The 144179-nt window shown below is 36.3% G+C and overlaps 7 protein-coding genes across 14 annotated transcripts in view; all 7 read right to left on the bottom strand.

The window, feature by feature from the left end:
* The window catches only part of asap1a (ArfGAP with SH3 domain, ankyrin repeat and PH domain 1a), a 72173-nt gene extending 55901 nt beyond the window's left edge, over positions 1-16272 (bottom strand). Inside the window, exon 1 of the mRNA XM_073849398.1 lies at positions 15692-16272. Coding sequence (XP_073705499.1) covers positions 15692-15817 — 126 coding nt within the window. The 5' untranslated portion in view covers positions 15818-16272. The remainder of the gene's footprint in view (positions 1-15691) is intronic.
* A 4484-nt stretch (positions 16273-20756) lies between these two features.
* On the bottom strand, positions 20757-36273 carry ubtfl (upstream binding transcription factor, like). 6 transcript variants are annotated; one of them, XM_073849243.1, is made up of 20 exons: positions 36119-36273; positions 32136-32242; positions 31833-32014; positions 31549-31632; positions 31272-31427; positions 30114-30178; positions 29896-30016; positions 29611-29721; positions 29380-29507; positions 26589-26730; positions 25082-25123; positions 24863-24976; positions 24626-24781; positions 24412-24540; positions 23866-23951; positions 23563-23752; positions 22379-22426; positions 21841-21972; positions 21543-21659; positions 20757-21461 (listed from the first exon to the last, which is right to left on the bottom strand). In XM_073849243.1, exons 2-20 carry the CDS (start codon positions 32191-32193, stop codon positions 21360-21362), a joined length of 2163 nt encoding a protein of 720 aa, XP_073705344.1. In that variant the 5' UTR covers positions 32194-32242; positions 36119-36273; the 3' UTR covers positions 20757-21359. The 6 variants fall into 6 exon arrangements, with proteins under 6 accessions (XP_073705344.1, XP_073705346.1, XP_073705349.1 ...); XM_073849245.1 differs by having other exon boundaries at positions 21543-21656; XM_073849248.1 differs by having other exon boundaries at positions 21907-21972.
* Positions 36274-41669: 5396 nt separating this feature from the next.
* Positions 41670-76048, bottom strand: slc4a2a (solute carrier family 4 member 2a). 2 transcript variants are annotated; one of them, XM_073849718.1, is made up of 24 exons: positions 75859-76048; positions 69089-69248; positions 60388-60553; positions 59257-59516; positions 58218-58354; positions 57859-58091; positions 56251-56390; positions 55938-55994; positions 54248-54428; positions 53658-53793; positions 53005-53194; positions 52807-52912; positions 52537-52721; positions 51183-51399; positions 50886-51089; positions 50651-50799; positions 49929-50123; positions 49407-49619; positions 49177-49266; positions 47266-47432; positions 46928-47181; positions 44620-44789; positions 44320-44493; positions 41670-43162 (listed from the first exon to the last, which is right to left on the bottom strand). In XM_073849718.1, the coding sequence occupies exons 2-24, from the start codon at positions 69146-69148 to the stop codon at positions 43082-43084; spliced, it is 3765 nt and encodes a 1254-aa protein (XP_073705819.1). In that variant the 5' UTR covers positions 69149-69248; positions 75859-76048; the 3' UTR covers positions 41670-43081. The 2 variants fall into 2 exon arrangements, with proteins under 2 accessions (XP_073705819.1, XP_073705820.1); XM_073849719.1 differs by lacking the exon at positions 55938-55994.
* Positions 76049-89164: 13116 nt separating this feature from the next.
* Positions 89165-95189, bottom strand: ttc19 (tetratricopeptide repeat domain 19). Of its 2 annotated transcripts, none has more exons than XM_073849572.1 (10): positions 94925-95189; positions 94173-94258; positions 93475-93585; positions 93311-93349; positions 93134-93190; positions 92635-92696; positions 92467-92561; positions 92211-92365; positions 91207-91369; positions 89165-89764 (listed from the first exon to the last, which is right to left on the bottom strand). In XM_073849572.1, exons 1-10 carry the CDS (start codon positions 95187-95189, stop codon positions 89598-89600), a joined length of 1200 nt encoding a protein of 399 aa, XP_073705673.1. In that variant the 3' UTR covers positions 89165-89597. The 2 variants fall into 2 exon arrangements, with proteins under 2 accessions (XP_073705673.1, XP_073705674.1); XM_073849573.1 differs by having other exon boundaries at positions 94173-94343; positions 94925-95063.
* A 1148-nt stretch (positions 95190-96337) lies between these two features.
* Positions 96338-106094, bottom strand: faim2a (Fas apoptotic inhibitory molecule 2a). Its single transcript, XM_073848496.1, has 12 exons — positions 106018-106094; positions 103702-103864; positions 103499-103632; positions 103099-103163; positions 102959-103012; positions 102824-102874; positions 102643-102682; positions 101658-101695; positions 100544-100631; positions 100365-100460; positions 99462-99515; positions 96338-99377 (listed from the first exon to the last, which is right to left on the bottom strand). The coding sequence occupies exons 2-12, from the start codon at positions 103856-103858 to the stop codon at positions 99231-99233; spliced, it is 924 nt and encodes a 307-aa protein (XP_073704597.1). The 5' UTR covers positions 103859-103864; positions 106018-106094; the 3' UTR covers positions 96338-99230.
* A 1281-nt stretch (positions 106095-107375) lies between these two features.
* On the bottom strand, positions 107376-116279 carry abcf2a (ATP-binding cassette, sub-family F (GCN20), member 2a). Its single transcript, XM_073848821.1, has 15 exons — positions 116214-116279; positions 115240-115423; positions 113384-113596; positions 113095-113277; positions 112597-112768; positions 112294-112389; positions 111589-111691; positions 111399-111494; positions 111195-111314; positions 110967-111056; positions 110759-110869; positions 110597-110659; positions 108360-108488; positions 108046-108249; positions 107376-107902 (listed from the first exon to the last, which is right to left on the bottom strand). The coding sequence occupies exons 2-15, from the start codon at positions 115382-115384 to the stop codon at positions 107786-107788; spliced, it is 1842 nt and encodes a 613-aa protein (XP_073704922.1). The 5' UTR covers positions 115385-115423; positions 116214-116279; the 3' UTR covers positions 107376-107785.
* A 2677-nt stretch (positions 116280-118956) lies between these two features.
* On the bottom strand, positions 118957-142248 carry smarcd3a (SWI/SNF related BAF chromatin remodeling complex subunit D3a). The gene is made up of 13 exons (XM_073849578.1): positions 142047-142248; positions 138690-138877; positions 131324-131366; positions 129039-129161; positions 128835-128957; positions 128289-128384; positions 124774-124875; positions 122452-122613; positions 122269-122366; positions 120954-121089; positions 120712-120834; positions 120391-120492; positions 118957-120196 (listed from the first exon to the last, which is right to left on the bottom strand). The coding sequence occupies exons 1-13, from the start codon at positions 142122-142124 to the stop codon at positions 120143-120145; spliced, it is 1428 nt and encodes a 475-aa protein (XP_073705679.1). The 5' UTR covers positions 142125-142248; the 3' UTR covers positions 118957-120142.
* Between the last annotated feature and the right edge of the window lie 1931 nt (positions 142249-144179).

The following is a 144179-nucleotide window of genomic DNA, read 5'->3' as shown; positions in this document are numbered from 1 at the left end:
GCTGCTTTCTACATTTGACAATCTTCTTAAATAATATCAAGTATCATTTACAGATTTACACACGGTAGCCAAACCTCTATTTACATTGTATAGAAAAGAGCTGATGAGATATTCTTTAAAAATGGAAGGAAAGTTATACAAAACGACATGAAGGTGAGCAAACGGTGCCAGACATGTCATTTTTGCATAACTATTTCCTTTCTGGTCAATCAGCTACTTGAAATATATGCATTTTTTTCAGTCCAGTACCATCTGGCTCCTGAAGAGAGACCAAAAATGAAATACAGCACTACAGTTATTATACAGACAGAGAAAGTTAAGTGCCCTGTTGAGAACAAATGCAACATTACACTCACTGGCACCATAACAATATGACACTCTCAATAAAGGGCTACTTTGTCCTTCCATGACTAAGCAATTTGCCTCTTTATGACGGGACAGACTGCGGTAACGTGCTAATACTCGTCTACAGTACTCACAACAAACCCTGACCCGCTGTTCACCCACTCAACCGATGGGCATCGCTGAGCCCTTGGCTCTTTTCCTGGAGTGCTACCTAAATTGAAAGCACCTTTCACGACAATATCTCAAAACAGGTCAAATAATATTTTTTTGCTGTTGTAAAAAAGAAGCAAACAATAAACTAAAGAAACGACCAATTCATCTCAAAGCTGTAGGTCCCTCAGAAACAAGATACTGGTGGAAAAACAGTGCTATAATACACTTTTACTGCCGCTCAAAGCAACCACAATCCATTAGATTCACACGAGGAACAACCAGATCGATATTGGACTTTATCAAGACAGCCAATCGAGAAGACCAACACTGGCTTGCCAAGCAAGAAAAGACATTCTCTATACAGCCTGCCAACTAGAAAACTTTTCCAGGGCTTGAACATACTGCCATGTGCACATTTAGGTCAGGAGAGACTTGCACCAGCTATCAGCCACAAGAAACATGAACTCCTTAAGGAATTACTACTCGCTGCCAACCCAAAGCCAGCAGACTTGACTGGGGATGTGGAGAGGCAAGGGAAAGAGCTCAGGCCAAAGTTTCATGGGGTTTATGAGTCAGAACTGCAGGCCAAGGGTGATCCAACTTTATTCTGTCTGTTTTTATTACAATAACTGTGGAAGAAAAAGATACAAATGACCAAGAGAAACGCAATGGAAACATTACATGAAGTCAACACCCCGATCGCTTGGCCACCGAACACCCACAGGCCTGGCAAGCAGCGCTCCAGCGCTGGCACTGTTTGAATCTGTGGCTCTAGATATGAGAAGAACAGGTCATTGTGTAAATCATAGTCTGTTTGGTTCGTACCCATGGCTACAGGCCCTCCGATACTCACGCAGAATGCTAGGTATGCCTTTGGTTCAGAGGATTCCATGTTCTGTCCAAGTCTGATTAATAAAACACAGACACACACACGTAAACACCCTGACACAAAGACCATACAGAGAGAGCCAGGTGGAAACTCTCGAAGGACTCTAAAAGAAACACTGGGGTCAATGCTTTTAAAAAAGTAGGCAGAAAACTCTAAAAATCTGACTGATGTCACAGTGCTTGGCATATTTGTTATTAGCCACAGTATTGTGCAATACTAACAATATATCAGTTGATATTTTTATAGTTGAATTAAAGGGTTAGTTCACTCAATTATGAAAATTCTGTCATTAATTACTCAACCTCATGTCGTTTCAAAGCCGTAAGAGCTTCGTTCATCTTCAGAACACACATTTTGATATTTTCCATGAAATCCAAAAGCTTTCTGACCCTGCATAGACCGCAACATTCAAGGCTCAGAAAGGTTGTAAGGACATCGATAAAATAGTCCATGTGACATCAGTGGTTCAACCTTACCTGAGAATAATGACTTTCTAAAGAATAACGACTTTATTCAACAGTTTCTTTATTGACAGAATTTTCATTTTTGAGTGAACTATCCCTTTAACTCTGGACCATTGAATTATTGAAAAAAGGAATGCACATAGGTTTTATTTTTATTTTTTAGGAATTCAATGATATGACCTTTTATTTGAAAAACAAAAAAGTTGAAAAAGTTAATTTTTGTAAATACCATAGAACATGCAACATACATACACATACACTGCCGCTCAAAAGTTTATGATCAGTAAGAATTGTAATGTTTGTTTTTTTTTAAATCAGAATACTAGAATTACTTCTGAAGGATCATGTGAATGGAGTAATGCTGAAAATTTAGCTTTGTATCACAGGAATAAATTACATTTGAAAGTATATTCTTTTATTTTAGTATTTTAAATTGAAATAATATTTCACATTATTACCATTTTTCTGTATTTTTGTTTGAATAAATGCAGCTTTGACATAAAAAATGTCTTTAAAAACCATTAAATCTTACTGATCCCAAACTTGAGCATACAAGTTTGAGATTTGTTCATGTTTTTGCCAAACATTAGCCGCAATGATTTGATCATAAATACAGTACTATTGTGAAATATTATTATTAACATTTTAAATAACTGCTTTCTATATTAATATATTTTAAAATGTCATTTATTCCTGTAATGGCAAAGCTGAATTGTCAGCAGTCATTACTCCAGTCTTCAGTGATCCTTGATCATTCTAATATGTTGATTTGGTGCTCAAGAAATGTTTCTTACTATTATCAATGTTAAAACATTTGTGCAGCATAATATTTTTGCAGAAGCTTTAATACAAGAATGGATTGAATGAATGACTTTTTCCTGTCATCCACTTGTTCAATCCTCATCCGGCCAACTATAGACTGTCGTCTTTAGATCAGGGTGGAGAAAAGATGTAACAAGGTGTAATGTAATTTTTTTCCAGAAGACATCTCCACCCATCAAACTGAACTTTTACTTGAAGAACCGACTATGTGCAGTCTTTTCCAAAAGGCTGGATTTCCCAAAACAGAACAGGTTTACCCAAACAATGCATAGGTCAAAGTCTTCCTCCACAAATACTTAAATCCAAAAGTAAAACGGTCTTCTACTAATACTGTTCCATAAAATATATTTTTAGCACTAGTGGTGCCAGTCAGAGCAGGGTGGCCTTTGTTGACAGAGCGGTTGGTCAGCCCTGAAGGCCGGTGAAGAAGACAATTCGTCCATGCCTGAGAGTGCGTCTGGTGACCTCAATGCAAGGACACGAGACTCGGCACGCTGTCTCTCCCTCAGCTGCTGCATGCGCTTGTATAACCATCCAGCTGAGCTCGGCCTGGACAATTCTCAAATGACAGACACACAGCACAATCACACCGCCAACAGCAGCAGCGCTATTATTCTGCTGACTAACACTAAGCAGCCACTGTTCAGTAATCACAGACTGCTACAGAGAGCGCTACTTCTGACTGATAATGGCATAACCGCCGGTCAAACGCTCAAGTCTAAGTGATTAAAGGCATAGTTTACTCAAAAAAAAAAAATTCTGTTATTAATTACTCACCCTCATGTCATTCCAAACCTGTAAGACCTTTATTCATCTTCGGAATGCAAATTAAGATATTTATTTGATTAAATCCGATAGGATTATTTTAGTTTTCTTTGCAGACAAAAAGTATTCTCATAGCTTCATAAAATTAAGGTTAAACCACTGATGTCGCAAGGACTATTTTAACGATGTCCTTACTACTTTTCTAGGCCTTAAATATGTCAGTTGTGTTGCTGTCTATGCAGGGTCAGAAAGCTCTCGAATTTCATCAAAAATATCTAAATTTGTCCTCTTAAAGGTTGTATCAGCGATTTCTAGCCTAAAACATAAAGTGTCAATTTCAGCTGACCTTTCATCACGATCCGCTCGCTGCTTGCCCCATAAATTGTCTGTGAAAAAAACGCGTCTCTCTGGTCAGCCTAGGGTCCGAGATATGCCAAAAAAACAATCGGCACCACCAACCTTTCCACAGATAAACAAACGGTGTTCCAACCAATCAGCGTCAGGGGTTTGGTGTTGTGGACTTTCCTACTGGTGCAGGGATGTGAGGGAGGCGGAGCGAAAGTCCACAACACCAAACCCCTGACGCTGATTGGTTGGAACACCGTTTGTTTATCTGTGGAAAGGTTGGTAGTGCCGATTGTTTTTTTGGCATATCTCGGACCCTAGGCTGACCAGAGAGACGCGTTTTTTTCACAGACAATTTATGGGGCAGGCAGCGATCGGATTGTGATGAAAGGTCAGCTGAATTTGACACTTTATGTTTCAGGCTAGAAATCGCTGATACAACCTTTAAATGAGCAAAGGTCTTATGGGTTTGGAACGACATGAGGGGGAGCAATCTATGACAGAATGTTCGTTTTTGGGTGAACTGTCTTTTTAACAAATTTGTTGCTATGTTATAAAACAGGAAGCTACTTTTTCACGGCTCAAGTTGGTGCTGATGCTGTAATCATGTTTTTGTATAAGGTAATTACTACAGCCATTCTCTTTAATGTCAAGGCTAAAATCTAATTAAATTAAAAGAATACCAGGAGGATAATTAAATTGTTTTAAACTTTGATTTGGATAAAACCATCTGCTAAATGAATAAATGTACACAGTCAAAAGTTTTTGAACAGTAAGATTTTTAATGTTTTTTAAAGAAGTCTTCTGCTCACCAAGCCGGCATTTATTTGATCTGAAGTACAGCAAAAACAGTAAAATTGAATATATTCGAATATATTTTAAAATGTAAATTATTCAGAATTTTTTTCAGGTTTCTCTGATGAATAGAAAGTTCAGAAGTACAGCATTTATCTGAAACAGAAATCTTTTGTAACATTATAAATGCCTTTATCATTATTTGATCAATTTAAAGCATCCTAGCTAAATAAAAGTATTAATTTTTATAATTCCTTTCCCAAAGGAATTGTATTAGAAAGGTTTCCGAAGGATCATGTGACACTGAAGATTGGAGTAATGATGCTGAAAATTCAGCTTTGAAATCACATGAATAAATGACATTTTAAAATCTATTCACACAGAAAGCAGTTATTTTAAATAGTACAAATATTTCACAATAGTAGTGCTTTTGCTGTATTTTGGATCAAATAAATGCAGGCTTGTTGAGCAGAAGAGACTTCTTTAAAAAACATTAAAAATCTTACGGTCCAAAAACTTTTGAATGGTAGTGTAAATGTCTAGTGTAGATTTAACAGCTCAGTCTTCTCCTGCTACATGAAAACATAATGCTGTAAAAAACTAAAATCTGTTCAGGACCGAAACACCAAACCGTACAATCCCATAGATCTCATGCACCAGGAATTTCAAGGCAACCAAATGTGGTGCAAATCCTCTGATTTCCCATCTGGCCACAAATCAATGGCTGCAGATCAGGTCTGCCATAAAATAGGTCACTAGAGCGATTTATCGCTGTTCCCATGACTACTATGTAGCCACTATAATGCATGAATGAATACACAGAAAATGAATATGTGCAAGCTAAAAAAAGAAAAACAAATGACTTGGATAAAAAAACTAAATAGCTTTAAAATCACAATCACATTTATAGGGTGAACTGTTAGCATGTGGTCTTTTGTGTTGGCAAATATACTCATTGTTTCCAGAGCCATCAATAAAAAGCAATGATGAGATTCCTCAATACTGTCGTAATCGCTGCTTGGAGTTAAAACTACACAAAATGGTACCCAAAATGACAAAAGAATAGAAAATAAATAAATAAACAATAAAGTCAAGAATTATTAAAGAGCAAACTATTGTACTCAGTAATACAGTGCAGTTGTGACTCCTTGTTTTGTTTGCTTGGAGCGCACAATGCAAACAATAGAGCATATTATGAGCAAATGGCAAGAAGTGTGGACATCTTTTATTCATATTTTTTGTGTTCTAGAGACAGGAATGACTAAGCAGTGGGTGTACATGAGCGTCAGTGTGTTGTTAAGGAGGTATTCCACTGACCCATTTAACCCATAGTCAGACTATTGAAGAGAAGGTTGACTCAAAACATTCTCATCGTTCTGTTCTCATCCTAAACATAAGACCATGAAATATGCAAGTTTCTGTCCTGTTTTGTCTACAGTTCCCTTTAATACTTTAAGCTCCACCTCAGGCATCAAATGAGTGAATCCGGTCTATAGTTGGATGGGTTTTGCTGCAGTGCAGAATATTACTGCACGTCTCAGTGCAAGGGATTTATTCTATGCCCATGTAAATGAAGCACTAACTGCAGTATCAGTCACTGGGGACTTCTCCCTTAAGCTCTCAGGGACATTTTTGCTTTTTTTGGCAAAAGGATTATCAGTGCACCATTACTCCATGCTGGGCTAAAACAGACAATCTCTTCACTAGATTGCTCTTTGTAAAACAAAACAAGCAATAAACAAGAAACGAGCTTCCATGCAAGCTCCATCTGAAATCACTATAAATATTGTTTGGAGAAAAAAAATGGAAATTCCAAAGACAAATTGAGTTAATAAAATGCTGTCTATGAGTATGCATACCAGCAGCTTGTCGATTAGGCAGTCTATACATCTACTTTGCCATCTGGCCCTCATGATGAGAATGTACGAGCACAGTGCCATGGAAACCATTATCAAGATGGAGAAGCTTTGTGTGGAATGCGGTATTAGGGCAAAGGTGTTGTGGACAAAATGGAGTGAGGGATGGTGAAAATGTAGAAGATTACACAATTAATGAGTGGCGATACAATAATGGTGTGTTATATGATATCCTAAGAGCAAACTACCGTTTGAGCACTTCTGTAGTTCAAACTGGTGCTTGCAATGCTAAGGCCATAGGTTTGATTCCTAGAAAATCCATAATCTGATAACATGTATACTTCAAATGCAATGTAAGTCACTTTGGCTAAAAGCATCTGCCAAATGCATGAATATAAATGTAAAACCAGGGGATAGATATATAAAAAAGAAGAAAAAAAAAACCCAGCTAAATTTCACATATTTACATGTACAGTGGTGGCCAAAATTATTAGTATTAGTATTATTAACACTAGTATTTTCACCAGCCAAAAATGCTTTTAAAGGAGAAGTTCATTGCCAGAACAAATATTTACAGATAATTTACTCACCCCCTTGTCATCCATTATGTTCATGTCTTTCTTTTTCCTCAGTCGTAAAGAAATTACGTTTTTTGAGGAAAACATTTCAGGATTTCTTGCCATATAAAGGACTTCAATAGGGATCAATGGGTTGTAGGTTAAAAATGCAGTTTCAAAGGGCTCTAAATGATCCCAGCCAGAGAAGAAGGGTCTTATCTAGCGAAACGATTGTTTATTTTCTAAAAAAAACCTTAAAGGTTCGTCTTGTCTAGCTCTGTGTGAACTCTCAAAAAATCTAATTTTCTTCTCCAACTTCAAAATCGTCCTAAAACCTAAAACCTTTTTTTTTCTTCTTTGCATGTTCACTTTGTAAACAGTTGATCTGTACTTTTGCAGCGATGTAGGATGATTTTGAAGTTGGAGGAGTAAATGAAATAGTTGTTTTTGAACCTAACTGTATTGAACCGGAATCCACAGAGTTTATGCAGAGCTACACAAGACGAGCATTTGAGGTTATAAAGTACATAACTTGTCATATTTTTTTTTTTATAAAATCACAGATTGTTTCGCTAGATAAGACCCTTCTTCCTCGGCTGAGATGGTTTAGAGCCTTTTGAAGCTGCATTTAAACTGCATTTTGGAAGTTCACCATAGAAGTCCACTATATGGAGAGGAATCCTGAAATGTTTTCCTCAAAAAACATAATTTCTTTACGACTGAAGAAAGAAAGTCATGAACATCTTGGATGACAAGGGGGTGAGTAATTTATCTGTCAGTTTTTGTTCTGGAAGTGAACTTCTCCATTAAGTCAGTTATTTCTATTATCTTTTGCTGTAGTGTGTCAGTACATTTTGCCATTACTTGTAATAATCCAGTGAGATTTTTGTTTGCACAAAGAGTCTGATAACAGCCAGTGCTTCACACAGAGATCTGATCTCATCATCATCCAGTCTGTTTGGAATGACATGAAGAAACACAACAAACTGAGACAGACTAAATCCAGAAGAACTGTGGCAACATCTCCAAGATGCTTCAAGAGAACTACCTGCAAAGCCACCTGAAAAACTGCACCTAGGGCAAAAGCTGCTTTAAAAGCAAAGGATGCTCACACCAAATGTTGATTTAATTTAGTTAATAGAATTTAATTGATAAAGAAAATCTATTTATGACATTATTTTTGACAGCATCCTCATTTTACAGTGCCTAAAAATGTAACAGTACTGTAGATTTGCAGGTAGGCTTCTTGAAGCGTCTTGGAGACGTGGCCACAGTTCTTGTGGATTTAGTCCGTCTCAGTTTGTTGTGTTATCATGTCATTCCAGACAGACTGGATGATGATGAGATCAGATCTCTGTGTGGAGCACTGGCTGTTGTCAGACTCCTTGTGCAAACAAAATAATATAATATAATTAATGGCAAACTGAATGTTTGGAAATGTAAACTGTACATTCCTATTGACACACCACAGAAAAAAATAGAAATAACCGACTTAAAACTATTTTCTAGCTGGTGAAAATACTACTGTTCTAATAATTTTGGCCACTACTGTATTGCACTCAAGGCTACAAGGCATATGCAAATTAATACAGTATGTGCTACTGTAATATAATACCACAGACATTTGAATAAGCTAACAATAGACTGTTGAATGTCTGATGAAAGAAACATACATTTGAAACTGTTTGCTGTAGACAGCTGGTCTGTTCAATGGTGGCCAACTGGTTGAAGGTCCAAACTGCAGTTTCAGCTTCAAAAGGCCTCTACACGATCCCAGCCAAGGAATAAGGGACTTATCTAGCCAAACAATCTGTAATTTTCTTAAAACAGTAAAAATGTATATACTTTTTAACCACAAATGCTTGTCTTAGACTAGCTTGACTTTGCACATTACATAGTTATGTTGGAAAGGTCACGTGTGAGGTAGGCGGAAGTACAACCCGAACATGCCAAGAAAGTCAAATGGCCTTTACAAAACAATGTAAAACAACATTGTCAGATAATTTTGAAGCTGGAGTTTTTAGCCCTACCCTACCTTTTTGAACCGAAGTACATATCAATATGAGTACATAATGTGTGAAGTTGTAGACGTGCATCGCAGAACTAGTGCCAGATGAGCATTTGTGGTTAAAAACTATATAAATTTGTATTTTTTTAGAAAACGCTAGATAAGACTCTTATTCCTCAGCTGGGATTGTGTAGAACCCCTTGAAGCTGCATTGAAACTGCAATTTGGACCTTCAACCCGTTGAGCACCACTGAAGTCCACTATATGGAGAAAAATCCTGGAATGTTTTCCTCAAAAACCTTAATTTCTTTGCAACTGAAGACAGAAAGGCATGAACATCTTGAATCAAAAGGGCATGAGTAAATTATCAAGAAATGTTTATACCTTTAAGGTGCCTGTTATAGTGTCTTTATACAATTAGTATAATTATGCATAATTATACAATATTAATTAACAACATGTACTTACTATAAGGTTTGGTTTAGGGTTATTTTCTTGCAATTATGCATAATTTACTGTAGTATATGTACAGCAACACAGTCATTAAGACTATATATTTCATATTACTGTTACTACATATATTTCATTTAATACTAAAAGGCACTGTGAATCATAGATCAGTGTGATTAAAAAAATTGATTCATTGATTATTATTTAGTTGACCTCTATTGAAATCAATTGTAAGCTGAGTCTCCTATGCAGAGTGCTATCACTGTGAGTCGCTGAGTTCAATTGATTATCTATGAGGTTTCCTGACAGTTAGGAAGCTACCATAAAGGTCATTCACACAGAACACATTTTGCTTTTAAAAACGTGAGACACAGGGCAGTGGAATTAAAAAAACACAAAGTCTAGAGTTAAAACAAGTCAATTAATTGTGATTAATCACATCCAAAAGTTGTTGTTTACATAATATATGTGTGTACTGTGTACATTTATTATGTACATACAAATACACACCCTTATATATCCTGAAATTATTTACATGTATTTACATGTATATATTTATATTAATATAATTTATATTATATATAAATATATTTAATATATAAACATAACATATTTTTCTTAAATATATACATGCATGTGTGTGCATTTTTAAATACATAATAAATTTACACAGTACAAACACATATATTATGTAAAAAAAAAAACTTTTATTTTGGACACGATTAATCACGATTAATCATTTGACAGCATGAAAAAACAACTTCTTTTAATTTAATTTGTTTACGTAAGCTTTAAAGGGGTCATCGGATGCCCATTTTCCACAAGTTGATATGAGTCTTAATCAGAAGTCTATAACATACTTTGGTAAAAATTTCTCAATGGTAGTGTAAAAAACACTCTTTTTACCTTGTCAAAATCAGCCCTTTTTAGAGCGAGCTAATCTGTTGCATGTTCCTTTAAATGCTAATGAGCTCTGCTCGCCCCGCCCCTCTCTGCCGTGGGATGATGAGCTCTAATGTTTACTTTAGCCGCATTTAGCCACGTTTAGCTGCGAAAACTTGCTAACTAGCACATTATTAAGAAAGATCATTTGCAAAGATGCAAAAAAACCTTATACTCGCTTCTGCTGTGGGTAAAGCTCCTTCCCGAATTATTTGCACGAACATAGACACATATGTAGATCGGGATTGGCACTGTCCTTTCAAAAACGAAAGTAACGTTAATCCTCTTCAGCGGCTCAGATGTCTGGAGTAAATGATGACTGCTATGTTCATTATTACATCCAACAACAGAACACCTCAATCACTCAATCAGAGACATTCTTGTCTTCCCCTGCACCTGAGTCGACACAATGGCGATCGGAGTCGGTCTTAAACAAGTCGCATTTAAAAAAAGTTATAAATTGATTTGCATTTTAATGAGTGCAGTAAGTTTTTGATCTCCTATCAATCAGCAAGATTTCTGGCTCCCAGGTGTCTTTTATACAGGTAACAAGCTGATATTAGAAGCACTCTTTTAAAGGGAGTGCTCCTAATCTCATCTTGTTATTTGTATAAAAGACACCTGTCCACGGAAGCGATCAATCAATCCAATTCCAAACTCTCCATCATGGCCAAGACGAAAGAGCAGTCCAAGGATGTCAGAGACAAGATTGTAGACATACACAAGGCTGGAATGGGCTACAAGGCTACAATTCCACCATGATAATGACCCAAAACACACAGCCAAGGCAACAAAAGAGTGGCTCAAGAAGACCTTAATCCCATAGAAAATCTGTGGAGGGAGCTGTAGGTTCAAGTTGCCAAACATCAAACTTGAAACCTTAATGACCTGGAGAGGATCAGCAAAGAAGAGTGGGACAAAATCCATCCTGAGATGTGTGAACCTGGTGGCCAACTACAAGAAATGTCTGACCTCTGTGAGGGTTTTGCAACCAGGTACTAAGTCATGTTTTGCGAAGGGGTCAAATACTTATTCCACTCATTAAAATGCAAATCATTTAAAACTGTTTTGAACTGCATTTTTCTGGATGTTTTTGTTGTTATTCTGTCTCTCACTGTTCAAATAAACCTACCATTAAAATTATAGACTGACCATTTCTTTGTCAGTGGGCAAACGTACAAAATCAGCAGAGAGTCAAATATTTTTTCCATCACTGTTTACTAAACAGTGAAAAAAGTGTCAGCCATGGCTTAATGGTTAGAGAGTTGGCCTTGTAACCCAAAGGTTGCAGGTTCGAGTCTCAGGTCTGGCAGGGATTGTAGGTGGGGGGAGTGAATGTACAGCACTCTCTCCACCCTCAGTACCACGACTGAGGTGAGTCCCTTGAGCAAGGCACCGGTCCCCCAACTGCTCCCCGGGCGCCGCAGCAATGGCTGCCCACTGCTCCGGGTGTGTGTTCACGATGTGTGTGTGTTCACTACTGTGTGTGTGCGCACTTGGATGGGTTAAATGCAGAGCACAAATTCCTAGTATGGGTCACCATACTTGGCCTCACTTCACCTCCTTTCTTTTTCCTTTCAGAAATTAAAAATCTTTCAGTCCTCACGACTTTAGCTTGATGGTTAGTGCATGTGCTCTGACACGTAGCGTGATGTCACTCATATGGAGCAATTCAAGTTCATGTCATCTGTCATCATCTGTCATTTCTCAGTCCCATTCCCCTTCTTCTCCTATAGCATTCCTGTGTCTTCTAACACTGAATAAAATGAGAGAGGAAATCCTTTGGATTCCAGATGATGCTTTCAAAGGCCAAAAAACATGTAGAGCTGCCAAACTGAGACACCACGGAGGAGTCTCTCCAGATCCCCAGAAACATCATTAGCTATAACCACTAATGGGCTCTTTACACCACCCTGCCTGAGCTTTCAGTTTGTTTCCTTAACACCCTCGCTTTAAAAAATACGGTCAGCCTGCCCATGTGCATTATTCAGAGCGCTGTTCATTCACCTCCCATTCATTCCGCCTCACAATGGCTCCTATCACTACCCTAGACATTGCTAATTCATGGTGGTGACATTCATGTCTCCCAGAGTCATTCGGGGATCACCATGTCTTTCTTGGCCGTTAAAACAGCGCGTCAATAAAGAGCGGGCTCCGTGGCAGAGCGAGAGGAAGCCCCTTCATCCGCCTGCAGAGCTCTCTGTTGTCTTGGCAAGTCAGGTGTTCACTGGCCCATGTGTAAGTAGGTTAATCCCTTCTCTCTATCTCACTCTTTCTGCTCCTGGAACCACTGCTCAGGAGAATAACCTCTCCTTGTTACATGAACTATTCTTAGAACATCACAAATCTCAGATCCACAGAGGATGAGAGATGCTGGCATGACTTGTGGGATTTCTTTGGGAAGCACAACTGGCTGTTCCCGCGTCTTACGTTCACTTCTCCAAAACATCAAAGCAAGCAAATAATGCATTTTCACGTCTGAAGATGAAACTGAAAGAGAGAGCTTGATGCATAAATTATTTAATAGCTCACATGATGAAATAAACAAGCTTATCCCCAAATGACACCATTATAGGTTGATGTAGATCATGTGATGTAAAGACATTCATTAAACACAAAAACATGCATTCATATTAAAACTGCTTTCAAGTAAAGGTTATGCAGATTCCAAAATCCCATTTTACCACTCTGCTAGTCTATGCTCATCTAGGAACATAATAAAATACAGACATCTAGGTCATGGGGACCATTAGCCCATCTGTCTTCGCTTATGTTCCAGTGCATTTGTTGCTTTTTACTAATTAACTGAGGTTGATCTAATCACAGTTGCACTTGTATGAGGTGGTTTACAATATCTGGATATCCCCCCATATATTCATCAGGCATATAAAGGAATTCAAGCAGTGATATCAAGCAGTCCCACCCCCTTTTTTAAATAGCCAATAGCGTTTTGTTTATATCATAGCTTATGCCAGAGTCGTTGAGCTTGGTAAAGCCACATTTGACAGTGTATGCAGCCACAATCTCATCCATATCGCAATAAAATATAGCATTCTGTGTAGATGGTTCTGGTGCATTTTATTGTCTGCGTTGGTTCGCGCATATGATCGGCTCTGTGCTATCGTATCTGTGGACTAGAGCAGACTGTCGCACCAATGGAAAGCATATTTACACTGTGTCGTTCCCCATCCCCAATATAGTTCAATTCATCGTACAGAAAATACAAATTCTGTGAACAAGTGACCGATTTCAGCTGCAACTTCAGCGTCTATTTTTAGTGTAGGGGGCGGGACACTTCATATTCTAGAGAGCATTTGTTTGGACAGAAAGTTTGATGAGAAGCTGAAGTGCAGGGTGATGTCATCAAAAACAAAAAAGTTTTGAATGCGTATATCTTGTAAATGCGAATTTTGACATTGTTTTGGAGCACACTATCTTATAGATAACCTTAAGACTAACATATTTCTACTAAACGCCAAAAAACTTTTTTTGATTTCATGGGGACTTTAAATAAATGTGACCCTGGACCACAAAACCAGTCTTAAGTAGCATGGGTATATTTGTAGCAATAGTCAAGAATACATTGTCAAAATTATTGATTTTTCTTTTATGCCAAAAATCATTAAGATATTAAGTAAAGATCAGGTTCCATGAAGATATTTTGTAAATTTCCTACTGTAAATATATCAAAACTTAATTTTTAATTAATAATATGCATTGATCAGCATCTCAATTTACCCTTATGACTAAAATGACCGTAACTGTAAAAATGCTACGGTAAAAACCTGTGAAATGGTTAAAAGTAAGTTCCCCTTCTATATACGGTAAAAAACTGTGTTGGACATTGCATGTAATTTTACGGTAGTATACTGTTTTTGGAAGTGAAAAAGAATATAAAATTTACAGTGATTAACCGTAAATTGACATTCCCAAAATTCCCTGTGTTTCATTTTTTTATTTGATGTTTTTTTGTTAAAATAACTTTTTCTTCTTAGTTTTTTCTTGGCAGTTTTGTACATTAGTTGTATGTTACATCTAATGTTGTTAAATTAATGTTTTTGGCATTATTTCAGTTTTGTGTGTGTTACCATGATGGTGTTTAGTGTTTGTGTGAATGACACTGTGCACCTTCTATATATGTTATTATTTAAAACCTCCTTGTAATGGGCTTTGGTTCATCATGTGATGTTGTCATCACCACCTGCTTTTGGTGGTTATCAGTGTATTGCAAAACAGGTACAAAACAGATTCCAGTACTTCAAAAGGTTGGTGCATTACCAATATATCAGTTACGGTATTTACCTGTAAATTTAAGTGAAAACCATAAAATGTAAAACATTGCTACCATATTTTTTACGGTAAAATTCTGGCAACCACAGCTGCCAGTTTTTTACCGTAAATTTTACGGCTTTTTTTTTTTTTACAGCGTAGTTTTGTGGTCCAGGGTCACAAATTTGTGTGCTTGGTAAAGAACTATATTATAAACATTATTATTTTAATAATTAATATTATTAATAATAATGTTAATTGTATGATATGGCAGGTCATGTGATGTCAACATGGCAAGGACCATTAAGGTGCGACCCACTCCATGTACAACACAACAGCTTTTTCTCTAAGACTGATATCATATTTATCAAAAGAGCTGTTTTGAAACTCTAAAAAAATACGGAATGCGCCTTTAATAAATAAATAAATAAAATGCAACCAAATTCATATGAGGCTCTCAACATTCACATCCACGGCCTCGATGACATCACAGAGTTCTTCAGGAGAATTGCGCCAGCACTACAAATTATGACGTTTTCTCTTGTGACCACATAATCAATAAAACAATATTAAGTCCAACTGACCTTCTCGCATTAATGTATTTAGAGTAGACAATATACCTTGTTATTAGAAATAAAATAACATTCGTTGTTTAAAATAAATGCGCAAATTAAAATAGCCTTGAAACAATTCGGCGCGATGAAAAAGCAGAAATAATAATATTCCTGAATAACGCAAATTGTGTTACAGGTATAACTGGTAACAATGGATAATTTCATACACTGTTCATCAGCGCCGCATTCTGTGAACTGTAAACCCATATCTACCGAACTACAAGCAACCCAACGGGGACAAACCGGAGATTCAAAAGGAAGAGAGAGCGAGTCAAGGAGAATTTAGAGGTTGTAGGACAGAAATGAGCGTAAAGTATGTTCAGAGTGGATCCTCCATTGGACTGGGACCGTTATTTGTGTCTTGCACAATAGTGCGAGTTGAGCCTCCCTCATATAAGAGTGACAGAGCGGCCTTACCTCTTCCAGAACATTGACCGTGTTCCGACAGCTCTGCAAGCGGGTGGTGAAGCTTGATGTGGTGGGGGAATTGTAATCCTCCGTCGTCTCCGAGAGAAACTCGGACACGGAGATCTGATCCGGCATCCTTGCAAACACGATCGCCCAGTAAAAATGGAGGGGAGAAAAATCACAATAGCACCATGAATTAGACAGGGGTGGTCAGAAACGGAGCGATGTCTCTCTCTGTTTGGGTAAGGTTGAATGGTAAGGCAATGCGTAAAATGAAAAGAAACGGAGCCAAATGTGTGGCAGTGGCTTTTTCTTCACTGACTGTGCAGTTCCCGTCCCTGGAGAGGGTCGTTGTGTGTGATTTCCACGTCTTTCCTCTTCCCTTGTCTTAATTATCCACTTGCATCTACATAAAACGGTTCAGACTCCTCTCCTTGTTCTCCCACTGTAAGATGTAGGATGCTGGTTTAAAATGCCCTCATTCCACAACCTAGCTTTAAAATAGGCTGATATTTGCAGTATTTCCTTCAATTATTGTTGTTCCGGTTTCGGAAGCGGTTTCATTCTGTTTTCCCTTTCTCTTTCCTCCGTTTTCCCCCCCGTCCTGACGGTCTGAGCTCCCTGACACCAGCGCGTGCACGCACGCTCATCTCCTCCCACCATTGATGACGGGATAAACAAGACGAGAAACTGCGCATGCGTCAGAACGCAATGGGCTTTACTTTTGCCGCTTTATGAGCACATATGAAAAAACAAGAAGTAAATGAAACGAATAACCAAATGTGTATAGGACAAATAATAATGCAGTTATTTATGTTTATTAGTATTCATCTATTCTTTATAATGCAATGGAGTCTATAAAGCGGACTGTTTGCCCTGAAGAGAGCCAGAATTTATGGTTTCGTCCACTGAAGCAAGAAATGTTTATAAAGAAATCTGAGGGTAAGCTAAATATAGTTATAGATGGTATGACAGTCAGTTACACACTACTAAAAAAGTTTTTGAACATTAAGATGTTTTTAAAATATTTTTTTTTTGTGCTCACCAAGCAGAAAATTTATTTGATCCAAATTACAGCAAAAACTGTAAAATTGTGAAATATTTTTTACTATTTAAAATAACTGTTTTCTATTTGAATATATTTTAAAATGTAGTTTATTCCTGTGATTTCAAAGCTGAATTTTTTGCATCATTACTCACTGTCACATGATTACCTAATCATCCTAATATTCTGATTTGCTGCTCAAAAAAACAAACATTTATTATTAATATTATGTTGAAAACAATAAGTAGATTTTTTTCAGGTTTCTTTGATGGATAGAAAGTTTTGAAGAACAGCATTTATCTGAAATATAAATATTTTTAACATTATAAATGTCTTTATCGTGACTTTTGATCAATTTAAAGCATCTTTGCTAAATAAAAGTATTAATTTCTATAATCTCTTTCCCTAAAAAATAAAATATAAAAAATAAATTATACTGACTCCAAGCTTTTGAATTGGATATTTCTTTTCATCAAAGAATCCTGAAAAATCTGTTTTAAATATTGATAATAACAATAATTTTAAAATGTTTCTTAAACAACAAATCAGTATATTAGAATGATTTCTGAAGGACCCTGAAGACTGGAGTAATTATGCTGAAACTGTAGCTTTGATCACAGGAATAAATTACGCATAAATATATGCAAATAGAAAATATTTACAATATTACTGCTTTTGCTGTATTTTGGATCAAATAAATGCAGTATTGGTGAGCAGAAGAGACCTCTTTGAAAAACAAACTTTTGACTAACAGTGTATGTGTATTATGCAGATATAACACAGCATAAGCATGTAACTACAACCATATGTGACCCTGGACCACAAAACCAGTCTTAAGTCACTGGGGTATATTTGTAGCAATAGCCAAAAATACATTGTATGGGTCAAAATGATTGATTTTTCTTTTATGTCAAAAATCATTAGGAAATTAAGTAAAGATCGTGTTACATTAAGATTTTTTTGTAAAATTCCTACTGTAAACCTGTCAAAATGTAATTTTTGATTAGTAATATGCATTGTTAAGAACTTAATTTGGACAACTTTAAAGGTGATTTTCTCAGTATTTAGATTTTTTTGCACCCTCAGATTCCAGATTTTCAAATAGATGTATCTCGGCCAAATATTGTCCTATCCTAACAAACTATACATCAATAGAAAGCTTATTTATTGAGCTTTCATATGATGTATATATCTCAGTTTTGTAAAATTTAACCTTATGACTGGTTTTGTGGTCCAGGGTCACATATATGGTTCAATTGTTGTCTCAAATTCACCAGTTTTACTTTGTGGGAACTGTAGTTTCTCAGTGTAATATTATTTCACATTATTTGGAACTGCAACAAAAGGGGGCATCCATAAAGGCCAATGCCCGGGGCCTCACAGGACCACAATCTGTCCTTGAGGGCCTGAAACTATTTAAGAGGTCAGGCAGTTCTTTGATTAAACTTAAACATACAGTTTGATTACTCTGCTGCAAAATGAGGAATGCTAGCATAGACTGATGTGCAGAATAAACTCAATGGAAGCACATATGATGAGCAGATGGAATATTTAGAGCATTTTTTAACTCACCGACTCCATAAAGAATCCCTGGAGGAAAAACTAGATAAACGCGAGGATGAGGACCTCATGGCTCTGTAGTCACCTCAACAAAACAACCTTGAGCTAAGACAAAAAAAGTGTTATCATCAGAGAGAGGAGCTAGATAATCAAGTCAATACATTGGACGCCTATTGGAAAATACAGCTTTAGCTAGTAGCTGGTTTCTAGCTGTTCCAAGCTGGTTATAACCACCTTCAAAACCAGCATTTTAAACTGGTCAGTCTGTTTTATGAAACATGTTAGTTGGTCAGTCTTAAACCAGCTAGAAATCATGTTGCAAAACGCATCTTCCAGTTTAAGCAGGATTTTCCAAAGACTTAAACATGTCAGTAATTACGTGTGATTCTCATCTTTCCTAGGAAAAATACAATATCTAGAAAAAGTGCGCCTTTACTTAAGTTTCTATTTGCTGCTGACATCACATATATTTGCCACTCAGGGAAAAATAACCACGCCTTATAACTTACCGAGACAGCTGCGGTTTCACTCCGTATTAACAGCTTCAAAAGTAACTGCAAAGTCAATTGTGCGTAGAGCTCCGTGTTTCCAAGTGGCACCATATTCACCGCATTGTGCTCAATCCAGCGCGCGGACATTACGGGCTGAAATCACATGCCGCTACAGTTACAATGAGCTGGAATGCGCGCAGTGATCTGCCCCATCTGGAGCTGCTGGACAGGAAGCGAAAATCAAGCATGTGGGTCGGAGGGGGCCGGAGGAGGGAATCCTGCACAGGACCACAACTAATGGCAGGAACTGGGAACGCTTAACTTTTAAATGGAAATCTGATACCGCTGGCGAAATGAACGCGTTATGCAGTATTAAATTCAGCCGTACTGACAAAAATGAGGCTTTCGTTCTTTGAGAAAACATCATGCTGATGCAAAACGGTCACTAAATAATTAATGTGCTTCAAAGTATATTAAGGTCATCAAAACCACAAAAATAGAGGTGTATATATGAATGTATATTTTAATTAATTTTAACGTATTTGGAAACAGTGACTGCATTTCAAATAAAGTTAAATAGTTAAATGATGCTTAAGTAAATTTGTTTGCTTTTTGGCAAATATGTTTTGAAATTAGGAAAAAGTTTAAATAAGCATCCTCCATCTCCTTGAGATATATATATATTTTTTATATCAGGACGCGCCATCAATCGGCCATTTTGGCGGCACTGAATGTAAACAATGCCACTGTACCAAACGAAATTTACATATTTAGCTGATTATTGCTGCTGAAAATGGTCAATTATTGTCATGTTTTGGGCTGTACTAATCGGAAAACATCTGGAATACAATAGACTTCCAAATGTTGTAACAAATCAAGGAGAAGAGTGCAAAAAAACTGTCTAAGGGACAAAAGGCATTTGTGGTTGGCCAAACTGAACCAAGGCAAGAATCTTGACAACATCTGGTTTGTTTTTATCGTTTCCGGTAAGGTAGGTGAAATATTAAGCTAATGTATTAATTATATGTGTCTTTACCACCTATTAACTTTAGTTTGTCAAAATATTGTGCCCTTTCCTGCTTACTAAGTCCTTCTCTATATGAGTTAGCAGCTTTCATACGTTTTTTTTTTTCTGTGGTTTAGACAGCATAAATTAGCAGAACAATGTATTCAGTAGTTTATTAACCCTGCAATCAATTTTGTTGTTTACATCCAAGTATTATCAAAACCGTGACGTAAGGGCAAACCCTCTATAGGAAAACAATAAATCCTTACATTTATTAAAATAATAACTCAAGGCAGTAACCATTTAAACAATGTGTTTTATTAACTTATGTTCAGTTATTCTTTTTATAAGTTAACTTTTAACTGTTTTTGAATTGTTCGGATCATCAGTCATCAAATCTTTGTAAATAATTGGTAACAGAGTATATTTACTTTAAATTTCACCATGCCGATTACTCACTCAGATCATGTTTTCATGCCATTTTAAGTCTTACTTTGACATAAAGTGGTTATCTAAGTGTGTGAGACGTTTACGTACTTTTTAAATTAGTTTTCCCATTAAATTAATGCCATTATATCGTTAATTCAGACCAGTCATGAACAAAAGAGGCGGGATTTATCGCATGAACCAATCACAGCCGATCATAGCTAGTCAAATCGCGATAGAGGCATTGCCTCCTCTCACATGACTTTCCCCTATTCATTCTCAACTACCCCCCAGCAACTCAAGACATGCTTTGGACAATGTTTCTTTACAAAAACAAGTGATTTGTACACTTTTTAATGTTATATTTTGTAATATTGGTATTGTTTTATTTTTGTACCACGACTTTTTTACTCATCTAAAATTTTAAGACACTGCCTCCCTTGCCTTCTCTGAGGAATTGCCCCTGATCCAAATACTAAATGTCCCTTTTTTAAAACCAGTATATGAATATCACCTTTCTCATGTATTTGAAAACACGCAACTGAGTACAAGAGAAAAAAAGTGCATTTATTATTGAGGATCTGCAACAGAATGATCCAAACAAGACTTGAGCAGCTCATATAGCCCTCAGAGCCCCAGCAACTAAGTGAGGCAAACAAATATAAACAGGAGAACAGGAGAATTCATCTGCACCATTTCTCCAAGTCTGTCATCCCTAACATCCACCTCAGAGCAACCCTGATACTCTCGAAACTTATAAAAGCTCAACCGGCTTAAATGAACAAATTATTTTCAAGTTAAAATAAAAAGAAACAAAACAAAACAACACAGATTTTAATAACACACCTATTTAAAGGCAATAAAAATTGATGCGATTACCACACATGTAACACAGCTCCTTTAAAAGAGAGGGAAAAAAAAACAAAAACAAAAAACTGTTGTCCGATTGACTTCAAGTCGCATGACACATGGACACGGTGATGGGGAGAGCTGTCGGCCCCCATCCAGTTTTTTTGCCCTGTAAAGATAGGGAGCCAGATTACTGCATGCTGTGAGCTCACAGCTACTGGACCTCCTCCACGTTTTCCGGGAGGGGTTTTGCTAGGGGGTGTGTCCAGCACAGCCCCCTCTAAGAGGGGGTGGGACAGGTTAGTCTGAATCAGAGTCAATACTATCTTCTGATGATGAGCTGCTGGAACCGTCCGATTGGTCGTCGTCCTCATCGTCTTCATCATCATCCTCATCTTCATTCTAAGTCAACATTAGAAAAGAATGAATACCTGCACTAATAATATAGCACATTTTATAGAATTTCATCAAAGCAAAACTAACCTCGTCATCTTCGTCATCTTCATCACTATCAGTGCTGCCAGAGGACTCATCATCTTCATCCTCCGAGTCTGACGTATCTGTTTTGTCATCATCTTCATCCGAGTCCGACGTGTCCTGCTGGAAACCAAGAGTCACACATCTTTCAAACTCTCATTATATGCGCACTACACTATTTTTGCATGTGTACACACATAGCATCAGCACAAATCAATTAGTCGATTTTTTTAAATTGACGAAGCCACTTCATATAGCGTCCACAGCCTGTGTGGGCGAGTTGCCCAGAGAGAGCGGGCGTTACCTTGGCCCGGTACGCCATGGAACGCTTGCCCCCCCCAGGACCCACCGTCGCGGCTCTGGCACCTACCGCCTTCGCCTTGGTGACTCGGACTTTCGCCCCGGGACCTCGTGCTTTTGTAGTGCTTCGCCGTTTCTGTGAGGGCATAGAGAGGGTGGGGTGGGAGTGCAAGGACAGAGCGGCACAGGAAAAAAAAAAAAAACACGTTCAAGCTTAAGCAATGATTAGTAGCTCCACAGTTACAGCCCTAAGAACATTATCCATTCAAGTCATGTTAGTTTGAGTCAAGAGATGTGATTCTAAATGGGGAGAAAGGAAATAATAAAGCCACATGTGATGGCGTGGATAGAAATAGCCTTTACAAGCAAAGTCCATCAACTAAGTTAACCAGGATGTCTCATCTTGCCATGCAGTGCAGGGGGTATCGGTATAGAGAAGAGTAAATCACAATCTCAGCTATATGAACGACTGTGAGAGAGGTAATACTAATATACAAAGCTTTAAGCGTAAGTTACAGCCGCAAAAATGAGCAATTACTTACCGTAGTTGAGAACTCTTTATATACCGCACGCTCCTGAGGGGATAGTGACTAGGAAAAAAATTTAAAAGAAGGAAACAAGTTACTACAAATCTCCAAACTCATTTGCTCACACGATAATTTGTAAAAAGGTCATTGAGACACAAAATTACCCATAAAGTGTGCCAATTTTATAAAAACAGACTCTTTGTATTCATGTTGGTTGTATGTGGTATTGCAAAACTATGGTGATACATTGCTGAAACACGCGTTATTATTTTACACTCAATTATGTCGTAATAACGAGATGTTATGTAATTCTAGCGACATCTTTTCTCTTAATAACGAGATGCTCTGTAGGTAAAACGACAATTATCACGTTAAAAGAACATCTTTTCTTGTAATAACGAGATGCTATGTTGTTAAAACGACATCTTTTCTTGTAAAACCGAGATGTTATGTTGTTAAAAACAGTGTATTTCTATAAATTCAGCAGCATGCAGATCCATGTTTATTTCAGGACTGTGGCGACGGCAATGCGGACAATCGCTCAACACGCTCACATGTAACCATATATCTTCTATAACAGGAAAAACATTGTTTTTATGACATAATACATCGTTATTATGAGAAACATGACATTTTAACAAGAAAACATGTTGTTTGAACAAGATAAAACAAGATTGTCGTTTTAATGACGACATCTCGTTTTTACAACGAAAGATGTCGTTTTAAAATGAAATAACATCTCGTTATTACTAAAAATTATGTGTGTGGCAGCAATGCATCATGGTACAAAACTATTGTTTAGAAAACGTTTAGTTTATTCTAAAAATTATACTAAAATGTAAAAAAATAAATGTAGTTTAAGTTTTTTTTTTGCAGATTTATATGATATTTTATACAACCTGAGTAACGTGCATAAAATTAAGCACTGAAGCCTTGGTTAAAATAAAAATAATAATAAATAATAAATGCTTAATAAAAAATTTATTAAGTTTTTTTTATACTTTTAACAGACATTTTTTATGTTTGACATCAGGGGAGTTGTTTCATTGTTTCATGTTACTTTATGCCACCCCCCCATTTTCATTTTTGGGTTAACTATCCCTAATAAACAAGACAATAAAAAAGCAAAATACAGCATCCAATAATGAACTGAAAGTGTATTTGATTTGTAGAACTGTAAGATTCAACAAACTTCCTACCTTTACCCAAGCTTCAAGCTCAGCTTTGTACTCTAGTTGTTGCTCCTCAACCTGTTTTTTGTATTTGTCCTTCTGGACCTGACTAAGCTTGTGCCATCGCTTGCCGATCTCCACCATGCGCTCCTTCAGGCTGAAGTGATTCAGCTCACCATTTGTTAGGAGTTCCTGAGAGAACATTTGATACCCGCTCCTGAGGATTGACAGTAGAAGATAAAGTAGTATTGAAATGGATAAAATAGTATTTTTTTTTAACATGAAAAGTATGTTTCTCAGAAAGGAAAAAAATAAAAATGTATCACTCACACTGGGGGCTTCTTAGGCTCGCCATCGAATTTTGGTTTTCTTTGTCCCTGTCCAGACAAAACTGTCCTCATCTCTAACAGCTCTCTCTGCAGGATAAAAAAAAAACAAGAAACATGAGCAAAAGGACTTTCTCTCTTATCTCTAAACGCAAAAGCAAGACTTAAGACAAGTTGAAACACTTGTAAAACAGATGAGCAGACTGATAAACCAAAAACTACACGTTTACAGTGCAAAAATATATACTTAATAAACAAGATTTAAAGCACATCAAGAGAATATGCAAGAATAAGCAACAGAACACTGAAATGAAGACATTTAAACATCACTGCAAAAATAGCAAGTCACGCTCATCAAACATAAGTAGAAGTTCCACCAACTTCCACTAGAAACAGCACAAACTCAGCATATACACATTGAGACACAAGAGCATCCATTGCAGACTCCTCCGCCTCTACTCTGGGGAGGAGGAAAGTTAAGGGTGACCAACATTTTGACATTTCTTCAGCACAGGTGAGAAGACAGTGGTCAAAACGTCTGGTCACTGACCACGGTCCGGTACTGAACCTCGTATCGCTTCTGGTCCTCTGCGGCCTTCTTGATCCAAGGAATCTTCTCCTTCTTCTCCATAGCCTTCCAAGCGGCATCCATTGCATTCTGCGCTTTCTTCCTGTCATTCTGTGAAGAGCATCGGTTTAAGGTTATTGTTTCTTCTGCAGGGGGCTCTTTCTATTTTATGAAAAGTCATTAATGTTGCTCCTACTCTGTATTTAGCCAGATAGTCTCCTATCACACTCTGCTGCCACATCTCTTCTGGGGTCTTCGGCGTTTCAGGAAGCCGTGTTTTTTTCTTTCCATCTCGCTTGTCTTTTGAAAGCCCATGTACCCACTGATCCAGCTCAGGGTCACGACTCCGTTCCTACGGCACAACAAGACAAAACTGCTCCTCATTCTGATTCAGCCAACATACCACCAGACCAGCGTGCAAGTACATGCCCACCTTCACAGATGGGGATTTGGCCCGTAGGGGGGTGCCTGCACCCGCTAAGTTCAGTTTGCTTCCTCCCAGCTTCTCCTCTCCCATCACACGCTCCCTCTCTTCATCAGGGAGACTCTGACGGAGATTGAGACAAAGTGTCAAAATAAGTAAAGCCTCCCTTTTAAAGCAGGATCAGGAATTAAACAGTATGTTTTATTAGAATGATTCTTTAGTGCTTACCTCAAGAAACCTCTGAATGTCAATCTCATACTGTTTCTTTCTCTGATGAGAGAGATAACCATAGTGATTTTTAGTTATAGCCAAGCCATTATGTTCATGTAACAACTGTGTTACTGAGAATTTTAATAAAAATGTTAATAATAATAATAATAATAATTATTATTATTATTATTATTATTATTTAGGGCTGGGTTTTGACACAAATTTCACATTTCAATTTGATTCTGAATCGCAAGCTTGCGTTTTCATCCAGTTGTCAGTTTTCAATTCAATATAGATTATTTTTGATAAATATCAGGTACATTACAAGCAGAATTTTCTCAATGAATAAAACATCTGTACACATAGTAATAATACAAATACTTTAGCAAAGTCTGTACTATTTTCTGCTTATTTTGATAAAATAATTTTTGTTCAGTAAATATATTGTCATTAAAATATGTTAATATGAAACAGAAATACAGAAAAAATACAGAAACAAATTCATTTTAAAAATGTAAAGATTCTGAAAGTATTGAAGGAGATCCCATTATAATTTAATAGATTTACAATAATAAAAACAAATTATGTTTTATTATATTATATGATTAATATTGTTTTTAAATATGATGATTTCATTCTAAACATGGTGATTATCTCTAAGATGGACACCCAACATAATATATGATATTTACCATCTGAATCTAACAATGTCGTGTCAACAAGTGGAAAAGTCAGCTAATTATTGTGCCTTTTAGCTCCAACAGCAGGGGGGCTTTTTACCACAAATTCCATACTTGTACATATTCTTTAGTTATTTAAAAACCGTTGGTTTAATTATCTTAAGCAAAACCATTAAGAAAATCATTAAGAAGACCTTTATCTCAAGATATGTTCAAGACTTCAGCGATTCTCATTTGTTACTTAAATCATTAAATATTAAACCAAGCAAGCACAGAATCAACTTTGCGCTGCTGCCCACGATTTCATCAAGGATCAGACAAATTTGCTATGCCACATTTTCCTGCCCTCAAGTGGTTTTAGAGGAAAATAATATCAAAGGCACTTTTTACCCCAGAGAGCCTTTAGCCTCATTGTACCCTAAACGATTTGTTTTTAGTTTTTTTTTTGGAAATGTGTAATATAATTTTTTATCTTTATTTTTTTTTTTAACCTTTATGATTTCTGAAGGATCCTGTGACACTGCAGACTGGATGCTGAAAATTCAGCTTTGCCATCACAGTTATGAATTACATTTGAAAAACTCTTATTTTGAATTGTAATAATATTACACAATATTATTTTTGCTTAATTTAATGCTGTCTTCGTGGTCAAAACAGACTTCCAAAAAGTTTTGATTGGTAATGTATATACACACATATTAAATTGGCCATCAACCACAGAGTTTCCTAGAAATCAGGGCTGGCCATTACTGGTCAACCACAGAAACTTTTCCAGATTGCAATTATTTGACATCGAGTTTTAATATTTCTTTTAAACAAATCAAGAGTGGGCTGTTCTGTCAGACCTGTTCACATCGTTTCTGGAACATATCCTTTTCTTTCTGGGTCATCATCTTCCACTGCTTACTGCACAGCACCATTCGCTCCGTACTTGGCACATCCTTCATGTTTACCATTAGTTCAGCACAGTACAGAGAATAGCCATTTCTGCAGAACAAAGCATTGAAAAAAAATATATACATGAAATTAATATATTCAGTCAAGCCGAAATTATTCAAACCCCTGGCAAATTCTGACTTAAAGTTACTTTTATTCAACCAACAAGATTTTTTTTGACCAGAAATGACACAGGTTTATAATAAGACGATGTACAAGAGGCATCATTGACGCATTCACATTCGAACAAAAAGTGGCATGTCCAAAATTATTCACACCCTTCTCAATAATAAAAAGAAAAACCTTTATTGGCTATTACAGCAATCAAACACTTCCTATAATTGCTAACCAGCTTTTTGCATGTCTTCGCTGGTATTTTTGCCCATTCATCTTTAGTGATGAGCTCCAACTCTTTCAGGTTGGAGGGTTTCCTTGCCATCACCCTGATCTTTAGCTCCCTCCACAGATTCTCAATTGGATTTAAGTCAGGACTCTGGCTGGGCCACTGCAAAACGTTAATGTTTTTGTCTGCAAACATTTCTTCACTTTTGCTGTGTGTTCTGGGTCGTTGTCGTGCTGAAATGTCCACTGGTGCCCAAGGCCAAGTATCACTGCTGACTGCCTGATGTTGTTGTTTATGAATTGTGATGTATTGCTCTTTTTTCATGGTGCCATTTAATGTGATTAAGTTCCCTGGTCACCAGCTAAAAAACGTATCCCACCACCATGTTTGACAGTGGGGATTAGGGGTGGAACGGTTCACAGAAGTCACGGTTCGGTTCGTACCTCGGTTCAGACGTCACGGTTCAGTATGATTTCGGTACAGTGGAGGGAAAAGCAAAACAAAAATGCAGAAGGCAATTAGATGTATTTCCACTCACATACCCAACAACCGCTGAACAACGGCAACACACAGTCCTCGTCTTTTCCACCACTCTCTCGCCTGTACTACTGTAACTGACTGGAAAAGCGAAGTTTTCCCAAACTTGCGATCTAAGGGGCCGTTCACATGTCGCGCCTAAAAACGCGTGAAAAACGCTAGGCGCGCCGCTTTCTTCCTGATCAACAAAGCGCTCGGGCGCTTGCGCTCCGGAAGCGTCTGCCGTTTCTAAGCAACCATCAGCTGCGCACTAGCTCCAAGCCTATGCGTCTCCATGCATTGTTTCTTCTATTAGCGTCAAAATAATAGGGGCTTGACAAATCATAAAGTTCAGGAAACTTGCCCTTAAAGAGGCCGGCGGATCCTCTAACTCTTGTGGAACACCACCACTTGCCATACTCGCTGTCGCTGCTATCTCTGACTCACTCACTCACTGGATGGACCGTCGAGCTGACAAAAAACTGCAGAGTGCCAGAGAATGTAGACGGGCTCTGATAGAGCGCATACATAGGCGGAGCTCGGCTGCATCGACGCCAATCAGAGCTTCAGAGCTAAAGCGGGGCTAAATATTAGCTGTCCCTAAAGAACCCGCGTATCTAACAGTAGTTCCGCATTACATTAATTATTTTGCAGGCAAGTTTTTTTTTATTTTCATACCGTGTATTCTCCGTTTAAATTCATGCACCGAACCGTGACCCCCGTACCGATTCGGTTCGAAACGAATACATGTACCGTTCCACCCCTAGTGGGGATGGTGTTCTGAGGGTTGAAGGCTTCTCCTTTTTTACACCAAATGAGGGCTACACCATTGTGGCCAAACAATTCAAATTTAGTTTTATCTGACCATAAAACAGAAGACCAGAAGTCTTCTTGTTTGTCCAGATGAGCATTTGCAAAGGCCAAGCGGGCTTTTGTGTGCCTTATCTGGAGAAGTGGTGTCCTCCTTGGTCCGTGGAACCCTGCATCCGTGGAACCCAGCGGTGTGCAGTGTCCATTGGACTGTCTGCCTTGAGATGTTGCCACCAGCAGAGCCCAGATTCATCAGGATGGCCTTGGTGGTGATCCTTGGATTCTTTTTTACCTCTCTCACTATCCTCCTGGCCAGCATAGGTGTCACTTTTGGCTTCCTACCACGTCCTGTATTTTTTAATAATACGTTGCACTGTAGCCACTGGAACCTCAAAACATTTAGATATGGTCTTATAGTCCTTTCCTGACTTGTGAGCAGCCACAATGCAATATCTGTTGTGTTGATTAAAACAGCTGTTTCCAATGAATCAGGGTAATTAGGATGCTTTAGAACAGCTTGGACTATTTGGAATATTTTGGATTTTCTCATAGACTGTGACATGAATACTTTTGGACATGCCACTTTTTGTTCAAAACTTTAAGTCAGAATTTGCCAGGGGTATGAATAATTTCAGGCTTGACTGTATATGTGCATATGTATGTATGTATGTGTGTGTGTGTGTGTGTGTGTGTGTGTGGTGTATATATCCTAACAAACCATACATAAATGGAAAGCTTATTCATATTATCAGCTTTAAGATAATGTATACTTTATTAAAGATGATGTATACTATATTTTATTTAACTAATTAAAAAAAAGACCCTATTGACTGGCTTTGTGGTCCAGGGTCACATATATAGACCTAGCGAATTTCAAAACGGTCACCAACATTTTATTTCTATTCTAACAGCAGCATATATTGGTATAATGAGCAAGAATTCAGTAAGATAACACTGCATAAGCTATGCAAAACAACTAAATTAAGAGATTCCTGAGAAAACCAAATACTTCTTAGTGGTTTGAAACTTACGGTGGTGGTTTGGTTGGCCGGCCATCAAACTTGTCCTTGAGCTGCCGTTCAGCCTTGGTCAAGACAGATTTGACGTGTTCGTCAGAGTTTGCATCCGGATGAGCTTCATGGTACACTCTCATGCTGCCCTGTATGAGAAAGCAATATTTTACAAGTTCACAATGTCCTTTAAATCCTTCTAATCAACAAAGACTTCATCACTTTAGCTTCAGTGAGAACACAAAGCCATACCTCATAGTGTTTCTGCAGCTCTAGAGCTTTGCTGATCCATTTCAGCCTCTTTTTGTCTGGTAACTGGGACCACTGTCTACGTAATGCTTCCTTCAGCTCCTTCTGGCTTACCTACGAGCATCAAACATGGAAAAGTGAGTGTAGGTCTTTCCATGAACAGTTAAATCAGATTAAATGCTGTCAAAATTAAGAAAAACCATTTCAATTGAATTTTATGTAAATGAGTGACAAGCTGATTTGTACTCAAGTTGCTATGACAACACACTAAGATTATACTAAGACTACCTCTGGGTGAATTTTCATGTAGGTCTTCTTCTCATGGTTGTACCAGAGCTGCTGCGGGGTCTTGGGCTTCTCTGGGAGGTCTGACTTCTTTCTCTCCTCTATTAAATCTGGGTGGTCCTCCCTAAAAACAACAGAAGCTTCTCAGTGAAATCACCAATAAAAAAAAAACTGATATACATATGCTAGATATTTTTGTGCAGAGGAATGTGGACACTAACTTGAATCGTGCCATGTTCTTCTCAAAAGCCTCTTTCTCTCTCTGGAACTCTTGAATATACTTGAGCTGACAAAAGTAATAGTGCAAATTTAAAAGCAAAACAGATGACCTTCAAAAATTACATTTGCAAGCACTTAACTGTAAGAGAAACCATAACTCAAAACTATGAAAAGAATGAAATACCAGTGAATACCAGTGCTTTACATATTGACCTGTATTGATTTATTTTTTTGTTGTTTGTTTTTGGTTAAAATGCATTGGAATGTATAAGAGAAAGTATATATCTTAGATTACCATTTCTGGTACAATATTTACCAATGGTAATTTTAATTTTGCCATTTAAATTGTCCTGTGGTGGGACAAACGAACACTGAAGTACAAACATTTTCCTTTAAAGTGAGATAAGTACTATTCATACACTTTTAGTGGAATTTGATAACATTTAAAATTATATTTTAATCATTAATAATAATTATTATATTTTATTTCAAAAATAAAGTATACTAAATTATCAAATAAGATATTATGATAGTTTCGGTTCAATGTATATTCAAACTAATAAATCCTTAATTTTTCAAACTTTCTGCCTTTTACAAAGAAAAATGAATTAAAAGTACAACAAATCTCATAAATCACTTGAAATATTGTTACAATTGTAACTGTTATTGATTTATCTCTGAAATTTTTTTTAATAAAATAGCAAAAAAATATATATTTACAATTGAGATGCAAGCAAAATCTTAATAGGTCGACATAACCCTTCTAATTAAATGATTGTTACTGTGTTTTGGTAGTGACATTTGGGGAATTAAAACATTAAGATTTGGGGAAAGGACAAATATTCTAAAACTTTCTGAAAATACAATTTGGGAATTAACTGCACAATTACCAGAATTTTTTTTTTTAAAAAGAAAAAAAAATTTCAACATGTTTCCAACTCTGACTTTGAACCAGTTCTGTAGAATGGCCCATATAGCTTTTCAGTTTCCGTTTTAGTCGTTTTAGTAATTAAATTTATTTAATTTATCAATGCATTCAAATGTTTAAAAAAAATTAAGATTTTAGAAAATTTAAATTTAGAAAAGTAATCAAAAAGTAATTAAATAGGGTAACTTGCAATCTGTAACCAAATACATTTCCACTACCCAGAAAAACGAACCTTTTTCTTTTCAGGAAGCTCTTTGTATTTCTTGGACAAAATCTTGGTGAGATCCAAGTTGCTCATCTCTGGATGGATTTTTGCATACTTGGCTCGCTTCTCCATAAAGAAGCGAAAATAGGGAGTGAGGGGTTTCTTTGGGAAGTCTGGATGTGTCTAAAATAGAGGTAAATACAAAAACACTTTGAAAATAGGCTTTTAGTTGACAAAACACATCAGGAAAAAATAAGAAAAAAACATTAAATATTGAAACTTCCTTATATCTGAGGTATCTCACCTTTAGTTTTTTCCCTTTGTAAGGGTTCTTCACATATTCAATAGCATCAACAATGAGCTCAGTCATTGTTCTGTATTTGCGCACCTAGGGTGGGAAAATCATTAAACAACTCCAATGAATGAAGGCTAATCGTAATTTTAACATTCTGTTTATTATCAAGCTGGCAAACCACAGAGTAAAACAATCTTTACATGGATAATCTAAGTGTCTTTAACATAAACACTTATTACTGTTATTTGGAAAACAGGCACATTATTGCTTTAGCTCATTGGAATTTGGCTCACCTCTGTGGAAACTTTCTGCCATTTCTGCTTACACATGTCTCCAGTGAAAGCCCCGAACCCCACCTTCTCCCAGTCGAAATGTGACTCTGTGGTTTTATACTTCATTGCGTCTCCATCAGGTAGCAGGCTGCGTATCCTCTCCAGCAGTGTCAGACAGTCCTCTTTGCTCCATGTATCTACAACTAAAAAAAAACAGTGCACAAAGATGCATTGAGCATGTCGAATGGCCAAAACAAGAGGGTGTTTTTATGCTTAATATAACTGTAGTGTGTCTGTGTGAATATGTCCATTATGCAAACATACCTGACTCACTTTTGATTCGTCCAGTCTGGGTGCCAGACACACTGGTGCTGCCATTCATGATGACAGAATTCACCAAGCTCCACTTTGACACTTCCCTGGCCAAGTGGCTACATAGAAAAAACAAGACAATTCGAAGCGAGGCTGTAAACATGGGCTAATGATTAAATATGGCAAGCCTTTTAAACATTTAATCCATTTTAACTAATACCAATTTTTGATTTTTTTTTTTCAAGATTTTTTTAAGATTATTAAAACTACATACTAAGTGACTGATACCATCTTTGTCATGGAAAACACTTGTTGGTTCGCACTGAGTTTGCAGTTTTACTGTATATATTTGCTTTAAATCATTTTCAATATCTGAGGTTAGAATTTGTGTGTTGCTGTTGAAGCTAGTTATTCTAGTTAACATGGAAACGATAACTTTTATTGCGTGTCATGACATCACCTCGCGTGTAGTTAGGAGACTGTAACCGTTACCAACACAATTTTATCTTGTGTAACAATTGCTTTTTGACTTATGTAATAAATAGTCATGACATTAGTTTAATTAGAAATTATACTCGAGTTACTGATTTTAATTACAGTTAATTACAGTTTAGTTACAAGTAATTAAAGAATAAGCAACATTAGAACCAAATTAACAGTTACTAGTAAACTGGAATAAGGATTATCAGCAACTGAATTACATACTATTTGGAAACGAATAGTTGATATCCTGAGAGAAATAAAACAAAATGTATAATTTGTTACCAGCAACAATAGAATGTTTTTTTTTGTCATTATTGAGTAGCTATTAGCAATTGAATAACTGCTAGATCGTAATTAAAAGCATTACTGACTAATTGTGTGGATGCTAGTATTTATATTAACTGTGAATTCTATCTGGTATCATATACTAGTATGTATATTACATGTTCCATTGAAATAGAAAAATATATTAGTTCCCACTGCATTACTTAATGGAAATTTTACAGAAAACATAAAAGTAGCACAATTAACAAAAACAGATGCTAGTTAGTTTTAAGGGGGGAAAAGCTTGCCATAACTATGGCAATATGCAAAATAAATTTAGTTAGGTTAGTTATCCTATTATAAAACTGTTAATTCTAATCATTGATTTTGATTGATCAATAGTTGTTTTATTTATGATATTATTACTTACATATTATATATTACATATATTTCAAGTTTATTGCTTATACACATATATATCAAAAACAGTAAGATTTTTTATTTAAAAAAAAAAAACTCTTCTGCTCACCAGGCCTGCATTTATTTATTCCAAAATACAACAATAGCAGTAATATTGTCAAATATTTTTGCTATTTAAAATAACTGCTTTCTATTTGAATATTTAAAATGTAATTTATTTCCGTGATCAAAGCTACATTTTCAGCATTATTACTCCAGGCTTCAATGTCACATGATCTTTCAAAAATCATTCTAACATTTTTTTTTTAATATTTAAAACAGTTAAATATAAATATATATATATATATAAAATATATATATATATATTTTTTTCCAGAATTCTTTGATGAATACAAAGACCCACGATCAGCATTTATCTGAAATAAAAAGCTTTTGTAGCATTATACACTATAACATTCAACATTTCGGAGTCTTTATTTTTTATTTATTTTGGAGAGGGGGGGGGGGGGGTATAGAAATTAATAATTTTATTTACCAAGGATGCTTTAAACTGATCAAAAATGATGATAAAGACATTTATAATGTTACATGTTCTGTTATACCATGTTCTATTTCAGATAAATGCTGTTCTTCTGAACTTTCTATTCATCAAAGAAACCTGATAAAATTCTATGCTGTTTTCAACATTTTTTTTTAATCAGAATATTAGAATGAATTCCTAAGGAGTAATGATGCAAAAAATTTGTTTTAAAATCAAAGGAATAAAATACATTTTAAAATATATTCAAATAGAAAGCAGTTAATTTAAATAGTAAAAATATTTGTAAAATTTGACTGTTTTGCTGTACTTTGGATCAAATAAATGCAGGCCTGGTGAGCAGAAGAATAAAACATTTTGAATGGTAGTGCATGTACAATTTTATAAGATTTTTTTTAACTTTTAGTTATAGTTTCAAAAACAACACTGTCACAGCAATTTGGTGAAGCACAGGGGAATTTAGTGACCTAAAACCTTAATAAACGAGTGATTCAATTTTGTGAATGGTCGTCTAATTGCGATAAGATTAATGAAATGTTCTGGATGTGATCACTGCCACCCAGAGGACCGTGCGCCCATGCTCCGCCTCTGGACCACCTCGACACGGGCGCGTCATCACGCCGTGGCCATACCAGTGCACCAGCAGAAGCGGCGAACGGTGAGAAACCATGACAATGATGCCCTAACCGCACATTTTCAACGCCTATCCATGATCAAACCGCGAATTTCATCTAGTTTCACCTATAGCGATCGGCTAAACAAAGCATCCAGGAAAGGACCAACAACAATCCGGGCTTCCTGCCCGAGTAATGCCACGATTCGAGGATGCGAGAGAAACGCACGTAGCTACATGGTGTCGGGGGTCATCTTGGGAAGGAATGGCAGGAAAAGCTTTCCGTTGGGATTATGTAACCACGAGCAGCGAGATGTGAGGACGAGCACGACCCTTGCTAAAGTGCATCAGTGTCCCTGGAAGCCTCGGTTTCTCCTCCCGTTTTCTGCGAGCGCTCACTATTTACATGCTGCTAGTACGGCACATTCATAGGCGAGTACTTCATTATATGTATAAAGATATTACAGATATTTTATTTTTTGATTTGTTTGACACTACAACACATGCGGGTTGCTTTAACACCTATTTAAATGATTTGAAATGAAACTATTAAATTGTACAACTGAATTTATAACTGGCATCTTCTCGTGTAATGTGTGTGTATTTCACATTTAATAAATACGAACAAATTTAAAGTCCGAGTTTCGGTATTATGATGAGTAAAGAGTCGTGTATATACTTTTATATACTTTGCCAGTATCAAAATATTTACTGAATTTTATTTTATGGAGTGTCTTGTCATTCAGCCCGCAACATCACCGGGAAGTGTCACTGATGCGTCCCGGACGTGCCCGCGTACTTCTCGAGCTGTGGCGTCGCTGCGTGCCCGCACGAGGCGCCGGTTTCCCGGTTACAGTGTCATCCCCGCCCGCACACAAGGTCAACTGAGCTCAAGGAGCTAAAAACACGAAAAATCTCTTTTTGCCTGCAATATTCGAGACTTTCTGTTAACAATAAACTATTATCGACCGTTTTATGTTCATGAGGTATTGCACTAATCACTTCTGACAGAAAGTATGGCATGAAGTAAACTGTCCAAAAATGCATTGTGCTTTATTAAAACTCATGTCAGTAATAAGTGTCCGCATATTTACTTTAATAATTCGTGTGAAGCCCGCGTTAACTGATTAAATAAATGAGTGTAAAATACGTTTCTTGCAGCGCACCGACCGTTAGTCTGTTTCCAACCCCGGTAATGGCGTCTTTATTCCGGCAGGAGTCACCACGCAGCTTCCGCTGGCACGAATGCCTCAGCTAGCGAGCAAGCTACTGGCGAAAGTACGGGGAATATCGGTTACGCCGATTAAAATTGTGAAGTGATGTCTTAAAAATACATATCAAATACCTTCTTGTCGACAATTCAACTGTAGATGCATGCATATTTTGATTTTTTTGCAGAGTTTGTGTCAATATCATAAAACGCTGGATTTTATAATAAAATCAATTCTGGTACGAATATAAATGGTTAAGTGTTTAATTCTGGTCATATGTTCAGTTTTAGCATAATAATACCATGTTTTGGTGAATCAGAATCCAAAACAGAGGTATGAGCGGCCGCTTGTGCCTTCCCTCGCCCCAGAGCACTCACTGCAGAGCCGCCATGAATGTTACAAAGACTCGGGGACGAGCAAATTGAAAAACGCTCTAAACGGGCTGAAAAATCATCGAATCACTTACCTTTTTCAATATTCCGTGGCGGATGTGCTTATAAACTAGCGACGTGTTCGTGTTAAGTGGTTTTATTGTATTTAAGTATCTGTTTTTTAGCCGTAAACCCCGGGGAGTCAGGTCGAAACGAATCCGACAAAAGGAGCGTCTGGTTCGGTATGAAACTCCGCCCAGCGCCGCAGGGGGAGGAACTCCGAGGGAAAACATGCGAGAAAAAAAGGCGGAGGCTGAAACTTAAAAATAATATTTGTTTTTAACATTAGATACATGTCTGAATAATACTGATTGAATGTTTTTTTCATTTTGCAACATTTTAAAGCGCTACTTTCTCAAGCCCTAAACTCACCAAAACAAAACGAGCAAATTAATCTAATAATAAACTACGTTGATATTACGTTAATATATTTGCTAGAGAGTTATATTTTATGTCTGATCATTTACCATGACAAAAATATCCACTGGTTCTCATGCAAAAGAGAGCAGGACTCTTTGCCAACCCTGCAACGGACTTCAAGTGCTAAACCGATTAGTTTGGGTGTCCACGTTCATTCTCCTACCGCTAAGACTCGCAGGGCCTCCGCGCTCCAGAAACTTCGCCTCTGCAGCCCCAAAACACTCGGTTCTAATTAGTGTGTTGAGTTAATCTCCATTTTGACTTTAAACTGATGTGTTGGCAGAGACGATGCGGACTGATGGCTGCTTGTGCTTAAGTTCCCATGGCGTGAACTAAGCGTAAACATCACAGTCAGAAAGGCACCGTTTCCTCCGTTTCCTCTCAGTCTGAGTAAAAGTGCCATTGACTGTATCTCGCCCTCTCATGCTCTCTGATTGTACACAATCGTCACGAGATTTCTTTATGTGAAACTGACCAATGGCACGAGGAAAGGAGGAGACAGATGTGACTGACTCAACCCCCTCAGTTTGACCAGGCCTGAAAGAGATGCTCCATACAGATCACTGGAGTGACTGAGAAACAAGACTATCATTTGTGAGCATTTATTTAGGCAGCATTTTGTCATCGTGATGCTTCATGAACAGTAAGCATTAGTGGTGTATGTGATAATTTCTCTCAGGATTCCTATGGTGAAGTTAAACCTGAAAAAAACCTATTAAAATAAACTAAATTTAAATGGCAATCAAGGTACACAATGTACATTTATCAAGTTATGTTGAGCATCTGAATATTTCACCAGCTAGACAATTTTCTTATTTGCTATAAAATTTGCTTGAAATTTATGACCTATGATTTGAGAGTGAATTGTTCTTTTTAGTGGATCCGCAAAGCGGCGAATTAGTGTTTTTTGATTGTTAGTTGTATTTTGTTACTTGTTTCTGTCACGTTACGTACAAGGAGGTCTGGGTCCAGGTGCAGGGAAAGGATATTTATTAATTAAACAAACAAAGCAAAAGGCCAACACGGCACAAAACTAAACAAACTGAAACACAAAATGAACAAAGCATGAAACAAGATCAAAAGGCCAGGGATCCAGAGACACAGATACAAACCAGACAAAAGACAATGCAGACATGAATGCGGAGTGAGTAGTGGGATCTCTTATAGTCCAGATAGTGATTGTGAACAGGTGTGCGTGTAATCAGTGATAACGAGAAGGACAGGTGAATGCTATCAGAAGTGTAGTGTAGGGAAGGGAAAACAGTGACCCCAAGTGGCTGAGGGAGGCCCCACAGCCCAGATCATGACACTACCCCCTCCCCACGGAACGGCTCCCAGACGTTCCACAAGTCTGGAGGGTGGAGGAACGGGGGAAGGCAAATCAGGGGGAGGGACGGCGGGCCAGGCCCGTGCAGCGCAGTCACCACCACGTCAGGAACAGAGAGCGCGGTTGCCTCCGCGTCCGGAACAGAGAGCGCAGTCGCCTCCGCGTAAGGCGCAGAGATAGTGGCCATGGCCGCGTCCGGAACAGAGAGCACGTTCACAACCGCGTCAGGAACAGAGGCCGCGGTTGCCTCCGCATCAGGAACAGCGAGAGCGGTCACCGCCGCATCAGGCACAGAGTGAGTGGTCACCGCCGCATCAGGCACAGAGCGAGCGGTCACCGCCGCATCAGGAACAGCGAGAGCGGTCACCGCCACATCAGGAACAGCGAGAGCGGTCACCACCGCATCAGGAACAGCGAGAGCGGTCACAGCCGCATCAGGAACATCGCCAGCGGTCACCGCCGCATCAGGAATAGCGAGAGCGGTCACCACCGCATCAGGAACAGCGAGAGCGGTCACCGCCGCATCAGGAACAGCGAGAGCGGTCACCGCCACATCAGGAACAGCGAGAGCGGTCACCGCCGCATCAGGAACAGCGAGAGCGGTCACCGCCACATCAGGAACAGCGAGAGCGGTCACCGCCACATCAGGAACAGCGAGAGCGGTCACCGCCGCATCAGGAACAGCGAGAGCGGTCACCGCCACATCAGGAACAGCGAGAGCGGTCACCACCGCATCAGGAACAGCGAGAGCGGTCACAGCCGCATCAGGAACATCGCCAGCGGTCACCGCCGCATCAGGAATAGCGAGAGCGGTCACCACCGCATCAGGAACAGCGAGAGCGGTCACCGCCGCATCAGGAACATCGCCAGCGGTCACCGCCGCATCAGGAATAGCGAGAGCGGTCACCACCGCATCAGGAACAGCGAGAGCGGTCACAGCCGCATCAGGAACATCGCCAGCGGTCACCGCCGCATCAGGAATAGCGAGAGCGGTCACCACCGCATCAGGAACAGCGAGAGCGGTCACCGCCGCATCAGGAATAGCGAGAGCGGTCACCGCCGCATCAGGAACATCGCCAGCGGTCACCGCCGCATCAGGAATAGCGAGAGCGGTCACCGCCGCATCAGGAACAGCGAGAGCGGTCACCGCCGCATCAGGAACAGCGAGAGCGGTCACCGCAGCATCAGGAACATCGCCAGCGGTCGCCGCCGCGTCCGGAACAGGTGCGGTCACCGCCGTCTCCCCGCGGAAGAGCCTCTCCGCCCCCACCGCAAAGCAGGAACGCATCCGTGCAGTCTCGGCCCTACGAGCGTCCATCTCAGCCAGGCAGGTATAGATAAACTCAAAACGAGTAGCCGACGCCGCCTCAAAGGACATACCCGCCGTGTCAGGAACAGAGCGGGGGGACGCCGCCTCCTTGAAAAAAAAAATTCCTCCCCGCTGGACCCATCTTGGATGTCTGCATTCTGTCACGTTAGAAAGGGGAGGTCTGGGTCCAGGTGCAGGGAAAGGATATTTATTAATTAAACAAATAAACAAACAAAGCAAAAGGCCAACACGGCACAAAACTAAACATAAACTGAAACACAAAATGAACAAAGCATGAAACAAGATCAAAAGGCCAGGGATCCAGAGACACAGATACAAACCAGACAAAAGACAATGCAGACATGAATGCGGAGTGAGTAGTGGGATCTCTTATAGTCCAGATAGTGATTGTGAACAGGTGTGCGTGTAATCAGTGATAACGAGAAGGACAGGTGAATGCTATCAGAAGTGTAGTGTAGGGAAGGGAAAACAGTGACCCCAAGTGGCTGAGGGAGGCCCCACAGCCCAGATCATGACAGTTTCTTGTAACTGTCCTGAGTCAGTCTTACTTAAGTCTGTAAACTGTTTGTTTAGGTTATGTACAGTTGAAGTCAAAAGTTTACATACACCTTGCAGAATCTGCAAAATGTTAATTATTTTACCAAAATCAGAGGAATCATACTAAAATGCATGTTGTTTTTTATTTAGTACTGACCTGAAGAAGATATTTCACATAAAAGATGCTTACATATAGTCCACAAGAGAAAATAATAGTTTAATGTATAAAAATGACCCTGTTCAAAAGTTTAGTTTAGTTTAAGATTCTTAATACTTAATACTGAGCCGAGGGTGGAAACGTTTTTGAAGATCAGGGTAAAATTCTTATTTTATCTTCTGGGGAACATGTAAGTATCTTCTGTAGCTTCTGAAGGGCAGTACTAAATGAAAAATAAAATGATATCTAGGCAAAATAAGAAAAATGTAAACATATTTAATCTGTTCAAAAGTTTACACACCTGGCTTAATGCATTGTGTTTCCTTCTGAATCATCAGCGAGCGTTTGAACCTTCTGTAATAGTTGCATATGAGTCCCTCAGTTGTCCTCAGTGTGAAAAGATGAATCTTAAAATCATACAGTCTTTGTTGGAAAAGGTTCAAATACACAAAAATGCTGAAAAACCAAAGAATCTGTGAGACCTGAAGGGTTTCATTGAAGAACAGCAGGCAGTTTAACTGTCCAGGACAAAAAAAAAAAAAAAACAGCTGTGGATCATTCAGGTAACAACACAGTATTAAAAATCAAGTGTATGTGAACTTTCGAACAGGTTTTTTAAAATAAATTCAACTATTATTTTCTCCTGTGGACTATATGTAAATGTCTTTAATGTGAAATATCTTATTCAGGTCAGTACTAAATAAAAAATAACATGCATTTTATATGATCCCTCTTATTTTGGTAAAATAATTAACATTTTGCAGATTCTGCAAGGTGTATGTAAACTTTTGACTTCACCTGTATTTGACAACTACCTAATCTTTTCCACTCCTTAAAGAAAAATTTTGGGGAGGCCAGTTTTAATTAACAATTATTTCATACATTTCCAAAGAAGATATTTTGAATAATGTTGGTAACCAAACAGTACCTACTGACTTCCATATCATAGAAAAAAATACTATAAAGTCAATGACTAAAGTCAACTGTTTGGTTTTCAACATTGTTCAAAATACATTGTTTTGTGCTCTACAGAAGAAAGAAACTCATACAGGTTGGGAACAATTTGAGGGTGAGTAAATGATGAGTAAATGATTTTTTTTTTATTTCCCCAGAAAATGTTATATGACAGCCATACACCATGAGGCATATGTCTCAGCTAATACATTAATTAATGTTGCGGAAGCGTTTGGGTCCAAGTGAAGTTTGTTTGGGCCTTGGTACTCCTGGTGTCTAGGCCTACAGACTATCTTTTTGCTACCACTATGTAATAGCCATGAGATGGCAGCAGATGTATATTAACAAAGCGACCAGGCCTTCAATATTGCACTGATCACTGCACAACAGCATATTTATTGTAAGGTTCTTTATTCGTCTGAAAAGCTTGATGTATTGATCTATGTTTTTTTTTTTTTTTTGTTAGAACAGGACAATATTTGGCCGAGATACAACTATTTGAAAATCTGGAATCTGAGAGAGCAAACAAAAAAACTAAATATTGAGAAAATTCCCTTTAAAGTTGTCCAAATTTAGTTCTTAGCAATGCATATTACTAATCAAAAATGAAGTTTTGAATATTTACGGTGGGAAATTAACAAATATTTTAATGGAACATGATCTTTACTTAATATCCTAATGATTTTTGGCATAAAAGAAAAATTGATCATTTTGACCCATACAATGTATTTTGTTGGCTATTGCTACAAATATACCCGTACTACTTAAGACTGGTTTTGTGCTCCAGCACAATCTCATGATTAATTTGATATGTGTGTGTAAAATTATGATTTTAATAAATCAAAAACAAAAGGTCTGATGTAAAATCAGCTCTATTATTTTATTAGGTTTGGGCCTGTGCTCTAAACATTTCCAAAGCTAAAACAAAGAAATATGCCCACAGCATTATTGACATTCTACAGTAATATATTAACAATCACAAAAATCTATTGTCGAACAGCTCTTTTTCTCTCACACTTGCTATCTTCACTTGCTAAGGTCACTTTTTTTTCAACCTTGTGAAACCAAAATTATATCTCAAAGGAACTATCAAGTGAAAAAGGCACTACTACAGTATGTGAGACCGTAATGAAAACAGTAAAATGAACTCTCAGAAGTTTGCAGGGAAAAACATTTTGACATCAAGCACACACAACAGATTCATTAACATCTTAGATGTAGTCCCTTCTTTATAAAAATAATTATTTGCAAGATTTTGATTGGAATGTACATGACACACATTTAAGAAAATGGATTACAGAATTATACCAAATCTACACTTGTTTGGTATTTCCTGCGTCAACAATTTGATTCTAGTTCTGTACCTCAAAAGACAAATATTCACCTATGATGCTTGTTAATAAAAATAAAGAGTAGTGCATTGAACGATCAAACCATTTCACAAGTGTGGTCGGTGATATTTTAAACCTTTAGAACTCCATAAAACATTTGCTTTTAACATTCTTTCATTGTCACTATAATCAAATAACTCTGTGTATCTTCATGTATTATTGTAACTATTAAGACTACTTATATTGTATGATTCTCTTAGTGTTATAAGTTATATAAACACACAGGCCTCTTTGGTGCTCTGGTGAGAAAAATAATTTTGCCACAATTTTCAAAATACAACATATTCACAGCTGACATAAAAATAACAGAAAAACATTATTTTTTCTTCTTCCAAATAAACTGGTGACTGCAACCACTGCTTTCTTGACATAAGCATTGTTTCTAGATATATATAGGTTTTTTTAGCTGAATACAGCATAAATCTGTGTATAATTTCTGTTTAGCTACAAAAATATCGACCATATATCATTTGCATTAATGTATTCTGTACAGTTGTTCATTGTTAGGAGTCACCTTGCAATAGAAAAGGCTTCATTTCAAATTCTTCTTAAAAGTGCTTCCTGTATCATTTTGAGCTGACTGGATATAATAAATTCACTTAACCCTCCACAACAGCACAATAACATTCCAACTCTGATAAATAAACAGAAAAAAATATTAATATTACAGGTGACAAAGCTTTCTTGACATTGAGCAACTAGTTAACACTTTACATATGTATAAATATAACGTTTACATCATTTAGGCAAAAACAAAATGGGGGAACAAAATAGAGACAAAAACTGATTAAAGAAAAAAATAGACAGGCAGTACATCTGGACGTCTCTGACTGAAAAACAAAGAAACAGGCAAGCCCAGGTAGTGACAGGAGAGGAATGAGGTCATACTGGCATTTGCATCTCTGTATATTCATCTTGGCCTTCTTTGTCATCAAATGATGGCTCTGAATCATCTGCGTCAAGCTGTCACACAGACAAAATGAACAATATTAAAGGCAAACCACAATATATTTTAAGAAAATAAGAGGGATCACTGACCTGAATAAGATATTTCACATAAAAGATGTTACATATAGTCCACAAGAGAGAATAATAGTTGAATTTATCAAAAAAATGAACCCGTTCAAAAGTTTACATACACTTGATTCTTAATACTGTGTTGTTACTTAAATGTTTTTTTTTTGATAGTTGTTCATGAGTCCCTTGTTTGTCCTGAACAGTTAAACTGGCCGCTGTTCTTCACAAAAATCCTTCAGATCCCACAAATTCTTTGGTTTTTCAGCATTAATGTGTATTTGAACCCTTTCCAACAATGACCACATGATTTTGAGATCCATCTTTTTTTTCCACACTGAGGACAACTGAGGGACTCATATGCAACTATTAGAGAAGATTCAAACTCTCACTGATGCTCCAGAAGGAAAAACTATGTATTATTAGGGGGGTGAAAACTTTTGAACAGAATGAAGATGTTTACATTTTTCTTATTTTGCCTAAATATCATATTTTTTTTCATTTAGTACTACCCTTCAGAAGCTAGAAAAGATACTTACATGTTTCCCAGAAGACAAAATAAGTTAAATTTACCCTGATCTCCAAATTCAAAAAGTTTAAGGGCTCATAATGCATTGTGAAGTCCCTCAGTTGTCCTCAGTGTAAAAAGATGGATCTCAAAATCATACAGTCATTGTTGGAAAGGGTTCAAATACACAAAAATGTTGAAAAACCCCAAAATTTGTGAGACCTGAAAGACTTTTCTGAAGAACAGCAGGCAGTTTACCTTAAAGTACTGTGGATCATTCAAGTAAGAACACAGTATTAAGAATCAAGTGTATGCAAACTTTTGAACAGGGTTATTTGTATAAATTCAACTATTATTTTCTCTTGCGGACTATATGTAAACATCTTCCATGTGAAATATCTTCTTCAGGTCAGTACTAAATAAAAAATAACATGCATTTTGTATGAACCCTCAAATATTTTTGTAAAATAATTACCATTTTGCAGATTTTGCAAGGTGTATGTAAACTTTTGACCTCAACTGTATATAAACTGTAATATAAGTTTACTCATCTACAAATGTAATTTTTCCTATCAACGAAACGAAAACAAACACTCACACATTGTATCTCACGGTGAGTGAATATTCGGGACAGAAGGAACCTTCTGAATGGCACAGTGAGGACAAGAACAAACGGGAAGGCTAATGAGGCCGAGGTTGACATTACAACCCACAGCACAGCCAGGCACACCAGCTGCAGACATGTGAACAGGTGCATGCGTAGAGTACGCACCTGAAATAGACAAGTCGAAGGTTAAAGCACAGCTAAATCTGAAGAGATGGCATTCAATACATACCGTCATCTGATTGATTTAAGACTGGTGTGATATTGTCATTAGCTGAGTTCTCAATGACAAACCTTGCGGACGTAGGTGTGGTCAGGATGGTACTTCGGTGGCATAAATAGCAGCATCATGCGTTCTGTTAGTTGGACACCATTAAGAGACATCACTCCCATATAGAGGAATATACCAAACAACACAGCGATAGGAACTTGCCGCAAAACATCTCCAATCACAATGGAGAGACCTTTGGAGGGAAGAGGGTTTATATACGGTCAGTTCCAAACAATTCAACAGGCCAGTCACAATTGCGAGTTTTTATCTTGCAATTGTCTTTTGAAAAGTTTATATCACACAGTTCTGAGAAAAAAATCAGAATTATCTCACAATTCTGATTTTATGTCTCAATTACTGGTTTGTATCACACAGTTCTGAGGAAAAAAGTCAGAATTGTGAGTTTATATCTCGCAATTCTGAGAAAAAAGTCAGAATTGTGAGTTTATATCTCGCAATTCTGAGAAAAAAGTAAATGAGTTTTTATCTCGCTATTCTGACTTTATAACTAACAATTGTGAGTTTATTTAATGCAGTTCTGAGAAACACTGAGAATCTCGCAATTCCGATTTTGCAACAAATGCAAATTTATATTGAGCACCTGAGAAAAAAGTCAGAACTGAGTTTATATCGTTAATTCTGAGAAAAAAGTCAGATGAGTTTTTATCTCGCAATTCTGACTTTGTAACTCGCAATTGTAAGTTTATATCACACAATTCTTCAAAAAAAATCAGAATTGTGAGTTTGTATCATGCATTTCTAAAAAAAAGCTGAATTGTGAGATGATTTTATTCAGTGGGGGTAGTTACAAGCAAATGTAGGCATTACAAAATTATACATGTATATATATGTACAGTATAAAATTTTTACATATTATTATTATAAACTATTATTAAGTGTAAAATATTAAGTAAATTATTATGAATAAATATGTTAGTAAATGTTATTAAAGCTTCATTAATTATTTTAAATATTAATTCTAAGTGAGCATTAGATAATGACAATATATATGTGACCCTGGACCACAAAACCAGTCTTAAATCGCTGGGGTATATTTGTAGCAATAGCCAAAAATACATTGTATGGGTCAAAATTATTGATTTTTCTTTTATGTCAAAAATCGTTAGGAAATTAAGTAAAGATCATGTTCCATGAAGATTTTTTGTAAAATTCCTACTGTAAACCTATCAAAATGTAATTTTTGATTAGTAATATGCATTGTTAAGAACTTAATTTGGACAACTTTAAAGGTGATTTTCTCAGTCTTTTTGATTTTTTGCACCCTTAGATTTCAGATTTTCAAATAAATGTATCTCGGCCAAATATTGTCCTATCCTAACAAACTATACATCAATAGAAAGCTTATTTATTGAGCTTTCATATGATGTATATATCTCAGTTTTGTAAAATTTAACCTTATGACTGGTTTTGTGGTCCAGAGTCACATATCAGCTGATATACAGTGGAGATCAAAAATAGAGAACAACCTACAACCTAAATTTCCTAAATTTCAAGGTCACCGTTCAGTCCTATTTGACGTTATCCTGACAGGAGCAGAAGGACCATTTTTAAGCATATTTCATTAATTAATTGTATTCTGAAGCACAGTATATAAAACTTATGACATATAACTGATCAAAATTAGAACACTTATCGATACCTACAACTTAATTCCCTAATTACATAACAAACCCTATTTAACTGGAAGAATTTCTCCAATTTTCACTAAGATGGCGGGCTGCTCTGAGGTGACTGAAACCCTGTGACAGGAGGTTGTCCTTCCAAAGGAAGTTAGTCATTCCAAATCTGTGATTTTGTAAATATTGCAGGTTTACAATGACATTAATTCATTCAAGTCTGCCAAAAAGGCTGGTCATCCACGTAAGACAAATTCACAAGAAGACAGATTAATGTAGAGACTCTCAGTGGCGAATCAGTTCAACACTGCAGCTGGAATTGCTTGTCATTTCAGTGCTGAACAGAGCCGTCGGACTAAAAACGCACTCCAAAATTTTAGTTGTGATCATCTTTCATGCTACAGTGGTTACTGTTTTCTAATTTTGATCACTGTGTTTTCCACTAAATAAACATTTTTGCTGAAATGCCTTGGTTAATTTGTCAAACGTGTAAGTGTAACAGCGGTATACCCACAGCTAAAATTCCTTCAAATTTTGAGTGATGAAGATGAACAATATTTCTGAAAAAAGTATTCATAGACTGTTCTCTAATTTTGATCTCCATTGTATTTCCAGTATTGTCTGATAACGATGAACTTTATCGGCTGCCAAAGAGTAAGGTGCAGTTATACTGTAATGATATTAAGCCACTCACCTACTAGAAAAGCCACCAGAAATCCTGTTACTCTCTGCTCTTTTACTTCCTGAATGCGTGGTTTGTCACCAGGTGCAACAGCTTTGCTCATCACAGTGAGACTATTTGCATGAGTTACAGAACGAACTGTAGCACCGGTCAGCCACGGCAACCCAAACAGTGCTGAAACACCACCCGCAACCACAATGATCAACAGGTCCAAGTGAAACCCTGAACCCTTGACCAGCATCCTGTCCTTCTTGCTCACAATAAGACTGTAAAGGAGAATGCAATCAATAAAATGTGGGATAAAGGTTATAGGTATTGTCAGAACAGATCAATGAATGCCTGTGACTCACGTGGTAATTTGAGTTTCCATGAAAATGAGGATGTAGGCGAGCAGGGCAGGTAGAATGCTGGCAACCATCATCCAAATAGGAAACTGACCATCAGAGCCCAGTGGGTGTATTAGCCAACCACGCTTGTCCGGGCTGGTCACAGAGAAGCCATCAGGCACACTTAGTTTCTATATGGGGAGGAAAGAAGTTTGAAGATCACAGATTGTGTGAGACTCATTTGCCAGGTGACTAAAGGAGATTTGCTATAAAGATATAGAATATTTTCTAGTTATGAATCAACGAATAACCTAAGAGTAACTTAAAACCCTAAGGACACAGATACATTAGTAAAATTTCAGGCAAAAAAGGTTCATTGTCTATTGAAACACAGCTCACATAGATGTCACTTTCAAACCAAGATGAAACTACATGACCAACTTCAACTGTTGTGAAATCTGTGTGGGGAAATTTTTCACTCTCAAGCAAAAAATACCAAATCATGTGGACTCTAACTGAAATTACTGGATACCATCTACAAAAATGTATAGAACAACAGCAATTGTGACCGCCTTTTTACAGAAAAGTACTGGGATAAATTTTGATAAATACAGAAGTGTCTTAAATACTTAAATTCACTTTTCCAAATGTTACTTAAGATGTCTCTTTTATCACAGCACATCATAGAAAATAGCACAGAAAAAAGTTAAAACTGAATGACTACATGGCTTTAAATCTTTTTAAAATAGTTTATTTTTTCACCTTCCACCTTTTTTTTTTTGAAGAATGTCGGTAGACTTTTTCATTTTTATAGTATTTTTTCCATACTGTGGAAGTCAATGTCTACCGATAACTATTTGGTTACCAGCATTCTTTTAAATGACTTTTTTTTGTGCTCAGTGGAAGAAAAATTCATACAGGTTTAATAAAGGATGACAGAATTTTATTTTTGCGTGAACTGTGCCTTTAAATTGGGTGTGTGTTTTGTTTTTAATTATTTAACATTTTTAAGCAATTTTTAGTTTTCACTTCCTATAATTTCCTCCAAAGTACTTAAAAAACGTCACACACTACCAGTCAAAAGTTTTTGAACAGTACGATTTTTACTGTTTTTTTAAAGAAGTCTCTTCTGCTCACCAAGCCTGCATTTATTTAATCCAAAATACAGCAAAAATGGTAATTTTTATTTTTTAGTTTTACTATTTAAAATAAATAAAATATAATTTAAAATTTAATTTATTCCTGTGATTTCAAAGCTGAATTATTAGCATCATTACTCCAGTCACATGATCCTTCAGAAATCATTTAAATATTCTGATTTGTTGCTCAAAAAAACATGTTTTATTATTATTATTATTATGTTGAAAACAGTAATAATAGAAACAGAGTTTCTTTCTTTTTTCTTTCAGGTTTCTTTGAATAGAAAGTTCAGAAGAACAGCATTTATCTGGAATAGAAATCTTTTGTTAGATCATAAATGTCTTTATCATCACTTTTGATCAATTTAAAGCATCCTTGCCTAAGTACTAACTTCTTGAACAGCAAGTAATAATGTCAAAGATTTAGCTTTAACAGCAATAAATTACATTATATATATATATATATTTAAATAGAAAATAGTTATTTTAAATAGTAAAAATATTTCAAAATTTTACTGTATTTGCTGTACTTTGGATCAAATAAATGCAGGCTTGGTGAGCAGAGGAGTCATCTTTAAAAAAAAAATTTAAAATCTTACTGTTCAAGTAAGTTTTGACTGGTACTGTATATCTAAAAAAACATCTAGTCACATGTCATTTTTAAATGTGTCATTTAAAACCTTGCTTGATGTACAATGAATTCAGGTGTTTGGGTAGAAAACGCTAAGAGAAAACTAGTTCATAGATTGTTGATTAAACATGAACCAAATTATATAAACACATCTTCATGTCTCACCTGCGTGTAAGTGTCCTTAATGCTGTAGTCCAGCAGAACCATAATGGAGATTGCAATAGGAACTCCAAAATCTCCAATAGCCCTTCGGAGCTGAACAAAAGATAAGAGCCAATATCACTATGGTCAATAACTCTTCATCACACACATATATTTAACACTTTGATTCATTGTCGTATCTGTTTATTTAGACATCACTGAGTAAACAGCACGACACTAGGACACTAGCTTACCGTGCCAGGGAAAAAAGGGCTGTTTTTGAATTTACGCAGATAGAAGGCAATGAAGAAGGTGCCGGCTGTGAGCACCAGGGAGAGGAGAGCTGTGTTTGGCTGGTTTAGGGTTTGAGTGGCATCTGGAGGCCTGCTGTCACTTGTGGGCGTTGGTAAAACAGTGTCATTTTCATTTTGCCCATAGCAGCTTTGGAGAGGATGATCCATGAAGATCTACACAATGTACAAAGACCGTTTGAATATCTGCTATTCACATTTAAATCTCTGTCATAAAAATACACTACTAACCAAAAGTTTGGGGTTATTATGATTTTTTTTTCATGCATTAAATTGACCAAAACATTTTCAACATTGATAATAATATGCCTCTTGAGCACCAGATCCGCATATTAGAGTGATTTTCAGTAATTTTTGATCAAATAAATGCAGCTTTGGTGGAAATAAACATCATGAAACATTTAAAACATTTGAAAGACTCCAAACTTTTGAACAGTATCATAAACAACAAAAACATGTCAATACTTTGCCCAGCTTGAAGAAGGTCTCGTAGATGAAGATGAGAGAGATAAGGAAGGAAAAGATCTCTTGGGTGAAGCGTGACACAAATCGCACCAGGAAGCTCCCTTCAAAGGCCACCGTGAGAACTACAATGATAATTAACCAGATTCCAATCCACACACGCCCTGTCAGATATTCGATTTCATTGGACCTACAGAACTGCAAACACATTGATTCATATTCAGTTTTCCTGCTATATCATTCAAGTGAAACATTTTCACATTTAAGTTGTGGGGTCAATTTACTAAACAGTGCCACTTTTGAATACAGACATTCAGTATTCTTCATAAACCAGGTTCTAAATGCATCGCAATAGCACAGGAAAGTATGTCAATTTATTATAAACTGAGATTTTCAGTCCAAAGAGGCCTTTATATTCAAATTATGTTTAATATAGATTGTGTTTTATTCTCAAAAATCTGTGCTACACTCTTAAAAATAAAGGTCCTTTTTTGGCATTAATGGTTATATGAAGAACCTTACAGATCCACTGAATCTTTCAAATGCAACCTTTCAAATTTATAGTCGTTAGATTTTTTTTAATGTTCTTAAAAACAGTTATTTTAAGAACTGTTCTTTATTAAGAGTGTATTTGCATTTGAATTAAGGAAAGCAGTATTAGCAGGCAAAATTTGCTTTGTCTTAGTGAATTAGTAGTATTGTTTTTGTGTATTAGAAATACTTACTGAATAGAAGGACTCTTCAAACACTAAAAGAGGTCCAGAGAAGCCCACCACCAGCAGAGGCTGAGCCCCAAGCAGGCAGAATAACATTCCCTGCACAGCAGTGGCAATAATCAGCTCTGACACACCTATCAAACCATCTGTCTTTTCACCTGGGGGTGAGAGAAATGATTCCATTAGGTAAAGGTTCCTTGTTTTAGATACATCATAAAAACAGTGCTTTATACAGCTGACTAACCCAATAGTCCTCCAAAGGTGATAGCAGGAGAAAGGGCAGCAAAGTAAATGAATATGACTGTGGCCATACATTGAGGACTTAGAGCATCCCTAAAATCACTGAGATATTTGGGGTAGCGGCGCCTTGCATCTCGGATAACACCGCCAAATAGCTGACCCGTCCTCCGAAGAGGATCGTCTTCAGGTTTCAGAGGAGGATGGAGAGCTGAGAACATTAAGAATGAATATAAAATGTAATTTGATACAGTAAACTGATCTGTTCACTTATGTATTCTGTATATGAGCAAGAGCCTTGTACCAATGTCCTCAGGGCTCTTGGGTTCCTTGGCCTGCAGTTTGACCTCTTGCTCATGTCTCTTGTGCAGAATCTCTCTCTGGAAGCGAGCGATAGAATGCAGCAGCTCATCTCCTCCAACCTCAGATGGAGGAAGCACAATACTGCAGTCTAGAAAGCTGTTGATGGCTGTCAGCAGGTCCTGACGCTCATCTGCCAAATACGCCGCTTCATGAAAGTGCTGGAAGAGACATTTGAAATTCCATTTGCACTTAAACAAGTAAGAAATATGACTGAAAGTGCATTAAATCAAATGTATAAAGATGCGCTACCAGTCAAAAGTCTCTTCTGCTCACCAAGCCTGCATTTTTTGATCCAAAGTACAGCAAAAATAGTACAATTTTGAAATATTTGTACTATTTGAAATAACTGTTTTCTATTTAAATACATGATCCTTCAGAAATCATTCTAATATTCTGATTTGCTACTAAAAAACATTTATTATTATTATTATTATTATTATTATTATTAATGTTAAAAAAAAGCTGAGTAGAATTTTAGAACTCTTAATTTCTACTGACTCCAAGCTTTTGAATGGTATAGTGTATAATATCACAAAAGATTTTATGATAGATAAATGCCAATTTTAGATCTTCCTATTGATCAAATAATCCTGAAAAAATTGACTGAATTGTTTTAAATATTAATAATAATAATAAAATGTTTCTTGAACAGCAAATCAGCATATTAGCATGATTTCTGAGGGATCATGTGACACTGAAAACTGGAGTAATGATGCAGAAATTTAAATTTTGATCACAGGACTAAATTACATTTGAAAATATATTCAAATAGAAAACAGTGTACAAATAGTACAAATATTTCAAAACTGTTTTTGCTGTACTTTGAATCAAATAAATGCAGACTTGGTGAGCAGAAGATTTAAAAATACTTTAAAAACGTTTGACTGGTAATGTACAAGTCTTGCAGTAAAATTGTTTTTTTTTCAAGGATTTTTAGATATTTATACACTACCATTGAAATGTTTAGGCTTGGTAATATTTCTTATTTTTTTCTAAAGATGTTTTTACTTAAAGAAGACTCTTATGTGCACCAAGGCGGCATTTATTTGATCAAAAATAAATAAAGTGTCACATGATCTTTCAGAAATCATCAATTGTCATTGACAATCAATATTATCAATATTGCGGTGTTGAATTTTTCTTTGACGTATAGAAAGTAAAAAAAAAATAAACTGAATTAATTTTAAATTTAAAACATAAATGACTTTGAATGGTAGTGTATATAATAATACAGCAGAATTTTGGGGTGCACTATCTCTTAGAATCTAATAGAATCTTATCCATTCTGTGCTTACTTTATCAGACATAAGTGTTGATATGGAGCGCCCGATTTGGTGGTAGTCCATGTTGGTACTGGGTGGGCCGAGCAGCACGAAAAGAAACCTCACTGGAATCGGCACTTCTAGAACTGACTCTAACAGAACTGCTTCCTGCAGTCTCACAAAGGCCATGGTGGGCTGGTCCAGGAAATCCACACTACCTGTGAATGAGCATCTGCATTATAGCTTGAACAGATGTGGTATGTCATGTGCTGATTGTTATAAGGTAACAGGCAGTTAACTGACCCACAAGGACAACCGTTGCTTCTGCATCCTCTGGAATCTTCTCAAGCAGCTTCAGCTCATGTTTAGATTTAGTTTTGTGCAAACCAAAAAACTGAGGTACATCTTTCTGTGAAAACAAAGAGGAAAAGTCTAATTTTCTAAGTGTCTAATTGCCTATTTAAAAAACAAAACACACACAGACTTTAATGCACACAATACCTCATTCTTTTCTGAGTTTACACTAATGCGTGACTCAAAGTTACGTAGTCCTCCGATGAGCGGGTCTGTGGCAGGGGGCTCTGGTGCGGCAATGTGGTTACTGCTATGGTAATGAGATATGAGAGAGCCAAGGCTGGTTGCTGAGATGTTCCGGTTGAATAAGCTGTGCTCCTTGCCGTCACTCGGATGACTGATAAAGAGAAGATCAACAAAGCAGAAAGTTAAGCTGCATCATCTAAATGAGAAAGGTGCTCCTTAAAGGAAAAGCTCACCCAAAAATGAAAATGTTGTCATCATTTACTAACCCTCATGTTGTTTCAAACCTGTATGAGTTTCTTTTTTATGTTGAACATAAGAGAAGGTATTTTGTAGAATTCTGGTAATCAAACAGTTGTTGGTCCCCATTGACTTCCATAGTATTTCTTTCCCTATTATATAAGTCAATAGGGACCAACAACTGTTTGGTTCTTTACAATTCTTCAAAATATCTTCTTTTGTGTTCAACATAAGAAAGAAACATACACAAGTTTGGAACAACATAAGGCTGAGTAAATGATGACAAAAACAATGATGACCTATTATAACTATAACCGATTGTTTTTGAGATATGCAGTGTAATGTTCATATAACCTATATATATATGTGAAACTAACCTGTGTTTGAGAAGCAGGGCTCGGAGCACATTGGCTCTGTCCTGTGCTCTGATTTGATCTGAGATAATCATCTGCTCCACAACCTGATGAGCAATACCAGGCAGCGTCTTCTGGTCCAGGTCCAACAACACTGCACCTGTAAGATTACACCACCAATACATTAGACACACCAGAAAGCATTTTTATTATTTATATGAAATAGAAATATATAAAATTTGTAGCTAGCAATCAGTTTACACATTGTATTTGTAAATACAGTCAAACCAAAATTTATTCAGACACGTTCAACATTTCTCACATTATCAGTTTATTTGCTATAGATTAGAAAATGGTAAGGAAAATATGACAAGAACTCAAGAGTTAGGTCAAAGTGTCAAATAAAATTTTTGGTCCAAGTCAATTTTACTGCTAGTCCACTGTATGAAGAATTTTTGAGTATAATATGTCACAGTTTACTTTATTTTGCTATCCTCACTTACATAAATTAACTATGGTGTCCTGCACCCACTATATAAAAATTATATCTGGTGTCTGAGTAATTTTTGGTTTGACTGTGCATATTTGTAACTGGTCTCTCTCCTCTCTCTCACCATGTGAAATGGTCTTGCGGAGCTCCAGCAGGCTGCGGAATGAGAGTGAAGCTACATGAGGTTTGCCCCAGCGCTCCGTCTCCTCCTCCACATCCTCCTCAAACTTTATCCAACGAGCTGTTTCCTTCCAGTGCATCTCCTGGTTCTTATCCATCAGTAACTCATTCAGTTCAACAAACACCTGAGAGAACACATGCATTTATGATTTATTCTTCTAACCTTCTTGTTGTACATTTTTGGATTTATTATGGCTAATTTGATGGAAAGCCATCTGTTTACGTTAGAAGAAATTATGTGTTTGTTGAGTCAGGTTTGGTTTAGTACCATTCTTTCTATAAAATCTAAAATGCAAAAGAGTTTACAACATATCACAACCTTTAGCAAACAAATACAATTTTAATAAAAAAAAATACTTATGTAGTTCATGTATCATCTCAGGCAATGCTAAACACTTAATTATTAAAGAAAGCAGACGAGATTCAATTTAGTCTACATTTCATTGAGGATTTTTTTTTTCTTTTAGTCAAGAGCAAGCTTTTCCGGCAAGCCGTCCAATATATATCTGCAGATTTCAGCTTTTAGAATAAAACCTAATTTATTGTGTTTAAGTTGATGTCAATAGAACTGTTCAGTTTGTTGTCATTAATTACTAATTACTAATGAATTCTTTGGTTTTTCAGCATTATGTGTATTTGAACACTTTCCAACAATGACTGTATGATTTTGAGATCCATCTTTTCACACTGAGGACAACTGAGGGACTCATATACAACTATTCCAGAAGGTTCAAACGCTCACTGATGCTTCAGAAGGAAACACGATGCATTAAGAGCTGATGAAAACTTCTTAATTTTGAAGATCAGGGTAAATGCAACTTATTTTATCTTCTGGGAAACATGCACGTAGCTTCTGTAGCTAAAAATTATATTTAGACAAAATAAGAAAAAAATACATATCTTCATTCTGTTCAGAAGTTTACATCCCTGGCTCTTAATGTGTCATTTTTCCTTCTGGAGCATCAGTGAGTGTTTGAACCTTCTGTAATAGATGCATATGAGTCCCTAAGTTGTCTTCATTGTTCAAATACACAAAAATGCTTAAAAAAAACTAAGAATTTGTGGGTTTTTCTCAAGAACAGCTGGCAGTTTAATTGTTCTGGATAAAGAAGGGACTCATGAACAACTAGCAACACAGCTGTGGATCATTCAGGTAACAACACAGTATTAGGAATCAAGTGTGTGTAAACTTTTGAACAGGGTAATTTTTATAAATTCAACTATTATTTTCTCTTGTGGACTGTATGCAAATGTCTTTATGTGAAATATCGTATTCAGGTCAGTGCTAAATAAAAAATAACAAGTATTTTGTATCATCCCATTAATTTTGGTAAAATAATTAACATTTATATGATTATGTTTAATGTTAAAGTCTCTTTAAGTAAAATTAAAAAGTTTAAATAATGTTAGTAATGTTAACAGGCCTTATTCTACTCATAAATCAAAAAGCGCCATTCTAGTACAGCTCTACCAGTGTGAACTTAGTTAAACACAGTTCTGATACTGTGACCATCCACTGCTTCCAACAAAACCAGTGGTACAGACATGATATTAGCAAACAAGTGGTGAGTAAAAACCACACTCAAGCTTCAGCTGTTCCACAAAGCAATCATACCAGCTCTGTGCTGCCCTACCTTCAGCTGTTGGGCACGACGAACCTTGTGGTCCATGTAACAGGGCCATGATCTCCTCTAATAAACAACAGCAGGCTCAGTGAGCCAATGGTAGTGGTACACCAGCCTTGTACAGCATGCAGTCTTAAAAACGATCCTTTACTGTATTTTCTTCTCAGTAAACAAAGCATTACATTGTGCAATTAGCTTGATATTGAAACTTTTAGTAAGTTGATTTCCTGAAAAGTGTGAAAACATTTTTCTTTTTGTTTTGCACCTAGAAAATTGCTTTAAGTGGACAGGGGAAAGATAATCTAGTTAGCTGGCGTCTCACCTCATGTGGGGTTCGATCCAACTTGGTCCGGATACGACTGTTGGGCTCTTTGTGGTCCTTGCCGATGTGAACCACTTGACCTTTAGCGCTCTTCTTAACCAGGTGCCGTCGCACACCAGGGACATCTTCAAACCTGTGACCTGCAAGAAAGACAGCAAGACAACGCTGAAATACTAAACCAAGAGTTAAAAAAACAACAAACAAGCTAGAACAACACTGAAGCTGTAGCACTCCCGAAGGTCTGTGAGTATCAGTAACTCAGTGCTTACCTAACCTTAACAACACTGGCTACATTGCATACAATAATCAGCAGCGTCCAAGCACAGAAGCACTCAACTGAGCGCTCACTAGAACATGACTCAATTTTGTGTCTGAAAGTGATCTATTGTTCAGTCAAAATTATCTGTATTTACAGCACACACACACAAAAGAGACGTCAAAGGCACAGTTGTAGTGGGCAGCTCTGCACCCTTTGAGAATGTCCACATTCCTGAACCACAGCCATAGATGGTTAGATGTACAGGCTGAAAACATGATTTATTCTCAGAAGAATGAGAGCAGAAAGGTAAATAAAGGAGTCCTTTATAACCTTGGAAAAAATAGAAAAGATGGCGAGAAAACAAACACATTTTCTTGCACTCAATACACGTCATTAATGACCTATGATCAGCTGAAATGCCCAATACTTGCTGAAAAACAACCAGTCTCACTAATAACTAATATAATGCTACACTGTATCATAGGAGGTAAAAGTATTCTTTTTTTTAAATGTACTGACCACAAACTTTTGAATGGTTGTGTATATTGTTACAAAGGATTTCTATTTTAAATAAATGCTTTTTGACTTGTTATTTATAAAATCAGCAAATTAGAATGACTTTTGAAGGATCATGTGACACTGTAGGCTGGAGTAATGATGCTGAAAATTCAGCTTTGATCACGGGAATAAATGACATTTTAAAGTATATTAAAATAGAACACTGTTATATAAATATATTTGATTATGTATATATTATTTTAAAATGTACATTCAATTTGTATTTAATAATAATATTCAATATTATTAAGTAATCATTATTATTGTTATTATTATTACTTGCAGATTTCTATTTTAAATAAATGCTGTCCTTTCATCACTATTTATCAAAAATAAAATAAAAAATGAACTACAAAATGAGCACAACTGTTTTGAACATTCACAGTAATAGGAAATGTTTCTTTAGCAACAAATCAGCATATTAGAATGATTTTTGAAGCATCATGTGACACTGAAGACTGAAGTAATTGTTAAAAATTATGTTAAAAATTCAGCTTTGCATCACAGAAATAAATTAGATTTTAAAGCATATTAAAATACAAACCTGTTGTTTTAAATTGCAATTAAATTTGACAATATTACTGTTTTACTGTTTCAAATAATTGCAGCCTTGTTGATCAAATACAAGACTTCCTTCAAAAACATTAAAACATTTTACTGAACACAAACTTTTCAAATGAATATATGAATAAAATATAACATATTTACACATAAATAAATGTTAAAGTTCTTCACATCTTACATTGCCAAATACACCTTTTGTCAAATTTTAGACAAGCACAGATACTCACTTTTAATGCCATCCAGGTCAACCGTGGCAAGCGTTTGTGCCTCGCTCTCGTCAGTGGGCATATATCGGTAGTTTTCTAGTGCAGTGCCCGTCATGTTGCCTGTCCGGCGGCGCTCCTGCAGATCATAGCTGCGGCCGGCCTTAAAGCTGCCGTCAGGAGAACTCAAACTTGGAAACAAACACGGTGCAGAAACCCGTCTGCCATTGGGCAGACTACGAACCCAATTTCTGCCCCTGTGGTGGTAACAGATAATAGTGAGGTTGAACACATACATATATTTGAATCTTTGTATGTATTTGTGTGTGTGTGTGTGTGTGTGTGTGTGTGTGTGTGTGTGTGCGCATGACATGTACACTTACGTGGCTATTGTAACATCTTCTGGGATGCTGATACTGGTGTGAAGTGTTGAATGGGGTATGATTGGCAGCTTTCGATGTGGTGAGGCTTTTCCGTTCTTTTTCACAGTGGAGTCGGGATCATCTTCTGATACAAAAATCTGTGGGCCAACAAGAGAGAAGTTAGTAAGATCATAACATGTGCATGGACGTAAATTTCATTTAACAGTAGGGGGGGACAATAAATATAAAACTTCTCATGTGCAATTTTTGAAGGGGACACAAATAATACAGTCAAATTGTACTTATAAAGATACACAACAATAAAAACGAGGAATTAAAAAAAAGGTTTAAAATTTTATTTAAAATTAATTAAGACACTAAAGAAAAGAATAGAAATTGATTAAACAAAAAAAAAACTGTGGGGTCAGTTCGGACGTAGCACACTGCTCATTTAGTAAATGCACAGCTAAACAATATGCTAATTGTGGCCGTTAATGTTAAGTTAACATTATGCCAGGTCGTCACAAATAAATCAATGCATGGGAAACGGCTTTGGCGTGTTAGTTCAGTGCACTATGCAACAAGCTATTGTAAACAAGCTAACTTTAACTAGATAAGTAATATTTTAATCACTAATATAGCAGATTCATGGAAAATTGCATCGGTAGTCAGCATTTTTGCAGCAACTAATTTATGAATGAGTCTGCATCAAATGCATTAAAGAGAATCGCTTTATTTAAGGTGAATAAAATAATACGCTACTTACTGGAGTTCAACATTAACTGAGCCGCTGCCACACACCTGACTGGTGCAGGCAGTGGACCAAACCACTGTGACGAAGGGGAGGGGGAACTCAACTGTTTCTAAATGCATTTTTTGCAGGGGGGGGGGGGTTCTACTTACACAATTATTTTAGGTATACATATATTTTTCACAATAGAGAGTGCAATTTTTTTAAATAATTTTTTGGAGGGGGACATGTCCCCTCTGTCCCCCCCGGGATTTACGCCTATGAACGTGTGTGTGTGTGTGTGTGTGTGTGTGTGTGAGACTTGACTACCTGTGCCTGCTCAGCGTCCACCTCTGTGTCTGTTTCCGGTGTAGGTGTGGTAGTGACATTGCCCTCTTTATCCTGCTGGCTACAGGAGTCTTCATCCACCTCTTCATCCTCGTCATCCTCATCTATCGGGGGAGCTGCTCCCATGGATGAACTCCTCCTCCGTCCAGAGTCCTTTCGCTTTCTTCCGGGCTTTTTCCTCCGGCCCTCTGGGAGGTGTTTAGACAGAGGGTGGTGAATGTGTAGAGATGTGTGACGGTGAACTACAAATGCCAAAAACATCACAGATTTAGAAGAGCATCACTGCAGAGTCCCTTAAGGGAAATGGTTAAAGAGACAGCACAAAAAAATATTTTAATGTGTTTGTGTTCCCAGGGAAACTTTGCATTCCTTTACAAAACTTTTGAGGAGGAAATACTTTTTTTTCAGTGCTCTATGTTGCAAACAAACACAAAGGGTCACGGCAAACGCAATACTTTTGCAGGAAAATGTAAAAGTTTGAAACATCCCTGGCTTTCCCTTTACTCACCCTCATGCTGTTCCAAACCCATAAGACCTTTGTTTATCTCCAGAACACAAATTAAGATATTTTTTGATGAAATCCAAGAGCTTAAAATTAAGGATGAACCACTGATGTCACATGGACTATTTTATCAATGTCCTTACTACTTTTCGGGGCCTTGAACATGTCAGTTGTGTTGCTGTCTATGCAGGTTCAGAAAGCTCTTGAATTTCATCTAAAATATTGTAATTTGTGTTCTGAAGATTAACAAAGGATGAACTTACTGGTTTGGAATGACATAAGGGAGAGTAATTAATGACAGAATTTTTTTTTTTTTTTGCTTTGCTATAGCCATTTATAGATTTTTATGCGCTTAATGATTTAAATAAGTCAAGAAAGAAGAAAGACATACTGATTTGAAATGATATGAGGAAGAGCAAACAATGACAAAATTTTCACTTTTGTCGTTTTCTTTGGAGGCAAATATTTTAGAAAAAAACAAACTACCAAAATTCACTAAATATCTATAAAACTCTCAAATTAATATGCATTCTCATTTTATTAAGTTTTTTTATAATATGAATGAAGTTTTTAAGGTGATAAGCCAGATGCATCAATAGTAAAGCTCTCACACTCAAAGTCCTCTTCATTAAAGTTGCGGAGTTGTTCGATGGGCACGCGCTGGGGAGGTGTAAGGATCTGCTGGAAGCGCTGCACTCCCAGTGTCTTGTTCAAGTCCCCTTCATCATCATCATCATCATCATCACATCGCTGGGGTGGAGAATGCACTACAACAGGCTACAAGAAAAATATAAACTTTCATTTCTTTTCAAATAGCCTATGTAGACTGAAGCAATGAGAGAGTCATTCAGACATGCATTCTTAGGTTCTTATTTGTGACCATAGACCACAGTCATAAGCAGGATGGGTATATTTGTAGCAATAGCCAAAAATACATTGTATGGGTCAAAATTATAGTTTTTTCTTTTATGACAAAAATCATTAGGATACTAAGTAAAGATCATGCTCCATGAAAATATTTTGTAAATTTCCTACCGTAAATATATCAAAACTTAATTTTTGATTAGTAATATGCATTGCCAAGAACTTCATTTGAACAACTTTAAAGGCGATTTTCTCAATATTTATATTTTTTGCACCCTCAGATTCCAGATTTTCAAATAGTTATTTTTCTGCTAAATATTGTCCTATCCTAACAAACCATACATTGTTGGAAAACTTATTTATAAATCTCTTATGACTGGTTTTGTGGACCAGGGCCACATTTGTACATCACAGGTGAGTTAAAGGGATAGTTCACCCCAAAAATTCTGTCATTACTTACCTTCATGTTGTTCCAAATCCGTAAGACCCTCGTTCATCTTTGGAACACAAATTAAGATATTTTTTATGAAATCGGAGAGCTGTCTGACCCTGCATAGACAGCAATTCAACTGACATGTTTAAGGCCCAGAAAAGTTGTAAGAACATCCTTAAAATAGTCCATGTGACAGTGGTTCAACTGTAATGTTATGAAGCTACAAGGAAAGTTTTTGTGTTCAAAGAAAACAAAAATAATGACTTCATTCAACAATGACGCAGGAGCTGGCACTGTACATGGAACAGAAGAAATTGTTGAATTAAGTCGCTATTTTTTCTTTGCGCACAAAAAGTAGTGTCGTAGCATCACAACATTACAGTTGAACCACTGATGTCACATCAACTACTTTAACAATGTCCTTACTACCTTTCCTGGCCTTGAACATAGTAGTTGCATTGCAGTCTATGCAGTGTCAGAAAGTTCTTGGATTTCATCCAAAATGTCTTATTTGTTTTCCAAAGATGAACGAAGGTCTCACAGGGTTTAAAATTTTTCATTTTTGGGTAACCTACCCTTTTAAACTACAAAGCAAATTTTATACACAGTGGTAATTCAGAGTGTGTTAAATGAAAAGGTTTTTAAAATGATCATAAAATAACCATAACAGATGCATAAAAATAAAAAAACGCTCTTTAAAAATGATTTAAAATGTGTAAATGTAAAATATTTTCAGTTGCTTTACACAATTTATCACCACTGTTTAAATATTCCATAAACAAGCTACTCAGTCCATACTTTAATACTGTAATCATGCATGCAAAAACTTTTTTGGTACAAGGCACAATGATAATGTAATAAAACATGGGCTTAAGGTGCGCCTGGTTAGCCAGCTGGTATATGCTGGAACTACACCTGGATAAAAAAAACTTTCTCCAATGAGTCATTCAAAATTAGTTTTGCATTATGACAAAAGACACCTGTATTTCACAGTTCGCCTTCACCCAATTGTCATGCCATTTCCTGCAACAGCTGATTAATGTATCACATGGCATTTACAGCTCAGCTAATTGGCTAAAATAAAACAGAATTAAGTGCTTATGAGTAAAGACAGCAGATTCCAATTCACACACTTCCAGGGGTCAACAGTCAATAAGGGGGTTGCATTGTTAACCTCCTGGTAACACTTTAGTATAGGGACAATTCTCACTGTTAACAAGTTGCCTATTAACATGCCTATTAATAAAATATTGTCTGTTTATTAGTGCTTAGTAAGCACATATTCTCTATGACCATACATAATAGAATTGGACCTTAAAATAAAGTGTGACCGACCTCCTTTATAGCAAATTAATGACATACACTATATTGCCAAAAGTATTGGGACGCCCCCTTCTAATGAAAAGGTGTGACTACTTTAGTAATTTTGTCATGGAAATGACTAAAGCGGTTAAACCTGTTCGTTAGAAGGGGGTGTCCCAATACTTATGGCAATATAGTGTATCTGTATATATTTATGGATGGTATCTCTCTCTTAGCTCATTTCCTCCTTCCGTGTCTTCTCCCCCGCTGTCTGTGGTATGCTATCCTGAGGATAAACTGAGGCTTGTGGTCATGTGCTTCATTTAATTCAGTGTTATCACAGAGGGGCCTCGCTCAGGGTAAAACTAACATGCCTACAGATACCAAGCTCTGGCACGCACCCGCTCAATCAAGACGCAGCATCCTGTAGCTCATCCCACCAGAGCCACAGAGACTGATTCAGCACTCCAACAGCCATTCACAGAGTCACTCAAGTAGATCATGACTAAAGTCAGGTTAGTGATGCTGAATGAGTCAAGGAGCCAAACGAAGACTTCTATTGAACCATAGAAATCTTGCTGGAATGACACACATTTAGCAAATACCCAGTGAGGCACAATATGCGGTAGTGACCAGCTGATCTTGTCAACCGTTCAGGCAATCAAGACACAAGGTAGCCGCAGTGTATAACCATGGCAACCACATGCTAGGTAGCCCTCAAGAAGAGGAAGTACTGTGATACTAAGTATAGAGCTGATTCCTTGCAGCAGGATCTAATGAGACACTTACTAACACCCCCAGCCTTTGACAGCATCTACCACATTTATAGCCACATCCTCATCCCTTACACGCGCAGTTGTCCTCAAAGGCATAGTTCACCCAAAAATTTAAATTCTGTCGTTAATTACTCACCCTCATGTCGTTCCAAACCCATAAGACCTTCATCTTCGGAACACAAATGAAGATTTTTTTGATGAAATCCAAGAGATAAAGGCCCAGAAATGTAGTACGGACATCAATAAAATAGTCCATGTGCCATCAGTGGTTCAAACTTAATTTTATTAAGCTATGAGAATACTTTTTGTGCACAAAGAAAACAAAAATAATGACCTTGAATGTGTCAGTTGCATTGCTGTCTATGCAGGGTCGAAGGCTCTTGGATTTCATCAAAAATATCTTAATTTGTGTTTCGAAGACAAACGAAGGTCTTATGGGTTTGGGACAACATGAGGGTTTTCACATTTTTGTGTGAACTATACCTTTAAGCTCTTTTTTTAGTTGCAATCCAAATGTATGAAAGGAACAAACACAGGAACTTTTCTGATTGGCTGTTTTGTAATTGATTGTGTCACATCACACCCCACTTTCACGTGTCGTGTCAGACAATTGTTTATTCTGTCAAGGGCACCAAGTCGGGACTGTTATTAGTGCCCTCAGGTGCATGAGGCCCCTGTAAACACACACACACACACACACACACACACACACACACATTCCACCTCCTCAAATCCATCTGTCTCTGATTTGCCTCCAACCCGGGTCAAATACTTTTGATATAACTCAAAGCTTTGTGTTCCTGAATACTGAATCCTCTACACAGGGATTAAAGTTTTGTTCAAAGGATGAAATGTGATGCTTCTGTCACTTCACTTTGCACCTCCATGCGCACAGTGAGAGACTCATATTAACTTACAGTTTCCCACAGAAGTGTCATTGCCTCTGTGAGATCTAAATGAGCGGAAACCTGCAGAATTACGTGATCATTTTACCAGACAGAAAATGACTTCACAGAGAATCCACTGGTGACTTTTATTTGGCTCTTTTATCTCGTCACAAAAAACCCAGATCTTCTGCATAATCTTCAAACACTCTCATGTAATCAGGTATTAAAATTACGTTTAAGGATGTTTTGTTTGACCCACTCTGAGGTAATATTTATTCCAAGAGAAACTTCCTGCGACAATTTCACTTTATGTTTAAAATGATATGATAAACTGATGTCATCCCTAAACAAACAGGGTGTTTCTTCACTAATAGAATGCGACTGCACTGAAAACACATTAAAAATATCTAAATATCCTTAAAAAACAAGATCTTATTACTTGCATAAAATTGATGCACTGTCATGTTTTGTTTTGATAAAGTTTGATGATTAAAAAAAGTACATTTTATTGACTATACTTCACTTATTAATGATTAAACATTATTTCAGTATTTTATGTACACTATCAGTCAAAAGTTTTTGAACAGTAAGGTTTTTTATGTTTTTTAAAGAAGTCTCTACTGCTCACCAAGCCTGAATTTATTTGATGCAAAGTAAGGCAAAAACAGTAAAAATATATAAATATATATATTTGTACTATTTAAAATAACTGTTTTCTCTTTGAATATATTTTAAAATGTAATTTATTCCTGTGATTTCACAGCTGAATTTTAGCATCATTACTACAGTCACATGACCCCTCAGAAATTATTCTAATATTCTGATTTGCTTTAAAAACATTTATTATTATTATTATTATTATTATGTTGAAAACTGTTGAATTTTTTATATATTTCTTTAAAGAATAGAAAGTTCGAAACAACAGCATTTATCTGAAATATAAGTCTTTTGTAACATTTAAATGTCTTTACTATCACTTTTGATCAATTTAAAGCATCCTTGCTAAATAAAAAAATAATTTTTATAACTTCCACTGATCTTTGGATTTTTCTTTTCATCAAAGAATCCTGAAAAAAATCTACTCAACCGTTTTAAATATTGATAATAATAATAAAAACGTTTCTTAAACAGCAAATCAGAATATTAGAATGATTTCTGAAGAAAACTGCTGAAAATTTAGCTTTGATAACAGGAAAAAAATTACATTTTAAAATATATTGAAATAGAAAGAATTTTTTTAAATAGTAAAAATATTTCTCAATATGACTGCTTTAAGAGACTTACTGTTTAGACAATTTTATCAGATAGTGTACTTATGTATATATTTGAAATACAAAAACCTTTTTAGAATAAACAGTTTAAATTTTTTTTTAAATATTATTTAAACAATTAAATTATGTATTTATGCTTAAAAAACATCAGTGGAGTAAAAAGAAGTTGATGTTTAGCTATTCTTACTAAAAAACAAGACAATGTCTGACTTAAGTTAAATAACATTTAAAGTTGTACTAGATGCTTAACAATCATCTACTGTTCAGACGATTACTTAAGGATCTATTATGTAACGTTATTATTCACACTGCAGAATCATCAATAAGAGCTTTTATCAAAGCTTTGTTGGTAGGATTTTTGACTTCTTGAATGTCACTGCTGAGAGCCCCTGTACCCACCATGGGCGTAAGAAGCAAGTATATCAAGCCACACATGGCTCTTTGAGGAGCAAAAAAACCTCCCAGATCAAGGCTAATTGAAATATTACAGTTTTCCAGGGACATATTTAAAAACCAGACACAGTCTGCACAGCACGTTTTCATCACTGCTGTATGGCACAACATGTTCCTCAGACGTAAATTGATTTCTGGGTATGGCACATTAGGTGGCTCTGTCCCCATGGTTACACAAATTGTTTTTAAATTTTATTCAGGTGAATCAGACCTCTGGCAGATCAATAGCAATTGTTTCTCTAAGTGACCCAGACCACTGCTAGAATCTCACCAAATCAGCAGAACAGGTGCTTAATGATGTTCTTAAACACATATACCACACACACGTACACAGCAATCACCCACCGCTGATAATAAACCAAACCAGTGCCCCCAACCTTAGATAACACCTTGGCAGCTATTTACACCACTAGGTGCACTGTGTGCCAAAGAAAACACTAAGTTACGAAACATCTGAGAGCTGAAATCAAATATCTGCTGTTTTCTGAAAGCTTTACCTGATGAAAGGATTAGTTCACTCATGAATTAAAATTACCTGGTAATTTACTTACGCCTATGTCATCCAATATGTGCTTGTTTTTCTTTCTTCAGTCTAAAAAAAATGGAGGTTTTTGAGGAAAATATTCCAGGATTTTTCTCCATAGGATGGACTTCAATGGGGATCAACGGGTTGAAGGTCCAAATTGCAGTTTCAATGCAGCTTCAAAGAGCTCTACACAATTCCAACCAAGGAATAAGCATCTTCACTGCAAAAAATGGCTGATCTTACTTAGTATTTTTGTCTTGTTTCTAGTCAAAATATCTAAAAATTCTTAAATGAAGATGCATTTACTAGATAAGCAAAATGACATCAGATATTTAGTCTTGTTTTAACCCTTAAGCTCTCCTTAAGTAGGTTTTATCTTTACTTTCTTTGGGGTCAGATTGACCCCAAGGATTGAAAGTGTGATTCCATAATGAATTATACATTTTTAATATTATAAACTATATATCATTTTTTTTTCGTTTACTTCTCAACTTTACAGTTCTGCTGAGTTTTCATGGATATTTTGTACTTTTTTACCCATTTACTGCACAATTACTCAACTACGCCACCAAGTGGCTTATAAAAAATTAATTTTTAATAAAAAAATCACCTTAATGATGATCTAAATTTAATCTAAATTGTTTTTGGACATTGCTCTATGTGTTAGGGATACAGTACTGCCATCTACAGGTTAGTGGAAAAACTTTTGAAGATATAGTTAAAGAAAGAAAGTGCAATGACCACATACATCCAGCAGAGGCCCTTAGGGACTAATTTCATTTTCACTTTATTTTTCTTCATGCTTCAACTTCTCCTCACAACTTTATGATATATATTTTGTAATTATATATATTTGAACATTTTAAAATAAATAAAAAATGTGTTTTTTTGTAAAAGCGTAGAATTTTAGTTTTTTAGAATTGCTGAATTTTTGTCTTTCTTCTTTCTTTTATCTGCACTTTTCCCTCTCTTCTCTCTCTTTGTGTGAGTGTGTGGGTGTGTGAGTGGGTGTGGGTGTGGGGGGGAGTGTTTTTTTTTGGGGGGGGGGGGGGGGTGTTTGGGGGGTGCTGTGTGGTGTGTTTGTGTAGAGTTGTGTGTGTGTGTGTGTGTGTTAGGGGCAGGGGCATGGTGTGTGATGTGTTTGTGTAGAGTTGTGTGTGTGGGGGGGGGGGATGTGTGTGAGAGTCAACATGCATGTTCCATGTTGCATTTGTGCTCTAGTACCAGTCTTTCATTTATGTATGAACATTTTCAGATTTATAGCAGATATGTTGATTTTTTTATGCCAATTTCTATATAAATGCTCCCTGTTGCAATTACACACATGTGAGTGTTTGTGAGTGTGTGAGTGTGTGTGTGTGAGAGATAGAAAGTTCGTTCCACTTTGAATTTATGCTGTAGGACCAGGCCTTTATTTAAATGTTAATTATTTTAGATTTAAACTGGATTTACTGCATTTTTTGGACAAACGAAATGAAAAAAAATTGCTTTTTTTACTTTTCCCATTCATTTTCAATGTGGGGTCAATCTGACCCCAAGGAGAGGAAACGGTAAAAAAATTTTTACACACCTTTAGAACAACCGAATTAAGTCCGGATTTTTTTTGTGTTTTTAGATTGATTATTTAGGAAAAGTCACAGAGTCTCATGCCCCTGAGATTAAGGGAACTTTATAAAAAAAAGAAGGAAAACTCCAGTGGGGTCAGCCTGACCCCAAGGAGAGCTTAAGGGTTAAGCTAAATGCACTTTATTTAAAAAAAATTCCCCCTGGAAAATAGTAACATTATCTGCCAATGGGGTATAAACAAGATTATTTTACTTACCCCACCTACAGATCATTTTACTTATTTTAAGCAAAATGCACTTAATTTAGTTTTTAAGATTTTTTTTTCATTCTGACTAGAAACAAGACAAATAAGTACTAAATAAGATAAGCCATTTTGCAGTGTTGCCTAGAGAAATGATCTGTCATTTTCTAAAAAAACAAAAACAAAATTTCTATATTGCACTAGTTTAGCGATGCATGTCTATGACTTCACACATTACAAAATCACATTGGATACACCTGGTTAGTTCTTCATCTGTGTTCTTCAGGTCAAAAAGGCAGGGTAAGGTTAAAAAGGTAAGGTCTCATTTTCTCCTCATACTTCAAAATTGTCTGACATTATTTTACCTTTATCTGTAAAGGGAGTTTGACTTTCTTTCCACATTCACTTTGTAAACATTGGGCCAGTACTTCCGCCTACATCAAGCGTGACCTTTCCTACGTGTGAAGTCTTGGAAGCAGAGCTAGAGCAAAAAAGCATTTGTGATTAAACATTCTATAAATAATTTTTTTTTTTAGAAAATTATCAATTGTTTTGCTAGATAAGACATTTATTCCTCGGCTGGAATCGTGTAGAGACCTTTGAAGCTGCATTGAAACTGCAAATTAGGCTTTTTAGTCCACTGATCCTCATTGAAGTCCACTATATGGAGTAAAATCCTGGAATGTTTTCCTCAAAAACCTTAATTTCTTTTCGACTGAAGAAAGACATGAACATCTTGGATGACATGGGGGTGAGTAAATGAAATAAAAGAGTAAATTAAACAGTTTGAATCAGTATGAAACACTGCCCTGTCCCATAGGAATATGTGTTAAAAAGTAAACAGGGTCCCATTTTACTAATATTTAATTTAATAGAAAAGCAGTGGATTAACACTGATGAAGCTAAACTTACATGTTTTTGCAAAACATATTCCAGTTTAAACATCTTCATAGCCTAAAAAATTAAAAAGCGAATAAGTTAAAGATTACTCACCAAATGCCTCGTCAAGCCTGCGGCAGAAGTGACGTCACTGGCATCCTGAGGGTCACTCATTGCTTATGGTTCAGGTTTGTGGGTGGAGCTGTAAAGTGCGCTGGCTTTAGCCCTTTTCTCTTTCACTCAGACTCAACTGGGAACTTTCGGGCAGCATAACCTGATGTGAAACATGGAAAAAGAAAACAACTGCTTGGTTAAAAGTCCTCAGATAGATGAATACATGTTCACGCAGCAATGTCTTAGAGACAACCTTTATATTTATACTGAGCTTCTGTTTTTTTGTAGCGTTTTGAGAAATGCTACAATGAGAAAGCTCTCGACTTTAAAGAGACTTTAATGGCCATTGAAGTCTGTCTATTAATGATCTTAAAGCCCTAAAGTAAAGATCCATATAGTTAAATAGTAACATAAATGATACATTCTGTGAATAGCTGTACATATATATAGCTGGAAGACTTTTATAGGCCCAATAAATGGAAATATTTTTCTTCCATGTCATTTCACTTGATTATTATGAGAGAAAATTGCAAATAATTTGTACCATTATAACACAAAACATCCTTGTAAACCCAAGGATACAAGGGACTGGAAGGCTACATTTTATCTTCAACTAGATGTTTGTACAGTATGCTTCATTAGAGAGACATCGAGACACTGTATCTGTCTGAGAATCAGTCAAAAACAAGGTCAAAGCTCATATACAATATCACAGTAACAGCATCTCATATAAATTGGGGAAGGCACAGGAAATTCTGTAACATTTCTCAATGGAAAATACCAAAAAAAGAAACCACATCCTTACTCAAATCGATACAGATGTAGGTGTTGTCATATCAGTATGTGAAAGGTCACAGTATTCATTTCCTCCTACAGACCATCAGTAAATTATTTTGTAAATGGAAAAGCATCAGTTGGTCATAATATCATACTTATAAAAGACAAGTCAGCAATGAAGAATCCCAAAACCATATGGCATTTAAAAAAATAGCATTGAAATGCATCTTTAAAAAAAAGAATAATCTATACCTGTGAATGCCTAAATATGAGGACACCAAAAGCATTGCCATTGCAGTCTAAGTGTGCCTGCTCACTCAGCTTATCTGTTTCCCCTGACTCTTTCTTGCAGTTTCCTGTAGCACCCTCCATTCAAAGGTTAAGTAATGTGTGTGACGTTGGTGAAGCATGCACTTGCCTAAACAGTGAACACTCTTTTCAAGGCTGAATAGTTATAATAGCTGGAGTTCATATGCATCGTTTCCTTTATGATTCAGACTTAAATGTCTTTAAAAACAACAAGTAGTAAAAGTAAGTGTCACGATGTAGGCAGGAACACACGAACAACGACGTAATAAAAGACGAATATTTAATAAATCCAACGGAATACAAGCAGACACAGGAACAGCAGGGTAAGACATCCATATAACATTAAAGACCGACAAGAGTACAGGGGAAAACACACACCTTAAATACACAGACTGATTACACATCCAGGTGGAGACAATGAAGGAGGAACCAAACACACACTGAACTGCAGGGGAGAATGGGAGAAACCAACATGAAAGTCCGGGGATGTGACATTACCTCCCCCTCCCGGAAGGCGTGTCCTCACGCCAACAAACAGGAAACAACAAACAGTCTTAGGAGGGGGTTTCGGCGGAGGACGGACTCCCGGGAGGAGGGCACAAGATGGAGTCCAGGGTGGTGACGGAGGGAGGAGCCAAGGATGTGACAGGAATGGGCTGGAGCAGGAGGAGCCAGGTGGGACCCAGAACGCAGCCAAGATGTATTCCCACGGTGGAGCCGATGGAGGGAGGAGCCATGGTGGAGGAAGGGCTGACGACTCCAAGGGGCCGACCGACGGAGGCGGAGCAGGTGGTGGGAGAGCCCGAGGCGGAGACAGAAAGCCGATGATCTTGGGTGACACCGCGGATCCGGAGGGCCAAGGTGGAACTCAAGGCTCTGGCGACCAAGGCGGAGATGGAGAGCCGGAGATCCGCGGCGGAGCCGGAGCGACAGAGGACTCTGAGGCTGGAGGCGATGGTGAGGGATCCTCCAGCCATGACACCGATGGAGACTGGCAGACCCGCGGCGAACCCACCGCACAGATGGTGGACTGAGGGTGAGCAAGGGGACAGACAGTCGACAACGGGGATTCAGGAAGGCTGGGCGGAACCAGCGGAGAATCAGGACTAGGCAGAAGAGGGAGGGTGGGTGGGAAGTCCAGGCAGATAGGTATTTCCATGACACAGTCAATTACATCCCCAAAATCTTGTTCCAGCTCACCCTCAGTGATGGTGCAGTGGGCGGGACTCTCTACCGCCCCTTCTTGCTCGACGCAGCACTCCACCGTCGCAGATGTAGTGGCCGGCTCTCGCACCTGGTCGGATGATATGACCCCATCGGCGCTCCACACTGCTGTCGCTCCGGGCTCGGGCTTTCCGTCTACGATGGGCTCATAATCCGTCGGTCGGGGTGGCTGGCTGGGCTCTGGGTCCGGAGTGGCACTGACGAGATAGTCCTGGGAACAGGCGGGAAACGAAGGTCTGTTTCTCGCCAGTGTCCACTCCACAAACGCGGCGAAATCCGCTCGAGGGCCGTCCTCGGACGACGGCGCTCTGCATGACGCATTGAGGCTAGCATTATAGAACGTACAGAGCGCGTCGTCCGGGTAGCTGGTGGTGTTAGCTACGAGCTGGAACATCAACGTGTATCCCTCGAGTGGTAAATCCCCCTGCTTCAGCCGGAGGAGGATGAGTTCAGGACGGAGGAAGGAATCCATGGGGGAAAACACTACGGAAACAAAAAGACTGAAAAACTGAACGATAAACAAAACGGGGTGGAATACGCAAAAAAAACTGTTTCGGTCGGTCTTTCTGTCACAATGTAGGCAGGAACACACGAACAACGACGTAATAAAAGACGAATATTTAATAAATCCAACGGAATACAAGCAGACAAAGGAACAGCAGGGTAAGACATCCATATAACATTAAAGACCGACAAGAGTACAGGGGAAAACACACACCTTAAATACACAGACTGATTACACATCCAGGTGGAGACAATGAAGGAGGAACCAAACACACACTGAACTGCGGGGGAGAATGGGAGAAACCAACATGAAAGTCCGGGGATGTGACAGTAAGGTTATGTTCAACTGTGACACTAACTGTGTTATGCTAAACTGTGATGTGTTTCCAGCCATGTGTTGATGATATGACCACAATCTGGTGAAGGTGCTCTATTTTCAAACTTACACTTAAACTGAAGCTTTTTACTGTTTATGTTTTTGATGTATCTTTTGTCCTGGTCCTGTAGAACCAATGTCCTGCAGTGTTTAGCTTTAACTTGACCAACTTGGAGGTTGTGAGTAATCTTTAAGACTTTGATTAATTGGTTTCAGGTATTTATTTGGGGTTAGAGCTGAACTCTGCAGGACAGGTCTGCGTAAAGACGAAACTTGCGTATTTAGCTGATTATTGCTGCTGAAAATGATCAATTATTGTCATGTTTTGGGCTGTACTAATCGGTCGGTCCAGGAAAAACATTTAGAGTACTATAGACTGGTAAAGGTTTTAAAAAAAATCGAAGAGTGCAAAAAATTGTCTGAGGAACAAAAGGCATTTGTGGTTGGCCACTGAAATAGAATTTTCAGGTCAAAAATGTTGACACCATTTGTGTTTGTTCTTATTATTTCTGGTTACATAGGTGAAATATTAGGCTAATATCTTAATTATTACTACTCATACGTATCTTCACCACCTAATAATTTTAGTTTGTCTTAGTTAGTTCTGCGCGCTGACGTAACATAGCCCGTGAAACAACAACGACAGCCCCTACGGATGTGGTGTTTATACAAGTGGTACACGGTGAAAAAAACAGACATTAGGACAATATAACGTTGCAATCAAATTAATAATAATATAATAATAACAAATGCGCTCAGGCAGTTTGGTGTGACTTGCCTGGAATGCTACAAAGTCATGAGTCCTGGTTTGAAGTTGTGATTTACAGGTTCAAAAACCTGCCTGGAACGCTGCGTAAGTCCTTCTCTATATGATTTAGCAGCCTTCACACGTTTTTTTCTGTGGTTTAGACAGCATAAATTAGCAAAACAACCTATTCAGTTGTACATTAACCATGCAATCCATGCTATTGTTGACATCCGAGTATTGCCAATATGGCCTCGCATCCGGGTAACTGACCAAATCGTAAAGTCCGTGCAAACCCTTTATAATAATCAGAGCGCATTAGCATCGGTGGTTCTTACGCTAAATTATGCTCATTACAATTAGTTACAGCCTACAGTTTCATAGCTAGCTATGGCATCGTCAAGTAAATGCACTTTACCTGTTATATGGCCATGTAAATCCAAATAAGCTGCTAGAGGGATCGTCCATTCCGGTTGTCAGGTATTTGACAGTAGAGAGGCGTTAGATTTCCCGCGAATGGGCGTGGTCTCAGCGCCAACCTTTGAGAGCGGAGAATAATTTATTTAATCAAGATTTATAAATTTTATTTACTTGGTGGTTTTTTATCATTCAAATTTGTCTGGGTGGTTAATACATCTTTTTGTGTTGTGACAAACTCTTAGAAGATATTTAATACAGCTTTACACAGAACTTTAAAGCAGTAGCACTTATGCTGGATTATCTCCATGTTTGTGTCAGATTTGACCATCATGTTGTCCAGGATGATTTGAGAAGAATCAATAGCCTCTTTAATGGAAGGAAATCTGAAGGGTTCACATGGTAAGTGTCATATATTTGTACAATCTAAAATACTTTACATTTCTTTGCTTTAAACATTTGCTTTATGTGGAGAGTTGACCGTGTTCTAATAACATATAGTTTATTTTATAAAGTTAATTTCTTTTTTCTGTCAAACTCTTGAAACTTTCTTTATATTTCCAAGTTTAAATAAAAATGCCCAAATTTTCAGTTATTGAGGGTTTGCAATTACGTCACGGTTTGGTCAGTTACCCGGATGCGTGGCCATATCGGCGATACTCAGATGTAAACAACAGCATCGACTGCATAGTTAATGCACTACTTAATACATTGTTTTGCTAATTTATACTGTGTAAACAGAGAAAATGTGGGGAAGCTGCTAAATCATACAGAGAAGCAGGAGAAGTGCACAATATTTTGACAAACTAATGTTAATAGGTGGAAAAAAAATACGTACGAGAAGTATTAATTAAGATATTAGCCTAAAATTGTATCTACCTGACCGGAAATGATAAGAACAAACACAAATGCTGTTAGGATTTCTGTTTTGGAAATCCTGGTTCAGTTTGGCCAACCACAAATGCCTTTTGTTTCTCAGTTTTTTGCACTCTTCTCCTTGCTTTGTTATAACTTTTGGCAGTCTATAGTACTACAAATGTTTTTCCTAGTTTAACCGATTAGTACAGCCCAAAACATGACAATAATTGACCATTTACAGCAGCAATAATGAACAAAATATGCAAGTTACCTTTAGTTCAGTGGCATTTTATTTTCTGTGCCACCAATACAGCCATTTGATGATGCGTTGTGAAATGTATTCTCAGACTTTTGTGTCCCACTGTATGTCTGTTCAATAAAGGTGAATGAGGACAGTGATTCAGCAGAGATGTTCCCTAGAGACTACAAGCATCCACAAGGTGAGGCTTACTCTTATGCTGTTGCCGTGCAAACACTAAATTCAGAACTGTGTGATATAAATGATAGTTTCTAGCCAAAAAAAAAACATGCAATAGTGCAGTTTCTTTACAGCATGCAATCACAGGACATTGGCTGTTGCTATGTTATTTGTGCCATTTGCCTGTCTAGTGACAGAAGATGGTCAGAAATAGAAAAAAAATGTCAGGGCCATGTGGACAGGACACATCAACATTTAATTGCTTTATATTTTTGCTAAATGTAGATTCTTATGATTATTTATGCACCTTGCAAGGTGACTTCCATTGCATTTGAGTTGAAACTTTATATATTTCTACTTATAAGTCCATGTATTCCTTAGGAATCAAACCCACAATCTTGATGGTTCCTTGCACCATGCTCTACTGTTTGAACAAGGACTCTAACAGGACAGGTTTGTTAGAAAACGAGTAAAACCTTCAGTATTCTGGTCCAGTAAAAGAATCACTGAGTCATCTAATGCTCTTATTCTGGGCCAAAGTGATTGTTTGTCTGATACCAAGCGTAACTCTAGACCCCTCATCATCCCTGGCCTGGATATACAAAGGATGAAAAAGAGAAAGAGACACATTCCTGACAATCACAGCTCAGTGACAACAAAGAACGAGCCAAAACATTATTACAGTCTGTTCAAGCTATTTTCTAAGCGTATCATTCCTCAACCCCTGATATTGTGGATAAAACTGAGAAATTCCAACAGGAAGCTCCTTCTAAGACAGGAAGGGCTGCAGTTACATTTTCAGCAAAATACAACTCCAAACTCTTTATGTGGCTGCACCAGACCAACAAGCACCAGAAAAACATTAAACCAATGCTAAAACGTACTTTTCTCTTTGAGACATATATTCGAATAACACCTTCATCCATACAATTAAAGTTACGGGTCATCTAAATGGTTAATATTCCTTAAAATATAATCATTCGTGTTCCACAGAGAAAAGTCACACAAGTTTGGAATGATGAGTAAATGACAGAATTTAGAATTCTGTGTGAACTCACTGTCTCTTTAACTAGATCTTGTTGCAGAGAAGGAGAGCACATGCTTAGTTACTAACAGAGAAACACAGAGAGAGACAGACTTACCTCAGAATGCTCACTGCAGGGAGGCTACAGCAGTCATTGTAGTGCGATGGCAAAGACCCACTGAAGCCAATCAGCCACCGAAAGGCAGAAAAAGAAAGAGACACAGAGAGGGAGGAGGGACAGGAGGTGAAAAAAAGGCAGTGATTGGAGAACAGAAAAGCTTTTCTGGAAGTTGAAGCGCACTACCCCTTTCCCCTAACCTCTCTCTGTCGCTGTCCCTCTCTCTCTGTCTGTCACACACACATGCTGTTCACTTCCAACCTTGAGGCTCCCACTGATAGCTGTCCCTCCCCCCTCGATTAAGTTTCCTCCTTTAGCCCTCTGACAAACATGTGACCAAAGGGACATGACTCAACAATACGGCTCTATGGCATTAACTCAAGGAATCATTTAAAAAAGACTGAGATGCACACATCCTAGTGTCTTGTTTGCCACCTACGGATATACTTCATACACAGTTGAAGTCAAAAGTTTAAATACACCTTGCAGAATCTGCAAAATTTTTATAACTATTCTAAGTATTTTACCAAAATAAGAGCCAGGGTGTGAAAACTTTTTGAATTTGAAGTTCAGGGTAAATTTAACTTATTTTGTCTTCTGGGAAACGTATAAGCATCTTCTGTATCTTCTGAAGGGCAGCACTAAAGGAAAAAAATATGATATTCAGGCAAAATAAGAAAAAATGTACACATCTTCATTCTGTTCAAAAGTTTTCACTCCCGACTCTTAATGCATTGTGTTTCCTTCTAAAGCATCAGTGAGCATTTGAACCTTCTGTAATAGTTGCATGTGAGTCCCTCAGTTGTCCTCAGTGTGAAAAGATGGATCTCAAAATCATACAGTCATTGCTGGAAAGGGTTCAAATACACAGAAATGCTGAAAAACCAATTAATCTGTGAGACCTGAAGGATTTTTTCTGAGGCAGCAGGCAGTTTAACTGTTGTTTAACTATCACTAAAAAATCAGGTAACAACACCATATTAAGAATAAAGTGTATGCAAACTTTTAAACAGGCTCTTTTTCATATGTAAACATCTTTAATGTTAAATATTTTATTCAGGTCAGTACTAAATTAAAAATAACATGCATTTTGTATTCTCCCTCTTATTTTGGTAAAATAATTAACATTTGTATGTGAACTTTTGACTTCAACTGCATGTCCATGTATGCTTTTATTAAAGATTGTGCAAAAGTGACAGCTTTGACTTGCATACACGTGAAATCAGCGCTTTAAACAAGTGGTCTGGGTTCAGTATAAGTCAAACTTATTTGACAGCATTTGATGATGCTGATTACCACTCATTTTATTTTGACTAAGAAAAATTAATTCAGACAATATTTAAATTTTAAAATACTGTTTCAATAGTAATGCCATGAGACTTAAAAACAATAGATAACAGGCTAAATAGTCTAGTCAAAACAATGTTTCCAAGCAAGCAAATTCGCATACATGCTCTATCAGTGGAGATACGCTTTATCCTGCTTATGACCTCAACGGCCACTGGACGTTACAAAGTTCTAGTGACAAACTATAGCACAACAGTTTGTGTTTAACTGATTATATGTCCAGCACTGTTCTAGGAAATATCCCTCATATCTTTATTGTTTCCCGAGGTTATACTTGCAAAATGACGTCTTCATAATGCATTTAATCCTTGTCCTGAACATTATGATATAATGGATCACCTGCGATGACGTGAATTCACGGCTGAATTGTTGTGCACTATGCAATCCAGCCACCAGTGCTAGGTTTTAATTTCACATTACAAGCATGCTATTATAAGGGAAAATTATAACCGAACACTGTCATTTCCTGTTTGACCAATGCAGATGTTCTTTTTATAAATACACCTTGATGATTTCAGCAATCACGCCTCGTTACATGGCAGTCGAGGGTTTGGCCGCAAGCTGATTCTGTGTCTGTTTTCTGATTATGGTACTTGTGGGAAACATGGCCCAGCAAAAACCTTTGACAAGTCAAAGCAATATGCTTAAAAAGCTGAAGAAATTATCTAATGTTTCTGCCATTGTAAAATTAATAATGACATTTTTCACATTGGGTGGTCGAATAAAAGCTGAAACTGTAAATTGGAAATATGACATAAGGGAACAAGCAACCGGTGGGCTAATTATGGATAATTATTGCTTTGGGGATAACCATAACCCTGCCAAAACATTTTTTCAGCTCCAGCAGCTGTGGTGGGAGCAGTCGTAAGGAGGGGTTCAGGGTGCTGGGGGGAGTTATTTTTACAGCGACAAATATTTGTTGTTAAGGTCTTCATTTACAAACGGAGATGTTTCAAAAACAAGCCTGCCAATTCCCCTTACTATATTTCTATGTTCAGATGAACACTGCACTGCAAAGTCAAACTGACCTGAAAAAAAAATCAATGGTCTGGAAACTCGAGAGCCATTCATAATGTCTATTTAGTAAGCCAACCTAATAATAAAACCAAGAGAAACAATGTGTACAATGAACAGTACTGTGTTCACTGACCATGTTTACATGCACATCATTTTCCAATTAAGATCTATATTCTGGTTGAGACTTAAAATGCTCTAAAGTTATTGGAATATTCATTATGTAATTGTAATAAGAACCTTTTCTTGATTCTCCTCTTTGGCAAGTAAAGTTGAACAGTAATTTAATCAACATTTAAATTTAATGGAGAAGTTTACTCTCAGAATGAAAGATCTTTCTTTAGTCGAAAGGAAATCAAGGCTTTTGAGCAAAACATTCCAGGATTTTTCTCCATATAGTGGACCTCAATGGTGGCCAATGGGTTGAAGGTCCAAACTGGAGTTTTAATACAGCTTCAAAGTGCTCTACACGACCCCATCTGAGGATTAACCACAAATGATCATCTTGCACTAGCTTAACCTCACATTGCGGCAACCACCCTTTACAAGAAGAGGTAAAACAATGTCAGACGATTCTGAAGTTGGAGGAAAAAATTAGATGAGAAGTTTAATGCCCTACCCTACCTTTTTGAATCAAAGTACACAGACCCATTGATTCCCATTAAGGTCCACTATATGGAGAAAAATCCTGGAATGTTTTCCTCAAAAAAAATTATTTCTTTGCGACTGAGGAAAGAAAGATATCTTGGATGACATGGGGGTGGGTAAATTATCAAGAATGTTTTATTCTGAAAGTGAACTACTTCTTTAATTAAACAAACCCTGGACCTATAGTACTGTTCAGTGTCATATAATGGTTCTTATCCACCTTATTCTTTAACGCAATAGTAAGCCTATGGGTGAGACATCCGGTTCATTAGCAGCTATAGGGAAATAACAAGAACGATAACAGTGTGCAGTAAATGGTAAAACTGTTTGCACTACAAACCAGTGTGTTCATAATGAAGACACACAATATGCGATATGTTTTGTACAGATAAAAATAGCTGGACGCGGATGAGACCAGACCCATAAAATTTACAAATGGCAGAGAAAGGTGCATACTACTATAAACAAAAAAATCAACATACACTCTTAAAAATAAAGGTGCTTCAAAAGGTTCTTTAAGCAATGCCATAGAAGAACCATTTTTGGTTCCACAAAGAACAATTCAATCAAAGGTTCTTAAACATTTCTTGCTTACTTTTTATAATCTGAAGAACCTTATTTGCCACAAAAAACCTTTTGTGAAACAGAAAGGTTCTTCAAATGTTAAAGGGTCTTTATAGAACCATTTAGACAAAAAGGTTCTTCTATGGCATCGTGAAGCACCTTTATTTTTAAAGAGTGTACCTTAGGCTACAACAGAATGTTCACAATTCAACTTTAGTCATTTGCAATTAACCACAACTGTTGTCTAATAAATAAACAAATATAAAATTGCATTGAAAAACAATGACAGAGATAACGCTTAAAATGCTCGGAGGAGATACCATTCAAATTTAAATAGGGTTTAGAATAACAATATCTCTTGTTACCATGGTATTGTGGCTGAAATTGTAATGACCATTGAGCTTTCAGACAAACTGCATTTCAATTAATACGCTTATTTTGACTGTCTCCCTCGGTCTCTTTTTCTTTCACATAGAACTCTGCTGTTCCTTGTCGGACCGATTACTTGTTTGTCTAGTACAGTTTAACTAACGTCAGTGTCTCATTTACCGTCAAATGCATTTGCAGAATGCGTTCAATCAACGCACGTGTCTGTTGAGCAAATGAACTCGCTTCGTGTCATCCAGTCGGTCTGCTCAGTCCCAAAAGCTCAGGAAAACGTGGACATGCGGCATGCAGATGTTTTGCATCCACAAAACCCCGTCTACACGGCAAGCGACACGACAAAACTACGAGACTCACATTATTGCTAATAAAAAAAGAGGGAGATACCAGCACTGCATTATTTACAATTGACATCTTGCTCTTGCAGTGCACGCAGCTCGTTAGCGACGTCGATCCCGCAGACAGTGTTGAGACTGGGTGTGTTAAAAACATGATGACATTTATGAGGCGAACATCAAAGCTCAAATGATTACCGACCTAATCACCTGTCTGGACTTTATCTAACGTTACCATGCTACATGTTAAATAAGCTACAAAAAATATGGCATGAGCTGCACGCTCCGTCAACCTCAGTCAAATATTGACCATGACTAGAATTCACGAAGTTAATGAAACGACCGGTTAAAACAGATCTGAGGGTTGAGCATCAACCACACTACGGTGATACATTAAAAGTAAAAATACATACACATTTTAGCTATGAAATTATACCATACTCACAGTAGAAGAGAGTTTCAGTAAAAGACTACAGTATTCCTGTGGTGCACAGCAAGTCTCACCCACAGAAAAAAAACTCTCACCTGTCATGCAAGAGGTGTCCAGTTTTCCAAATGCTAAATATTTGTGTTAAAAAAGATGATGAATCCCTCTAAGTCAGCTATTAGAAGAGTGAGAGGTGTCAGTCAGATGGAGAGGGAGGTCTCTGCATGCCTTCTCATGAAGAATCAGTCAACTTTTTGTAAAGGGCACTCAAGACCTACTTTATATACAAGTTGTCCTGCACAGTGTGTGTGTGTGTGTGTGTGTGTGTGTGTGTGTGTGTGTGTGTGTGTGTGTGTGTGATTAATTGGTCAGCTTTTAAATCCCTGGGGAAGAAGTGCAAAAGTAGTGGCACAAATATTAACCCACAAATGAACACTTCATTCTGTTCATAACTGTGTTTATCTAATAGTCTAGACTCTTGTTTTTGATGTAAATGTGAGTTTGTGATATTATTCAAGTGAATCTTGATAGTCCTTGTAATTGTAAATGTAAATGCAATTTCAGACTTACAGTTGAAGTCAAAAGTTTGCATACACCTTGCAGAATCTGCAAAATGTTAATTATTTTAGCAAAATAAGAGGGATCATACAAAATGCATGTTATTTTTTTTATGTGGTACTGATCTGAATACGATTTTTCACATAAAAGATGTTTACATATAGTCCACAAGAAAAAGTAATAGCTGAATTTATAAAAATGACCCTGTTCAAAAGTTTACATACACTTGATTCTTAATACTGTGTTGTTACCTAAGTGATCCACAGATTTTTTGGTTTTGTTTTGTTTTGTCCTGAACAGTTCAACAGCTTTGCTGCTTTTCAGAATAATCCAGGTCCCACAAATGATTTTTTTTCAGCATTTTTGTGCATTTGAACATTTTCTAACAATGACTGTATGACTTTGAGATCCATCTTTTCACACTGAGGGACTCATATGCAACGATTACAGAAGGTCCAAATGCTCACTGATGCTCATGAAGGAAAACCATGCATTAAGAGCCAGGGATGTAAACTTTTGAACAGAACAAAGATGTGTCAATTTTTCTTATCTTTCCTACATTTTATATTTTCTTCATTTAGTACTGCCCTTCTGAAATTTCTTCCCAGAAGAAGAAAAAAAGTCAAATTTACCCTGGTCTTCAAATTCAAAAAGTTTTTACCCCCGGCTCTTAATGCATTGTGTTTCCTTCTGGAGCAGCAGTGAGCGTTTGAACCTTCCGTAATAGTTGCACGAATCCCTCAGTTGTCTTTAGTGTGAAAAGATGGATCTCAAAATCAAACCGTTATTGTTGGAAAGGGTTCATATACACAAAATACTGAAAAACCAAAGAATTTGTGGGACAACCAAAGGATTTTTTCTGAGGAACAGTAGGCAGTTTAACTGTTCAGGACAGACAAGGGACTCATTATTTTCTATTATTTTCTCTTGTGGACCATATGTAAACGTCTTTTATGTAAAATATCTTATTTAGGTCAGTACTAAATAAAAAACAACATACATTTTGTATGATCCCTCATATTTTGGTCAAATTTGTAACATTTTGCAGATTCTGCAAGGTGTATGTAAACTTTTGACTTCAACTGTATACGACTGACTTTCTGCTGCAGAACAAAAAAGAAGACATTCTGAAGAATATTTGAACTTTATCTGTACAATTAAAGTCAAAGGGGTCTAAAACAACAATGGACCCAACTGAATTTCAATGTATGAAATTTTGATTTTGAAATTTATACACGAGGGTGTTCATTTTTGGGTGAGATATCCCTTAAATGTTAATATTTACTCAAAACATGCCTGAATAATCTAAACTAAATACTTGTAGCATCAAGCAGCACTTATTTCAAACACACAGCTGTTTACTCACATAGCAAAGCACACAGCTCTAGCTTTAAAATGCATTTGGAGAAAAAATAGACCTCTTATTGTGACCCATTGTGTTTAAAATGTATATTTCAATTCTTAATAAATCACCTAATCGGCTCTTTCCTCTCAAAGTTTATCAATGACAAATGACCGATTGTTTAAACCCAACGTGTGCACTCTACGTCTGACCTATTGCGTATATGGTGACTAATTGTCCCTGCTTACAAAAGTGCACATGTAGCTCTGCCTAAGCAGGTACCTTGTAACTTAAAAGGTCAATTTAGTGAACTTTAGTCAAAAAATGTCAGGGGTCAGTACTAGTCTGAGTTACTATCAGAGTTCTGAACTTATTCAGTGGAGGTACAATTATGACAGATCAGCACATGGTGAACATAAAACATAGTTTGTTTTGCATGAAATCAAGGTCATTTCTTTTGATCTAATCACAATGACAAGAATGGCAAATAAACAAGCTGTTCTTTCCAACACAGACTAATCCTGTGAAAGCAGATGATAATATATAATTAGACCGTACACATGTGAAGAATATTGATGAGAGTGGAGCAGAATGAAAAATGACCAGCCTTTGTGCAGGTGTTCGGTGGGAACAATCGAGTCTTTGCCAGTGTTGTTAATAATTAGGGATCCTGTGACAGAACAGTGTTATGCAAACCTGCTTTGCAAAGATCTGGACAATTAAAGGCTTCTGATTCAGCATAAATAATGGCTTTTTATGCAGAAAGGTGGGACAAATGAAATATTTGAGAGAAGTAAGATATAATTACTCATTTGTTTGAAAGAAAACCAGGAAATATTATGTTTACCAGTATGTTAAACTTTAAATTTAATAGCTTAGCTGTTTGAGAATCGGTTTAGTTTAGCCAAAAATAAAATGTAAAATGCATGCCTGATTTATCTTTTAAGGTTTATATAGTTAGAAAGACATGTTTTGTTGACATTTGAAGACATATTTTAAATTGATGTATACTTACATGGGATTCAGTTTAGAGTTTTATTCAATATGGAGTGGTCATTTGTTTTTACTCACAAAATAATCGTAGCTGACAAAATATGCTTGCAAATTGAAGGAATACATTCAACCAAAATTGAAAATTTGTTTTCACCCTCAAGTCATTCAAAATGAGTTTGTTTCTTCATCAGAACAGATTTGAATAATTAAGCCTTATCCATGAATAATTAAGCATTACATCACTTTTTTTAAGCAGCGAATCCTGCCATCAGAATAAGGCACAATCCGTCAGTTAATGTCTTGTGAAGTGAAAAGCTTTGTTTTTGTAATAACATTTATAACTTACATACTTAACTTTTACTATAGCCCTCTATTCATAATATTGCTTTCTACTGTGAAAAGGTTGACTTATCTGAATCAAGAGAGAAATTTTTGATATTTTTTACTAGTGGGTACAGGAAAATATAGTTAATTTATGTGAGGATAGCAAAATAAAGTAAACTGTAACATATTATGCCAAAAAATTCTTCGTACAGTGGACTACCAGTAAACTGATACAAATTTGGGACCAAAAATTATTCAGACACTTTAACCTGCAACCTTTTTACACCACATACTGAACAAAATTAAGCATTGTTTGGTAATTGGTCAAAAGTATTGATAGATGTGTGAATATTGTCATACTAACAGCTGTCTGAATTTGGGGTTGATTGTAATCCATTACAGTGCCTTGCAAAAGCATTCATACCCTTCATTTTTTTCACATTTTGTTTTGTTGCAGCATTATGTTAAACTGCTTTAAATTAGTTTTTCCCCACATCAGTTTACACTCCATACACCATAATAATGACAAAGCAAAAACCAGATTTGCAAATTTTACAAATGTATCAAAAACAAAACACTGAAATAAGTACATTGCATAAGTATTCATACCCTTATCTCAGTACATAGTTGAAGCACCTTTACAGCCTCAAGTCTTTTTGGGTATGATGTGACAAGCTTTGCACATCTGAATTTGGCAATTATCTGCCATTCTTTGCCTCACCTTTTTACCTCTCAAGCTCTGTCAGCTTGGATGGGGGCTGGCAGACATTTTCTAGAGTCCTAGTTGTTCCAATCGTCTTCCATTATGGATAATGCCTCTGTGAACCTTCAATGCAGCAGATTGTTTTCTGAACTCTTCCCTAGATCATTGCCTTAACGCAGGTCTGTCACTGAGCTCTACAGGCAGTTATCTTGACCTCAGGACTTGGTTTTTGCTCTGATATGCATTTTCAGCTGTTAGACCATTTCTGAGATGTGTGTGCCTTTCTAAATCATACTCATTCAAATGAATTTGCCACAGTTTAACTCCACTCGAAGTGTAGTAACATCTAGAAGCAATATGAATGCTCCTAAACTAAATTTCAAGTGCCCCAGAAAAGGGTATGAATACTTACGCAACGGGACCTTTTCAGTTTTTTATTTTTAATAAATTTGCACAAATGTTACAAACCTATTTTTTGCTTTGCCATTATGGAGTAGGGAGTGTAAATTTATGTGGGAAAAAAGTAATTTGAAGTAGTTTAACATAAGGCAGCAACATAACAAAATGTGAAAAAAAATTTGAAGGAGTATGAATAATTGTATGAATAATTTCGCAAGGCACTGTACATACCTTTCTATCAAAGTTATCTGACATTATCAAGATGAATTTGTTCCAACACAGTTTAACTCTTGAGTTCTTGTCATATTTTATTACCTTTTTCTAAACTATAGTGAATAAAGTGTGATAATGTGAGAAATATTGACTGTGATGTGAGAGGACAACAAGCCATGGACTTTGCCACTGGAAATGGCATTGTTATGGATTATGGACTGGTATTTTAGTCAGAAGTGATGGTTTTAAAATTAAAATGCCTTAATGATAAATTCATTTCTTATACAAACACACAGTTTTTCACTTTACAAGACATCAATAACGGACTGCAGTTGTGTGGATTATGTTTTTATCACCTGTTTGAACACTCATTCTGACGGCACCCATTCACTGCAGAGCATCCTTTGGTGAGAAGTTATGCACTCCTAAATTTCTCCAACTCTGTTGAAATGAACAAACAAACTCATCGACATCTTGGATGGCCTGAGGGTGAGTCAATTTTAAGCAGATTTACATTTTTGGGTGAACAATTCCTCTGTTGTTATGCTGCATCCATGAGGTGAACCACTAGGTGTCAGTAAAAATGTGTGAAGAGTGAAAAAAGCAACTTTCTTGTGTGGAATAATTCCAACACACTGTATTATATGCTCTACGCGAAGTATGCCTATAGCAACGTGCAGTAAATGGTCAAATCTGTGTGGTCTACAAACGAGTGTGTATATAATTAAGATAGCACATTTAAAATAATATGGTAATATTAGTATAAGACAGAGCAATTAGCAATATCAAGCAGCAAAACACAATGTTTTGTACAGCTAAAAATAGCGGGGCTCAGATGAGACCAGAAGCCAGAACCATAAAATTTACAAATGGTGTGCTCTTACAGAAAAATAAGGTGGATACGTTTTTCTCTTTAAAAAATATTTAAATTTATGTAATCAACATGAAATTATCTATATAGAAAGATAATATAAACCCCCAGTCTAATAAATAAATAAACTAAACAATTAACAAATATTGAATTGCCACTCCGTATTCCTTCTCATTATTTAAAAGCTGAGAATGAGGCTTTGTTGAAACTGATCAAAAAAAGGGAAATATTGACATCTGGATTTTTTTCTGTGAGAGAAAAGCCTAAATCTTACACAAGCAGTGGGGCTTTCATAAAAATTAACCCTGGCTTCACATTGTTTATAATTCACAAGCAGAAAGGAAAAACAAAAACAGTAAATTCAATAATAACTCAGCATAAAAAAGAATCAGAAGGGGCTGTTGGGAAAATGACCTGCAGCTTTACTGTGCTAACAGAAGCTTTTGCCTGGAGCTACATGCTAACCTTGTGTGTACAGGGCAAGAATTCAATAAGCAGCAGACAATATTGTTATGAACCTAAATCCAAATACTGTAGCTTACATGATTCTGGGTACCTGGCAAACTTTAATTTAAGAGTAACTATGTCAAGTACTGCATTGAAAAATAATGAACCAAAAAATTAAAAGATACAATTGAAGTCAAAAGTTTACATACACCTTGCAGAATCTGCAAAATGTTAATTATTTGACCAAAATAAGAGGATGCATGCTGTTTTTTATTTGATACTAACCTGAATAAGACTCACATAAAAGACGTTTATAGTCCACAAGAGAAAATAATGGTTGAACTTATAAAAATGACCCCGTTCAAAAGTTTACATCCTCTTGATTCTTAATACTGTGTTGTTACCTGAATGATCGACAGAATGCTCCCCAGAAGACAAAATAACAAAAATTGGCCCTGATCTTCAAATTCAAAAAGTTTACATCATGTTTCCATCTGAAGCATCGGTGAGCTTTTGAACCTTCTGTAATAATTGCATACGAGTCCCTCAGTTGTCCTCAGTGTGAAAAGATGGATCTTAAAATCATACAGTCGTTGTTGGAAAGTACACAAAAATGCAAAAATACACAAAAATGCTGAAAAACCAAAGAATTTGTGGGACAACCAAAGGATTTTTTCTGAAGAACAGCAGACAGTTAAACTGTTCAGGACAAACAAGGGACTCATGAACAACTATCACTAAACAAAAAAACAAAAAAAAAACACAGCTGTTGATCATTCAGGTAACAACGCAGTATAGAATTAAGTGTATGTAAACTTATGAACAGGGTCATTTTTATAAATTAAACTATTATTTTCTCTTGTGAACTATATGTAAACATCTTTTATGTGAAATATGGGTAACACTTTACAATAAGGTTCATTAGTTAACATTAGTTAACCACATTAGTTAACATGAACTAATAATGAGCTGCACTTATACAGCATTTATTAATCTTTGTTCATGTTAATTTCAACATTTACTCATGCATTATTAAAATTTTGTTAACATTAGTTAATGCAGTGTGAACTAACATGAACAAACAATGAACAACTGTATTTCCGTTAACTAACGTTAATGAAGATTAGTAAATACAGTAACAAATGTATTGCTCATGGTTAGTTCATGTTAGTTAGTACATTAACTAATGTTTAACTAATGAACCTTATTGTAAAGTGTTACCGTAATATGTTAGTCAGGTCAGTACAAAATAAAAAACAACATACATTTCACAGAATCTGCAAGGTGTACACAAACTTTTGACTTCAACTGTATATCATTATGCTGTAATATCATGTCGTATACTGAAAAAAAAAAAAAAAGATAATATTCAGACATGCTAGCTAGTGTGAGCGTGTCAGAGGATGTGAAATCATGCAGTGAGAGGAAAGTGATCCCAGCACAATAGAAAGCCCATGTAAATCGTCATTTTCCTCCCTCAGACTTGACAAACCAGCAATTATTGTTTGCATGACAGCTCGACCAGTGTGAGGGCAGGGAGCAAGAGAAGTTATTTTAGTTGCAAACCGGAATAAACCAACCAACCAATGCTCATTGAGAAAATGCAGAGAGAAGGATAAACAAAAAGGATTATTTGTGCACCCTAAAAGAATTCGGACACTTAAACCACAAAGCCCATGCTAAAAACATTTTATGTGTTTGTGTTATTTCCAAATCCCATTGCAAGAGGCCTTAAGGCATTGGACAGCATGACTCACATTAACTTCTTAGCCAATATAAACTTTTTGTCCCACCTCATGCCCCCTAGACTGATATAAGATTTGAGTTTGAATGAAAATATGAGCTGCTCTTATCTGACAAGCCACACTCTATGAGATCCTTAATTACTAGTTGAGTCTTGATGATCTCAGCTTCATGCTCCCACTGCATCTTTTACCACCCAGGCATGACAAGACCACACTCGGAGCACCCAGCCCTAATGCATCCCTTCTCCATTATTAGGACGGCACTCGCTGTTCCCACTATTAATAATTACAGGTTTAAAATATCATGTGTGAATTCTACTACATTAGGAACATGATGACACAGCAGCTCTTCTTAGAGCGCTTTCTGAAAACATCTGTCGTGAAACACAGACGAGATCAGACAGAGCTGCTGATTCGAATCTTCTAGGTCTTTTTAGCCTGTAGACTGAGAGAATATTTAACTCTTTTATTGGGAAGAAGAGAATCATCTTCAGAGAATAAGACCAACATTTGACTAATGGTTTAAAGAGTGAAAAGGATCCAAGGCCAGTTATTAAGTAACCGAGTTAATCCAATTTTCTTTTAAATTGACGCACTAAAAATAGCAGAGAAACTTCCAGGCAACAGCTTCGCTTTGGTTGCACATTTTGAACAGCACCTGATATCTTCATTCCAGTTAAACGGATAAGTTAAAATCCTTTTTTCAAGAAATTAGTGCTAACATTTTTAAAGCTACAAGAAGGTTAAATAATATTTAAAGGTTTATGTATTGTTTCTTTTTCATGTATTGAGTCTAAATACCAACCAAGCTTTAAAAAAATCACTCCTGAATTCAGCATTTGGAATTTACTGATCTTTCGCGTTTTAGATTTTAAAACTTTGGTTTCTTGGACGATCTTTAGGAAATCTGAACACATACTGACCTCTACAGGGCATGAGTTTGACTGAATTCAGCTGTCAAAACCAACCTAAAGTAGATTCAAGGACAAATATTTTGTTCACAGGTTTATCAAACCACTTCTCACATCAAACACATTAACACAACATGGCTTTAAATAAGATTATTACATGTTTCATTGCACAATATTTGTCAAAAGACCAATAATGAGCTGCCCTGATGTACAGAATTTCTGACTTCTCACTCAGTCATCAGTCTCTTATTATCTTCCCTGATTCTGTTTTACAGATAATTTATTACAGTCTAAGAGCAAGACTACAAAATAAGTCTAATAGGAGGTAATATATAAAAAGGGCAATGTATTTTGTGTACTGTTGTATATTGGGTGAAAAATGTGAAATGGCAACCAGTGAATTTAAGTATGTAAGGATGATTTTGCACAAAAGTGATATATTTGTCCTAATGTTGTGCTCTATTGAAGTATACTGTACTTCCAGGAGTGTGTGATTGCAGAGGCATTCTTTGGATCATTCCTTAAGCTCCTGTTCCTCAGGTTTGCTCTCCGTTTGCCCATCTCTCCTGCTGGCCAGCTCTTTCAGGCCCTCCTGAAGCTGCTCAATGGCCTCTCCATCTCCTGCTGCATGTGCCAGAGCCAGAGCTTGCTGATACAGTTTACCAGCCTCCTCAAACTCCCCTGGACAACAAAATACAAACCAGCAGTGACACAGCTGTATATCCTTGAGAAAATGTATTCATTATATTATACTTGCTTATATATAATAATATATTATAATGTTATAAAACAATATGTATCATCATTTAAACAAAAATATTAAGCAGTACAACTGTTGTAAACATTAATTACATTAATAAAAATAAAAAATCTGTATTTCTTAGCCACCAAGTCAGCATATTAATCTAATATGTGATACTAAAGTAAAAAAAAATGGCTGCTGAAAATTCCGCTTTACCAACACAGTATTAAAAAAACTATTTAAAACAGCCATTTTAAAATTTTAATAATTATTAGTGAGTTCAAAGGGATATTATACTTAAAAGAAAATTACCCCAAGATTTACTCACCCTTAAGCCATCCTAGGTGTATGACTTTCTTCTTTCAAACAAATACAATCAGAGTTATATTAAACAATGTCCTGGCTCTTTCATGCTTTATAATGGCAGTGAATGGGTGTTGATATTCAGTATTCCAACACAAGTCCAAAAAAGTTCATCCATCCATCCATCATGAAAAGTACTCCACACAGCTGTGAATTAATGCAGGCCTTCTGAAAGGAATCAATGCATTTCTGTGAGAGAAATATCTGTATTAAAAACTTTATAAACTGTAATCTCTAGCTTCTGCTATCTGTTGAATGGCCATTCACCAGAGTGCCGCTACAGTGGATGCTTAGGATGTAGGCGTAGCGTAAGCTCTGATAAAAATGCTAGTCTTGGGAGAACCAAGTTTTGTTTACAGGAGCAAAGGAAGCATTTTTCTGTTTAGCAAAGGAAAACCAGTCTCCTCTTGGCTTATATCAAAATCCTCCCACATTTTTCTTTACAAATCCAACTTTTGTACTTCTAATTCTTGACCAGTGTTTTGTTTTGCTCTTTCATCTGCGCTGCAATGTTCGTCAGTTGCTCAATGAAGTGTACGCTGCGTCTGTGTCTTATGTCATCCACTGGAACGTCACTCTCTCGTGATGCATGTATGACAGTTAGCGGAAGCTAGAAATTACAGTTTATAATGCTTGAAGAATGGATATTTTTCTTACAAAAACACATCAATTTACTTCAGAAGGCCTTTATTAACCTTTTATAATGGATGCACTATTGGGAGTTTACTAGGACTGCTTGAGGGTGAGTAAATCATGGGGTAATTTGAATTTTTGAGTGAACTATTGCTTTTCAAAAAGATAAATCCCATTTGTGTGTATATATTAATATAAATACATAATGTTGTATTTTTCTATTTTAGCATTTTGTAAAGATTATAATTCATACTTTCTATTTATAAAAAATATATTTAATGTGATTTGTACACTTAATATAAGTGTGAACACGTGAATTCAATTGAAAAAAAAAAAAAATGTAAGAATATGTAAATGCCGATGGAGCTAAAGCGATCCGTTAAACCTTTGTGCATCAAAATTCCGGCCATATTCCCAAGTAGCACATGCTGATCAGGGTGACCCGCTGCCTTTCCAAGCTCAACCGCCTTCTTCACATGAACCAGAGCCTCATCATGCTTTCCTTGCAGGTCCAACACGGTTGCCAGGTCACTCAACAAAACCAGGGTCTAAAGCAGATAGCACATTACCATTTAAAGGGATGTGGTTTGCCACATCAGAAGACCTTAATTGAATAAATATGACTATTTGATATACAGTTAAGGTCAAAAGTTTACATTTACCTTGCAGAATCTGGAAAAGGTTAATTATATTACCAAAATAAGAGCGACCATACAAATTTTTTTTTTTTTTTTTTTTACTACTGAGATTAATAAGACATTTCACATAAAAGACGAAAAAGTTTACATATAGTTTACAAGAGAAAACTGACTTTTTCCAAAGTTTACATACACTTGATTCTTAATACTTTGTTGTTACCTGAATGATCCACAGCAGTTTTTTTTTTTTGTTTAGTGATAGTTGTTCATGAGTCCCTTGTTTGTCCTAAACAGTTAAACTGACCATTTTTGTATATTTGAACCCTTTCCAATGATGACTGTATGATTGTTGAGATCTGTCTTTTCACACTGAGGACAACTGAGGGACTCATATATAACTATTACAGAAGGTTCAAATGCTCCCCGATGCTTCAGAAGGACACACGATGCATTAGGAGTCAGGGGTGAAAACTTTTGAACAGAATGAAGGTGAATTTTCTAAAACATCAGTAAAAAAAACAGCTGTGGATCATTAAGGTAACAACACAGTATTAAGAATCAATATGTAAACTTATGTAAATGTATTTCATGTGAATTATCTTATTCAGGTCAGTTCTAAATAAAAAAATAACATGCATTTTGTGTGAATCCTCCAATTTTGGTAAAATAATTAACATTTTGCAAGGTATATGTAAACTTTTGACCTCAACTGTATGTACCAGTGTGTAATATCTTACAACAGAAACATAACCTGTGGGTGTGATTCTCCCTGCTCCTCTTGGCAGATCTGCAGTGCATGCCGATAATCTCTGCAGGCACCTGTGAAACGATGATTAGCTGCCAAATAACGTGCTCTCGCATCCAGACTAAGACCAAGCAGCAGCCTGGTGTCTTTGCGCTCCTCGTCTATTTGAAATACAAGCAGATCAAGCAGATACATTGACAAACAAACACAAATGATCCGTTTACAGTGACGTATAGGTAAAACTGAAAGGCAGCTATGATACCTGACAGGCTTTCTGGAGGAAGCTCCTTCTGTTTCTCAATCTTGGCCTCTAAAGAATCTGTGCAGAACTCAAAGCCATGCTCTGCCAATTCGTTCCTGGAAAGGAAAAGTCAGAGTTACTGAACAGTGCAGAGGTCAATAGGGCAAATAACTAACATTAGTCTCTCACTTGTTTTGAGTGGCATATATGCTGGCCAGCTTCAACGACATCTCAATCACTGCATTGTCATCCTTTTGAGATAAAAAGGGTACAGGCAGTTAAAAAAAAAAAAAAAAGCACGGGTAAATCTGTAGCCAAATGGGTCGAAATTATAGATTTTTCTTTTATGCCAAAAATTTGGATGTTAAATAAAGATCATGTTCCGTGAAGATATTTTGTACACTTTCTACCGTAAATATATCAAAACTCAAAGAACTTAACTTGGACAACTTTAAAGGCGATAGGGTATATCCAAACAAACCATGCATAACTTGAAAGCTTATTTACTCAGCTTTTAGAATGTTTGTATGCATGCATGTATGAATCTCAATTTCCAAACATTGACCTCTATGACTGGTTTTGTGGTCTAGGCTCACATTTCTCATTGTTTTGTTTTATAGGATAATTTGTCAATCAGTGTTCAGAAATCAAGGGATCCGTAAAAAGTTTTACACATGAGTGTATTTACCTGTGGTGTACCTCCTGACAGCATAAAACTCAAGGCTGCTTTGAACAGCTTTTCAGCCTGCAATATAAAACAAGAAACAGAGTCACATGCTGAGGTTTACTACAGATACATGCACTAATGAAGAGTACTGAGTCAGTGGAGTAGGACAGAGGGAAGATCACCCTTAGTCGTACTCACATTATCCAGCTGACCTTGGATAAAGGCAAAATTCGCCATCTGTGAAGCCATCAAAAGAAACATCAAAATTATGCTCTTATTTAATCTCTGTCATGCAGGAGAAAAACATGGACTGGGCTAGATAAAAAAAGAGGACAAAGTAAAAGAAAAAAAAAACAACATACCAGGCTGTATGTGTAAATAATGGCATCGTTATTGTGCATCTGATGTGCAAGTCGAACAGCTTTGTGTAAGAAACCATTGGCAGCATCTAGTTCCCCAGTCATCATGCTGTACTGTGAAGGACAAGGAGTAACATTCAGCCTTAATATTAAGGAAACCATTTAAAATAATATACAAGACTGGAATGCACTATACAACTTTTGTCCCCTGGATGAATGCCTACATGCAAAGTGTTTTAAAATCTGATTTGAAAAGTCATATAGTGTATGCCAGCCTTAAAGGGATAGTTCACCCAAAAATTTGAATCCTGTCATTACTTAGGTTACTCATTCTCATGTTTAAAAGAACTTTATTCATCTTAGGAACACAAATTAAGATATTTTGATGAAATCCGAGAGCTTTCTGACACTGCAAAGACAGCAATGCAACTGACAGGTTCAAGACTTGGGTGAATAAGGAAGTAAGGACATTGTTAAAATAGTCCATGTGACATCGGTGGTTCAACCATAACTTTATGAACCTACGAGAACGCTTTTTGTGTGCAAAGAAAACAAAAATAATAACTTTATTCAACAAACTTCCTTTTGGGCCTTAATGATGGTAGATGAATAACTGTCTATGCAGGGTCATCAAAAATATCTTAATTTGTGTTTGTAATATTGTGTCAGTAAAGAGAGCTCAGTAAAGCATTACAGTATACCTTGGCTTTTTTCAAGAGCAGAATAAGTTCATCCTCAAGCTTTTGTTCCTCAGTCCTCTCATCAGTGCTTCCAAAAAGTGAAAAGGCTGATTCAAAAGCAAATCTCACTGTTAGAACACTTTAATCATGACACATACAGAGCTCATCTTGCAATAAGGTGGTTCATCCCAGCTGGAAAAAAAAAAAAAAAAAAAAAAAACCATCACAGAAATTCTCATTACAAACCATCAACTTTTAACCAATAATACCATTAAAATTGTTTTTCTGTATGGGACATATTCCATTAGGATTTAGTGGATTTAACAAGCCACCAATAGAAGGCGACCAATTACCAGTAAAAACCCACAAGGCCCAATACCCTGCTGAAAAAAACAGCTAAAAACCAGTCAACCAGCTGGTTTTAGCTGGTCAGCAGGCTGGTTTTAGAGGGGTTTCAGCCACTATCCAGGCTGGTCTTAACTAATAAGGCTGGGAGATCACCAGCTAAAACCAGCCTGGCCAGGCTGGGAGACCAGCTAAGACCAGCCAACCAGCCTAGGCTGGTTTAACAGTTTTTTTTTCAGCAGGGTACAGTTTGCATAAAAAACAATAGCATTCCCATTGCAATTAGTAATACCATTACACATTTTGTAATGGTGTCTGTTTTTTTTCAGCAGGGATAAATTACGTAAATATCACGAACCGCAGTTGTGATGGCATCCAATGCAGCTACTAATGTTTCTGATTCACAAAAAACCGCTATGTCAACTCACCCATGGCACCCCACGCCAGAGTCCAGCTGTTGAACCCTGCAGTTCCTGAGTGCCGCTTCTCACTGACACACAGAGACCATGACCTTCTGTGGCAGCGGCTCACACAGCGGCTCGACCGCGCGAACACACCAGCCGGCTCATGCAGCGATTTGATTCTTGCAAACGATAAACTAGAACCGGATCCATTTCTCGTACAGTCGATTACACAATGCTTTAAACGAGCTACCTGTGCAGCCAGCTGTAGACAGTAAGAGCGCAGCGCCATATTTCTGTGATTATACAATGACGTCAAGCGTGGGGATCACGTGACCAGCCAGGTCTCACGATTTAGGGTTACTCCCATTCGTTTTATTCCCATTTAAATTTAGATTTAAATTATATTTACACTTTAATTATATGGTTTTTGTTGAATTTTGCATTGAATGTATATTAACTATATTATTATTAATTTTTAATAAAGGGTTAGTTCACTCCAGAATTTAAATTCTAAATAAAATCATGTCTTTCTTTCTTCAGTCGAAAATAAATTAAGGTTTTTGAAAATATTGCAGGATTTTTCTCCAAATAGTGGAGATTAATGATGCCCAACGGGCTTAATGTCTAAATAGCAGTTTTTTTAATGCAGCTTCAAAGGGTTCATGATCCCAGCCGAGGAATAAGGGTCTTATCTAACGAAACGATCAGTCATTAAAAATAAAAATAAAAGTGTATATACTTTTTAAACCACAAATGCTTGTCTTGCACTAGCTCTGCAATGCGCATGCACGTCTTCACTGGTAATCAGGCAGGTCTTTGTTGGTGTATTTCGGTTTAATAAGGCGAAAAACTCGTCATTGTGTTACCTTATTTTATAAAGAGTTTGACTTGCTTTGCACATTCGCTTTGTAAACACTGGGTCGGTACTTCCACACATGCCTGATTATGTAAAGCGTGAGGTCCAGCTAGTGCTAGATGAGCATTTGTGGTTAAAAGTATATACATTTTAATTTCTTATGAAAAGACATAGTTTTGCTATATAAGACCCTTATTCCTCTGCTGGGATCATGTAGAGCCCTTTGAAGCTGCATTAAAACTGCAGTTTGGACCTTCAACCTGTTGGGCACCATTGAACTCCACTATATGGAGAAAAATCCTAGAATGTTTTCCTCAAAAACCTTAATTTATTTATTTTCCTTGGAATATTGTTTTAATTTGTAATTAAATAAAGGCCACTTGCTTATTTACATCATCCTCAAGGACGTGATAATTTTGGCTGAAAAAAAAAACAGTATAAACATAAGCAAAGCTTTAAAAAGCCCTAAAATAATATTTAAAATAAAGAGCAAGTTTACAGATGAGACTTCTAGACGTAGCACTAATGTACTTTTTAAAGTTATTGCATAACAGGAATAACACATACAATAGACACACCAGTTTATTATTCACCGTTCTGTTTATTTATTTTTCTAAAGCACAGATGAGGTTACAAAACAACACAATATCCTGTTATCATCCACAGGCCATTAGTATTTTACCAGGAAAAAGAGGGAATGCTTTTCAGTTCTAAATTAGCACACAGTGGGTCTCTGTACCACAGATCATGCAGTAATTATAGGTTAAACGTATTTATTTGTAGACACAGAAGTGCACAGAGAGAGAGATAGGAAAGGCATAGGGTGATCCATATACACTCACACTTAATATGCACATGAACAATAAGAACTGCACAAAAAAATACACAGATCACCTCAAATTGAAATCCTTCCTCTGGAAGAAAAAAAAAAGCTTTTAAAGGTTAAGCTTTCAGTGTCTGTAAAGCCTTTATACATTTAATCTAAAAAGGAAAGAAGTTGCATGTGTGAAATGTACATACATACAGTAGAAGTCAAAAGATAACATACACTTTGCAGAATCTGCGAAATGGTAATTATTTGACCAAAATAAAAGAGACCATACAAAATGCATGTTAATTTTTATTTAGTACTGACCTGAATAAGACATTTCACATAAAAGACATTTACATATAGTGCACAAGAAAAAAATTACCTTGTTCAAAAGTTTACATATGCTTGATTCTTAATACTGTGTTGTTATCTGATGATCCACAGCTGTTTTTTGTTTGTTTGTTTGTTTGTTTAGTAATAGTTGTTCATGAGTCCCCAGTTAAACTGTCCGCTGTTCTTTAGAAAAATCCTTCCGGTCCCACAAATGATTTGGTTTTTCAGCATTTTTGTGTATTTAAACCATTTCCAACAATGACTGTTGGATTATAAGATCCACCTTTTTTACACTGAGGACAACAGCTTCAAATGCTCCAAAAGAAAAACAATGCATTAAGATCTTGAAATTTTGAATCTGAAGATCAGGGTAAATTTCACTTATTTTTTTCTTTTGGGAAACATGCAAGTATCTTCTGCAGCCGCTAAAGGGCAGTCCTAATGAAAAAAAGGGTATTTAGGCAAAATAAAATGTACACATCTTCATTCTGTGCAAACGTTTTCACCCCTGGCTCTTAATGCACCCTTTTTCCTTCTGAAGCATCAGTGAGCAATTAAACCTTCTCTAATAGTTGCATACGAGTCCCTCAGTTGTCCTCAGTGTGAAAAGATGGATCTCAAAATCCAGTCATTTTTGGAAAGGTTTCAAATACACAAAAAATGCTGAAAAACCAAAGAAGTTTTGGGACCTGAAAGATTTTTGTGGATCATTCAGGTAACAACACAGTATTAAGAATCAAGTGTATGTAAACTTTTGAACGGGATGTAAACTATTTTCTCTTGTGGACTATATGGTAAATGTCTTATGTGTAATATCTCATTAAGGTCAGAACTAAATAAAAAATAACATTCATTTTGTATGATACCTCTTATTTTGACAAAATAATTAACATTTTGCAGATTCAACTGTAGTTTTGTGTTTTTTAAACTGCCATTCATGTCAGCAACATTATCGTAGGTTAGCATAGCCTTAAATCAAGAAATAATGAGTATGTGAGGCTTTCTACCTAAATCTCTTATAATCCACTGTGACGAACGAAACACCAATCCATCAAAAAGATGAATGTTTAATTTACAGAAGCATTTCAAAATGCAAGCAAAGAGGAATGTCAATAGACGTGAATAAGTGACCTAAAAACCTACTGAGGTTTTCAGAATTGTCCCAAATTAAAATGTCAACACACTCTCTACACCTGTAAGTTGAAGAGACAAGAGAAGTATATTAAAGCCCATGGAAAACAAGCCCTATGTGCTTGAAACAAATCATAAAATACATTATATCATCTTTTGTCTCTTCTGAATGTAATAAGTCATCTCTTTTCAAAGTCAGCACCTGATAATTCAGTATCCAAACCGTTTTACTTAAAGGTGACAAAGAAAATCTGAAATAAAGCAATCAAGTGTTTTGAAAATTAGCAAAAACACCCAAGCATCACACACTTACGAGGCAATTCATAGACATATATTGCAGACCTCACGACTGACCTGCTGGACCAAGTGCCGCACTTAAAATCTCTGCCATCGTCACGTGACAGCTGTTTTTGGCACACAGTATATATATATATATATATATATATATATTTTTTTTTTATATAAATCTGCATACAACACTGAAACCTCATTATCAACCAGCATTCAGAGGCACAAAATATTTACTGACTGTGACAAGTTCCTGTAAGCTCCAGCATCTGTCCCCCAGTCAAGAGCAGATTATTGCACAAAAAGCAATTCAAAGTGTCACATACAGCCTCTCTAGCTCACTGCACAATGTTGCTGATTGACAAAACTCAGGTTGAAAGGACCGTTATACATTTAGTGATTGCCGGCAAAGAGCTGCCTGTCAGGTTTAAGATTCATTTCAACTATACAACGTGCAAACGAAGGGATAATATCCATTGACAAGTAAGTACTGTCACTATATTCCCCACTAAATCACACTCAAACACACACTGATTTTTTTTTCTCATTATTGTATGCTGGAATTCTAAACATGATTCGATGCAGATGATCTAGGGTTTTTCAAATCACTTGAAGTGAAGACACAAAAATGATGTGCAGTTATTGTCTACCCTGAACAGCATGTGTATATCTGATTGGTAGCATGGTTATCTTGCAGCGAGGGTGCATACAAGGTGTGCAAAGAGCTGCCGAACCATGACCAGAAGGAAAACAACAGCACACATCAAACTGCCACACAGAATGAAGGAAGACTGTTCGCTCCTCACCAAACCTTGGAGTATCTGAGAAAAGTATGTGTGTGTGTGTGTGTGGGTGTGGGTGTGTGTGTAACAGAGGACAAAGGCTAAACCCCCGGGCACAGCATGAACACCTCACTCACGGCTCCCAAAGAGCTGAAGGAAAAAAAGGAATATGTAGACCACATCCATGTAGAGGCAGATGGCTCCAAACACATGTTCCTCTGGGTTCAGCGAGTACCGCCTGTTGCCGATCAGCAGCTGCATGTCAAATGCCAGAAACTGAAGCATGACAAAAAAAAAGATTGTTACATTTTGTACGGAGCACATGAACATGACAGTGTTGTGTAGTTAAAGGGTACTAACCAGAGTGAAAACCAGAGCACCAAATCCAGCATAAGCAGTGTGCAACCAGGGTATCTAAAACCACAGACAGAAGCAGATGTTTGAGTTGACCACAATACATGAATGGATCGATATTTTCATTTTGATTTCAAAATGATAACTGGCAATACATACAGTGCCTTGTGAAATTATTCATACCTGTTCATTTTTTTTCACATTTTGTTATGTTGCTGCCTTATGTTAAACTACTTTAAATTACTTTTTTCCCACATCAATCTACACTCCCTACTCCATAATGGCAAAGCAAAAAATAGGTTTTTAACATTTGTGCAAATTTATTAAAAATAAAAAACTGAAAAGATCCCGTTGCATAAGTATTCATACCCTTTTCTGGAACACTCAAAATTTAGCTCAGGAGCATTCATAGTGCTTCTAGATGTTACTACACTTCGAGTGGAGTTAAACTGTGGCAAATTCATTTAAATGAGTACGATTTAGAAAGGCACACACCTCTCAGAAAAGGTCTAACAGCTGAAAATGCAAATCAGAGCAAAAACCAAGTCCTGAGGTCAAGATGTGATCTATTACATTGTAATAATATTTCACAACATTACTGTTTTCTCCCTGTATTTTTAATCAAGTAAATCCAGCCTTGATGAGCGAAATCTTACTGAAGTTACTTACTGAACTTTTAAAGAGCAGTGTGTATTAATATATATTATATAAAAATCAGGAAAATGGCAGCTGTTTTTGCCATTAACAGCTGTCATTTTCACCATTACAATTCTGGTAATTTTTTTAGTGTACATACATATTTTAAAAAGATGTGAAAGGTAAATCTAAGTGATTATGATACAGCATTATGTGAACATTTTAAAATTATCTAGTATTTAAACGTGTATTAAGGGTTTACAAGCAGCTTACATATCCAAATGGTGCGGTGAAGAACAGCAGAAGCCCAGTGATCATCAGCACCATCATGAGGGAGAAAAGTAATCCATGACAGGTGGTGAAGTCCACCTAGATGACAGAAGACAACACTATATCAAATTAAACATAAATGAAGCACTTGAAAGAAGCCGTTTAGGACAAAATGAGCTCACCCTGGATTGGAAACAGAAGAGAGTGATGGCCAAACACACCAGTGCTGTGATGCCCACACACATCATCACCACTTTGGTGTTATGGTAGCTGTAGATAGAAAGAGGATGAGATTAAAAACTGAAAGTAGTGGCGCAAATTCGATATTCCATAGACGTAATGGTTTTTATACTTTATGAACTGTATTTTCTATTCCCTTAAACCTAACCCTACCCCTCACACAAAACTTAATTTTTTTTAAATCTTAAAAAAATCTGTGATTCATAAGCTGTTTACCAAAAATGTCCCCACGAGGACAAGGATTTTGGATATTGCAATTGCAAGGTATACCTGAAGCACATACGGTGACATTTACTAAGTTTAAGAGCTAAAAATGAAAAAAAAAAAAAAAAAAAAAACTAGATTATAAAGAATATTTCACCTCTAGCAGTGCCCAATGATTTATATTAAAGGGATAGTTCAGCCAAAAATTCTGTCATTAACAGAACTCACCCTTGTGTTGTTATAAAACCATAAGACCTTCGATCATCTTCAGAACACAAATTAAGATATTTTTGATGAAATCCAAAGGCTTTCTGACCCTGCATAGACAGCAATGCAACTGACACATTCAAGGCCCAGAAAGGTAGTAAGGACATTTTTAAAATAGTCCCTGTGACATCAGTGGATCAACAATAATTTTATAAAGCTACAAAAACTAAGAAAACAAGAAAAAAGACTTTATTTAACAATTCTTTGAGGAGACTGACAGAGAAGAGAAGAAACCGTTTAATAAAGTTGTTATTTTTGTTTTCTTTGTGCACAAAAAGTATTCTTGTAGCTTCATAAAATTAAGATTGAACCACTGATGTCAAATGAGCTATTGTCCAACATCCTAACTATCATACAATGTCCTTACTACCTTTCTGGGCCTAGAATGTGTCAGTTTCATTGCTGTTTATGTAGGGTCAGAAAGCTCTCGGATTTCATCAAAAATATCTTAATTTGTGTTCTGAAGATGAACGAAGGTCTTACATGTTTGGAAAGACATGAGAGTGAGTAATCAATGACAGAATTTTCCATTTTTGGGTGAATTATACCTTTAAGTCAATGAGTGTAAATATGAAGTTATCTTACCTGGCTAGCATGCCTGCCATATAGGACATCGCCAAAGTCTAAAAATCAAGCAAGACTTTTAACCCTTTTCTTTTTCTGATGGTTAAAAATGAATACTTATTATTAATAAATATTAGTGGTGGGCCGTTATCTGCGTTAATGCGAGACTCTTATCGGGCGATAAAAAAAATATCGCCGTTAATCTATTCTCAAAGTTGGGTTGGGAGCTGGGTCTATACTACGCAAGCTATGATGAATTTCACCTTGATAGTTTAGCACGGATGTATACCTAGCCGAATTGCACTGTAGGGGGCGAGAACGAGTTTTCGAACCTGTGTGTATGCCTACTGTGAAATTACCACATCAAACGAGACGTGCTAACATGGATGCAGCTATGAAGCCGCCGGGTTTGCTTCAGGGCAGGGGCGTTGCTAGACCCTTTTAACTAGGGCACTTTGATAATCCCGAAATAAAGACATTAAACTATATGCAACAACTGAATTGACGCTTCTAAAAGCAACGCAGTTTAACCGAAGACTATGCACGCAGATATCCATGCCAGTGCGCGTTGCAGTTAAATACACAGACTGTGTATATAACTGCAATGCGCACGTCGCGCAGCCTTTTACGCAGAAGTAAATGCAGTGTAGGAATAGTTGGTTACACAAGTTTGTATAGTTAATTGTGTTGTAAATGCAATTGTCAAGCAGTTTGTGATGCATTTTGGAAACAGGAGACGAGCCCCTGGTCTAATGCGCCACCTAGCTTGAGAAACCCGTTCTCAAAGACTTACTTTTAGTCACATTTACATAGTAGCACACATATTCTGAATGCTTTCGGCAGAATTCAGATTAGCCATTTTAATCTAGATTAATTCCAAGATTACAGTGAGATTAATCTAGATTAAAAAAATTAATCTATGCCCACCACTAATAAATATACTTATTATAAACGAGTGTTTACTATCACTTAACTTGCACAATAATAAGACAATGAAATTACTCACAAAAATGGACAGAAGGATCATATTAGTAGGGTATCTTCGTCTGTAGTTGAAACACAAACAATGATAAGTAAAGGATAATAAAGAAGTTCCCGAAATTACATCTCATGTTATCAAACATCTCCTAAACTGCCGTCAAACTCAAAAACAAGAAAAATGCATAATAGAAAAAGTATCTTTTTACCGTGCATTTGTACTGCATACAAGCATCAAGTATGTTCCCATGAAAGTCATGCTGGACAAAACAAAGCAGTGTCACTAACAGGGTAAACATAATTTGTAATGAGGAAATAGAACGGTGTATAATTCAGTCACTTACTATGAGGTCAGATAGAAAACTCGATTGTACTGTACAAACTTCCGGACTGGCTCACTGTGAAAAACAGAACGGTCGTCAGTCAAAGTGGAATAAATAGATAAAATGAGGTTGTCATGTCCTCTGATGTGTGTATCACTTACCAAAATGTGAAGAGTGACACCACACCAAATGTGACCATGAGCTGAACCATGAGGATACAGAAGACCTAAGAATGAAATACAAGCTTTTATGACTAGGATGTTTATACATTATCGTAACCGGTACTTTTCTGGGCCTTGAACGTGTTCGTTTCATTGCTGTCTATGCAGGGTGAATAAAGATCTCAGATTTCATCAAAAATATCTTAATTTGAACAATGGTCTTACGGGTTTGGAACGACATCAGGGTGAATAATTAATGACAAAATTTTCATTTTTGAGTGAACTATCATTTTAAAGAATGCACTGATGAATGCAAATTTCAAAAGAACAGCATTTGTTACATTTGAAATGTTATTACTGACACTTAATTGGGAAAACAATTGAAACAGGATTTTCACACCTTCCTTATGAACATGCGGCGGATATTCTTGTCCTCCCAGTTGTTTCCACTGAGGCCGTCGAAGCTGCTGTTGGAGCTCGGGTCAGAAAAGGGTGAGGACATGTCTGCAGCATACGCATTGGAATATCCTGGACCTAAACAGAGAAGATATAAACAACGCTTTTGCATCTATACCAAATATTTTATAATAAATGGTCTCTTACTTGGACCAGGATGCACATAAGCCCAGCTGGGGTGCATGGGCATGGTTGGGGGTGGCATTGGGGGCGGCTGGGAGGCGTAAGTGAAGCTACCAGCTCCTTGTTCTTTATCTCCTGCTGTAGCTTCAGCATAGCTGGGTGGGGCTGCTGGCAAACTCATGGTCCTCTGTAAAACAATACCAATAATACAATGAAAGAAATCAACTGAGATAGAATCACAACTAGCACAACTTAATCTGATACTTGAGCACCCTGGCTTGCTTTAATATTTCATGCCTCAACACCGATGGAACTTTGCAACCCTTCACCACATGAATTCATTATGAACCTAACACTTGGATGCTTTCCTGCTTTAAGCCAACGGCAGACAGAAAAGTTAAAGAACAGCTTTATAAAATTATCTTTCAACTGATCAGGTTATAATGTTTATAAATTAACGCTGTACTGGTATGTGCCTAGTATACACTACTAGTCAAAAGTTTGTAAAGAAATTCTCTTCTGCTCACCACGCATGTATTTATTTGATCCAAAGTACAGCAAAACAGTAAAATTGTGAAATTTTTGTACTATCTAAAATAACTGTTTTCTTTTTGAATATATTTTAAAATGTAATTTATTCCTGTGATCAAAGCTAGATTTTTAGCATCATTACACCAGTCTTCAGTGTCACATGATCCTTCAGAAATCATTCTATTATGCTTATTTGCTCAAAAAACAGTTTTTATATCATTATTATTATCGATATTTAAAACAGTTGAGTGCATTTTTTCAGGATTATTTGATGAATCGAAAGATCCAAACATCAGCATTTATCTGAAGTAAACATTTTGTAACATTATACACTATACAGTATAATTTTATATATGTTTTTATTGAGGGAAGAAATTATATAAATTAATAGTTTTATTAAGCAAGGAAGCTTCAAGTTGATCAAAGTGATGAAAAAGACATTTATGTTACAAAAGATTTTTATTTCAGACAAATGCTGCTTTTCTGAACTCTCTATTCATAAAAAACCCTGACAAAAAATCTAATCTGTTTTCAACATAATAATTAATGTTTTTGAGCAGCAAATCAGAATATTAGAATGATTTCTGATGGATCATGTGACTGGAGTAATGATTCTAAAATTCAGCACTGAAATCACAGGAATAAATTACATTTTAAAATATATTAAAATAGAAAATGTTTTTTTTTTTTTTTTCAGTTTTGCTTTAGACCAAATAAATACAGGTAAGCAGAAGAGATTTCTTTAAGGACATTAAAAATCTTACTGTTCGAAAACATTTGACTGGTAGTGTAGAAATATTTTTAAATGTAAGATTATTGAACCTTAACACAAAAATTCAAAGAAAACCCAAAAAATAAGTTTTTCGTGTCATGTTTGATGCATCAGGCTTTTATGGCCCATACAATATGATATAGAAAAAAATACAGAGCTCACACTCAAGGAGAAACAAACACTACAACTTTATTAAGAGAAATATGTAATTTGGTGCAGATGCTATTAATATCACCAAAAGGTAAGATGAAATTTGATAACGTGTTATGGAAATCAATGACATTTTTAAAACAGTATAACTTTTTTTCTATATCTCCTAACTGTATGTCTTAGTACAATTATATTTCAGTGCTTAATTGTATGATCAAAGCTCTGTAGTATTTGTTGGCGGGCAAAACATATAATCCAATAGAGTACAATTATGACTGAGACGTACAAATAAACGTAACGTTACCTAAAAACCCTCACGTTCAATGCCGTAAATGCTTACCTTAAAATATTAATATCAGTGTAAGAGTTATTCTTACACCTAGTCCTAAATCATTAAAGACCACATACCACATCCTGAATGTGGACGGAGGTTTTTCTTTTTCCTTTCAGTGAAGTGTTGATTGTGCTGATAATTTAGATGCTTTAGAAATGAATGTATCAAATATTACCAGTATTATTTACATGGTTGCTGTCAAAATGTTATCTATCAATTTTTATCAATAACAAACACTGAACATCAGTTTAGACATACTGAATTGCCTAGTGACTGTACAGCTGTCAAACACACCGCACAACAGTCTCCTATCTAAACTATCAGTCTTAATGAGAACTGTCATACTAGTAGTCTGTCTGTAGTAGTGTCAGGACTGATCTACATGTAGACAGCGCTTAGCTTAGCTAGCACATCGATGACATTTTTCAAGCCAATTCTGTCGTGCAGGAGACAACAAAAGATTCGCGCATATAAGATTAACGCTGTTAGAGATGGCTTAAAACGGTAGGTTCTAATTAATTAGTTATAATCTATGCTCTGCATTTCAACTTACCTCACTGTAACAGCTAACGTGACACTCGAGCTTCCCAAGTAAAAACAATGTAGTCAATCATGTAATGACGTACATCCGGTGTTTCCGGAAATGATAAACGCGAATCATAGGCAAGATGGAAAGGGTTGTGTTATGCTGGTAGCACTGTTTTAGCTAAATGTAACGTTACTGTATTTATCATTGAACATGTTGGTTAAATATTTTATTTTACAGCGAAAACGCTCTGTTGTTCATACAAGCCAGAAAAATAAACAAACTCACATATTCAGTCAACTTTTTCATTTTTCTGATGCCAAATTTCCATATCAATATGTTAGAAATCATGATTTTTAGTATTAAAAATTAAGTCATATGTTATACTGAATCAATCTTACCTTCCCATAATAACCAAAACTTAGCTATTAAGATCGCACAAAGTATCTTGTCTTGGCATAATATTACTCTTTTTAAATATTTACAAAATTATACACACATACTGGTATTCCTATCATTAAAAATTCTTGAATTTGAAGATCAGGGTAAATTTAACTTATTTTGTCTTCTGGGAAACATGTAAGTACCTTCTGTAGGGCAAAATTAAATTAAAAAATATATATATTTAGGCAAAGAAAGAAAAACGTACACACCTCCATCCTGTTCAAAAGTTTGCACCCCCAACTCAATGCATAATTTTTCCTTCTGGAACATCAGTGAGCATTTGAACTTTCTGTAATAGTTGCACGTGAGTCTTTCAGTTGTCCTCAGTCTGAAAAGATTTATCTCAAAATCATAGTCATTGTTGGAAAGGGTTCAAATACTAAAAAAAGCAGAAAAAACACCAAATGTGTGGGACCTGAAGCAACAGCAGGCAGCTTAACTGCTCAGGACAAACAGACTCATTAACTATCACTAAACTTAAAAAAAACAAACAGTTGTGGATCATTCAGGTAACAGTATTAGGAATCAAATTTATGTTAACTTTTGAACAGGGACTTTTTCACAAATGTAAATGTATTGTTTTCTGTTGTGGACTATTTGTAAAGTCTCTTATGTGAAAGATCTTATTCAGGTCAGTACTAAATAAAAAAACATGCATTTTGTATGATCCCTCTTATTTTGGTCAAATGATTAACATTTTGCAGATTCCACAAGGTGTATGTAAACTTGACTTCAACTATACACAAATGTTACTAAAAAAAAAAAAAAAAAAAAAAAAAAAACCAAGGTAAAACATCTGCTGTAATAACAGCTGTAAGTTACTTAAAGCCCTTTAGACAATTAAAAATAAATTTTTAATCCCAGTTGGATCACAAAGGTAGAGAGGCATCTGGAATTACTCAATACAGCTTGAGCAGCGTATAAAGACAGCACAGGCCAAATCAATAAATGTACGCTTTTAATTAGACATCATTATTGCAAATACAGCTTTAAACAATATTTGATAAAATAAAAAAGCTCATTAAGAGTTCTTGAAGTTTACTTTAATGTTTACAGTCTTTGTCCTATAGACCTTCCTTGTTCTAGTACAAAAGAATGAAGTGCACACCCATGATTTTTAATAGGTTTCTCGAAAAGTAAAGTCCAAATACTGTAATGCATATTAACAGACAAAAAAAAAAAAAAAAAAAAAAAAAAAAACAAGACAGCTACTTCCACTGGAAAGCCCAGTGACTGACTCGGGTGTAATAGGTGGTACTGAAACTGCAGTCTGACCAGCATGCTTGTATTCCTGGAGAATAGTCTGGGTTGGCAGAGATGTTGGAACTGCCCTCTGTGGGGGATATATTGGCTATAAATCATGCAACTGTTTGTCGATTTTTGATTTTAGATGTTCCTTGTAGGCCAGAATGTCCTTGCTCCATTTTGTGATGGTCTGCTTTTCACAAACCCAGATCTCCTGAGCCACCTGCAAGGAAACAAACCAATATTACTTCAACCTAAACAAACACCTTAAATCAGCTGCATTAGCTTGACAAGATAAAGGAAAAAAAAAAAAAAAAAAAAAAAAAAAAAACACACAACCAAACACACTAAAAAGCTTCACATTACCTGCTGAATAAGCCTAAAGTCGTGGCTAACCAGCATCATTCCACCCTCAAACTCGTTGATCGCCTCAGCCAGAGCGTCAATGGTTTCAATGTCAAGGTGATTGGTCGGCTCATCAAGAAAGAGCATGTGGGGATTCTGCCAGGCCAGCCAGGCAAAGCAGACACGGCACTTCTGCCCATCAGACAGATTCCTAATAGGACTCACCTAGTTTAAAAAGCAACACGTCAATATATAAAAGGTAGAATTTAATTGCAGCTTAAAATCAAAGTTAAAAAAAAAAAAAAAAAAAAAAAAAAAAAACACACAACACCTACCTGCTGTTTGCCAGTGAGTCCATAACGGCCAATGATTTTCCTCATTTCTTCCTTCTCCTTAATCTCAGGGTAACACTTCATCATGTACTCCAGAGGTGAAAGGTCAAGCTCCAATTGCTCTGTTAGATGCTGTTACAGAAACAAACAAAACTCAAGTTAAAAGCCATTAAAACCAGTCTAAAGCTATTTTAATTATTTTACTTAAATAAGAGGGACCATGCAAAATGCATGTTATGTTTTTTATTTATAGATTCACACAAAAGATGACATGTAGTTTTTTGTTTTTTTTTGTTCTGGAGTCCCTTGTTTGGCCCACTGTTCTTCAGAAAAATCCTTCAGGTCCCACAAATTCTTTGGTTTTTCAGCATTTGTGTGTATTTGAACCCTTTCCAACAATGACTATGGTTTTAAGATCCATATTTTCACACTGAGGACAACTAAGGGACTCATACAGGGCTCGACATTAACGCTTGTCCGGGACAAGTGGATTTTGTGAATGGGTAAGTGAAAGAGGATTTCACTTGCCCGACCGGACAAGTAACCTGATTAAAACATTACAAACAATTACTAGCGCAGCAACAAAACTTTGGTGAGAATAATTCTGATTGTATTACTTACGATGACTGAAAACGGACAATATCAAGTATCAAGCTCGTGCAGCCTATCTGACTGAAATGTAAACTAATACGCGCAACAAACATACTGCGGTAGAAAAGCACCATTACGATTACAAATGTGACATTGATTTTATACAACAGTAGTTCAATAAACTAGTAGTTAATATTAACTAACTTACATTTTAGACACATCATTAACCGTTTTTGCTAACGAAAATAGTTCTAAGCTAAGCAACGGCAGAACAGTCGTAAATCTCAGAGCAACACAGCGGTGTTTCAGTACTGAATGATTTAGCGCTTTAATGAATGGGGTGAGTCAGTGAACGAACTGGTTGAATCCGTGACTCACTCACTAAGTCAGTGACTTACTGCCACCTATTGGTGGTTCGGTCTTATATTTAAAGGTATTGCTTTTTTCCAACATTTTAGATTTGTATGTTTTAAAAAAGTAAAATTAATCTTATAACATTTATGTATTTGCAATTTTACTGTGTAAATGCATTTTTGAAACCTCTTATCTTCATTAAACAGTCTAAGTAAATACAATTAAATGTCATTTTCGTTTGCAGGCTGGGTTTTTCCTGTGCAGTGGAAAGATGGAGTTTGATTTAATTTCTGTAACCATACAGTGTCTAGTTATTCTAATTTAATGTATTGATAAAATTTAACAATTGGATGTGAATGACACATACAGTTAGTAAGGTTAGGAAAATAAAGTTAAAGTGTCCTAAAAAAATCAATTTAAGGCAAATATCAAAAATATTTAGATTAAAGTAAGACCTTATAGAGTAGTGATGAGACTATTGCTTCAGAATGGATTAATTTACAGCAAAAAAGGCATTTTTTTGCCCCGGACAAGTACATTTTTCACTCGGACAAGTGAATGTCTAATTTACTTGTCCGAAGGACAAGCACATGCCAAAGCTTAATGTCAAGCCCTGCATATAACCATTACAGAAGGTTAAAACGCTTACTGATGCTTCAGAAGGAAAGTCAATGCATTAAGAGCCAGAGGTGAAAACTTTTGAACGGAATGAGGATGTGTACATTTTTCTTAATTTGATCCCCCCCATTTAGTAGTGCCCTTCAGAAGCAACAAAGGATACATGTTCCCCAGAATACAAAATAAGTTATATTAACCCTGATCTCCAAATGTAAAGTTTTCACCCCCAGCTCTTAACACATTTTTCCTTCTGAAGTATCAGTGAGTGTTTGAACCTACTGTAATAGTAGCATATGAGTCCCTCCAGTTGTCCTCAGTGTTAAAAATGATGAAAAAAATAATTTGTGGGACCTGAAGGATTTTTCTGAAGAACAGTGGGCAGTTTAACTGTTCAGGGACAAATGAACTACTATAACTGAACAAAAAATAACTGGATTATTCAGGTAACAACACAGTATTAAGAATCAGGTGTATGTAAACTTTTGAACAGGGTCATATATAAATGCAGCTATTATTTTTGGACTACATGAAAAGGTCTTTTATGTGAAATCTTATTCAGGACTAATCAAATCAAATTGAGGGTAATAAAATCATTAACATTTTGAAGATTCTGCAAGGTGTATGTAAATTTCTGACTTTAACTGTAAATGTCATGACAAATTGTCTAGCCAACAAACCTGATGATATCGTCCGATCTTCACATGGGAGTGTTTTCTAATCATACCATCTGTGGGCAGGAGCTGAAAGAAAAGATGTTTTACAAACCACAATACTAAAGAATTTAAGTCACATAAAATGTGTTTCCCCTAATTAAATGCATTTGTTAAAATGTGCCTTACCTCTCCAGTGAGGAGCTTCAGCAAAGTAGACTTGCCCGCCCCATTGGGCCCTACAAGGGCCACCCTTGTGTCCAAGTCAATTCCAAACTCCAGGTTCTTATAAATATGTGGCTATACAACACAGAAAACATACATGTGAGAATCTCAATCAAGAGAAGGATACAACAAAAGTGTGTAAAAAGTAGTATTGTGTATTAGACCCGCATACCGTATTATCCGAATACCTGAAGCTGACATTCTGAACCATAATAACAGGAGGAGGGATCTTCCCACAGGGAGGAAAATAAAATGACAGGGTCTGAAAGGACAAGGTAGTTTAAATCATCTTCCTATTGGTTGAAATGCGGCACGCAGAAACAATAAAAAAAAATAAAAATAAATAAATAAATTTAAAAAAAAAGCATAGAGCTGTGCTCAAGAACAGTTCTTTCATTACCTTGTCATTTACAACACGCTCAGTAAGACCTGAGGCAACCATCTTCTGTAGAGTCTTCTCTTTGCTCTGAGCTTGCCTGGCCAGCTTGGCAGAACCGTGACCAAACCGAGCAATGTAGTTCTGAGGATCAACAGGAACACATTTTAGATAACCACATCAACCACAGAAATTTTGCTTGTTTATAAGGTACATGAAGTAGCTTACCTTCATGTGTGCTATTTGGTCCTGCTCCCAGTTAAACCGCTTCATCTGATTCTCCTCCAGTTCCTCTCTGGTTTTCACATACTGGTCATAATTACCCTTTAGAAAAAGAGGATGAATGATAAATGGAACTGCCTATTTGGATTTAGGAAAACAGCATGCTTAAGTGCTTGAGTATAGAATTAGTCTCTACCGTGTAATATTTCAGCTTGCGTTGGTGCAGGTTAATAATGTTGGTACAAACACCATTGAGGAAGTCCTGAGAGTGGGATATTAAAACCAGAATTCTCCTGAACCTGCCAGGGGAAGGGAATAAAAACTTGAGGACACAGCTCTCAGCATAGTGTTTGCAAATAACTGCATTACAATAACAGAACATAATTTTGTAATATAATATTACCTACACTTTACTTAAAGGTTAATTACACAATTAAAAGATTAGTTCACTTCCAGAATATAACTGCAATTTGGACCTTCAACTTGTTGGCTCTCATTGAAGTCCACTATATGGAGAAAAATCCTGGAAAAGTTATCCTGAAAAAAAAAAACTTATTTTCTTTTTAACTGAAGAAAGAAAGACAAGAACATCTTGAAATAACAGAAGTAAATTAGCAGGAAATTATATTTTGGAAGTGAACTAATACAATAAATATTATTAACATGTATTACTATACCATGTTACTATATGACTAGAAAAATCAAGTGGTAGTCTAACATCTGGGTTGCGCTGACAGATCAGTTATATGCTTCGGTCTAGTTTTTGTCAAAGCTCTAACCACACCAAGAACAAACTGCTTGATGGAAGAGCTACAATTCGGCCTTTTGTTAACATCATTTCATCAGCAACAATCCACAGTAAACATTAGATATATTAACCCTTCTAAAAATAAAACCTTACTCTCTGAGCTCTTCCTCCAGCCACACACACGCGTCCAAGTCAAGGTGGTTTGTTGGCTCATCCAACAGCAACATGAAAGGCTTGAGAAACAATGCCCTGAAGATTTCAGAAAAACCGTAAGTTAAAAATATGAAAAGATATATGCAAATACATTCATAGAAATGCACTGGGATCAGAAAAAACGCTTCATACCGTTTTTGTCACTGCACAGTTAGCATAAAGCAACTGCGCTATCATTCGGCCTTTTGTTACATCATCTCCCAGAACTTTTTTAAACTTTGGTATAAGATTCTAAAAGCTCACCGTGCAAGAGCAACACGCATCCTCCAGCCACCGCTGAAGTCTTTGAGTTTCTTCTGCTGCATTGCAGTAGTGAAGCCCAGACCGTGGAGGATCCGCGAGGCCCTCATCTCAGCTTTATCAGCGTCCAGCTCCTCCAACCGCTCATACAGCTCCATCAGCTTCTCACAATTAGCTGAAGTTTGAAAAACAAATGTAAACAATTATATTCACAAATTACAAGTGTTCCTCAACCATGAGAGTCCTTAACTGAAAAGAATTAAGGATCCTTCTCAAGCTGAGATGCTCAATATACCACGCCTAGGAAAGGAAGCTGTTACAAAAACACTTCCTATGAAAACGTGGAAAGTATTCATATTGACCTGACCCATTTAAGGTTTTATTCAAGCAAAAATGTGAAATTACATGTTTAACCTTTTATTGTAAATGGATCATAGACATTTTGGGATCAAACATGCTGAAATATGCCGTTTGTATTTGATCAGAGTTGTTGAAACTTACAATCCTCATGTGCGAGCCTTTCAGCCTCTCTCTCCAGCTTGATCCTCTCTTCATCTACCTCCATCACACACTGCAGAGCGGTCTTCTCACTGGGAGCCATCTCACGGGTCAGGTGGTAGATATCAATGTGCTCTGGAATCGGCACCTCCCTGTGACCAATCGCTGAGAGCAGCATGGATTTGCCTACACAAATTTAGATACATTCATTCATTCATCTGTCAATTAAAATCATCTCCAAAGCCACTAAGAGAAGACGTATTAGCCCAACGTGAACAGATTGTTCATTTACCGGTTCCATTGAGCCCAATAAGGCCATATCGACGGCCAGAGTTAAGCTCCAAACTAGTGTCACTGAGCAGCTCCTGTCCGTGAAAGGTAAGAGACAAGCTGCTGATATGCACATCAGTGCTGTTGGGATGAGACGCCAGAACACCAGTCACTGCCCGAGCCTCTGTTTTCTTCAGCTCAAACTCATCCAGCTCCTTCGTCAAACTGGCAACCTCTGTAAAATGAAAAAGGAATATTCAAATGAATCGAGGATGAGAAACAGGTTTCAGGTTTTGATGAGCTCCTACTCCCAGCAACCTTTTCCAGAATAGGACTATGCCCTTACATCTCATACGTCAGAAACTCTGCCAAAAAACATCCGTTTGGTTTTGATCATATCTATCATGCTAAAATCAGGCGTTTTAAAGCCATATCAGTTTAAACTTCTGATATATGGTTGAGCGCATAAATCTGAAGCAAACACAAAGAAAGTGGCCGTCGCATGGCATGAGAGTACAAGACCAAGTTCTCTTTCATGTCTTATTGCGCTTTAACAGTCAAATACACAAGTTTGTTAAAAACACACAAGTTACAAAAACTGTTTGTTATGTTTGTGAAGGTAAACAGCTGGGAAAGAAATCTCATGTTTATATTAGATCAGTGTGGCAGCAGTGTAATATACAGTAAATCAATAAATTGACTGCTCTCGGCTCCAGAGGCTGGGACTCTATATAGGGTTCTATGCTCATCTCAGCTTTATCAGCATCCAGCTCCTCCAAACACTCATACAGCTCCATCAGCTTCTCACAATCAGATAAAGTTTAACAAACAAAATGTAAACAACTAAACTTACAAATTACAAGTGTTCCTCAACCATAAGATTCCTCAAAAACAAAATTAAGGAGCATTCTCAAGCTGAGATTTTCAATATACCATGCCTAGGAAGGGAAGCGGTTACAAAAACGGAAAGTTTTCATATTGACCCTAACGTATTTAAGGATTTACTCTCCAGCAAAAATGTAAAAATGTTCTTTATACACATTACATGTTTAATGTTGTCACTGGTTCTCATACACCCTGGGATCAAACATGCTGAAATATGCTATTTGCATTTGAGCGGTTGTTTTAAACCCATATTAGTTTCAACTTCTGACAGTTTTCTAGGTGCACACATACGAATGCACATGCAGAGAAAGCGGCTGTTGCATGGTATGCGAGTACTAAACTAAGTTCTTTCATGTCTTATTGCGCTTTAACCGTCAAATACACAAGTCTGTTAAAAACACGAGTTGCAAAAACAGTCGGTTATGTCTTTGAAGGTAAACAGCTGAGAAAGACGCTAAATCAGGGGTGGGGAATGTTGATCCTGGAGGGCCACTGTCCTACAGAGTTTAGCTCCAACCCTGAACAAAAACACTCACCTGCCTGTAGACCTAGTAATTGTGAAGACCTTGTGATTAGTGGGTTGTTCTTTTTCACGTTTTCTGGGTTGGCAGATGAACTGGGGAACCAATTATATCAATTAAAAATGGAAAAAGTCAGATTTTCATGATTGGCCACCAACAAAAATCCAAGTCCACTCTCTGTCAGTAGGTGGCACTTGTAGGGAGGCAGAAATACCCTCAGCAAGGTGCTGAATCCATTGTCTATTGTCAATAGAGTGGTAATGCATGAAGCAAATATTATTTTCTTTCTTTTTTTAAACTGGGTTTGGATTCTTTCACAGTGCAATGGAAAAGAGATTAGAACACCTTTCCATTTACACATTAACAAGTGTTCATTTAAATTGAAATGTTCACCACTCCAAATTTTCACACTGTATATTTGTAGTTCTGGCTTGAACAGGCTTCAAGTCCACCTTCTAACGATTCTCCTTACCATCGACCTCAGCTGCTCCATTTTGCTGGATCTCAGGTTTCTCTGCATCCCCATTCACTCCATCCTCTGGTTTCTTTGTACGCTGACGAGCTTTGGCTGCTTCTTTCTTCTTTGCAGCCTTCTTTTTTGCTAAATCAGATGGCATTTTGATTGTGAATTCCAGGAACAGAACACCTCTAAAAATCTGTGAGAGTGAGACAAAAAGAGATTAGCTGGAGGTAAAGATGCTCCCATAGGATTACAAAGTACACACTGTTCCCAAACGTACTTTCTGTTCAATCAACATTTAATTAGCCTAAAAAAACTTTTACTTTGCTCACGGTTGTTTTAAGGTCTCCACCGAACTGCACGAGTGCAGTGGTTCAGCCCGGCTCACGTGGAGTCGGCCAGTATTTTTCCCTGACGCAGTGTAGGCGAATAACTGCAATGGTGAAGTAATACCGGCACAACATAAAGAGTCCTCGGTAAATTAAGTTACATCTATGACATCGCGAGTTCTGAAAACACAAATAACGGACAACACAACGAAATATCGGAGCCGCTAACGTTACTCTTAAAAGAATAAAGCGTGTCTGTTAACTCTAAGGCCTGACTAATGAGCCGCTTCACCAACCATGCTAACTCTAACCATAAAACGCCGGTATATCAAGTACATCTTACTCAATGGACATAAAACCACTGTAGTTTATATCCAAATTGTGATAAGATATGTAACTTCAATAAACTAAAGTGGAATCAACCGAAAAAAAAAAACATGTTAGGCTAGTTGAGGATCGCACACGAGTCTCTGTTCCCACGAGCTAGCAGGCAAGCTAACAGCCGGTAAAACTAGCCCGTTAAACGGAAAGATGTCCGGAGAATAAAATCAAATGAGTAAATAAGGTATGAGGTCTTTGTGGATATCGATTATCACAGAGATAGACGGTTAACACGAGTAAATAACCAACTTTAGTGGAATTAGGCCGTTGTCTTACCTAGCTCTCTTCCTGATGAAGCGCTAGCACCGGAGAAGCGATCTCATGGCTCGCGCTACAAGCGGTATGAGGCGCGTGTCACCAATACCGGCACGGCAGCCAATCAGAGGCCGATACATAATAAATCTCCACCTACTTATTTGCATATGGTGTGAGAGCGTTGTCTGGGCGTGGTTTGTTTCGCGGGTTAGTCACACACAATGACCTACAATAAGTAATACAATAAGATGTGAATCATACCGAAATTAAAATCACAAGGTCATGCTATATGCCTGTAATTTATAGTGTTTTTTCCAATAGGAACAATTCATACCAAAAACACAATTCTATCACTATTTACTATTCAATTCAAATATTTTTTTTTCTGAAGAAAGATAGATTTGTATTTAACTTATTTTTTCCGTAAGAGTATACATTTAATGTGTCTGGCTTCCATTGTCAGCTGAACAAAACGACTTACTTCCACATTGAAAAATAAGGTGGATAGTGATGGATAAATATTTACAGAGTAAACCATTATTTTGTAGAGGGGGGTTAAAATGTCAATTTTCACCTGAGATTTAGAGCCGAATTACAAGGGGGATACAAATGACTTTAGAAACCTAGCAGCATCATAATATTACTTTTACACAGAGATTGGTATGACTGTTAGTAAAATTGGTTGACTTTAGCAATCTTTATAGCATTCAAAAATGGGGAAACAGCACTTTTCAAGTTACTGTAACTCAAGAATTATTATATATTTGCTAATGTAGAAATTGGGTCTTAACAAACTTTCCTTTTGGCATCTTCGTTTTTAGAGCCCTCTATGGTTCAGTTCCAGAGATATTGGAATTTCAGCATGGCTCCAGGAGTAAATTGTTAAATTGTACACATTTTGTGGTCAAAAACCAAATGTGGGTCACTTTGCAAAAATAAGATACTTCTTTTCTTTTAAAGAGAAAGTTCTGAAGAACAAATAATGTTAAAACTAGAGATGTATCTTGTTTCTTTCTGTCAAGACAACTGCATTGAACATACCTGTTCTGAGTGCCATAAATGTTCTTTCCTCAAAGTTTGCGTCCCTATAACTTAAGAAGTATTAAAGATATCGCAGTGTGATTTAAGATTGTGGTTCTTAATAAACATTCCTTTTGGCAACCTCAATTTCAGGGCTCTATATGGTTCAGTTCCAGAGATATTGGAATTTCAATATGGCTCCAGGAGTAAATTGTTAAATTGTACACATTTTGTGGTCAAAAACCAAATGTGGGTCACTTTGCAAAAAAAGATACTTCTTTTCTTTTAAAGAGACATGTATCTTGTTTCCTTTTGTCAAAACAACTGCATTAAACATACCTGAGTGCCATAAATGTTCTTTTTCCATAGTTTGCGTGCATGTAGCTTAAGAAGTAATAAAGATAACATAATATGATTTCAGATTCTAGTTATTAATAAACTTTTCTTTCGGAATCTTCATTTTCACAGCCCTACAGTGTTCAGTCCTGAAGATATGGGGATCTCAATAATGCTCCATGTCCAGATTGTTAAATATTACCCATTTTCAGTGGTTGAAAACCAAATGTTGGTTACTTTGTATACAGCCGATACTTATTTTATTGAAAGAACAATGTCTGAAGAAGGGTCATTCCATGTCAACTCAACCAGAGGTCCCTGACTAAAATTTCTGATTTTGCTAATATTTTTTTTCTGAAAAAAGATAGACATGTATAGAGATGAAAGTCAAAATATTAAATGTCATGGATGAATATTTACTGAGTAATCCATTATTTTGTAGAGGGGGGTCAAATCAGCAAGTTTCACCTGAGATTCAAAACCAAAGTACAGGTAAAAATGACTTCAGAAAGATGGCAGCATCGTAATGTTATTTTTACACAGAGATTGTTAGGTCTTTTAGTAGAATCTATTGACTTTAGCTATCTTTGTTGCATTATGTGCCAGTTGTGACCATTAAAAAATAGGGGGAAAGCACTTTTCAGAAACTTTCCTCCAAAGTTTGCATGCTTGTAACTCAAGAAGAATGAAGTATTTCCTAACGTCCTCCTTTTAAATGTTGGGTCTTAACAAACTTTCCTTTTAGCATCTTTGTTTTTATGGCCCAGTTCCAGAGATATTGGAATTTTATTATGGTTTCCAGGAGTAAATCTGAAATTGTACATATTTTCAGTGTTCAAAAACCAAATGTGGGCCAAAAAATATGATACTTCTTTTCTACAGAGGAAGTTTCTGAAGAACAAATTATGTTGAAACTAAAAATGTCTTGTTTCCTTGAGTTAAGACAAATGCATACCTGTCTGAGTGCCATAAATATTCTTTTTCCAAAGTTTGCATGCCTCAAGAAATATTAAAGATATGACAATATGATTTTAGATTCTAGTTTTTAATAAACTTTTCTTTCAAAATCGTCATTTTCAAGGTCCTACAATGTTCAGTCCCAGAGATATGGGGATCTCAATGAGGCTCCATGTCCAGATTGTTGAATATTACCTATTTTCAGTTGGTTCATTTGAATACAGATGATACTTATTTTATTAAAAGAACAATGTCTGAAGAATAGATAATGTTAAAATTAGAAATGGTTGACAAAGAATGACCCTAATGTTTTCACAAACCCCTATGACTTTTTCATCTATAGCAAAAAGGTGATTAAATGTATGTAATGAAACATGAAACCAAATGAGGTTTTAATTTATAAATGAATCATTCAGACTGGTTTTGTGAACTGGATCAATGACCATGATCATGAATTTGTATTTATTTTATTAATCTTGTTCAAAATGTTCGTAACAGACACACTGCACTTATTTAAATAAAATACAAACATAACACAGTAAGAATGTCTTGTAAAAAGGTAAAGGGTCAATGCCTCTGAATATGAACACCTCTTGACATTCACGAGTACCAGATTTAGTTCTCATCTGTGCATCAAGCACATCACAGGCCACAGGTATACAAATGCCATCAACTTGCGTGATGGAATATTCAGTTAAATTAAGTAATTTATTGGCATTTACAAAGATGATGTAATTGTACTTGACCTTTGGTTAATGCTTCCTGTGCATATTGGTGATTTCATAAGGCAACAAAGATCCAAAACATTTCGGAATCATGCTAAAAAAGAAACTCCTAAAAAAACATAAAAATATTCACATGCAACATGCATTATTGTATTTATCAACACACAATATACTGAGAACATATTTAGTCTGACTGGCATTAAAGCCTCTGAAAATTATGTATTTAGCAATAATTTTTGTCTTTAACAATACACAAAATTGGTATTGTTAACAAAAGTGTTCACAAATCAGAATGATTTACTTTATCGTAGCATGAATGTGTTATTTTCTTTAACATGTTAAAATGATGACAATAAATGTCACTTATTGCAAATAAAGCTGATCCAGTGGATTTCTTCATATCTTTTGCACAGTGCAAATTTAAAGACAGAAAAACAAAGGAGAAAGCTTAGAGCAGAACAGGAAATATTTAAACATAGAAAAAACGTGACAGATTGAATATCTATACTTACATACCAACATTTAGCATGTCATTAATAGTTAAAAAAAATTCCCAGGCATAATAAAGTTTCATTCATTGTATTTTCTACCTTTCCAAGTGAGAAGACCCACAGTGTATCTGCACTTTTTGTGCGTCAAAACTGATGTAAAAACAATTACGATAGCTGCTGCATTTGTGTGCAATCAGTGTAAAAGTGGCGTTTCCAAACCACTTTCTTAAATTCATTGTAGTGTGAGGGTATATACATTCAACTGTACAGTAAACATACATTAAATAAGAGTACAATTTAACCTTTTATTGACTCTCATTAGTTAAAATCAGTCCAAACCTCATATTGAGAAGGGGTCTAATACTGTCATGTCCGTGGAAAACTAGCCAGTGTGGAGACCACCAGAATAAAAGTGAGTACTTTAGGTGGTTCGCATTGCCAAAGCTTGTTCAAGCTCCTGCCTTCGTTGTTGAATCTATGTAAAAAGAAAAAACATACATTTGTAAATAAATAGAGCAATCTATCTATCTATCTACAGTGCCTTCCGAAAGTATTCATACCCCTGCATTTTTTTCCACATTTTGTTATGTTGCTGCCTTATATTAATTATTAATTAATTAATCATTATTGTCAATTTTGAAAACAATTCTTTTTGCATGTACCACTCACCTTGCAATAGAAATAGCGGCTGACAGCTTCTTGAGACCAGGGCTGGTTATAAAACTCTGCTCTTCTCTCTTCCTCTGGATTTCCAACTGTATCTGTCATCAGCTGTAACCACAAAATCCAGTCCAGTTCAAAATGGCAAAAAGGCAATTTCTCTAAAAGCAGTTACATCCTTTCGACCACTAGGTAGAGACACTGTTTCACAAGGGTTTAATGTTTAAACCTTATCTAGACATACATTAAGGATGCAAAATGTTTTGATATTTGATATAATAATATTGTATATGACTATGATTTTGAGAAGTACACATAGTTTAAATTCACCTTAAGGTCTCGGTTCTGGGAGCAGATCCAGTCCTGGATGTAACCCTTGGGATCCCTGGAGAAGCTGAGCATGAAATCTCTTTGGATTTTCAGCTGGTTGATGGACTCGATAGTTTCATGAATCTAAAGAAAAGGTAAAAAATTAAAGAGAACTCCAAATAAGAGAACATAGAAGTTATGCATAGGGTTTAGCATCTAGATATTTAAAAATTCTTGTCCAGATGGCTTTCGCATTTTCTGACCTTGTTGTCTAGGGATGCAATCTCTTGCTGATTGGCTGTGGATAGCAGGAATCCATTCATCTGACTCTTAAGAGGATCATCAACTTCAACATCAATGTCATAGCAGGCTGTCTTCTTCTGGTCATTTGGATCCACACTGATAAAATGGAAATTGAAAATGGTATTTAAATGAACAAGTCATTTGAAAATAAAAAATGTGTCATTAGTTACTCACCCACGTGCCATTGCTGTTATTTTGTCACTGTAAAACACAATAATACATGACAACCTCTATAATTCTTTATGGGGTGTTGTGCTATGAACGGTACAGTACAGTATTACATAAAAACTAAATAACATTATACAGGTTTGAAACAATATGAGGGTGAGTGAATAACATACAGTTGAGGTCAAAAGATCCATCTTTTCCCTCTGAGACAACTGAGGGACTCATTTCTAACTATTACAGATGGTTCAAACACTCACTGATGCTTTAGAAGTAAACATGATGCATTAAGAGGCGTGGGGTGAAAACTTTTGAATGGAATGAAGATGTGTCAAATTTTCTTATTTTGCCTTAATATATATATTTTTTCATGTAGTACTGCCCTTCAGAAGCTACTGAAGATACTTACATGTTTCCCAGGAGAAAAAATAAGTTAAATTTACCCTGATCTTAATGCACTGTGCTTCCTTCTGAGGCATCAGTGAGCATTTGAACCTCCTGTAATAGTTGCGTATTAGTTCCTCAGTTGTCCTCAGTGTGAAAAGTTGGATCTCAAAACCTTAACAGTCATTGTTGGAAAGGGTTCAAACACACAAAAATACTGAAAAATCCAACAATCTGAAAGATTTTTCTGAAAAACAGCAGGCAGTTTAACTGTTTAGGACAAACAAGGGACTCATGAACAACTATCACTAAACAAAAAAACAGCCGTGGATCTTTCAGGTCACAACACAGTATTAACAATCAAGTGTATGTAAACTTTGAACAGGGTCGTTTTTATAAATTCAACTATTATTTTCTGTGTGGACTATATATAAATGTCTTTTATGTGAAATATCTTATTCAGGTCAGTACTAAATAAAAAATAACATGCATTTTATATGATCCCTCTAATTTTGGTAAAATAATTAACATTTTGTAGATTCAAAAGTATGTAAACTTTTGACCTCAACTGTAAGTTTTATTTTTGGGTGAATTATCCCTTTAAATTCTAAAGGAAAACAGGTCCATTTGATTCACAGGACTTAAAAGTGCTATTAATTACATGACTTTAAGTTTGAGGATACGATAAATGGAAATACTATAAATTCAAAATTTATGATCAATTACCTGATAACATGATTGATCACAATAGGATCAGGCGGGAGCAGCAGGTTGGTTAGTCGCTGGGGGATCTCACTAAACTTCAGACGAGGACAGTCAAAGATCTGAAAAAAATATGCATTTGCTATCAAGGAAGATGTTAACACCAATATGAAGAAACTATTTTATATTACAGAAGTATGGGAGCACCTGCTGGAAATATTTATCACAGTTAATGTACTCCTTTTCATGAGAATCCTGCAGCTTGTTGGTCTTGACATACTGCCATAAAGCCTGGATGATGCAGGAGCGGGTTTGAGTGTGGATGCCAAGGAGACGCGCAAGGCGAGGATCCAACTTAAACTGAGGAGGCTGAAATGCACAATGGATAAAAGAAATGAAAAAAGCACACTCAAAAAATTCTAAAAGAGCTGTACTGTTATAAAATACCCACATGTTTAGTACATTATCCTGACTACAATTTACATTGAGTATACTTGAATAGTTGATATAATATGTCCATGAACTTCATTCAACAAGGGTTTAGTTTAAACGTTATACTATCATTTAAAAGTCTGGGATCAGTAATACATTTTTTTTTAAAAATGAATACACTACCAGTCAAAAGTTTTTGAACAGTAAGTTTTTTCTGCTCACCAAGCCTGCATTTATTTGATCCAAAGTACAGCAAAACAGTATGATTTTGAAATATTTTTACTTTTTAAAATGACCGTTTTCTATTTAAATGTGTTTTAAAATTTAATTTATTCCTGTGATCAAAACTAACTTTTAGCATTATTAGACCAGTGTTACATGATCCTTTAGAAATCATCAGAAATCTTGGACTTCTGAAATAAAAAGCTTTTGTAACATTATACACTATACCATTCAAAAGATTGGAGTCGGTATATATTTGGGTGGGGGGGGGGAGAAATTAATACATTTATTTAGCAACAATGCTTTAAATTGATCAAAAGTGATGATAAAGACATTTATAATGCCACAAAGGATTTCTATTTTAGATAAATGCTGTACTTCTGAACATTCTATTCATCACAACACCTGAAAAATTCTACTCAGCTGTTTTTAACATAATAATCAAAAAATGTTTTTTGAGCAGTAAATCAGAATATTAGAATGGTTTCTGAAGGATCGTGAGACTGGAGTAATGATGCAAAAAAATCAGTTTTAAAATCAAAGGAATAAATGACATTTTAAAATATATTCAAATAGAATTATTTTAAATTGTAAAAATATTTCAACATTTTACTGTTTTTGCTTGGTGAGCAGAAGAGATTTCTTATAAAAAACAGTAATAATCTTACCTTTCAAAAACTTTTGACTGGCAGTGTATATTCAACACGAATGCATTAAATTGACAGTAAAGACATTTATAATCTTAAATTATATCAAAGAATCAATTATAATCTCAATTTTATCAAAGAATCACGGTTTCCACAAAATATTAAGCAGCACAGCTGTTTTCAACATTGATAGTAATAAGACATATTACTAAAGCACCAAATCTGAAAGGAATAATCTCACAAAAATGTAATGTATACATTATAAAACATTACGATTTAATTGTAAAGTTTTTCAAACTAGTTCTAGATGGTCACAGCATGCCGTTAATCAGAATATTGCTAAAACGACTTGAAATTTCCTGTCAGCTACACAATTGCAAATCTGTTTCATTGTTTCTTTTTCTAGATTTTATTCTCCATTGTTTAAAAACAAAGCTTTAGTTTTCTGACAATCCAATCCTCTTCCAATCAGGATGTAGTTGGCAAAGTGAAAATTGCTGTAATTAAAAGAGCCATTCTCTCACTAGCAATAGCTTCTTTGGTGAACAGAGAAGGGCAATCAAACTTTTAGAGATTAATGACTTGGCTATAGCTTTTAATTACAGTGCTTTCAAGATGGATAAGACAATTAAGCTAAAGCTATCACTATGCAGATGAATTTCTAATTGGCCATTCTCAACACAATAATTCGGTGCTATACACTTAGTGCAATAATTGTGATCCTGGACCACAAAACCAGTCATAAGGGTCAATTTTTATTTTATTTTATTATTTAAAGTTGTTCAAATGTTCTTAGCAATGCATATTACTAATTAAAAATTACGTTTTGATATATTTACGATAGGAAATTTACAAAATATCTTCATGGAACATGATCTTCACTTAATATCCTAATGACTTTTTGGCATAAAAGAAAAACGATAATTTTGACTCATACAATAATTTTCTATTGCTACAAATATACCCGTGCTACTTAAGACTGGTTTTGTGGTTCAGGGTCACAATTAAACCAATACATTTTATTTAACTAAATCTTTATTTCCAGGTCTAAACCGGATTTTGACTCAGTGCAACCTCTGACTTTTAGAGCCCATAGTTGATTTTTCACATAGTTATTATTTAAAAAGTTTGACGTCCTGCACAGTTCCCAGCTACGGCATACACAAACTCTCCACTAGTAATCCATCAACCGTAATCTCTAACAATAATCCAGCATTCCTGCACGCACCTGGTAATCCAGCATGAGTAAGAGGGTACAGCGCACATTCACATCGCCAGGCCTCTTCACCTGGAAGCCATCTGTCTCCTGGGTCGTCGGAGTGCGGTGCCACTGTTAGGATGAAACACAAACTCAGCCTAAACACCAGGGGTATAATATAAAACTACTGCATGAGAAGTATACAACCATTTTAAACCAGATTTTGATATATTCTAAGTAGTGTTTGTCTGTGTCGAGGGTGTTTGTCAAGGCATACAGTTGCTAAGATGTTCTTAGTAGTTGTTAGAGTGTTGCTATGATATTAAGAGTGGTTTTTAGCAGGTTGCTATGCATTTGCTAGTCGGTTTCTAGACTATACTGGCTGGTTTTAAGGTAGTTACATTCTAGCTTCCAAATATGTATGATATTCTGGTTCCTAGATATTGTTAGGTTTATTTAATGCAAGGTCCATTCACAATAGTGCTGGGCGATATTCCGGTTCAAACGGTAAAATGGTTTGAATTATATAATAATATCCATCTTTTTCCTGAGTAAATGATGAGTGCCGGCATGATGGATTCTACTTCATTTGGGTGCTCTTGTGTTCGGTCTCTATAGAAATCCATGTTAAAACGGGGTAAAAAAAAAAAAAAAAAAAAGACTGACTAAATTAATTAAACTGAAACTTTTTTTTAAATATAACTAAATATAAAAATGTGCACATGGTTAAGCTGTGATGTTGTTGGCTGCCACAGTAACAGTAATAACCTTAACGGAACTATTCCAGTGCTCTATGCCCTGCATAAATGATGATAAAGGTTATTGCGACTTATCTCACAATCCTGACCTTTATTCTCAGAATTGTGAGATATAAACTCACAATTGCAAGTTATAAATTGGATGATATAAACTCGCAATTGCAAGCCCTGTTCGAATGAAATATGCACGCAACAAGGACCAAATACTTGTAAATTAACTAAAAACAGGAAGTAATGATAAGATGCATCACGCTATGCATCATAGTTTCATGAAGGGAACAAGCAGTGTATCCCAAACAAATTAGTTTTTAAAAGTTTTTAGTTTTTAAAAGCACAGCCCTGCTTTGTTTACAGTAGTAACCAAGAAAACGCTATATTGCAGCTGTTCCATAAGCGCCACCTGCTGTCAGCGAGCATAATATCACAAAGATAAGGTCAGACCATTCTGTTTTTGCTTTAAATTTGGAAATTATACCTTCTAATTAACATCAAATATGCTCACAGTATATGTAGAATGTTTGTTTGGATCGTGATTACAACTCAGTGGCGCTGAAACTGTTTCATGCATTCAGATTCATATAAAAGCACAGTCAGGTTGAAAACTGTAATAAACCATACTACCAAAATCCTAGAAAAGGTGATACAGTCACAATGTTCTGTCTGTTAATTCTGAGCTTTTAAGGGATAGTTTACCAAAAAATGAAAATTTAATGTTTATCAGCTTACCCCCAGAGCATTCAAGATGTAGGTGACTTTGTTTCTTCAGTAGAACACAAACAAAGATTTTTGTTCAAACCATTGCAGTCTGTCAGTCATATAATGGCAGTCAATGTTTACCAAATCTTTAAGAGTAAAAAAACATACACAGACAAAACCAAATGAAAACCCTGCGGCTTGTGACGATACATTGAGGTTTTGAGACGCATAACGATTGGTCTGTGCAAGAAACTGAACAGTATTTATATCATTATTTACCTCTGATCCACCTGAACAATCAGCTGTATGATGCACGTTCACAACAGCCGGCTCTTAAAAACTAACCTTTTAGTTTTTAATTGGTTGCCAGAATCCGGATAAGCTCTGGTAATTACCATTTTAATCACCAATATGAATATATATTTATAGCAATATAAATAATGATATAAATACTGTTCAGTTTTTTGCACAGACCGATCGTTTTGTGTCTTAGGAACTCAATGTATTGTAAATAGCCGCAGGTTTTAATTTGGTTTTGTCTGTGTATGTTTTTTTAACTCTTAAAGATTTGGTAACCATTGACTGCCATGATATGACTGACAGACTGCAACTGTTTGTGTTAAAAATCTTTGTTTGTGTTCTACTTAAGAATCAAAGTCACTTACATCTTGGATGTCCTGGGGGTAAGCAGATAAAAATCAATTTTTCATTTTTGGGTGAACTATCCCTTTAAATGCTCAAGGAAAAAAATATTTTGAAAATGATTCCAGTGATATTATTCCTCTGTGCTGTTAGTTAGTTGTAAAACTATATCTTTATAATAGTTATCATCCTTGGTGTGAAAGGGCCTTAAATCTATGAGATTTTTTTGACTGATTGATTGCACACAAGGCAAAACTCATAAATCTGACACCTCTTCTTAACATGCAGCAGCAAAATGTAATATTTATGCATATATGAGTTTGTTCAAATCTGCAATGTAGAGCATGAGTAACAGTATTACATTAGTGATATAACTTGTCTGTACAAATCTTAAAACAACCCTCAAATCTGTATTAACTTTGGACTGCTTATGTGCTGTTTATGCACGGAGGATACATTTAAGCATGAGAGTGAATAAAATGATTAGGCTCTTTATGCGATCTCACTTGCATTTTCCCTAAACCATGGCATGTTTCAGCGCCATTTGAAAGAGCCAACATAATGGCAATGACTCACAGCTCAACTCAATTAGCTTTGCTTGACATTGGAGGGTTTTTTCAATGCCGTCCTTCTCCGCAGGTAAATCACTCTTTTTATCGCACGCCTCAATCTGGTGTGTGTTGTGAAGAAAACCCACAGTCACCAAGGACAACTTAAAGAGGCGCCGAATGAATACACCCAAATGCGGTGCGTTCAGCCCGTTCCAAAGGGCCGGAGGCACAAGGGTCACTCCTTGAGAGCTGCAGACCACTTCTGTGAATCTGCCTTCCCAAGACCTCAATGTCCCTAACAACGTGCATAAATATTAAGTGCGTAAGGCAGCTGGGAAGGTTCCCTTGTGTAATATAAATGCCTGAGTGTGTCTGAATAGCACCTGTGCACAATGGTTTCTCCACTAAAATAGAGTAAAAACGCACTCGCTGAATACAAAGACTCTCAGTTCAGGGCGCTGTAAAAGCTTTTTAGAAGTGTTTGTCTTCAGAAATGCATTTCTTTTCTCCCGTTAATGCTGCCCAAAGCTCTGCGCTGGCTGCAGTGTCATCACTCCACAGTGTCATGGGCAACCTCCTTATGTAACACGTTGCTATGGAGACCACAAAGATATGTCTTACTTGATGTATGGTTAACTGAACTTTTCATTATGACATTGACTTTTCTATTGCGCTCCAATCCAATCTGTCACACAGTGGAGGCCAAGAAATTCTTGTGGACACGTACTTGAATGTGACATTATTTCACCCTGTGTGACTGTCCTCAACCTTGCTTGAAATGCAATGAGGTCTCTTGAGATTCTTCCATATTAATAGCTTCCAACTTTTGTAAAGAATGAATATCGAATATGGTAAGCAATGTTTTTTATTGCCGTATGTCGAGTGAGTTAATGCTTACCTCCACTAAGTGGTTGTCAGGGCCATACAAATCCTTATCCAGCTCAATAACAAGGCTCTTAAAGAAAGACGAAAACTTCCTCTTTTGTTTTCCAGGCTAGAGCGCACAGGGAATAAAAGATACAGCTTAAACAAAGGGACTTGCAAATTGAATGAAACCCAAACAAACATTAGCATTGAGAGAACAGTACCTTCGGAAAAAAAACAAAAACGTTCAGTTAGCTTAATTAAATGGTTTTATGCAATTAAATTAAGCCTTTTAAAGAAAAGAAGTAATGGATTTGTTTTAGCTTGCAAACTTTTTATTTACGTCTGCTAGATGCAATGAAAAGGACTAAGTTTCAGTTTGGTCAATGGAAATAATTAAGTAAACTTCCACTAAACAAATGTCAACGGATTGCATGTTATGAAATTAAGTTAAATTAAATTAAACAAGCAGCAAAAACATTTCTGACTGACATTTAAAATAACAATAGTCATGGTGAATTAATTCAACGCTGCATTATAGAGCAGATGGTAAGATTATGAATGCAAACTCAGTGCTTACATCATCCAACAACTTGCCCTCTACACGCAGCTCCCAGGATGCAATGCTGCCCTCAGAGTCCTCTGCGTCAGGTTTGGCAGGGTTGAAAGTGTTTGAAATGTACAGTCGTAGCTTCCGCTTTTGCTATAAGAGAAGAGGCAGTTTGAGATGTACCCGCATTTTTCATATTATTGCTAAATCTCAAATCAATCGGAGATCACATACCTTCATTGGTCTTTTGAGAGCTTCTTGTATATCCACCCTCTTCCTCATTATGGTTTGGTCAAGTTTGCGCTCAAAAGCCAGGAGGTCCATGTATGCCTGGGACTCTGGCACCAGTTCACGAATCTAATGAAAAGGCATTGTAAACAAGTAACTCTGTAATCAGGACTAGTAAAAATTTAATGCAGTATTCATTGTAAGATGTTTTCAAAGCAGTTTGATGATATTTTATACATACAGTCTAAACATTATCTTCTTTGTAACTCTTTTGTTCATTATCAATCTTGGTTATGACAGAAAGTCATAAAAAAGTTCAGTCAAAAGTTTTTTTGCTCACCAAGCCTGCATTTATTTCATCTAAAGTACAATAAAAACAGTAAAATTTTGAAATATTTTTACTATTTAAAGTAACTGTTTTCTATTTGAATACATTTTAAAATGTAATTTATTCCTGTATTCAAATCTAATTTTTTTCAGCATCACTACTCCAGTTTTCAGTGTCACATGATCTTTCAGAAATCATTCTAATATGCTGATTTGCTGTTCAAGAAACATTTTTATTATTATTTTTTTCAATATGTATTCAGGATTCTTTGATGAATAGAAAGATCCAATGATCAGCATTTATCTGAAATGAAAAGCTTTTTTAATATTATACACTAAACAATTTAAAGCTTGGAGTCAGTATATCTTTTTTCTTTTTTGGGAAAGAAATTATAGAAATGTATTTAACATGGAAGCTTTAAATTGATCAAAAGTGATCATAAAGACATATATAATATTACAAAAGATTTCTATTTCAGATAAATGCTGTTCTTCTGAACTTTCTATTCATCAAAAAAACCTGAAAAAATTCTACTCAGATGTTTTCAACATAATAATAAATGTTTTTTGAGCAGCAAATCAGAATATTAAAAGGAATTTTAAGGACCATGTGACTTGAGTTTTGAAATCACAGGAATAAATTACATTTTAAAATATATTCAAACAGTTATTTTAAATAGTAAAAATATTTCAAAATGTTACTGTTTTTGCTGTACTTTGGAGCAAATAAACACAGGTGAACAGAAAAGACTAAAAATCTTACTGTTCAAACTTTTGACTGGTAGTGTACATCAAAAAAGCAAGATTAACCATAAACCATAAATATGATATTTATATTATTGTTGTATTTATAAATTATTCTAAATTATAATTAAGTAATTTTAAAACAATTTTATAATACAATTCAATATAAATTATTAAATGAAATCATTAAATCATTAGATTTATATGAATTGTTCACAATAAATACAGCATTACAGTATGCAAATTATTAACATAAGGATGTCAAAATTCAGTTGTTTCATGCTCTTGGATAAAAGAAAATCCACTTCCTAAAGTTTCTACTTCCACACTGGTGTTGTCACAAACCATTTTTATCCTCAAATGAACCCATATTTAATCTTTTTTTTATTAATATGAAAGGTCAAACTCCATTAGAATTATGAAGACTTATTATTGTAATGCTAATTATTGTAATTATATGTATGGTAACACTTTACAATAAGGTGTCAATTGTTAACATTAGTTACATATATACATTGTAGTAATATGAGCCTAGAATATCGGTAAATGTAGACATAGGCCCATATTACAACCAAACCAAGTCAATTAGTCTTTGCAAACTGATTAAACATGAAACCAGATTTCACCATGTGTTTGCACCACTTTACTAAGTCAATGACTTGTTACTGAAACAAATCATGTGTGTCTTTGCTTGATACACAGCAAAATTGTAACCTGACGCTCTCCTGATTTTCACAGTGTTGCATCATTCTCTCCTTCCCATGTGACCTCCAGCATTTTACAAACCTCATCATAATGAATTAAGACTTTTTGGTTCGCCTGTAAACCCAACTAAGATTTCGGGAGGATTCGCCATTTCAAGAACCCACATCCCCTCCAGTTCCCACTATTATGGCGTATTACTATGTCACATCCCAATGGAGACATTTTACCAAATCAGTCGTGTGCCTGCACTCATCCCACATCTCTATGCAACCACACACCATCACATTCCTCGGAAATCAAACCCTTTTCCACCAACAGAAAAAAAACAGCAGTCTTTGTGACAAATTGGACCCCTCTTGTCCATCCCTTTTACTTTTTTGCCCCCAGGAAAAAAGAAAGCAGCACAATTACCTTTACCGAGTGATCACTCTTGACCTGGCACTGGAAATTAAGACGTGAATAAACAAACAAACACACACAGACAAACAGATAAAAGCCATAGTGATGGACCTCACCCTCTGAGGGAGAATCTTGTCTGCCATTTTTCTTCTCTTGGCACTACGGATGGGGGAAAACAGAGAGAAAGAAAGAAAGAAAGAGAGAGAGGGAAAGCATGTTACTATGGTGACTGATAGCAGAGTCCACAGGCCATCTGCTGAATAACTGGGACCTATCCAGACGTTTTTCCAGCTGTGTGTGTGTATGCGTGTGTGATCAGAGAGAGTGTAAGAGCGAGGAAAAGGCAAAAAGAGGTTGAAAATAATACATAATCATGATTATGAATGAATAAATATTCATTTTTGCACATTTTGTCTAGGAGAGTTGCCTTGTTGCTTTAACATCTGGCTGTCTCAGTTATCTTAAAGGGCTGTTCACACAGGACACGTTTTTGCAATCAAACAACAAGCCTTTGTTAACATATTGTAAAAATGTTTGCAATTTTTATAGAAGAGGACAGTAAAATTGCTTTTTTTTGGAAGAAAAAAAATTATTACTATATAATTTACAATGAAAAAACAATAAGAGGACATTCCCAAAAGTTTCACTGATTTTCGTTTCTTCTTGTATTATTATCAGTAATGTATATTAGGACGTTTTTTTGTCATTTTAAATGGATAGTTCATTAAAAAATGAAAATTACCCCATGATTTACTCACCCTCAAGCCATCCTAGGTGTATATGACTTTCTTTTTCATTCAGACGAATACAATCAGAGTTATATTTAAAAATGTCCTTGCTCTTTCAAGCTTTATAATAGTAGTGAATGGCTGTTGAGATTCAATAGTCCAATAGAACTTCAAAAAGTACATCTATCTGAAGTGGTGCGTTAAAATCCATATTTAAAATTTTATACACATCTTTATAAAGTCATCTCTAGCTTCTGCTAACTGTTGTTTGTGTGTTCACGAGAGAGCAGCGTTACAGCGGATGACGTAGGACGTAGGTGTAACGTAAGCTCTGGTGAGAATATGCTAGTCTTGTGAGAACCAAGTTTTGTTTACAACAAAGGAAAACCAGTCTCCTTTTAGCTTATATTGAAATCTAACATTCTTTGTAAAGCCAGTGTTTTGTTTTGCTCTCTCTCTCTCACTGCGCTTCCACATTTGCAATTTCAGTTGCAATTGAAGTCAAAAGTTTACATCCCCTTTCAGAATGGTTTAAAATGTTAATTATTTGACCAAAACGAGAGGGATCATACAAAATGCATGTTATTGTTTATTTAGTACTGACCTGAATAAGATGTTTCACATAAACAATGTTTGAAGCCGGGGGGTAAAAACCATTTGAATGATTAACTTTTTGAATTAATTGAACTTTCTGTTCAAAAGTTTTCACCCCCGGCTCTTAATGCACGGTTTTTATGTTTGGCGCATCAGTGAGCGCTTGAACCTTCTGTAATAGTTGCATATGAGTCCCTCAGTTATCCTCAGGGTGAAAAGATGGATCTCAGTCATACAGTCATTGCTGGAAAGGGTTCAAATACACAAAAAGGCTGGAAAACCAAAGAATTTTTGGGACCTAAAGGATTTTTCTGAAGAACAGCGGGCAGTTGAACTGTTCAGGACAAACAAGGGATTCATTCATTTATGAACAACTATCACTAAATAAAAAAACACAGCTGTGAATAATTCAGGTAACAATACAGTATTAAGAATCAAGGGGATGTAAACTTTTGAACCAGGTCATTTTTATAAATTCAACTATTATTTTCTATTATTTGGACTATATTTAAACATCTTTTATGTTAAATATCTTATTCAGGTCAGTACTAAATAAAAAATAACACATTTGGTGTGATCCCATTTATATTGTTAAAATAACTAAAATTTTTAATAATTCTGAAATGGGGGTGTAAAAATTTGACCTTAACTGTAACTATAGATTACATGCATCGATCCACCTCGGAAGGCCTTTATTAACCCCCTGGAGCTGTTTGGATTAATTTTTATCATGGATGAATGTACTTTATTGGACTTCAAAATATCAACGCCCATTAACTGTCATTATAAAGCTTAGAAGAGCCAGGACATTTATTGTATTTGTCAGAAAAAAGAAAGTCATATACATGTAGGAAGGCTTGAGGTGTGAGTAAATAATTGGGTAATTTTTATTTTGGGTGAACTATCCCTTTAATGTTTATTGCATAATTTTCATTATTGTCATGTTTGGTACTCAGATGTTGTTTTGTCTTTGTTTATATGACCTTGTGCACTGTATTAGCCTTTTTGAATTCGGAGGCTCTCTATTTTATCACCTTTATTGTGAATATCTGGCAACCACAACCGTTTTTTTTTACCATAAATGTAATGGATTTTTTTTGCAAATGAACACAAGAACATGTTCTGTGTAAGCAGTCCATAACATTTACGGTCCAAATGTCTTCTAAAATGTCATTCCCAGCATCAATTTAGACCACAAAAATTGAGTCGCATCCAACTGCTGTTTTCAGAAAAGACATTCCTAACTCATTTCTCTTTTATCCCCAAACACAATGCATATAATTTGTTAGTGCAGAACAGTTTTTCCACTGACAGACATGCCACACTCCTATGGACACGAGAGCTTCTCGGGTCCAGAGCCATGGAGCACATGACCCCATCGGAGCAGGAAATGTCTGTCCACATTCACATCCACACCCCCTCTGGAGTATAAACTTTCTCATGGTCCGGCTCGTCCACCCTAAGCCACACTGCTCCTCCGGGAGAAGCTGAGAAACACAGACTGAGATGCAGTGTGAGGGTGAATGCCTCAACACTTGTCACGTATTCTTGAAAATCTAAAATCAATGCATTCAGGTGAATAAAATGAGCGTTTATTGAACATAGTTCAAATATAAGAAAGAAAACACTCTGAATTAATACAAACGGCATGACAGAGGGTCGTGCAGCCCGCACACACAGCTAACCAACCGTAACCGCTTGTTCTACTTCACATGCACTCGAACAGGACATTCATTCTCAGGTCGTGTCGACTATTGTGTTCATTTAGTGAATGTCATTGGTATTGGTTTTTACTTTCATCTGTTACCTTTAGTGCACACATGCATTTGGGGAAATGCTTCAGTCAAGTTTGAAGCTGCAAACAGGAACAAACCAATCAGGCAGGGGCATGTCCATCACAAACTGTCAAACTAACATGCAGCAGAATAAACGGCCTACTTGAAGGATCCAATTGAAGGATCTGACTGGGCGTCTCTCATGTCCATCTGTCTTGCAGATATCTCATTTGCTGCTGGAAATCCAAGTGGTTTCCTATAGGTTGATTTGGGGTGCCTCTAGTTAGTTTCTTCAACAGAATTATTCAGTAACAGCCGATATTGTACACATTTAAAAAAAAATTTTTTTAATTAAAGGGATAGTTCTCCCAAAAATGAAAATTCTGTTATTAAATACTCATCCTCATGCCGTTTCAAACCTGTAAGTCCATCTTTCATCTTTGTAACATAAATTAAGACATTTGGATGAAATCAGAGAGCTGTCTGACCCTGCATAGACAGCAACTGACCGTTTAAGACCCAGAAAAGTACTAAGGACATTGTTAAAAGAGTCCATGTGACATCAGTGGTTCAACCGTGGTTTTATGAAGATACAAAAAAAAAATATTTTGTGCACAATGAAAACAAAAATAACAACTTTATTCAACCATTTCTTCCCCGGATGCACTGTGCCTTGTTTGTGGTGTGGAGACTGACCCAGAAGAAAATAAATAGTTGAAAAAAGTTATTATTTTGTTTTCTTCATGCAAAAAAAAATTATGTCACATGGACTATTTTAATGATGTCCTTAATACCTTCCTGGGCCTTGAATGTGTTGGTTGTGTTGCTGTCTATGGAGGGGCAGAAAGCTCTCGATTTTCATCAAAAAATATTTTAATTTATGTTCTGAACATGAACAAAGGTCTCACAGTTTGGAATGGCATTCGGGTGAGTAATTAATGACAGAATTTTCATTTTTGGGTGAACTATCCCTAAAATAATTTTATTCAGCACAGATGCAAAAGTGACAGTAAGGAAATTTATAATGTTATAAAAGATTTCAATTTTAAATCAATGCTTTTCTTATAAACTTTCAGATCATCAAACAGTCCTAGAAGATGTATCATAGTTTCTACAAAAATATTTGGCATCGTGTTTTCACCATCAATAATAATAGGAAAGGTTTTTGACCACCAAATCAACATATAATAATGTTTTCTAAGGAATCATGTTACATTGATGACTTGCTTTAACTTTGCATCACAGGAATAAATTATATATATATACAGCTTGCTACAGCGAATAAATGCACTGAGCAGCAAAATCACCCTTAATAGATGAACGGATATTAACGCTTTCTTCCCTAAACATTCAAACTAATGTCATATCATCGTGAATATGAATGAATGCTTCATCAGATGCAGGTAACGTACGTTAATCACTCGCTCAGTCTATCCGTCTCTCATAATCCTCAAACATGATACAGTGAGGTTTTAATGCAGTAATACAACAGGCTTTCAATGAAGCAACTCAACATTCCTTCTTTACTAGTTCTAAAGTGACGTTTTGGAATTAGTAACGAAGAAGTTTATGCTCAGCTGACCAACCGTCAAACTTTGATTTGAATTCCTGGCGGAAGGAATAGTTCGCACAAAAGTGTTTTTTTAAAGACACCCCGTTGTTATTTTTTTATGCATTTACACACTCGTGCCACCGAACTGTTGTAGAAACGCAATATCACACGAGTAGACTTGAGATATGGCTGTATATCGGCACTCTGTGATTACCTACTGCACGAGGCCGGCGAATCACAACCGTGCCGATATACAGCCATATCTCAAGTCTACGAGTGTGATATTGCTCATATATATATATACATACAAAAGAGGTATTATAAATCTTATAATATTTTATATTACTTTTTTTTACTCTATTTTGCCCACAATGGCCTTTACAGTAATATAATGGTTACTTAAATTTATTCTGTAAAAACACTGTTAAATGTCATCTCATGTCAACTCATATGTGAAATGTTTAATGTTTTGTTTTTTGAATTTATGTAGACAAAATAGTATAGATTAGATATATTTTTCGATTTAACAAAGGGCTGTTTATCAGTTATTGGCCATGACACAAACATAATGCATCGGGCAAAATGTGAAAGGGATAGTTTACCCAAAAATTTAAATTCTATCATTTATTACTCACCCTCATGTCGTTCCAAACCATCAACATCAGTGCTTCAACTGTAATTTTACGAAGCTACAAGGATACTTTTTTGTGACGTCACATGGATTATTTTAACAAGGTCCTTACTACCTTTCTGGGCCTTGAACTTGTCAGCTGTGTTGCTGTCTATGCAGGATCAGAAAGCTCTTGGATTTAATCAGAAATATCTTAATTTGTGTTCTGAAGATGAACAAAGGTATTACAGGTTTGAAACAACACAGGGGTGAGTAATTAATGACAGAATTTTCATTTTTGGGTAAATTATCTCTTTAATATCAGTGCATCCTTATTTATCAGTATAGCAAGATGATGAAATTCTGGCCAAGAATATATCAGGATAAAAATCTTGTAATTCGATAATTAATGTCTTATCATCTGTTAAACAATTAGAATTTTCTACCATGATGTGTTGAATTCAGTGAGCTGCCTCTCAGTAATCATGACTGACACTCACATGCATCTACAGTTGAAATGAAAACGCAAGGACAAATACAGTAAAGCAACAAGACAGATGAAAACCTGAGAAAACTAACAGCAAATTCCAAACATCACTGTGATGCCCTTGGGAAGGGAATGCTATTAGCAGGGTTGTTTCAAATGAAAATGAGCAATGGAATCCCTTCGTGAAGGTCGATTGTGCCATCCTGACATTAAGTACACAATTTTGCCGTCTGTAACCATGTGATCCTGTATGTAAATTATTTTGGAAACAAATGCCACACAGACAACAATGTGAATTAAAAAGATTCAATAATCAAGGGTTTTGAAGTAGGGCTGTCATGATTCCTCAATTTAATTTGAATTCTTGATTTTAAAAAATCCTCAACTGCGTGTCGAGTAACCGGCAAAATACCAAAAGTGGCGTATTCCATGGATGAGAATCCATGAAACACATTATTAGACTGTTTTCCATAGCTGTATCATATATTAAAACCATTTAAAAATCTAAATAAAGCATAACTGTGAATTCACAAATGCTACAAGTCAATTAAATATAAATATGCGATGCAGCTTTAGGTTTTTACATGTAGGTGCATTTCAGAGCGGCTCCGTTCACAGTAAATGCTGCTCCACACAAACTGTTATCATTTACATGTGTGGAGCGTCTCAAACTCCCAATTTCTGCATATTGTTGTGAGTTTGGGTTTATTATAACATTTATCTGGCAACCATTTTATCAGATTTGTAAGGTAAATTATTTATAAATCTATGCAAACACAGGAGAATATATTAACAACTTTCTCAATATGCTAACTGTTCATCGCGATTTCAAAATAAAAGTTTAAACCCTTGCTCTGAGGTACACATTTAGATATAAACATGTTCAAGAAATTACAGTGGCTGTAGCATTTCTGTCATAAAGAAATGGACAAATATTAAAGATTAAGTGGACATTCGACTTAAATGTTGTTTAGTCAATATTAAACAAGGATAAGATTGCGCAGTAAAGTGTAAAAACTGTTCAATAAAACCATAAAATGCTTTTAAAACTATCTTTTTTTTTTAAGTTGCTTTTAAAACTTTATTTGAACTAATTATTGCCTCATTGCTATTATATATGTATTTAGATTATTTTAAAGGCTATTGTTCACTAAGGTCTACTTTTATCACTACAAAAAATTAATCATAATTATCCGTTTACTCGATTAATCAGAATAATCGACCGGTTACTCAGTTACCAGTGACAGCCCTATTTTAAAGTCAAGGTAACCAGTTCTGAAAACCAAATGTCAGTGACATTTTTCCAAGTACAGTCTGTGCCAAAATGGGCACATACAGTATGAGACAGTAATGCCCTGCAGAAATTCAATGTCCTCACTTCAAGTCTTCAACACTTCTAAGCAGGAAGGGCACAGTGGGACTCTCTAGGGAAAGCCAATAGCTGCGTGATTACTTATGATAACTGTTGCACTATTAATATTCACCAAGACGTATTTTGCCATTTAATAGTGATCAAAATATTGCTGTCTAAAAATAGAGCACCTGCACTAGCCAAACATAAGATATTTCAGTCACTAGAGAGCGCTATACTTGGCAAGAGCTTGCTGGCAAATTGTAGGAGGAGCAAAAAAGAAGACCACTAAACCTTTTGGGTCACTTTGAGGCTCTTGGAATACATGTTTATTACTTCTCATTATTTGTGTGCAGAAAAAGTGAACAGTTTGAGTGCCGCTTACTTTCTGGGACGGTTTTGGACGGGGGGAGGTTGCACTGGCTGGGTTGGGGCAGGACGTTTTCGGTTGGGGTCTAGGGCTGGATTAGGCATCCCTGGCCGAATAGGTGGCGTTCCTCCATATGGAGGTCCAGGAGGCCCCATGGGAGCGCCTTGATGGGGCATCCGTGCCCCTGAGGTCATCCCTGGACGCTGTGGAGATGACAAAAATGTAGACTAAAGGTCAGACACCAACACATTTCTTAGTTGAACTCATTTGACATGTTATAAGATGTTATCGGTCTGACACACAGTACATATTAAGATACATATTTGCATATGCGTATTTATCAAAGTTGTAGCTTTTAAATCAATTTGAGTAAGCTAACATAATGCACAAAAAGTCTTTTAAGCTAAGGCGGTATTATGAGCTCCTCCTCCAGTATCTGAAGCAGAATTAGGCCAGGGCCTCTCGCACCTGTGCCTGTCACTTCAGAAGAGACAGCTGCTCGCCCTCTACCGAAACACAGAGGTGCTGGGTAGATCAGCCAAACGCAGACTAAATGACAACTGTGCAAACTGTGATGTCAAATAATGTCTCATTTCAACTTGTCCACATACATTTCGCCTTCAGGAATTAAAAATGTGTAGGAATATTTATATAAAGTATATTCAAGAACAGAATTGTATTTAATGACATAAATATTAATTAACAAACAAAACTATAACAATACTATATTTATAAATTAACATTAACAGGTGAATAAATGTGAATGTGAAAAGTGCTATGTAGAAATAAATTGAATGGATTTTTTTTATTTGAATATAGCAACAGTAGTTAATGCAATAGCTAAAATAAATATAAACAATACTTTATAACTTTTATTATTTTAGGTAATTGTTACATATGCAAATTTCTACATATGCAAATACATTATATTTTTGCATATGCATACATTATATTTCATATCTAATTTACTGACACAAATATTAATTGTTATAGAAACAGTAGTATATTTATAAATTAACATTAATATTAATACATGCTGTTAAAAAAATTTAACACTTTACGGTAAGGTTCATTAGTTAACTACAATAGTTAACATGAATTAAGAATAAACAATACTTCTATAGCATTTATTAATCTTAATGTTAATTTCAGCATTTACTGATGCATTATTAAAATCACAAGTTGTGTTTACTAACATCAGTTAATGCACTGTGAACTAACATGAGCAACTGTATTTTTATACACTAACATTAACAAAGATGAACAAATAGTTTAATAAATGTATTGTTCAGTTTTCGTTCATGCTAGTTAATACATTAACTAATGTTAACAAATGACAGCTTATTGTAAAGAGTTATCAAAAAATGTTCATTGTTAGTTCACATTCACACCACCTAAACCATTAAGTAATATCGCACTGTAAAGTGTTACTTGACTTAAAATCTATAGTATTTTTGGAGTTTTGTCCTTTAATTATATCTCAACGCTGTTTGTTGCACTGCAGAGGAGATTTGAGGTCTGTTGTTCATGACTCATAATGGCAGAGTCACAAAGTCCCTGTGACTCTCTGGATGTGCACCAAAGTTGTGGCAACATCCAGAATGTGAGCCAACGTCCCCAGCTCCAGTCCTCCCTCCAGTGCGGGTACAGTACATCTCTGCCAGAGATGCTCCCGTATGGTGCTGTGACCCTCATGACCCGATCATCGCTTCCCAAAGTAGGCCAAACTCCAGTGGTGTCCAGGCCCGGTCCAATCTCACAACATCTGAGCGAAGAGGCAGTGGGTTGTGAACATGTGGACGCAGCAGGAACCGGTGCAGGTCTCTGCACGCCTCTGCCAATCCCTGGCTCTCAAGGTCGCAATGGAGGTGTTCAGGGCACAGGAGGAGGCCGCAACGCTGGACTATCACAGAGGATAAGTTTCTCAACACTTTCACAATACTGCCGTGCCAGATATATGCGACATATATGTGACCCTGGACCACAAAAGCAGTCATAAGGGTCAATTTTTGCAAATGTGAGATTTATACATCATCTGAAAACTGATAAATAAGCTTTTTATTAATGTATGGTTTGTTAGGATAGGAATATTAGGCCAAGATACAACTATTTGAAAATCTAAAATCTGAGGGTGCAAAAAAAAAAAAAAAAAATCGCTTTTAAACTTGTCCAAATAAAGTTCTTGGCAATGCATATTACTAATCAAAAATTAAGTTTTGATATATTTATGATAGGAAATTTGCAATCTTCATGGAACATGATCTTTACTTAATATCTTAATGATTTTTGGAAAGAAAAATATAATTTTGACCCATACTATGTATTGTTGGCTATTGCTACAAATATACCCGTGCTACTTACGACTGGTTTTGTTTCCAGATCACATATGTTCACAGATACCAATACCAGAAATATGTTTGTAAATATTGTTCTCAGATCAATCACAATGTAAATGTTTATTAATGGAAAAAAATAAACAGTTGGTTTGAGATTTTTAATCTTCACTGCATGGCTTAAAGCCAGATTTGCAAGTTTGTAGCACAACCTGTTAAATAATAAAAAAATATTATTTAACAGTAAAATAAAATAAAATAAAATAAAATAGGCAGAGTAATCTCTCACTTATAAACCATGGAGAAGTTTGTGATCACCAGTAACCACTCATGAAGAGTCTGCGTTCAACCCTAATCCATCAATTAATGAAATATATATACTTTCATATTCATCAATATTATAGAATATTCCCACAGTATCAGTGCTTTGTTAAATCATACATGGCAAAAGCGAGCTAATAGAGGGTTAAGATGTCTTGAGCAAAGAAACCTCTAGAAACAATACTTTTGATTTGGTCTGATATCAAACAGCATTAGAAAGCATCCTCAAAACAGTTGCACAACCACCAAAAGTTCTCAAAAGTCTCTGTGAACCTTTTATTCGTCCAAGTGTTTAATGCACTAAACACCCTGAGACATATATAATCAAGTTTGCTTACCACAATAAAATACCACAGCAGGATTTTTATACGTGATCTACCCTTAGGGTGCTCCTGATACACACCCTCCTCCGCCTGCACACATACACACGCAAACCAAAAGAGCATCCTCTGTTTCATACAAGTCCTCGTCCCTCAAAATACAAGTATCTCTCTTTCTCATACTTCTAGTACCAGAGTTTCTCTTTTCTTATCCTCCTCCATATGTTAAAGACGACAACCCTTCACCTTTTCTCCTACACTCGGTCCTCTTGTTCTTTAAAAACCTAAATCTACACAGAAATGAACGGATAACAGCGGCTGCATCTTAGTTCTCCTGTGAGCAGAGCCATTGACACGCTTCCACATGCACAAACATGCTCGCTCGCTCTCTCACTCACCACTCCATGGACGAGAAACTCAAACAGTTTACTCTTGGTGGCTTTACGAGCTCCTCCGGCAGAATCCTCCATGTCCATTTATGAAACCCCCAGTCTCTCTTTTGTTCCCTCTCTATTCCTGGGTACCTCTGCCTCTGTGCGCTTCCCTCACTTTCCCTCTCCTCCAAAAGAGAGTGCTCCCTCCCTCCTTCTCCGCACTCTGACGTTCCCTTTCTGCACTCTCTCTCTTTTCAAAGCGTGTCAGCGTGTGGCCAGAGTCGAGTCTCTCTCTCTCGCTCGCTCTCTCTCTCTCTCTCTGTTTTAGTGTAGCTTTCCTCACAGACTCTGGGTTGGGAAGGATGGGGGTCTGTGAAGGGGGCTGTCGCTGGACCACCATTGTGTTGTGGAATGCCGCTCAAAGTAGCAACATGCCAAGCAGGACTAGCAAAACACAGACATGGTGCTGTTTCAATAGGTGGTTATGTGGCGGTAAATTATCCTTTTGCTCTCACAGCTGGTTATTAAGTCTGAGAATTATATCAGGGTGAAGTCGGAATGACTAACACTGGGGAAACTCTGAAGGAATGTTTCTACTGGTAGGACATTGAGGAATTGTATTTGAACTGCCATAATAGATCCACTCAGATTATGATTAATTTATCTTTATTTCTAAGATCAGGGTAAATTTAACTTATTTTGGCTTCTGGTAAGTATCTAAGTATCTACTATAGCTTCTAAATGGCAGTTAACAGTTAAACTACCTGCTGTTCTTCAGAAAAATCTTTCAGGTTCCACAAATTCTTTGGTTTTACAGCATTTTTGTGTATTTGAACCCTTTCCAACAATGACTGTATGATTTTGAGATCCATCTTTTCACACTGAGGACAAGTGAGGGACTCATATGCAACTATTACAGAAGGTTCAAACGCTCACTGATGCTCCAAAAGGTAAGGAGATGCATTAAAACATGGGGGTGACGGTAAAATTTAAAAGTTAATTTATTTTGTCTTCTGGGAAACATGTAAGCATCTTCTGTAGCTTCTGAAGGGCAGTACTAAATACAAAATAAATATGACATTTAAGCAAAATAAGAAACATCTTCATTCTGTTCAACAGTTTTCAACCCCCTCTTAATGCATTGTTTTTTTCTTTCTGGAGCAACAATGAGCGTTTGAACCTTCTGTAATAGTTGCATATGAGTCCATCAGTTGTTCTCAGTGTGAAAAGATGGATCTCAAAATCATACAGTCATTGCTGGAAAGGGTTAAAATACACAAAAATGCTGAAAACCCAAAGAATTTGTGGGACCTGAAGGATTTTTCTGAAGAACAGCGGCGAATTTCACTATTTAGGACAAACAAGGGACTCATGTACAACTATCACTAAAAAAACACAGCTATGGATCATTCAGAGGTAACAACACAGTATTAAGAATCAAGCTTTTAACTATTATTTTCTCTTGTAGACAATATGTAAACGTCTTTTATGGGAAATATCGTATTCAGGTCAGTACTATAAAAAAAACATGCATTTTGTATGATCCCTCTTATTTTGGTAAAATAATTAACATTTTGCAGATTCTGCAAGGAGTATGTACATTTCTACCTCAATATATCAGTGGAAAGGAAGAGATATCAAAATGTGTACATTATTAATTTTCAATTATTAGACATGGCAATGTACTGATTTACAAAAAAATTGTATTGATTAAACCAACTAGGCACTATAAAAAAAAGAAAAGGAGGAGAAAAAAATCTCTTCCAATAGTAGAAGACCCCCTTTAAGGACCCCCATAAAGGCTAATACTGGAGGGTGGCAATGTCCCATTCAATCAGAGTGAAGGGGGTGCTGGAGAAAAGGGGGGCGAATGCAGGTTTTGGGAAGAAATGAGCTTCATTATCCATGTGCACAGGCAAAAAAGGTGCTTCAAAGCATTTTCTGTTAATGAACTTTACATTTTTTGTGCTGTTAGATACGTTTCTAGTCCAACACACATAAGATCTCTTTATGAGAAAAGCACATAGCCTAGTATTTGTGGTAAAGGAGTAATGTGATGTGGTATTGCTGAATGGATAGGGCCTCTGCTGGAATTACAAACTTCAGTATTGCAGACAACACTGTCTGGAAGCAGACAAACACAATGCAGAGCAGATG

The sequence above is a fragment of the Garra rufa genome, chromosome 10 (assembly GCF_049309525.1).
Source record: "Garra rufa chromosome 10, GarRuf1.0, whole genome shotgun sequence".
Lineage (NCBI taxonomy): Eukaryota > Metazoa > Chordata > Actinopteri > Cypriniformes > Cyprinidae > Garra > Garra rufa.
Note: the sequence above shows the minus strand (reverse complement) of the source record. Positions and strands in the feature narration are given on the sequence as shown.

Bases quoted from the DNA above. Each gene is read 5' to 3' on its own strand.
- ttc19 (XM_073849572.1), bottom strand. From the start codon at position 95,189: ATGGCGCTGCGCTCTTACTGTCTACAGCTGGCTGCACAGGTAGCTCGT. The intron at 93,586-94,172 runs GTATACTGTAAT...TGTCCTTCACAG, and splicing joins TGCTCTTGAAAAAAGCCAAG to TACAGCATGATGACTGGGGA. The intron at 93,350-93,474 runs GTATGTTGTTTT...ATGGCTTCACAG, and splicing joins TTATTTACACATACAGCCTG to ATGGCGAATTTTGCCTTTAT.
- slc4a2a (XM_073849718.1), bottom strand. From the start codon at position 69,148: ATGAGTGACCCTCAGGATGCCAGTGACGTCACTTCTGCCGCAGGCTTG. The intron at 51,090-51,182 runs GTACAAGGCTCT...TAATGTTCTCAG, and splicing joins CAAGAGCCCTGAGGACATTG to CTCTCCATCCTCCTCTGAAA. The intron at 47,433-49,176 runs GTGAGACATGAA...CTCCCCATATAG, and splicing joins TTAAGGACACTTACACGCAG to AAACTAAGTGTGCCTGATGG.
- faim2a (XM_073848496.1), bottom strand. From the start codon at position 103,858: ATGAGTTTGCCAGCAGCCCCACCCAGCTATGCTGAAGCTACAGCAGGA. The intron at 101,696-102,642 runs GTGAGTAATTTC...CTTGATTTTTAG, and splicing joins TGATCCTTCTGTCCATTTTT to ACTTTGGCGATGTCCTATAT. The intron at 99,516-100,364 runs GTAAGCTGCTTG...CTGTGGTTTTAG, and splicing joins TCACCGCACCATTTGGATAT to ATACCCTGGTTGCACACTGC.
- abcf2a (XM_073848821.1), bottom strand. From the start codon at position 115,384: ATGCCATCTGATTTAGCAAAAAAGAAGGCTGCAAAGAAGAAAGAAGCA. The intron at 111,495-111,588 runs GTAGAGACTAAT...CTTTTTCTAAAG, and splicing joins GCAAGCTGAAATATTACACG to GGTAATTATGACCAGTATGT. The intron at 107,903-108,045 runs GTAATGTGAAGC...GTTTCCTTGCAG, and splicing joins ACTTTAGGCTTATTCAGCAG to GTGGCTCAGGAGATCTGGGT.
- smarcd3a (XM_073849578.1), bottom strand. From the start codon at position 142,124: ATGGACATGGAGGATTCTGCCGGAGGAGCTCGTAAAGCCACCAAGAGT. The intron at 124,876-128,288 runs GTAAGCATTAAC...TCATCCTAACAG, and splicing joins CTGACAACCACTTAGTGGAG to TGGCACCGCACTCCGACGAC. The intron at 120,835-120,953 runs GTCAGAAAATGC...CCTTTTCTTTAG, and splicing joins TTGCATCCCTAGACAACAAG to ATTCATGAAACTATCGAGTC.
- ubtfl (XM_073849243.1), bottom strand. From the start codon at position 32,193: ATGAATGGCAGCACCAGTGTGTCTGGCACCCAGACTGGACGAATCAAA. The intron at 30,017-30,113 runs GTTAGTGTCCAC...TGTTGTTTTTAG, and splicing joins AAGAACATGGCACGATTCAA to GGAGGACCACCCAGATTTAA. The intron at 22,427-23,562 runs GTAGGAAGTTTG...TTTTTTTCCTAG, and splicing joins AGCTTGAAGCTTGGGTAAAG to TCACTATCCCCTCAGGAGCG.